General features: G+C 36.1%; 4 protein-coding genes across 9 annotated transcripts; 2 read left to right on the top strand and 2 right to left on the bottom strand.

The window, feature by feature from the left end:
* Positions 1–11,378: 11,378 nt before the first annotated feature.
* Positions 11,379–66,799, bottom strand: LOC128868496 (TGF-beta receptor type-1). 5 transcript variants are annotated; one of them, XM_054110644.1, is made up of 9 exons: positions 66,565–66,799; positions 65,848–66,375; positions 65,472–65,792; positions 52,394–52,508; positions 51,956–52,149; positions 19,735–19,962; positions 19,420–19,653; positions 13,135–13,658; positions 11,379–13,069 (listed from the first exon to the last, which is right to left on the bottom strand). In XM_054110644.1, the coding sequence occupies exons 2-9, from the start codon at positions 66,020–66,022 to the stop codon at positions 12,887–12,889; spliced, it is 1,974 nt and encodes a 657-aa protein (XP_053966619.1). In that variant the 5' UTR covers positions 66,023–66,375; positions 66,565–66,799; the 3' UTR covers positions 11,379–12,886. The 5 variants fall into 5 exon arrangements, with proteins under 5 accessions (XP_053966619.1, XP_053966620.1, XP_053966617.1 ...); XM_054110645.1 differs by having other exon boundaries at positions 65,848–66,126; XM_054110642.1 differs by having other exon boundaries at positions 65,848–66,799.
* A 1,321-nt stretch (positions 66,800–68,120) lies between these two features.
* LOC128868549 (uncharacterized) lies at positions 68,121–70,037 on the top strand. The gene is made up of 5 exons (XM_054110762.1): positions 68,121–68,297; positions 68,367–68,406; positions 68,464–68,688; positions 68,758–68,820; positions 68,883–70,037. Exons 2-5 carry the CDS (start codon positions 68,368–68,370, stop codon positions 69,039–69,041), a joined length of 486 nt encoding a protein of 161 aa, XP_053966737.1. The 5' UTR covers positions 68,121–68,297; position 68,367; the 3' UTR covers positions 69,042–70,037.
* A 529-nt stretch (positions 70,038–70,566) lies between these two features.
* Positions 70,567–71,160, bottom strand: LOC128868550 (mitochondrial import receptor subunit TOM7 homolog). Its single transcript, XM_054110763.1, has 2 exons — positions 70,929–71,160; positions 70,567–70,787 (listed from the first exon to the last, which is right to left on the bottom strand). The coding sequence occupies exons 1-2, from the start codon at positions 71,026–71,028 to the stop codon at positions 70,723–70,725; spliced, it is 165 nt and encodes a 54-aa protein (XP_053966738.1). The 5' UTR covers positions 71,029–71,160; the 3' UTR covers positions 70,567–70,722.
* Positions 71,161–75,420: 4,260 nt separating this feature from the next.
* LOC128868548 (uncharacterized) lies at positions 75,421–96,787 on the top strand. Of its 2 annotated transcripts, XR_008455134.1 has the most exons (5): positions 75,424–75,583; positions 75,689–75,717; positions 76,032–76,146; positions 93,917–94,009; positions 96,698–96,787. XR_008455134.1 is itself a non-coding variant. In XM_054110761.1 (4 exons), exon 4 carries the CDS (start codon positions 78,696–78,698, stop codon positions 79,854–79,856), a length of 1,161 nt encoding a protein of 386 aa, XP_053966736.1. In that variant the 5' UTR covers positions 75,421–75,583; positions 75,689–75,717; positions 76,032–76,146; positions 78,645–78,695; the 3' UTR covers positions 79,857–80,460. The 2 variants fall into 2 exon arrangements, 1 of the variants encoding a protein (XP_053966736.1); XM_054110761.1 differs by lacking the exons at positions 93,917–94,009; positions 96,698–96,787 and adding an exon at positions 78,645–80,460 and having other exon boundaries at positions 75,421–75,583.
* Positions 96,788–102,923: the final 6,136 nt, after the last annotated feature.

Below are 102,923 nucleotides of genomic sequence, written 5' to 3'. Positions count from 1 at the left end.
TAAAAAGGCCATAAACTTAGTTTGGAAAAAAATTAAGAATCAGTTTACTTTTGCTCGGTATAACCAACTTTTGCCTCGGCTATGGCCTTGAGACGGTCCAGAAACGAATCGCAAGCTGCCCGAATGTGACTTGCAGGTATAATATTTTGGCCCACTCGCGGACATTGGCTTTTTTTAGCGCCTCGAGACTGGTGAATCCTTTACTTCGGACCTTGCTCTCCAAAATGGCCCAAAGAGAATAAGCCATCGAATTCGCGTCTGGTGAATTTGAGAGCCATTGTGTGGACGTTATGAAGTACAGAAGGTTGCTTTTAGCTATTCTTGGTTCACTCGAGATTTATGTGGCGGTGCCGAGTCCTGTCAAAACGTCCATGGTCTGCCGACGGAAATGTTTGTCTGTCCACTGCTTCAAAGTAACCTCCAGAATACTTGACGTCAGGCTCCATGAAAACGATTGGAAAGCGCCCATCTGCGGTTACAGCGGCCCAAACCATTACCTGTGCGGGGTGCTGCCTCCTGGTGGCCAATGGATGACTCAAAATCTCATATGAACGGTCGGTCGAATAAACCCTATCGTTTTGGGAGTTTACGTATAGCTCTATTCGAAAAAAAATTCTCATCAGAAAACACAATGTTTGGAAATTAAACGCTTTCGGTCAAGCGAAGCAACTCTTTCGCTCAAGTCTGACTTGTTGTTGTTTTGGTGTGAGATCATGCGCCTTTTGGATCCTGTAAGGCTTGACTTTGAGATCATTTTTCAGTATGCGGCGGATGCTACGGTCAGATATTTTCAGTTCTTTCGCCATTTGATTGGCACTTCGTCGGGGATTTCGTCGCTTCAAGTCGTTTCTTCCCTTTTTGAACTATTTCACGCTGACGACTGCACGATAATGGCGTCGGGCAATGACATTGATGGTCTGTGCGCCAAAGTGAACATCTTCCTCATCGACCTTTCTCGCTTTTTCACTGCGAGGAATTTCCAACTTTCCCCCACTAAGTCCACGGCGACTCTCTTTACCACCTGGACAAAGGAGGTCAAACTGCAACTCAAGGTAAAAGTCGATGACAAACAAATTCTGACTGTAATACACTAAAAAGTTTTGTGTGTAACCTTCGACAGTTTGCTCTCCTTTTCTGCACACACAACCGCAATTGCCACTAAAGTCCAAAATCGCAACAAGGCCCTCAAATAGCTTGCCGGCAGCACTTGGGGCAAAGACAAATAATTGTTACTATCGACATTTAAAGCAATTGGCCGGCCGGTTCAAAACTATGCTGCGCCTGTCTGGTCGCCTGGAATCAGTGGTACGCAGTGGTAAAAGCTCTTGCACCTGCACACTGCCACTCGGATAGCGACCGGTTGCCTCCTGATGTCCCCTCTTCAACACCTTCACAATGAGGGGCAGATGCTCCCTGTAATGGAGCACAATAAACTGCTCAGCAAGCAGTTCCTGTCAGGGTACTCCCGCAGGTTTCACCCTTGCAGACACCTGCCTGAGGTAGAGCCGCCTCCTAGGCACGTCAGGAGAAACATAATAAATTACGCCGACGAGATCCAGAAAAAAACTAACAGACATTTACTGGACTAAACAGTGTTTAGACAGACAAAAAACGGCATTCATCGGGAGACCATCACCACCTTCTTAAGCTCCCGATCACCGAATGCCGTAACCGGGGTTCAGCCACCACCTATACCAGATGAAGAGCTCCAGCTTCCCCGTGAGACACGCGTAACACTGGCACAATTGCGTTCTGGATATTGTAGCTGGTTAAACTCCTACTTATCCAGAATCGACCCCGACATACCAAAAACATGTCCGCCATGTGAAGGCACCCCGCACGACACTAACCACCTTTTCACATGCCCTCTAAAACCCACACCCCTCTCCCTCTGGACCCAACTCTATGAAACAGCATGTCTACCTTTAGATGAGCTAGACGAAGACGACCGGTGATATGCCCTACACTGGCGGGGCTTCTATTACTGTAAACAAACAATATCCGATGAGGCGACGCTTGGAGTGTTTGAGAGAAAGATTCTGGGAAGATTTTTGGACCTTTGCAAGTTAGTGACGGCGCAGACGATGGAACGATGAGCTGAATGAGCTTTACGACGACATAGACATAGTGCAGCGAATAAAGATCCAGCCGCTACTTTGGCTGTGTGATGTCATCCAAATGGATACAAACGCTCCGGCTCTGAAAGTATTCGATGCGGTACCAGCTGGTGGTAGCAGAGGAAGAGGAAGGCCTTCTCTGCGTTGGAAAGATCAGGTGGGGGACTTGGCTTCACTTGGTGTGTCCAATTGGCGCCAGTTATCACGAGAAAGAAACGACTGGCGCGCTTTGTTAAACTCGGCCAAAATCGCGTAAGCGGTTATCGTCCCAATTAAGAAGAAGAAGAAGTTGCGTGAGTTAGCTGAGATCGAGAAGGCATCAAAAGAGAAAAGTTTTGACTATATATTGCATGAGCATTTGTCTATAAGAAAACTCTGTTCAAAGTAGGTGTCGCGTTTGCTCACTGTTACTCACAACGCACCGTGTCAAAGTCAATCAAAACAATGGCAAAACTACATTAATTGAACTTCGAATTGTTCCAAAATCCACCGAATGCACCAGATTTGATTCCCAGCGACTACGGGCAGACCTGCAAATATGCTCGCCGGTAAGAAATTTTGCTCGAATGAAGAAGTTATCGCTGAAACTGAGGCAAATTTGCCTATTTCGCGGCAAAAGATAAATCGTTCTACAAAAGTGGAATTGAAATGTTAGAGCGGCGCTGGAATGATTATTGTGGTTCTGATGGAAATTACGTTGATGAATAAAAGCTAATTTTGAACAAAAAAAAACTGTTTTCTCTGTTGGTCCCAGAACTTTTCGGCCTATGTGTTTATTATTTTGACCGCAGCTCACTGGATTTGATTAATAAGACTTTTCGATTTTTTTTCTTTTTGATTTTTTTATTTAAAGTGCCAGTAAAAACGCCACTTAACACTAACATTAGACTCTTTTATCATTTATCTTCAATATAATCAGTTGCCTTTGCATACAATTTTTTAATTGATTTTTACATACACTTTTAATCGTTTCCCTTTAGTTGTGTTTTTTTTATATTTTTCCTGGTTTTTTGTCACATTTTACACCGCCGACATTCTCGGCTGTATACGTATCGCATTGTTTCTTTTATTTTCTTCAACGGAAATAATTAGGTATGCAATTTTTGTGTTATTTACATAGCAAAAATTTATGCACAAACATTTTTTTACCCGCGTACATTTTGTCAATTAATTAATATATAATTTTTATTAATGTAGTAGAAATCTTAAAACAAAATTCCCTTATTTTAAGTTGTTAAAAAAAATGCAGTTTAGCAGTTTGAATTCTAACAACCATATTTTTTCGCACTATTTCTTTACACGTAGCTACACTTACAATTGTTTTTAGTAAGAAAAATTACAAAATAAAAACGATTTTTTTTTTAATGAAGCTATCAAAGAATTTAAGAGAACAGTGTCAAGTTTTACTCCATAAGCCAATTAAAGGGGTATTCTGGTCTAGAGATTTGAAAAAATCGATATTTTTTTTTGCATATTTTCAAAGTTTAGGCCTTCAAAAATATACCCTGACCGATCGCTTTGAAGTTTGATACGAATTTTTTATTATACATCTGTCTATCGCGCCTGTCTCGGATTTTGAAAAATTAAAGTTTGAAGTATTTTAAAAAAATTGGAAAAAGTAAAAAAAGAGGGCAAAAAATTTTCTTTTTTTCAAGTTGACGCCTTTTTGTGATTTTTTCTTTTTCTTTGATTTGGCGTAATCCGATAGCGACATCCTAACTAATGAAGAAAGGAAAAAGAAGGTGCTGTTTCACCACGATAACGCACCAGCACATTCATCCGAAGTTGTCGTTATGAATTGCCCCGCACGCCCCGTATTCGCCTGATCTGGCACCCTGCGACTTTTTCCTGTTGCCTAAAATGAAGAATTGGCTCGCGGCAAAGAAAAAATTTAGTTCAAACGATGAAGTCATCGCCGAGACAGAGGCGTATTTTGGAGAGTTCGACAAATCCTATTTTTTGAAGAATTTTTTTTTTAATTGGTTTGTTTTAGATCACTACAAGGGTTGGAATCATGTCAACCATGGAGCACCGTTTTTTATGTAGCCACCACTCCGCTGGCCTGTAATTCCACGATTTTTTTTTTGATTAGTCTTTTTTTATACTTTTCCAATATTAATAAAAACCCATAAAAAAAATTGATAGTAATTGTTTTCCATTCTTTTTTTATCTTAGTTTTAAAAATACCTAAAACAAAGGCGTCTAGACCAGAATACCCCCTTTAGATACAAAGAAAATTCGGTAACTCATAAGCGCCAAAACACGAACTGAATTTCACATAGTTGTCTTTTTTACAATATTTTCAAACTATTTGATATTCGCGTTTTATTTAGCTTGCGAGACCGTGCACATTATTTCTTTATATGTACAGTGGAGCAATTATGTTAATATTCAAAAACTTTTTTTTTATCAAAAGCATTAAAGAGGTCAGTGAAAGTCATAAAGTCATTTATAGCACAAATCAACAACAAAGATGCGGTTATATTTTCAACAAAAGGGAAAATATTTTACAACATATTTTTATGCACAATGGCAATGATTTATTTGAAAAACATAAATAAACACACTTTTCATTACTACTCTATTTTTGTGTATCGTTTTTAGAAAACACACACAAACATAAAACCGAATACAATAAAAACACGGAATGCACACACACACAATATTTGTAGTTGTATCAACAAACACACAGACAAGCACAAAAATGCAGGCTTAAAACTGAATTAAATTAATTAAACCTAAGTATTTTTTTTCATTATCGTAATTTACAAGCCTTAAACGATTGAAATCTGCAAAGGATCTTAAATCAACTTGATAAAATAGAATAGTAAGTATTAAGTTTAGGAATACAAATGAATAACAACATACTTAAAAGTAACAGGATGATGATGTTCACGCGATAAAAACATTTTTATTTTTACAGTTATACATATACAACAAAATAGGTGACAAGTTGTTTGTGTAGGATTTAATTTATATTTGTTAGCATGCCTAAATGTAATAGGAGTTTGATGTTCTTAGTACAAATTTTAGCGTTTTTTATTAGTGTTTTTGTTTTTCCTGTTTTTTTTTTCTTTTTTTGTTTTATTATTTTTTTGGTTTTTATTTTTATTTTTTTTTTTTTTGCGGCCAAAGAGATAGATTATTAGCGTTTCAAAAAATTATGCTACCACATTTTCTTCTTCTTATTTTAGATATCCAAAAAAGTGTATATAAGGAATTTTTTACCCAAAGCGTTCAAGCAAAATTTGTGCACAAAATTGAAGTTAGTAGTTTACATTAATTTTCCATAATAAGTTCAAGAAACTGGTAAAAAAAAAGAAACAAAAAATTTAGCAACGAATTTAGGATTTGAAATTTCACTTTAAACCTTTTGCATCATTCGACGGAATAGTCTGCGCGAACAAAAACTTTCTCTCAGCACCGAGAGCAAAATAGTCTGCGCGAACAAAAACTCTCTCTTAACACCAAGAGCGAAATAATCCGCGCGAAGAAAAACTCTCTCTCATCACCAAGAGCAAAATAGCCCGCGCGAACAAAAACTCTCTCTCATCACCAAGAACGGAGTGATCCGGCGAAGGGAAACTCTCTCTTAACACCAAAAACGGAATAATCCGCGCGCACGAAACCATCTCACTTAACACGAAGAGCAAAATAGTCGTCGCGAACAAAACCTTTCTCTTAACACCAAGAGCAAAATAGTCCACGCGAACAAAAACTCTCTGTTAACATGAAAAGGAAAATAATCCGCGCGCACAAAACCATCTCTCTTAACACGAAGAGCAAAATAGTCCCCGCGAACAAAACCTCTCTCTTAACACCAAGAGGGAAATAATCCGCGCGAAGAAAACCTCTCTCTCATCATAAAGAGCAAAATGGTCCGTACGAACAGAAACTCTCTCTTAACACCAAGAACGGAGGGATCCGCGCGAACGAAAACTCTCTGTTAACACCAAAAACTGAATAATTCGCGCGAACAAAAACTCTCTCTTAACACCAAGAGCAAAATAATCCGCGCGAAGGAAAACTCTCACCCATCAACAAGAGCAAAATAGTCTCTCTCTTAACACCAAAAACTCTCTGTTAACACCAAGAACAGAATAATGCACAATAAATTATTTGTTTGTTAAAGTTTGAGGAAAATAAATAATTTTGGTAATCCTGTAATATTCTTTTTCATTAGAACAAACAGTAAAAGTCTTGCCGGTGCAAAGCGGTGATGCAAAAAGGTTAAGTAAAAGTTAAGATTTTATTTCAGCAGCATTTGCTTGGTAAGTGGTAAAATTTTTAATAGATTCAATATTTGGTGTATATGTATTCGTGTATTGCTTTTATTATGTAGTTGTGGAAATTGGAATTACTTTTACAGAGTTCGTTTTTTTTTTTTTACATACAAAACTACTATTGCATTTCTTTACATACGGATATGTCTGTCATGTTATATATTGATAGTTGTTGTTGTGGTTTTTTTCCAAATGAAGCTTTTGTCAAGTGCAGAACTAAATGAATTACTTAAACAAATAGAAAACAGAAAGTGGGCTTGCACTTCTATCGCAACACTTATTGGTCAATGAAGCATTTAAGAGGTCGTTTATAATATTTTCGCTGATAATAAAATGCAAATAAACGAAACCGCTGTTTGTTGCATAGATTTCATTTTCGCCGCACTAACATTAAGGACAAGCGCCCTTCATCATCCGCCGATTGTGTGGTGGATGTTAGCAGAACGATGCGAATTTATAATGCGGCCAAGCACTGACATACCCTAACTACTTTATGCTGTTACAACACTTTTGACAGTAGCTGAAATTACATTCAGCAACTAACTGTGAGTGTCCTGGCTCTGCTCGAGCAAGGCTACAAATTTTGGGTTTCGATATCATGACAATGCGTAATATTCGTTCTCTCAAACTGTAGGATAATTTCAGATTTGCCAAAGAATCTAGAAAATTCTCACAGGAGTCGGAAAATTATCTCTGTCTCATGCTATCCCATCTCTTTCTTTCTGTTACTCCTCGCCTTTCCTCCTTGACTACCTACCTAAACTATCTATCTATCTATCTATTGCTTTCCAGAGCTTTGAATACAATGGGCTTTTTAGCCTGAGTGTTTTAGGAGTTACCAATTTCTAGTACTTCTTGGCTCGCGTTTTTCAAATTTCAGTTTCAATTTAATTGAGAGATGAATGGAATTTGAAAGGTCATACCAAATTTTATGATTTATAGAAATAGAAATCCCGTAGAAAGCAATCCAAAAGCATGCAGTTTTGCATAAATATATAGGAAGGTGAAAAGATTTTAGAGGTGTGTCTAAAATCAGACCGTTAACGGGCTCCCAGCGAATTTGAAAGAAACTGCGGTTTTTTACGAAAACACTGCGATTGTGTTGGTGACATACGAAAGAAATCGACACAGTCTCCGCTCATGTGGCTTCTTTGCCGTCTGAACAACGACTAATTGGACGAATTTGTGATTGCGTGTGAAATGAGAGAGTAGAATTTCACGGCGAAAAGATTGTTACAGGTGTGGTATGGCCAATATCAGACCGTTAACCGGCTCTTTGAAAGAATCAGCTGATAGGCTAACGTAACCTGTGAAATGACGGGCAGAATTTGGCTGCCGCGCATAGTGAAAATATTTATAGAATGCCTCTTTTTTCGCCGAGACTTAGCAAGTGGCGAATAGATGAAGCAAATGAATATATGTCTGCAACGCGGTAAGCGGCAGCTACCTTAAATTACATGTGCTGGTAAGGAATGTGCGGCCTAATGAGCTATAGCCATACTCGCTTGTGACGAATCTTACTCGATTACCTTGTTGTTGCTTTCGCATGATGCAAATTTTTCGTCAAGTTAATCGAGCATAGAGATAGCGAGCGGAGAAGTGGCGAATAGAAGAGGCCTAGAGATGTGCTCTTTAACAGACCGTGAGTGTGTGAATGCATGTGAAATGATCGTGTAGAATTGGGCTGCCGAAGCTCCCAAGTGACGTGACAGCCGAAGTTCGCCTCACAATTTTCTTTTTCACTATAGTTAAAGAGCAAACCTTGTAAATCTATCATCCTAGGGTGCCGAGGGCCCTGCGAAGTGCCAGCCGAAGTTGCTCGCAGAATTTTGCGTTTTCACCATAGCTAATGACCTAACCTTGCAAATCTAGCATCTTTGACAGACTTCTGCTGCCGGTCCCATGCAGTCAAACTCGCACAATTTTGCGTTTATTCATCTTAGCTGCTAGCTAGACCTGGTAATCTATTATCCTTGGATATGAAATTTCAAAAATCCACCAACCCGAGTTGCCCGAGTTGAATTGAGGTTCTCGCAATGACCCCTCTTATGTAAAGGCTTTTCCAATAACAGGTGTTAGCTGTTAAACAGGAGAGATGATTAACGATTTTTTATGAGCGGTATTGGATGGTATTGATCTGGACAACGTTTATTTTCAACAAGACGGCGCTACGTGTCACACAAGCAACGAAACCATTGATCTTTTACGGGAAAAGTTTTCGGACCTTGTTATCACTTGAAGAGGTGATCACAATTGGCCACCGAGATCTTGTGATTTAACACCTTGTGAATTTTTTCTTTGGGGCCACGTGAAAGAGAAGGTTTACGCCAACAGCCCAGGGTCGATGCAAGACCTCAAAGATGGAATTCGTGAGGTTATCGAGGATATAGGCCAGCTACTTTGCAATTCGGTTATGGAAAATTTCATTAAAAGGATATTGTCCTGTAAGCGTGCTCGTGGTGGTCATTTGCCTGATGTTATTTTCCACTATTAACGGCACCTCTATAACCTCTTTACAATGAAATGAACATCCGATCATTTATATTAAAAAATAGCATTCCTCTTTGAATATCAATATAACACCTCTTATTGAATAACCCTTTAGATGCATTTATCTACAATAAATGACGGCGGCATTTACTGTTTACTTCTTGGTTTGTTGCTCTTTATCGACTTTTTTCTTAACATTTGGCTCATGCAAGAATTCTTTCGCAGGTGTGGTAGGTAGTAAAATACGTCGTGGTGAATTCAATGTGGCAGCAATAATGAACAAAGAGCAGATGGGGAAATAATATATTAAGTAGCGGATGCATTATGAGTAAAAGTTTGTAAGATTCAATGAAGTTGTTAAAAAAATAAATAATGATGACCAAGCAAATAAGACAGTGGCCCAACGCAAAAAAAATGGCTTCAAATGCATGCGACCAATAACTGTTTAAGCGGCCGAAACATTTTTGAACGGCAAATATATTTGGCATTCAACTTTATTGAACTATTTTATAGCAAATTTTCCTGCACTTGCATGAGCTTCACATATTTTTGCTATTATTCGTTGTTATGCTTGCGTTTTTGTAAACCATTTCATGCTAATTTAGAAAAAAAAACGTGTAAGATTATATGTATTTACATTGGAAGCGTGCACAAACACACGTACGTTTCTCTTTAAACTATAACAAACACAAAATTGCATTTACTTGTGCTTTGCAAACGTAAGGAAAAAGCAAGAAATGCTAATTTCTGTGGCGTGCAACATTTCGTAGCTAAGGTGAATTTTCGTTTTATTTATTTGCACACATCAACAAAGCATATGAGTCAACAAGAGATATTCTTTTTTATGTACATACATTAAGACTGGCAATTCCTGAGTTTTTTTTTAGTTTTTATTCTTAAAAAGTGTCTTTATATAGTTGTTGGTTTTTTTAATTTTTTTTTTTTTTTTATTTATTTTTTTTGTTCTTTTCGTTTGTCTTAATATTATTTTCTAAAAATGGCAAAACATTAACGCGAGTACGAAATAGGTTAAAAACAAGGAAAGAACTTTTTAAATAAGTTACAAAAAAACAAAAAAAAATATATTAATATGTATTTGTATTGTTTTCTTCACCCAAAAATAGTGCTAAAAATGTATTAATTAACATTATATGGCGGTTTTCACTGTAACTGTTGCTATGTATCAGTCTTTGGTCAGAGTCTTTTTTGTATTTGTTGCTAGATGTGTTCGTTGTGATGTACTAAATGCAGAAAATTTCCTATGTTTCTTATTCGCTGCCGCATTGAACACCAACGTAAATATGTATGTACGTATGTGCTAACACTAGGCGCGTAAATTTGTCAGTTTTAGATATTCTCAGAGCTGCAAGAAAATTTGAGTTGCGTTAGTTAAATTGCTTAGTTGACGGCAGTTGCGAATGCTTTGTAGGCAATCGGATAGGTTAAATGGCGCTTAAGTGCTGAAGAGTTATATTACTATATTTTTTTTTTATTTATTGAGAAAAACATTTTGATATCCATAAAATTAAAAAATTTTGCATTCAAACAGTTTTATTTGTACAATAGAAAGTTGAATTCTTTAAGCGGGAACGCCACTGTGAAAATTCAGAAAAAATTGATTTTTTTTTTGCATAAATTGTTGGTATAACTACTCAAGAAAATGTGGCAAAAATTTTAAAGCGGAATTCGCTTTATTCTCGATTCTATGTGCGCTTAAGTGAGCGGCCGTCGGTTCGGCCCCGTAGCGCTTACGATACTTTGCTTTATTTCAAACGCGTGTTTCTCGAAACGACTTTTTTTGATACGGTGGCAACGATATCTCGAAAACTAATGAGCCGATTTAAATTTTCTTTTTTTCAAAATTTTTGTTATCGCATTGGCTATCGTAACGTAACCGATTTTCAAAATTTTTTTAAAATAACAATTTTTTGGGTCGGTGGAAAATCAAAAAAATGGTGAAAACACACATCGAAATTTAAATCACCACCATTTGTCAAAAAAAAAATAAAATTAAAAAAAAATAAAATAAAAAAAAAATAAAAAATAAATAAAATAAAAAAAAAATAAAATATATTAAAAAAAAAATTTAAAAAAAAATAAAAAAAAAAAAATAAAAAAAAAAAAATAAAAATAAAAAAAAAATAAAAAAAATAAAAAAAATAAAAAAAAAACAAAACGGCTATGTACAACGTTTGCCACTATTGTGTAGATTAATAAAATTTTTTGTTTTTTGATTTCAGTTGATTCTTCATTGATGTATCGCTGCCACCAGATGACGTCATTTTTTTTTTAACTCGTTACGTTCATTTACATAAATTTGTCAATTTTCAATATTTTTTAATAAAAATTTACATCAACATAGTTTCTTTTCTCTTTCATAGCGTTATAACGCGGGGTGCGTCGAAGCTCCCTTCAAAATGCTCCTCCAAAACGGTCTATCTTGAGCTGTTGCTTCGTAGTTACGTATTCCGAGCTTCTTAAGATCGTGTTCCACTGCGTCTATCCAACGGTTCCTCGGTCTGCCTTTGGCCTTCACGCCCATTAGCTTTCCTGTCAAGGCTTTCTTCACGGTACAGTCAAGAGGCATACGGATCACATAACCTAGCCATCTTATGCGCTGCGCTCTAACAAAACGCACAGCTGTCTCGTTCTGAGTTAGATTCTGACTATCAACATAGTTTAATACATATATAATAAATTGCCGTTTGTCCGATGCTGGAATAATCATTCCTACTTACGAAAAAAAAAAATCCCGAAAATCGACTATTTTTTGACCCCCCACAGTGGCGTTCCCCCTTAACAGTTTTCCGATTTGTAGGAGCGGTAAATTGCAATTTCGAAAAATATTTAAAGATGCAGTATTTTTGTTTTTCTTGTTCACTCCTCTCGGGTGCATAGCGTTGATTTCGTTAATCTATTTTGATTTCTGACAGGGTAGGTGGTTAGTCTGCCGCTTCGAAGATTCACTAAACATTCGTAAAATTTCCAGAGAAATTCCAGCTTAAAAAGCGCATGGTTTATTTTTATTTTCGCGACAAAACTAGTCAGCATTAATTATTTTCAATATTTTTTTGCAATACTCATAAAAATATCTGTACTTCCTAAAAATACGAGGCATATTTGCTTCCTCCTTACGTTTACTCTTGTTCTTCGCTTGATTCTTGGTTTAAAGCCGTGTTGTAGTAGTAAGCCAGTAAAGCAATAAACATTTAAAAGCAAATTCTAAAGTTTTCGAAAATTAAACGACAGTTATGCGCAAACTTAAAATCTATAATAGCTAATCTCAAGATTGTTTGCATTTCTAAATTACGTATTTACATTAGTTATTTCTCACTGCATTCACATTCACAACTATTCCCTACACTGCATCAAGGTCTATTTCTCCGCTCTTGCGGCATCTTGCTTTTCTATACACATACATATATACATGCACACAACATAGCTTAGAATTAATTTTAAATATGTGATTATTTTTCTGTTTATCATCCGCCTGTAGAGCTGATGCGTTTAATTAGTTACAATCGGCTTGCTTGTGTTGTTCACTTCACTTACGCCTAATACACATTTTACATTACTCTCTCACTTAGACAAGTTATTACAAATTATAGTTTAAAATTACAAATACAACTTTTAGTGCGTTAATAGAATGCTCTGCATCAATTATAACAGCTTTATAAATTTCTCTGTTTACCATATTTTTTCTGTTTTTTTTTTATATTTTTTGTTTTATGTTTGTTTTTTTTTTTGCATTAGGTATTTTAAGGTATACTCTTCTCTTTAGGTAATTTTTCCAGGCCTCTTCTACTCAATCTTTTCTCATCTTTTAGTAAATCTTCTTAAAAGTTCAGTAGAAAAGTGAATAGGAGAGATATAGAGAAGGCGACAATACGCACAGTTCAATACTTGCTATGCTACAGCCTTCCCCCTCGTCGACTTAAATAGTTATATTTATACCCGTTGGTTTCAAGCCAAATTGGCTGTGTACTACAACTACAATCAGTTCTTCACTTTATCTTCAACTGTTATATTGGCCAAAGTCTTTTTTATGCGTAGCGCCGTCAGACGTGCCACAGGATTCGGATACCAGCACTCCTTCATCACCTTCGCCATGCCGTGCAATACTTCGGAAGCATGCCAGCGATTTGGTATGTTTGGGCGCATTTTATCGATGCAAACCACCTGCAAAGCAAGTTCGTTAGTCTTATGTATGTATGTGTAAATGTATGAATGTGCATTCGCCTTACCTTCTTCATCTCCTCAATACTCGGATCAGGTTGCACAACATCATAGTATGGCAACTGATATTCATCGTATATCATGCCAATGTTGCAACGGCGCGCAATCTCCCACAATATCAAGCCGAATGCATACACATCGGCGCGCTTATATGAATCGAAATGTTGCGCATTCATACTCTCGTCTAATACTTCAGGTGCCATATAACGCTTGGTGCCGACGCGATGCGTGGAAGGTATATCGACGGAATCATTCTTTTCCACATGGCGTACAGCCAAACCGAGGTCGCCTATCGCACAGCTGAGATTGGATTTAACGAGAATATTTTTCGATTTGAGGTCACGATGCGCAATCGCTGGTTTACCGCGTGTACCCACAATATCCATGTGTAGGTGAGCTAAGCCAGTCGCGATTGATAGCGCCATATTGAGCATAGTTTTCGTATCCACAGTGTGCGTGGTGAGGTAATCGAATAATGAACCATTTTCGTGGTAGTCAGTGACTAGCCAAAGCTGCGTCCAGGTGCCGTTATCTGTAAGCGAAAAGAAAAATCAGTTGCGCATGAAGAAATAAATGTACAACGTAAGTGAATTATTTTCAGTTAGTAATTTTCAGTTGAAAAAGAGAAGAATTTGTTATATACATACTTTAAACTTAAAAAGTAAATCAGACCGACTGGGAGACCAGTTTTCCAATGCTCTATAAATTTCATTTTTCTATTAAAGTTCGCAAATTATATTTGTAAAAAATATATGGATTGGAAGAAAACGTATAAAAAATACCAAAGTATAGATAAACAATTATTTATTGAGCATTTTTATTTGGAATGAACAACTTATGCTACAGGTGAGAAAGCATACAGGGTTTGATTGAAAAGTAATGAGCCTTCCCGCGCGGAGCGTCTGCCAAGCGATCAACCGAATCGGCTGGTGGGGGAAAATGATCGTTGAAAGCTCTGGACTCTCGAAGCATCGTTCACAAGGAGTTTGTACCTCCAGGAAGCACTGTAAACGTGGCATTTTACAAAGAAGTGCTCCTTCGGCTGAAAAACCGCGTCGCCCGGGTTCGGCCTGACCTCGTCAACAATTGGACCCTTCATCACGATAATGCGCCGGCGCACACCGCCTTCCTCTGCACGTCTGCATTGGCCAAGATGGGGGTTCTGGTGCTTCCCCACCCTCCCTACAGCCCAGACCTGTCCCCTCCGGACTTCTTCTTGTTCCCGCGCCTGAAGGCGTTCCAAAAAACTGTGACAGCCGAATTGAACGCGATTCCGGCGGATGAGTTTAAAAAATATTTCCTGCAGTGGAAGGACCGCTACCAGCGGTGTATTGACGCTCAACAGAGATCACAGTTGAATGTTATTTCAATTTTGAGATTTTTCTTGAGATTTCATTTAGCGAAAGCTGCAATTAGTGGTGCCATAGCTGGCAAACCACCATAGCCGTAACCATAATCATACCCGCAACAGTATAGCATTTGTCGATTAGTCGTGGCGTAACCATAAACAGCTGATATTGAAGTAAAGTTAATGACAACATCTGCATTTTGTTCATAAAAATTCGGACAATTTTCCACTAAGTCAATTAATTTTTCGTCGCTCATTTCTAGTATTCAAATTTTTATGGCAAGTATCAAAACAAATCAAGGCGCATTCATTAAAGGTGGTGGCACTAGAGCAACAACAATGTTCTGTACGTTTTATTGTCAAAGCAAAGTATTGGGGAAGCTAGCTGCTTACGGCTACGGGGAGAAACTAAAATTCAATAGATTCATACAGCTCCGGTAATGATTGCGGCGTTTTGGTGCGGCATCTATATTTGTTTACAGTGATGTCCATAAGTTAGCACAGCTGATTGCTATGGTTACGGTTAAGGTTAAGGTAGGGCACCACGAATCGACGCTTGAGGAATCCTCGGGCATTAGTACTCGCAGTACTACACCTTTTCCAACAGTATTTCAGTAAAGGGTCAAATGAACAATACTTCAGAATAGTAAATTATACTTCAGATGCTGTAAAATGTTTTTCAGAATTGTAAATTGTATTTCAGAATATGTGAAATATACTTCATTTATCTTATTTATTTTCATTCGATTGTGATTTTTTGCGCCTAAAGCGATTATTTTGATTTTTGAATCATTTAATTGAACTGCAAGGAAGTCTTAGAAATGGAGGCGCAAAATAAATGCTTGAACTGACAAATCAACATGAAGTCCGCATCCATTGTGAAATCTGGATTTTGTCCGCTTTGCAGATAAGTTATTGCTGACAAATGGACAATTAACAATCTGAAATACAATTTACGGTTTCTGAAGTACCATTGACTATTGCGAAGTACTATTTACAGTATCTGAAGTATAATTTACTATTCTAAAATACATTTTACCGTTTTTGAAGTACCTTTGACGCTTTTTGAAATACTGTTGGAAAAGTTGTGGCTATTGAAAGAGTTATTTATCGCACAAATTGTTAAAACAGAATTCTATTACATATGATTTCTATTACTGGACTGAATACCCAACTTAGCGCAATCGAAGACAGTCGCTTCTGAATGATTTGTGGCAATTTGGTTGACCCCAGTGTTAAAAGAAAAAAGCAGCGTTAGCCTCATCTTGTCATCCATCAGGCATACACTGGATCCAACGGAATATAGGCCGCACCGTGCACACGTCCCTCGGTTCCATATTTAAGTCCCGGATTTATATCCGGCCAAGAACTGCCACTCCAGCAGCATTCCCCAAACATTTATGGGGGATGTCAATGCTGTTGCAACAACAACAATGCATAGACAAGTCTTAAGCGACATTCATGAGGAGTCCATTACCACCAAAATAAACACCCTTCATGCAGTTATCAGAGTCCAATAACCACGAATTTGTAGACGAAGCGTTTTAGCTGTCATGTAAGTCCTAGAATTGGCACCGTCGTGCCCAACATACACATGCCCGACATGCGCAGCTACCACGCATGGATCTGAACTAACCAACTCTTCACTAAACGGGCGAGCCTAATAATCAAACACCCCCTCTCTTTGATCGCCCCTCGTCGAAGTAGTATGTTTGCTGAGCCTGCCGTTAAATGAGATTGAGTGCGACGATTGTTAGCTGCTACAACAACAAGACTAGGTTAGGTTAGGTTAGCCAGGTTGCTTGTCTAAGACAAGACACTCGGTGGCCCTAAAGTCCATGGTGATACCTGCATTTTATTTCCATCTCCTAACTAAGTTGCTTAAACCACTTAGATCTTTTTAAGTAGGTAACTAGTCCATCCAGTGAGACATTTTTCAAATTTCCCAGGTCTTCAAAGAAATAATCGCTATGATATTTGACACGGCTTCTTTGAAGTGCAGGACATTCACAGAGGAGCTGTTGTATCGACTTAATTTCTTCTTCGTCAGAAGAAGTCATTGTGAGGTACACCCATTCTACTGGCTAGGGTGCCAATAATGCAGTGGCCCGTTATGACACCTGTGAGGGGCGCTCTTAGTTGATCTGTTGAGTCCAAGCAGACATTTTTTTCTTTTAAGATTCAGTTTTGGCAAGAGCGCTTTAGCAACCCACAGGAAGCCTAACTACAAAGATTAAAATATTTTCTCTTTTTCGTAATTTTTTTCTATCCTTCACCATGATTTATACCAAACCACTCCCTTTTTGTCCACACATATAATATAAGGAATAAACCACATGACCAACATTTTTTAACACTCAAAACTAGCTGTACGAGGTGTGTTCAAAAAGTATCTTGCGAATTTTGTGTTTTTTTTTGTTTTTAATTATTTATATTATTTATTCTTAATATCTCTTTTGTCTCCTTCAAAAAATCCCCATGAGATATTATGCACTTGTGCCAACGTTTTTTCCAATCTTCGACGCACTTAAAAAATCATTTTTTTATCTCGTTCAGCTCCTTCTTCGAAGTCGTCTTTATATCGTCAATCGTAGCGTAGCGTCGTCCTTTCATGGGCCTCTTCAGTTACGGGAACAAGAAAAAGTCACAGGAGGCCAGATCTGGGGAATACGGTGGCTGTGACATCATTAGTGTGTGGTTTTTTCCCAAAAAGTTGCGCACAACGAAAGATGTGTGAGCAGGGGCGTTATCGTGATGCAAGAGCCAATTTTTGTTCTTCCACAAATCCGGGCGTTTGTGGCGGATGGTGGATTGCTTCGCGCAAATTGTGCATAACTTGCAGATAATATTTCTTATTGACCGTTTTACCCTGTGGCAAGAACTCCTGATGCACAACGCCCCTGCAATCAAAGAAAACGGTAAGCAAAACTTTTACATTCGACCGAACTTGGCGCGCTTTTTTCGTTTTTCGGTCTTGGTTCGTGCGGCAGTTTCCATTGAGATAATTGAGCTTTGGTTTCCACGTCTTAACCATAAACCCACGATTCGTCAGCAGTTATGACCCTCTGGAGCACATTTGGGTCGTCGCGGACAAAGTCCAACATCTCATTAGCAATGTTCATGCGATGATGCTTTTGGTCGAAATTTAGCAGTTTTGGTACGAATTTTGCGGCGATCCGTCTCATGCCCAAATCATTGAAAAAATCGAATGGCACCAGCCAATCGATATGTCTAGGTCCTCAGCAACTACTCTAACGCTGGTTCGAGGATTATTCACTACGATTTTCTGACTTCCACAATTTTTTCGTCTGTTGTTGAAGTGCTCGGGCGTCCGGCACGCTTTTTGTCGTTCACATCTTCTCGGCCTTCTGAGAACATTTTGTACCACCGATAAACGTTGCTTTGGTCCAAAGTAGCTTCTCCGTATGATACAGTCAACATTCGCGCACTTAATTTCGTTTTTCACACAAAATTTAATACAGGTTCCTTGATCCATCGTTTTGAATAGATAAAAATCGAAGACGAGCCGAAACCTGTGCAAGCAAAGCAGCTGTCAACAATTAACTGAACACTCAAAATGGCCGAACTCGTCGGCATGGTGAGAGACATGAGTACCAACATATCGCCACAAAAAAATCGAAATTCGAATATACATAACCTGCGAAAATTCAAAATTCGCGATACTTTTTGAACACACCTCGTAAATGTATTCAAAACTCATAATTTCGAGGTAAAAATTGCTGGAGTGAAAGAGGAAAATTGAAAAAAAAAAAACATTTCGTGGCCCATCAAAGCGAAAATTGTGAAAATAAAGGAAACTCATTTTGGGTAAAATTTTTCCGTAAATTGTTTAAAACTGTTGTATGGTCGATCTTTAGCTTCGGGGCGATGCTACGAAGACTAACAAGACGGTTAAAACTCAATTATTTCTGTGATTTTATCGACGTTTTCGACGACGGATCTGCCTGTGCGATGTGCATCTTTAACATCAAAGTGCCTGAATGGACTCCACGAAACGAAAATAGCACGTAATTGGCTCTTACAGTGTCGGCAACATAAAATTCTTCTTCTTAATTGGCGCGATAACCGCTTACGCGCTTTTGGGCGAGTTTAACAAAGCGCGCCTGTCGTTTCTTTCTCGTGCTAACCGGCACCAGTTGGACACACCAAGTGCAGCCAAGTCCTCCACCTGATCTTTCCAACGCAGAGGAGGCCTTCCTCTTCCTCTGCTACCACCAGCTGGTACCGCATCGAATACTTTCAGAGCCGAAGCGTTTGTATCCATTCGGACGACATGACCCAGCCAACGTAGCCGCTTGATCTTTATTCGCTGCACTATGTCTATGTCGTCGTAAAGCGCATACAGCTCATCGTTCCATCGCCTGCGATATTCCCCGTTGCCAACGTGCAAAGGTCCAAAAATCTTACGCAGAATCTTTCTCTCAAATACTCCAAGCCTCGCTTCGTCGGATGTTGTCATCGTCCACGCTTCTGCGCCATACGTTAGGACGGGCATGACGAGAGCCTTGAAGAGTGTTAGTTTTGTTCGTTGAGAGATGACTTTACTACTCAATTGCCTACTTAGTACAAAATAGCACTTGTTGGCAAGAGAGATTCTACGCACCATTCACAACTCACTAATTCAGCGGTCTGGCTTGCATTTTCGTCTTTATCAAAAAAACTCTCTACCGAATTTTCTCTTTGTTGACTTCTACTGTTAACTCTCTGTAACTCATAACTGAATGGAACAATCAAAACAAGCAAACAATTTCTTTGGTGTGAAATGTCACCTTGACAACGAGCCTAAACTTTAAATTGTTTGATCGATACTTTACGAAATATCGATGGCTACAGCCATCTACCGAGAAAATAACGAATTTCTTTTTCCCCCAAACTATTAAATTTCAAATATTTGTTTCGGTCGAAATTTCTCTTCAACTCTTACCCTTATTATCGGCCGCTATGAAACCCAAAATATTCTCATGACGCAACATCACAGTCTGATAGATTTCCGCCTCCCTAAACCAGGAACACTCTTCGCGGCTGGAGAAGATTTTTACCGCCACATTTTCACCACGCCAACGGCCGCGCCATACCTCACCAAAACGACCCTTGCCAATGACATGGCACAGCTGTATCTGGCGAGCTATTGAGCGCTGCACCAGCAGTGGTAGACCGGCTGAAAACGAAGAAAAGGACAAAAAGTAATTGCAAGTGAAAGGAAAAATAAATAACACAGTACACAAAAGCAGTAACTCACCCGAACCGGAACCAGAGGTGGTCATCTCAATAATATCTTGGATAGTGTTGCCATTTAAAATAGGATCGCAAACAGAATCATCCGGCGGGAAGGTACGCCCATTACTATTGCGTTTGCGACGCTGCCAGAAGCACAGCGACATTAGTACCGACAGGCATATGAAGAGCGTAGCGCCGAAAATGATGGCCACCAATACCCATGTGTTTAGAGGCTCCTCCGGCAAGAAATCTAAATTAAGCGCATTCCCCAAGCGATAAGAAAATGTGAAGTATGTGAATACATTTTTATGTATGAGTGATTTGAAAAAACGACATTTATAGTTTAAAAATTAATTGGGGCATTATTTTCCAAAGTTTCAAAGAGCCGTGCAAAGCGATAAATGTGAGATGCGTGCGTGAAGTAAGCTTCTGCTACATTTATTTACATATACATATATACAAGCATTTAAGGAAGATGGTGAAGGGATTAAAACAACAATAAAATGCATGCAAAAGGGTGCACGTGAGTGATTATTTACAAAATAAAACACAGATACAATGACATAGCCAAAATGTGCACATACAAAAAGTGCGATCGTACAAAAAAATAAGTAGTGAAAAACCCCTTTACCTGGTTGAATATTTCCGATCGTTCCATATTAAAAACTACTTTACATACCATTGCGTACTCGCAGCAGGGTCGTCAGCATTTAATGCTGCTTTTCTAGCGTTGCCAATAAAAGGTGGTCTATTAGAAAAATTGCTAGCAATAGCAACAACACTATGCGGCAAATCAAACTCGTCGGCTCGGTGATCTAGTGAAACCAAGCGCAAGTGATGATGGTCTTAGGTTAGTGACTTTTTCGAGTTTAGCACAAATAAATCTAACATCACCACCGACGTTTTTTACTGGAAACTTCCAATTTTAAGTATTTATTTAAAAGAAAAAATCAACAAAATTCAATCATATTGGCCTACAGCGCCATTTAGCGTAGTGCTAATAAAAAGCACAGCTCAGAAATGAATTCCTCGTACCAAGAAACGGGTATATAAGCATTTTCTGAGAATATTTTTCAAAAACTTTGCCTACTTATTGCCTATGTAGTGTGCCAGTATACATTTAAGGATATCAATAAGGTTACCATTAAGGGGTTAGGGGTGGTCAGAATTTTCAAATAATTGGATTTCTTTTTGCATTTTCTTAAAGCAAAGAGTGGTTAAGTTTCAAGAGCTGGTGTTGATTTGAATAAAATACAATTTTTTTAGAAAATTATTGTCATTTCTCTTTATTATATTAATATTGGTATGGCTCAATTCCGTATGGAACAAAATATCGGCCAAATAGCCACCGCGGCCTCGGCGGCACACCTCCATCCGATGGTCCAAATTTTCGGTGAAGCTGAGGCATAATTGAGGTTTTATGCCGTTAATGTGCCGAATTATCTCATCCTTTAGCCCTTGAATTGTTGCTGACTTATCGACGTACACCTTTTCTTTCAAATAACCCCAAAGAAAGTAGTCCAACGGTGTCGTTGACGTTTAGGTGTGGTTCACATTCAACATCGGCCCTTGAAATTTAACCACCCTTTATAATATCTTTAAAATGGTGTGTGAAAATTGGAAGTGAATCCGACAAATACTTTTCGAGTTATTCAACAATTAACAAAGGGCGCTCGGGCGCTCCGGAGCGTTCGAGAGCAAGTGGCTAGCAGCAGCTGCATAAATCGATAGCAAAACTTTAAATGCGTTTTTCTCAAAACTATGTTTTTTGAACTGGTGATCACTGTAATTTAAAAACCGCTTAGTAGATTTGAATAAAAATGATACTCCTTTTGAAAAACATAAAAAAACTCGTGCCTGATCGAAGAATTTTTTTTTTTCAAAAATTTCAATTTTTTTTGTTTACATTTAATTGCCGGTTTTTTCTCGAAAATCTGAAAAATATTTCCACAAGATTATCTATTAATAAAACTAATTTCTCTTGTCCAATTGATTTTAAATAGATGAATCTTGAAGGACTTGTGATGATCACCGCAAGGGACTTCTGGAGAAACGGGCTCCACATAAACAGCGATAACTTTTACAATTATTATTATTATTATTATTATTATTATTTTTTTTTTTTTTTGAATTTCGCTAAAGCCAAGTCGAAATATGATGTGTTAAGGCTATGTTTTTATTTTTGTAAAATAAAGCAATTGACTAGCAAAGAAAAATTTATTGAAAATCATCATTTTTTCGGGCCACTGACTACCCCTAACCCCTTAAACTATTGACAACAAAAACCACCACTTCCGACTGGTTTCGCTCAATAGAGATTTTGGCTGTCGCACTGTGTAATAGGCATCTAAAAAGATTTTTTTATTTCCACTCTCGAATTCATAAATTATATCGCTTGATGTTGAAAATATTTATATTTTTGTAATCAAGAATCGTAGGTATCGCAAAATGTTAAACACTTTCTGGTTCAAACAATATTAATAATACACCAACAAAAAAGTATTATTTTCTAAACAAAAAAAGAAAATTCGAAGCCTGTTTTTCATTCGCAATGAGCTCGATGATTCGAAATTTGGTCTTGTCTCAAAAAAGTTGTTAAATTAGTATCTCATCCGATTAACTTTCTTCCACCACAATCATCAATATGAACAACCAAGCCATATTAAAATATATTAAGCGCCAAAACACTACAGCTAAAAAAGGCGATGTTAATGGACCACCCACAATAGCACTTCCCACAAACCACCAGCAAAGCACATCAGGAACATCATGAGCAGCAGCTCAAAACACGGCTGGGATGGGGCGTGCAAGTTTGCTGAGCTGGTGATGCGGTTGTTGAGTGAGCTCGATGAAGAAAGGCGAAGAAGAGGACGTTTTTAACAACATAAGATAGAGGAGGCTGATAGCTATGACGCCTGAGCTTGTATTCATTCAGAAGCAGAGTACCAGTGGAGGTCGGATAGAGACGAACTGACGACAATCCCAGACGACTGAGTGTATTACTCACAACTAAATCATACAGTGGCAAGACGGTATTGGTCATGACACTACCGCGTTTTCGATGCTCCTTCTGAAGCCACCTACGGTGGAAGCATTGGGATACTATCTTTGATGTATTACCGCCATACGTCCCAAGCAGACGGCCTGGACGCAGGTTCCTAATGTGATCAATAGACACAATCACGGCTCCACCTCGATGTAACGCAAACAGGCAGTCCGGTAAAATGGAATCAGCCGAAGAGGGGAGGTTTGACGGTACCAATTGAATGTTTCTGACATTTCTATTCTCCCCTCCAAATAAAAACAAATAAAACAAAAATAAAAAATAAGCGAATAAACACCGCTCTTACGATGTCTTATGTGAGATATGAGACTTTTATCGTATGTACTAAATTACATGACAATACCGTACATTTTTTTTTTAGTGATTTTACTAGCAACCCAAAATCAGAGACATTTGGTTAAAGGTCGGTTTGAGTAGATGAACAAAATCGAGGGAGACAGTTTAAACCCGAGTATTTATTTTATGGGTTTTTCATGGTAGTTCATTTGTACCTTTAGTCTGTAAGGTTTAACCATAGACTCAAATAAAATAAATTAAAAAAACTACCCAAACAGACTGACGATTCGCTAGCCGTTTCGAAGAAATTAAGGATGACAAAAAAAACATGACTTTGAAAGAACCAAGCAGTTTGAAGGTGCGTGTCGAGCTTGGTGGCAAAAAGTGTAGAGAAGTCAATGGGAGAGGCATGCACGGTCAGCGATATCGAAAGCTTTTTTTGACATTTTGCGTTCATCGTATTTACATTTCCCTATTTTTATTCAAATGCACTTTGGGCTCGCATTCGAACGAACGAATGGCCAAAGAAAATTATTCGCTTAAATGTCAAAAATACGAAAGAAAAGTCGCAAACAAAGACATCGTGTAAATGCACGAATATTTTTGAATACTTCTTTTAAAGAGAATGTAAAAAAAACGCAGGGTGAAAAGTCATCGTGTAAATAGGCCATGCTACATCTGGTTCGTTGCGGTTTGAATATTACTTAATGGAGCTCAAATCCAAACCCTAACACGGGTCCGGGGGGGTATTTTTTTGTCTTGTGGTGTTTGTAATGGGAACAGAAACTTGGCACACTACTCAACAAATTTCCAACGTTTGAGTGCACCTGGGGTCGTACTTTGTGATAGTTATTTCTTGGCAAAGGTGTGTAAGTCCTTATTAGGAGGGCATAATCAAAAGAGATTTAAGCATCTCATAAGTCTCCCTTAGGATAAACTGAGAATGTTCACTGGCATTCTTACGGGCTACGCAGCGATCTACACAAACTTCTTTCGTTTCAGCGACCAATCCCCGGACACTCCAACACATCTTCTTCTCGAATGCGATGCCATAGCTAGAAGAGAGAGTAGACATCACGGCCTGCTGCGGTCAGATGAAAGCACATATGCTCAGCCCCAGGCACATATCTTAAATTCACTGAGGGAACTGGTTTGGAAGTGGTACTGTGATGAGTAAACCTTAATTTCGAGGTGAAGACCTCCACATTTGTCATTTCACTTGATTTTCTCACAACTCAGTTCCCAGATAAAAAGCCAAGTCTAAAATCGCGCTTTTCTTACATACGACGATTTTCTTACAAACTCTGACTTGCATTAATGTTTTCACTGAAAGCATCTCTCGTGCGATAGAGATCTGCCAGCATAGTGGCCTTCCATTTTCCTCGCTAACGCATTTCGTTTGCAGCGACATCTTTATGAATGGATTCTTCGTGTTCGTCATTAATTCAATCCATATTTTCGGGGAAAAAGCTCAAATTTAAGTGAAAAAAATATTTTGTTTTAAAGACTTATTGCATCCCATTTCATAATAGCAGCCCATCAACAGTATTTTGACTTTTCGCGAAAGCCTGCGAATTTCAGGTACAGGTAAATTGTCATAATGTGGCCGTGGTTTTACGATCGATGACACATCAGTGATTTCGTCGCCAAAACCGAGCGAAGGCCGAGCAGACGCACAGAATGTGGTCCGCTGTCTTATCCTCCTCTCCACATGCTGGGCAGAGTGTACTGTCTAAGATGCCCACCTTTTCCATGGGTTACTAACCGTGGCTCTGATGGTTACAGAAGAGAATGGCACAACGGGCTCCTGGCCAAAGAAGTTGGCCTCAAACCCATTCTGACTAAAGAGTCAGAGATCTCGTTACCCGCGATACCCACATCTCCGCCTGAAACATAGATGCATGCATTCCAAGAGCAAAGTGTAGTTTTGTCCCGCTTGATTCCACGTAGACACCAGAGCCGGGACCGTGCTCGAGCCTGGTGCCATCCGTGAAAACGCGAGAACGTGTTTCCCGGGCTAATTTTCTGAAACTCAGTTCACCATTTGTTTTATTTTCTTATATTTATTTCATAAATTTGTTTCTTGGACCCATCAGTCAAATTTGTACAACACCTTAAACATCACCTTTTAGGAGCCCACGCCGACTTAGCTTGATTTCTTGCAGCACGGTCAAGAAATGCTAAACAACACTGTTTCATTAAATCAGAAAGTAGACTTTTTCGATTTTGGCAAAAACATATTTCAGCATAAGCTATTAAACTAAAGAATGCGGTACTTTTTGTTTGAAATAGACCAGTATTTTTGAACTATCTGCATTTTAGCAATCTAATGGAAGGAGAGGTCATCCTGAAAGAGACACAATCACTATTAAGAAATCATGAATTCCAACCAACGGAATTTGGCTATCATCTATAGTATTGTTCTTCCAAATTACGCACTGGATTGTCTGAACTGTCATCCCGGAATTTGGTTATCATTTATTGTTCTTCCAAATTACGCACTGGATTGTCTGAACTCTGGAATCTCTTTATCCTACGTTGCACTCCTCAATGACGTACTAGATTTTCTGAACTGTCATCTTGGTATCTTGTTCTTATTCGTTACATTTACCAATTTCATATCAGATTGCCTTGCCTTGTTATCATTCATTGCATCCTCGAGTGACGTATCAATTTGGCTGAACTGTCATACTGGAATTTGGTTATCAGTCATTCCTCTCCCAAACGACACACTAGGCTGTCTGAACTGTCATCCTAGAATTTGGTTATCATTTATTGTTCTTCCCAATGACGCAGTAGGCTGTCTGAACTGTCATCCTGGAATTTGGTTATCATTTATTCTTCTCCCTAATGACGCACTAGATTGTCTGAACTGTCATCCAGGAATTTGGTTATCATTTATTGTTCTCCCTAATGACGCACTAGATTGTCTGAACTGTCATCCTGGAATCTTTTTATCATACATTGCACTCCTCAATGACGTACTAGATTGTCTGCACAGTCATCCTGAAATTTGCTTATCATTCATTGAACCCTCCAGTGGCGTACCAATTTGTCTGAACTGTCATCCTGGAATTTGGTTACCCTTCATTGCGCCTAAAATAAGTTTAAATATGACGAGTGAATCACGTAGCTTAAGTGTCATCTGTCATAAGTTCGCATGATGGTAGATAAATAGTAAACAAAATGGCAAAAGGTGAAAACACCAGATTCCAGTGCACGGTATTTCAGTCACCTGAGGCAATGATTCACCAAGGTATGCGCATATCAAAACATGAGAAGCTGAATAGGCTGACATTTTGATTGAGTGCATGCAAATGCTTTGAACTTGGCCAGTATATCTGAATTCCTACGCTCTGGTATGTGAATGTAGAAGTTAAAAATTGAAAACATATTGTAAATATAAAATACCTACGTAGGCAAAGAAATATAATATGCGTTGTATGCATGTGTCTATATGAAAGATTTACCAAGGAGAGGGGGCGATTTAGAAGGACGTAATTAAGACGTCCCCATCCACTAATATATGTAGGCCGATAGTGTGGAACGCATGGTGGTTGACACTTTTATTGTTTCCAAACAGCCAGACTGCTCCTCGTCATAGGCACAAACCGACTTACTTACCACCGGCTGTTTCACATGACGCTTTCGCCCAGACAGCCTTGCAGACAGTTTTAGAAAGGGGTGCCGTCGCAGTCGCCGCGGCCAACGCATTCGCCATTGAGGCGCACTCAAGGCACAGCAAAAGATGTCTGCTCCACTTGCTGAAGTTGTTGAGCAACAACAAAAGCGACAAATGCGATGGCGGCGACACACCATTGATGGTTTTAAACACACCACAACAGCGGCAACAACAACAACAACAACCACAGCCGGCACATACTTAGTACAACGACAGCACTCCTTTTTAAATAAAACAGTGTCTGACTTCTTTATCCGTCAAGCCAAATAGCCGGTTGGTAAGCGGAAAAAATTGCTGACGAACTGTCTGCTGAAAGTAGAAAAGAGGGAAAGAAGCAAGCGAGTGCAATGTGAAAGGAAAGCGCAAACACTCACAAGCACAGCAAAGTTCATTAGAATTTTAAAAAGGCGAGAAATAGGCAACAAACAACATTACAAACAAGTCTATGAAGTGAATTGAAAAGGCGCCAGAGCACTATTTGAAGAAGCAGCTGAGCGCCATCCACCAACGCGCATACATGGGTAGGAAGAGTTGGGGTTAGGGGAAAGCACAGCTGATGAATGAAGAAATGAAGCAGCGCGTCATGAAAAACGTCCACAAATATACTAGAGGAAGAAGGTGAACGCAAAGAATTGATGGGAGAAGAAAACGCACTGGAATTGGAATGAAGTGCAACACGAAGGAAGCCTTACAAAAATCCAGGTGGCATCAAGGTGTGTGCGTGCATATGGGTGTTGACTGCCTTTGAGGGCTTTTATATAATTTGCTGTTTGTTGAGCTCTTTTGAGGAATGACGTGCACAACAGACAGAAATGATGACTGATAGAAAGGAAAATATTTGTGGATGAAAAGGTCAGCAGTCAGCAGTCGACTGTCAACTGTTAGCTGTCACCTACCACCTGACAGCTATCAGCTGTAATGCATAACAGCTGTTTTTCCATATATTTTTTTTAGGAATATTCCATACAAAAGGTGATCAGATTGGATATGCTTTTTTCCCATAGTGTATTTTGACAGATCACGCGTGACTGCTTTCAAAGTAAACACCACATTTTTTTCCGTATTCATTGACATTTCATCTAGAAAAGACTTACGCCTCAACTACGTTTACAAATTATACACGTTATCGTTATGAAAATCGACGCTCTGGGAAAAGTGTTGGCCTGAGCACGAACTTATGGTGTTCAGCGATGAGGCCCATCTTCGGCTATGTCAAGAAGCAAAATTGCCGTATTTGGGTTGAAGAGCCCCCGAAGCCATTCAAAAACAGTCATTACATCCGTTCAAAACAGAACGTTTGGTGCGGCCTATGGGCTGCAGGAATCATCGGCCCATATCTCCTCAAAGACGAGGCGGGTTTCAATGTAACAGTGAATGGCGAACGCTATCCCGTTATCTCCATAGCATCTGCCAACACGGTTCCAAAAAGACGGCACTATTTGCCATACAGCCCGTGAGACAATAGATTTATTGTGTAGTCGTTTCGGTGAGCAATTTATCTCTCGTCTCGTGCCAGTGGATTGGCCACCAAAATCGTGTGATATCACACCTTTAGACTTTTATTTGTGGGGATACGTAAAGTCTTAATGATATGTGAATAAACCAGCTTCGATTGAGGCATTGGATGTCAACATTACTAAAGTTATTCACGAGATACCGACCGAAGTCCTCCAGCGAGTCATTAAAAATTGGTGTTTACGGATGGCCGAATTGTGGCGCAGTTGCGGTCAACATTTGAAAGGGATTATCTTTAAAAAATAAATGTCATGTCTTGAAAAAATAAATGTCATGCCTTTAAAAAACAATTCATAAAAATTTCCAATCAATTTGAATTTTCGTTATTTTATTCGACACCTTTAAATTGTTCACCAAAATGGCATAATGCAGCATCCTTCGATCTTTTCGTATCGCAAGCTTAACGGCATTATTGGTGTGACTAAAAATGCTATTGGAGAGCCTGTATATGGTACTCATGGAACTTTGAACATACATAACAAAAAAGTGACTCTTATCAAAAACACTTAGTCAACATATTCCGGTATTGTAGTGCTTTCCTTAGCAACAAAATTACAGAGTAAGAATTGCAAAAATTTAGAAAACATCATTACATTTGAACAAAGAAATATTTGTTTTCCCTTTACACTTCCACATTTAATCAGAAGTAAAATATACAACTATTTAATAATAGGCACTTTTAGTTAAAAAATACATTTATGTAGTAAATAGTCAACTTTATTGCTTTGCTGATGAATTCACTACACGCCCAACAATCGGTCTGATAAGCGCGATCAGGCTAGGGGGACTTTCTTTGTTATCGCCCGCTTGAACGTCACAGCAAAATCCAATGCAATGATAAGTGAACCATTAAATAGTATTGGAGTGGAATAGGTGGTGGTAGTAGTAGCAGTAGTAGTAGAGGTAGTAGTAGTACAGTCTCAACTAGACAGATTAAGCAACTGAAAGTTTTACGAAGAGTTAGCACAAAAGATATTCTAGAAGATGTATGAGTAAGAGTGTGTGCCCGCATGTCTGTATATATGTACATACCGTAGTAGTAGTCGTCGATGACCATATGTGTGGAATATTTATTTATAAATAATTTATTTGATATTGATTTAGATTTGTGAACGAGACAAGTGACACTTTAGTGAGGTTAATCACTAGACGAAGGAGCTTAGACTTCTCGTAGAGCAAAAGCAAAAAATAAACAACATGAAATATGTCCATATGCACTACAAATTTTAATATAATGACTAACTTTAAAAACATGTGTAAATATTCACATATTTTTGCAAATAGTAAAAATAATAAACACTACGTCGAAAACTATAGCTCAGGGACTTATTCACAAGCTGTGTCATTTTATTTGTTTCTCAGTTAATTTTAATAATCTTTTTATGCAAATATAGTTCATTCTTCTACAGAAACCATGTACAGCTGCGAGTTTTTTAATTGCAGTGCACAGCCCATGTTTCTTGAAATGTTCATAAAAACTGTTTGGTCTACGAAATCAGTATTTTTATATTCATACTTTTTTTATCACAACCTAAAGAACAGTTGCTGGCATACAGCAATTATTTAGTTTAATGGATATTTTAATAAAAAAAATACATATTTTTGGTTGTTGTTCTTGGAGAAAAAGATTCGGTCTGCAGTAGTCATACTGTCTGCCCCATATACAGACACACAATTTATAAATCAGAAAAATATGATTTGCAACAGAACAAGGCTTTGGAACTTAAGAGCTTTTAAAAATTAAAAATGTAAGCAAATTTTTTAGTAAAAAAGATTAATTTTTCATAATTTTTTACAACAACAAAAATTATTTTACAAATTATATTTTATAAAAAAATTATATTAAATTATACAATATATTATTGTATAAAACAATTTTATCTTGTAAAAAAACACATTTTTAAAACAAAATATCTTATAAAAATATTTCACAAAAAACATTTCTAAAAAAATATTTCTAAATAAAATTATTTTGTAAAAACCCCATTTTTCGAGAAAAAATATTTTATAAAAAAAATCCTTTTATAAAACCAAACATTTTATAAAAGTATTTTATACAAAATAATTCATTAACCAAATTTTTATACAAAACTTCATAAAAAAAATTCAAATTATTTTGTAAAAACCCCATTTTGTAAAAAAAAAATCATTTTATAAAAGCAAACATTTTATACAAAATAATTCATAAAAAAATGTTTATAAAAAGCTTCATAAAAACAATCTAAAACTATTTTGTAAAAAACAAATAATTTTATAAAACCAAACATTTTATAAAAAAATGTTATACAAAATTATTCATAAAAAAAAATTTATAAAAAACTTCATAAAAAAAGTTTCAAATTATTTTGTTAAAAACCCATTTTGTAAAAAAAAAATAATTTTAAAAACCAAACATTTTATAAAAATATTTTATACAAAATAGTTCATAACAATATTTTTTATAAAAAAAACCTTTTCATAAAAAAAACATTATAAAAAAATATAACCTTATTAAACCAATACTTTAAAAAAATACGTTATAAAAAAATATTTTGTAAAAAACATTATTATTAAACTTAACATAAATATTTTATAAAAATATTTTATACACTTTACATAAATATTTTATAAAAAAAAAAAAAAAAAAATTTGTAAAAATCCCATTTTGTAAAAAAAAATCATCTTATAAAACAAAACATTTTATACAAAATAATTCATAAAAAAATTTTTAATAAAGAACTTCATAAAAAAAAGTTTCAAATTATTTTGTAAAAACCCCCATTTTGTAAATAGTTTATACAAATAAACTAAATAAAAATAGTTTATACAAAATAGTTCATAAAAATATTTTTTATAAAAAACTTTTCATAAAAAAAATTTATAAAAACAATATAACCTTATAAAAAAAATTTAAAAAAATATAACCTTATAAAAACAATACTTTACAAAAATATGTTACAAAAAAGTATTTTGTAAAAAACATTAATTTGTAAAGAAAAAGAAAATATTTCATACACTTAACATTAATATTTTATAAAAACATTACTTAAAAAAAAAATTTTGTAAAAAAATTTCTTGGGTATTTTTTTTTGTAAAAAGTATATCATTTTGTAAAACGAAAAATTTTATTTTAAACTGAATACTAAGTGGCAAACAAAAAAATAATTTGTAACAAAAAACAATTTTGTTAAAAAAAATTATTTGTTAAAACAAAAACTTAAAAAAAAACAATTATTTTGTTAAAAAATTATTTTATTTTGTTAAAAAAAATCATTTTATTTTGTTAAAAAAAAAAATATTTTGTTAAAAAAATGTATTTTGTTAAAAAAAAATTATTTTATTTTGTTAAAAATAATTATTTTATTTTGTTAAAAAAATTCATTTTATTAAAAAAAAATAATTTTATTTTGTTAAAAAAAATAATTTTATTTTGTTAAAAAAAATATTTTATTTTGTTAAAAAAATTTATTTTATTTTGTTAAAAAAAATTATTTATTTTGTTAAAAACATTAAATTAAATTATATTACAATAATTTTTTTTTTTAAGTTAATTATGTGGTTTGCAAAAACAATATTAAAAAAAAAAATACTTCGTAAAAAAAACTATTTTGTAAAAAACAAATATTTTGTAAAAAAAAAAAATTTATTAAAAAAATTATTTTGTAAAAAAAATTTATTAAAAAAATTATTTTGTAAAAAAAATTTTTTCTAAGAAAAAAAAATATTTTGTAATATAATAACCATATATCTTCTAAAAAAACAATATTTTGTTAAAAAAATTATTTTCTAAAAAAATATTTTCTAAAAAAAACAAATTTGATTTTAGCTATTTAAAACGAAAAAGGTTTTGTAGAAATAGTATTTCACAAAAATATTTTATAAGAGATTTTTATAAAAAACGTTTTTTGTAAAAAGACATTTTTTGCAAAAACAATTATTTTGTAAAACAAAAAAAAAATTACTTTGACGCTTGTATTGCAGCAAAAGCAAGAAAACGCTCGTATGTCATTAATTGAATATTTAGCTTTACACACAGCATTTCGCTGCCGGTTTTTGCGATACAAATATGCTAATTTGCAGGAAACAGGTTAAAAAAAAATTGTTTCGTGCCAATTTTTTACAAAATTTTAATCGTGAAATAAAAATATCTGATTTCCGAGTTCAGTGACATAAAACCACCTCTTGTCGATAAGCATCTCGTGTCGATAAGGCAGTGATGGTATAAATATTAAGCATTTATAAACAAATATATTCGTAGGTTTATATTCCCCTTGGACCACTGCATACATTTGCTTAACAAAAATTTTTAAAACACCTCCACCTTAAACTGTGGAAATGATCTAAATATGTACCTCTATTCTGAAAGTTGGTGCAGTCCCCCCGCAATCCGATGCGTGCGGTAATTTTAAACGCGTTTTTCCCGAAACTACATTTTCAAATCGGTCGTACTTTAACTTCTTGACACATTCACGTAAAATTTTATTTGCATATTTACAATTATATTCTGCTTGGGACGGATTGTTCAGTTTATTACATTGCTTTTTTATAAAAAACTTACAGAGGAGTTTTTTTTTGGGGTAAATTTCGCGTTTAAAAAAAAATCTATACATTAATAAATTCCCACGTATACGGTATATCTACCTCTCTAGCTATTCATATGTACCATACTTTATAATCGAAAGAAACGTTTGTTTCGTTCACTGCAAATTAAAAATATCGCACGCGGTTATTCCAGTTTTTCACAAAATATAAAGTTGGTATAATTCGCAGCTGATTTTCTTCGTGTTTTGGGCTGCATAAATGGCAGTTTCAACTCAAGTAGAAAACCAAATCATAAATACGCTCCAGTTATGCCCACCCACAAACATGATTGCGTATCTATCATTTTACAAGCCATTTTCGAAGCTAAGTTTTTTTTGGGATATTTTTACTAGAGTACCCAGCAAAACACTTGGCTCAAGATTCTAAGACTAACATCCTTCATTGAAAAGAATTGACAAAACGCATGTGCGCCCAAAAATTTCTGCGTAATAGCGAATAAAAAATTAAACAGCTGAGTAGAATTGAGCTTTTCTTGTTCTTTTCGCTATCAAATACATATACAACATTTTCGCAGGGTGTTTGGCAATATGAAATTTTTTCTTATGATGAGATGACAATTTTTTCGAAAAAAAAAAAACACGAATCGTTGTGAAGGTATGTAAGTACGAAGGCACACTGAGCAGATCAAAAACAACAAAATCAATATATTTTTTTGCTTTTGGTCTGTGGAAAGTCAAAATTTACAAAGATTGACAGTGAAAATTTAGAAACAAAATAAATAGGAAAAAATCAAAACTGCTACCACCAGTTTTCGAGTTCAGCAAAGGGATGTTTAAAGTTGTTTTCTTACAATTTCCGCTCTAAAGGTAGAGAGTGCGCCTGAACCCTGAACTTTAAATACAAAATGAATGAACAGCAAAAGCTAAAGGGTTTTCCAATAACAGGGTTTATTTTAATAGCCCGCTATCACTTCTGAAGCTGTCATTTTTTGATATTTGACAAGTAGAAACTACGCCATTAATAAAAATGGAACGATACACGCTTAAACAACGCATTAGAATTAATAAAATTCACTATAAAAATGGTGAAAATTTGGCAGAGACGAACAAACTCGAACATTTTTGGGTCATCGTGAAGCACCTTGTCGGACCGCAATACAGAAATTGGTTAAAAAATTCGAGCTGTTGGGACAAGTTACTGATGTGAAGAATAAAACCCGTGCACTTATTACTGTTGTAGCCGAAAGTGTTGAAGAAAACCCAGTTTGGCCATTCCACAAACGTCATTACACAGTATTTTGCATAAAGATTTGGGTCTTAAACCTTATAAAGTCCAGTTAACACAAGAACTCAAGTCGGCCGATCATCAACAACGTGGTGTCTTTGCTGATAGGGTCGTTGAAATCCACGAAATGTCGGATGTGGGGCCCAGAAAATCCAAGAGTTATTGTTGAAAAGCCTCTCTATCCTCAACGTGTGGCTGTTTGGTGCGGTTTATGCTCCGGCGGAGTCATTGGACCTCACTTTTTCGAAAATGAAGTTGGAGCAACAGTTACGGTGAATGGATTACGCTATCGAGAGTTGATTAACGATTTTTTATGGCCGGAATTGGATGGTATTGATCTGGACAACGTTTATTCTCCACAAGACGGCGCTACGTGCCTTCACAAGCAACGATACCATTGATCTTTTACTAGAATAACACCTCTTATTGGAAAACCCTGTATAATCGATGTGATTGCAAATTTTTGCTGCCAAACATTAAAAAAGTATTTATATAGGCATATTTTTGATAAAATAGTTTTTCTAGAAATCATTTAGTTTTAAAGTATACACAACTTTATAAAAAAAAATTAGAAAAATTCGACAAACTTTTCATCCCAATTCCACGGCTTTAATTAGAATTTTAGTACGCAGTTTATCGGTTATTAATTTTTTCGCTATAATAAAGGCCAAAAACGCCGTCGAACTAGAACAATTTTTTTTCTTGAAGATGTTGCGCTTTTTCTTCGTGCAAGGAAGCGAATTTTTTTTTTATATAAACTTTCCAAAATTTTTGTTTTGTATAATATATAAAACTTGGATGTACAGGGATTTCGATATGCAATGAGCTATACTTTTATAAAAAAAATTATGAACATTTAAAAAAACACATGAAATAGTCAAAGTTGGACAAAATATTGTTGTTGTTATTGTAGTAGCAGCATAAACATTCCCCATACATATACGGGGAATGCTGCTGAAGTGACAGTCCTTGGCCGGATATAAATCCGGCTCGTTCCGGTTACGTAGAACCGACTGTCGTGGGAACGCACAAAATGCTAAAAATGTGCTATCATTTGTCGCGGGTTGTAAGTTAAAAATAAAAAAAGAACAAAATACGACCAACTACAAAGTACATATAAAAAAGGCAGAAGGGTAAACTAAATAATAGCAACCCTCAAATGATCTATAAATAACACAAATTACAAAGAAATCAGGACTACACACGAAAAAAGAATGCGAGAAACCAAAAAGTACAACCAATGTGTGTGACAGACAAGACGTGAGGTATTGAAATTTTATTTTCAAAATAAAATCCAAGTAATTGTATGCCACTACCAGAGAATAAATAGTAAAAACGTATGTAGTGGTCGCTTCTGAAGAAATTCAGGTCGTATAAAAATAATGCAAAAATGACAAGTTCATAAACACAGTCAGTGAGGAGCTGAGCATATGTTTTGTGAATGTATGGGAACGCACAGTAGAAGAGCTATTTTTGTAAGCATACTTTTTTCACCCTCTGTACGATGGTATGTTGTTGCTCTTTCTTTGCGTTTATTTTTGACTTTTCTTTATTGCTCTGTTTTCCCTTTTTCATTTTGTATAAATTAGAACACAATATAACGAATTCGGCGTGGAAACAGTAACAACAACAAGAAAAAACACTCACCAAACCAAAGATATGTAAACGAAACACAAAGGACATGAGACCGCGTGACAACAAATAATACATACAAAAATTATAGCTAGGACTACTACAACAAAAAAAATGCGCTATTACGAAAACACAATAAAATGTAATGAAATGAACTTAGCTGAATTTGTGCGGAGAACTAAATGGGGAGGTAGTAATGTAATGAGTCAGTTTATAATGGGCGCCGAATAGTGGAGCGGTGCGACATGGAATATGGGGTTTAGTGTCAAAGACAAATTGGACTAAAGTTAACACAAAAATTAGAGAAAATGAGCGCAGGAGCAACAACATTACGTGGCAAAAAATAATATAATCAGTTGCTGTTGTTGATTGATGACACACTTTCATGACTTGCTTTGGAAATAACTATGGAAATAAAAAATATGTAGTAAAAGAAAAAAGCAAATGGTGAGTTTTTGACGGAAGTACACAAAATACAATAATTAAATACCTAAAGGAAATAAGTAACACTGTAAAAGAACAATTTGGTATGCAAATGATTGTTAGATAGTCGCACGCGTTACTTGAAAATGAGCCAATCTCCATGGAATCACCAAACTTTCACGACGTACTGAGCGTTTTAGGTGAAAGCTCAACGGAACAAATGATTTAGTGAACCTAGAATGTCAATGAAACCAGATTTATTGAAAGCTTTCAGCAAAGCTTTCATAACACGCTTAGCTTTCATAATACACTTAGTTTAAGGTGAAAGTTCAACGAAACAAAATTGGTATACATATAAAATCCACGCATGATTCAGTCAACATAGAATGTCAATGAAACCAGATTTACCAAAAGCTTTCAGCAAAGCTTTCGAAATACACTTCGCTTTAGGTGAAAGTTCAGCGAAACAAAATTGGTATATAAAATCCACGCATGATTCAGTAATCATAGAATGTCAATGAAACCAGATTTTCGGAAAGCTTTCAGCTAAACTTTCATAATACACTGAGCTTTAGATGAAAGCTCACCGAAACACAATTGGTATACAAAATGCACATATGATTCAGCAAACATAGAATTTCAAGCTGAATAAGTTGATGATGGATTCAAAAAAAAGTACACAAACAAACAAATGATGGAGTATATACAAAAAATATATTATGAAATGGAGTTTATGCAATAAAAAAATAAACATACATATGAGTGACACTAGAAAACGAATATTTGCTGATTACCAAGTTTGATGCCAACTTGTGAGAGTTTTTGACAGAGAGAGTGAGTGAATGCGAGAGAAATATAGAGTTTATGTATACGAAAACTTTCAGTGCATATTCAGCTTTTGGTATAACACTGAGGCAATTTTTCACCAAATACCTAAATATGCACCTAAACTAAATGTGTACCTTTGAATAAGAACTATTTAATAAAAAAAAATACAAAAATTTTATTCAAAGCGCTGATAATTGGTGGGCACAGAGTTTTACACATTTTTTAGGCAATTTTCGAAGACCTCGCCGAAACAATTTTCCGTCTTCTGAACGAAAAACCAATCTGATAGAAAATTTTTTCACACACGGCAGCCGCTTCTACGTTACCGGAATGACTCGGGTTTTTCTCGACCAAGCGCTGCCGCCCCAATAAACTAGCCCTATCTAGTGAGCCGTTTGTCATCATGAAAAGTTTTTCACAATTTCATAAGTAACGATGAAGTGCTGCTCATGAATGAAAATGGGTGCTCATCGAATGCAGCAAAGTATGGTGAATTAGCTGCATCTCATGTGCACGCTTTAGCTGAGTGTGTTTTCGCCAAGGAACAGCAATTTGTGTTGTTTCTTTTAATTATCGGCACTTTTTTGGATCGAATCAAAATTCAATTCGTTTAACTGTTGTTGGTGAAAACAAATATGGTGGCAAATCTGAAAAGCTTGAACAAGCAACTGAGCTTTTTGTTTGCGTACACTAGGACACTAACTCTCTAAAAATAAAAAAAAGCAGAGAAAACAAACGCCTTAAGGGGTTATATACAGCAGAATTTTCAAAAAATCGATTTTGTTTTTATTTTATTTTATTAATGTACATATATTTAAGAATGCACACAGAAAATTTAATATCGTTCCGGTGAATATTTTCAAAGTTACACGCAAATTTGAAAAGGCGTTTCAGAGAATTTTTACCCTATGTAAAGTGCTTTTCAAACTTTAAAAGCGTTTTTCTCAAAACCGTGTTTTCGAAGTCGGTGGACGCGATTTTCCAAAAACGGCTGAACCGATCGTCTTGAAATTTTAACACAACCTTCCCAGATATATTCTCCATGTATTAATCGAAGGAATAAGAATTCTGATGATTTTTTCTATTTTTTTAAGGCAATTTTTCGCGAAAATTTTTATAGAAAATTCGATTTTTTTTTTTCCTTTAGCCGCCATTTTATCAAAAATTAAAATTTTGACTATTCCTTCGATTAATACCTAGCTTTATCTACCCACAAAAAGAATCTAATTGGTTTTTCGACTTCAGATAATCCAAACCCGAGATATTTTGTCCACCGTCGAACGCTTTTTTGGAGGGCGCTTGGGAGATCATCTGCAGGAGCCGTCCACTTCAATATTTTCACTAACTTTACGTGCTATAATTAACTTTAAAGTAGACATTATTTGAATAATTTCAAATTGTATGCGTTTATTAAATCGTTCTTTGAAAAAATTCTCAAAAAACGTGATTTTTGAACCTTACAAGTGTATATAACCCCTTAAAGTCGCTGATAGGCAGTGAACAAGTGTCTGAAAAATATACAGAATAAGAAATTGGCTAATTCGCGGTTATGAACTGAAAAATATCCGCATTAATTAAATGAATGAAAACGGCTGATAATGCGCATTTCATCACAATTCGCGAACAACATAGTTTTTGAGTGACTAAGTTACAAGCACCAGCAACGCGACTTACAAACGTGTTTGTGTGTGAAATACATGTATGTATGTATGTATGTATGTATGCATGTATATAGATGATAATAAGCAAAATGAGGATTTTATAAACGCAGAAGCGGAATCCAGATATGGTACAAAATACATATTAAGCCGAGAACAACAAAACAAACGGCTGACGACGACGACGACGACCACAATGACGGTGCGCGCATGAAAAGCAAAAGTGGGTAAAATCGGCTTTCCTACTATTTGCTTTACACCTGTTGGAGGTGTGTAGAGCAGTGACATGGCAAGAAATTTTCACGCTTTCAAATTCTGAATTTTTGGTTATGTATGTAAATGCGTGTTTGTGTATGTGGATAAACAAAGGATTCACAGGAAAGGCACTGGAGCATACAACAGTTCAATCTTGAGGTGGGACTTATGTAGAGGAGGAGAGACATGTGGAGGACGGACAAAGTGGCGAGTAGCTTTTGGTGTGTATGTATCGAATGTATGTGTGTAACTACATAAATATGTATGCAAGTACGAAATAATTCATTTTGGTTAAGTTTTCGTGAATGTGATGATTTATTGTGACATCAACATTTTACTCAATACGCAGAGACATACATAGGTACATGGCAAATTGGTTTTCGTTTATTTGTATGGATGTGTCAGTATTTTTAGGTATGTAGATAATGTAATAATTGCGTGGAATGAACATGGTTTTGCGTCACGAGTTTTTCTTTTATGCTGAATTTAGATATTTTTGAACGTTGATATTTTGCATATAAATTTGGTTTTTTTAATTTTTATTTTTATTTTTTTTTTTTATTTTTTTATAAATTTTTTTATAAATTTTTTAATTTTTTTTAATTTTTTTTTAATTTTTTTTTAATTTTTTTTTAATTTTTTTTAATTTTTTTTTATTTTTTTTTTTTATTTTTTTTTTTTTTGCATTTACACTTTATTTTTAAGTCCTCTCACCTGCACTTGGCATGATTGCGCTAAAATTTGCTCTCGTATTGCAAAAGTCCTCATGGCAACACTGCATCGAATAGGTTGAGGTAATCTCATGACACCAAGCCGGATAATCGGGCGGTATGTGATTCTCTAAACCAATACATCTATAGTGGTGGAGGTGCAGCAGATGCAGTATGGCCAAAAAAAATTGTGCCATTTATGCCAGGAGGTGGTTGATAATAGCAGTGGTAGTTGTGGTGGTGGTGGTGGAGGTGGTAGTGGTGTTGCGGTGGCGGGCGATGGCATTAGCGTTGTTAAACGTTGTTAAAGTGGGCGTGGAGCGTGTACATACGTGCAAAGGTGGCAGTTTTAATTAATACAAACGTGCAAATTTTTGTTTAAAATTAAAAAAAAAAAAAAACAATTTTTAGTTTATTTTTAGTTAGTTAATACAGCGTAATTGCGAATTGGTAACAAAAGGGGGTGGCAGCAATAAGAAACAATTACTAAAATATTAAGTCTAAAAATTCAGCAACTACAACGGCCACAGCAGAAGCGCGCAAGACCTAAAGTAGGGAAGGCAAGTCAAAGCGGTAACTACTGCTGTAGTCTACGCCAACTACAAAATGCATTACATATTCAATCGCATACTCGCATTATAAACGCAGCAAGCACTTCTTCGCTGTACATTTCACTTTCGCCCTTTCACAACCTACGGTGCACCATATCTACTTTGGCGTCAACTTCGATTTCAATTTGCACAACACAACAAAGCAGGTAAATAAAATGCCATACGTAAGTAAATATATGAATACCCGACGAAGACGTAGCTTGTAGGTATGCTTGTGTATGTATATGTTTAGAGCAAAAAACCCGTTATGCAAGATTTCAATTACAGCGCAAGGCAAGAAAATCAATATACATCATACTTCATTTACATATATAAGGCCGGCCGCAGCGAGCCTACCCCAATGCTAAAAATGTTACGCATACGCGACGTATGCCAGGTCGTACGATGCCATGGCAGGCCGGCAAACGAAAACGACTAACGACGACTACAACGACGCTTGCAGCCACAATTGCACAAACACACACAGGTAACATAGACCCAGACAGCAACATACATAGATGAAGCAGCCTTGGAGGCAGCAACGCACAGTGCCAAGACCACGACTGACTAACTGACTGATTGTCTGAGTGACTGAATAACTGAGTAACTCGCTCTAAACGAGGGTTGTTTGACCGCAACAGCTAACATATAATATATATGTATGTGTACATATGTTTGCAGCACTAAGCTGACGACGACGGCGACAAAGGCAGTGGGGATGCAAGCAAAACGGCAATGTTGGTAATGCGGATGAAGCCGTTGGTGGTGTCCAGCGTAGCTTTAGTGGTGGTGGTGTTGGCGAGTTAGTGCACTCTTGCTAGCAGCAACTCAAGCACTCGCAGCGTTTAGATAGTCTGAAGTGGTCGACGATGTTTCGTGATGTCGACTTATCAATTCGTAGCGTAGCTTTTTAGAGATACCAACGTAAGTAGATCGCACGAGTCTGAGTATTGCATATTTTTGAGAATTGATATGTATTTTGTTTTTTCCTTTTTGTAATGAAATTAATCCAATGTCTATACATATTGACTCTAAAATTGTACTTGTATTTATCGCTATATGCGAAAGGTAAGTAATTCACATATAAAATTTTACACGCGCGCATTTATACTAAATAAATAACAATTCAAATCAAAATTTCTATTTTTAGAAAAAATTTCATTGCAAAACAAATTACATAACAAAACTCAACTTATCAGTTGGATGGCTTTTGTACATACATATGTATGTATACATATATGTATATGTCAGTTCGAAATGTTTTTTGTTTTGTAATTCAAGTATTCATATACGGATATCGCTGCAGTATTTAATTTACCCTCCGCTGGACACCTTTTTTAAAACCTTGGGTTGGGCACCTTTTTTCGTCCTATTCCAGGATCCTTTTTATATAGATTATATCCATAAATCGATAGAAAATTAAATTTTGCGAAGCTACCTGGAAGCTGAAGTCGTTAGCTATAACAGAAATACGTTAAATTCCCACCCAAATTTTAAAAGGTTTGGCCAGATCCGAGTGCTCAACGGAGAGTTAATGGTTTTTTTCTAAGTTATAATAATTTGTATGTGCGTCGACGTGTTAACAACGCCGGTTTGTTTTTCCGGATTCCGCAAACTTCAACTAAAAGCCGTATAGGCCGATTTGTTTGTAGGCCAACAGGTTACCGTCTTATACGGGAATAATGGTCCGAGCAATGCCCAACTGCTGAGAACGGCGATTTTGGGATGTCCTTGGCGATGCCTTGGTCGGTTTTGGGTTGGCCTCTTTGGATTAGAAAGAGCATCACCAGTCGAAAACCTTTCGTACAAACGATTAATGGTGTTCTTAGAAGGCGCACCTTTCACATAATTTAATTTTTTATATGCACGTTGAGTTTTCACAATTGACTTCTTTTGTTGAATGTAAATTTCAACAATTTGCTTGGACTGACGCTTCCAACGCGGTATGTCATTAAGCGATCTAACGTCTCTGTCAAAAGATACAGGGTTGCCAGATGGGTCCGTCGAATATTGGCACCCCTGTACTAAGCTCAAAGGTTGCTCAGGAAGGCCTGGCAGCTCTAAATGATATTAGCACCGTCCTCAAAGTCAGCCTTATATGGGATATTGAAGGAAATTGCAAGGTCGATTGCAAGGCTAGCCACAAAGGGTACTAATCTGCACTGCTTGAAAACAGAAACAATTTTGGAACTTCTATGGCAACTTGCAAATTATGTTTTATTCTTAATTCTCCAGGAGGGCATAAGTCATGGAGAGAAGAAAATACGTGTGTTACAACCAAACTAATTTGATCGCAAATAGCCAAGAAAAGGTAAGAAGAATTGCTCAACCACTCAAGAGAGAACAACTCGAATGTCGTGGCTCGTGTCATCGGTTATTGGCTGTTAGGTAAGCATTGGCTTCTAAGCTACGAGAAGTTTCTCATGAATACTGCAGAAGTTCTAGAGACGAGGAATAAACAGAAGAACACTTCCACTATAACTGTCCAGCCTTAGCTAGGAGTAGTGTCAGGTTGTTAGGAAAACACCATTTTGACTCTCTTACGGAACTATCCGGTGTTGGGATAAAACCTATCCTACACTTCATAAGAGTCTAAATGGTTCCAAGAGAAATAAGCAGTAAGGTTTCCGCCTTCCACAGTGGTACCACAACGAACCTACAGGTCTAAGTGAGTACGCTACTCTAGCTGACTGCCACAAAAATCTAATCTACCGTGACGTGACGGGCTTCCTAAAATCTCAAAGCAGCTTGGTAATGCATCAGCTGTTTTGTATTGGCATTAATTTCATCTACTTATTTGTTCCCTGAAACTCCCTCAAATTTCTTGAAGGTGAAAATTTAAATTGTGCTAATTTTTTTGTTTTTTTACTTTGAGTAGGTAAATCAGCCAATTCGTCATGGTACCGGGAAACAGAGGAAAATAAATGCTTTCAGACCAATTCGGGTTATCGAATGCTGAATGCGGTCTAAATCACATTCGGTCTGGAGGCGTAGATATCAGAAATGGTAAAACCGAGACCGAGTTTTTTCCAAGTGCCAGGAACTTTCCCTCCCGTTCCCTCAACGGGGCTCTGAAAGTGCATTTTCCTTGCTTTATAATTGAAAATCTTCATTTGAATGCAAATCGTACATTTACAAATTGTACAATTTAAAAATTTTTATTACGAAAATCGACGCTCTGTGAAAAATGTTCTTCGCGGCTCAGACCAACTTATGGTGTTCAACGTTGAGGCCCATCTTCGGTTTAATGGTTACTTCAATAAGCAAAATTGACGAATTTCGGCTGAAGAGCAACCCGAAGACATTCAAGAACTGTCATTACATCCATTGAAAAAAACGTACCGTTTGGTGCGGCCTATGGGCTAGAGGCCCATCATCGGCCCATATTTCTTCAAAGATGGGGCGCCAATGTAACAGTGAATGGCGAACGCTGTCGCTACATAATAAACGACTTTTTGATGTCGGATGCCGGAAATTGAAGTCCGTAATCTCCAAAACATTTGGTTCCAACAAGGCGGCGATACTTGCCACACAACCCGTGAATCAATCGATTTCCTGCGTTGTCGCTTCGGTGCGCAATTTGTCTCTCGTCTCGTACCCGTGGATTGGCCACCAAGATCGTGCGATATCACACTTTTGGACTTTTATTTGTGGAGGTACGTAAAGTCTAAATGATTTGTGGATAAACCAGCTTCGATTGAGGCATTGGCAGCTAACATTACTAAAGTTATTCACAGGACGGTATCTCGTTCGTCCGATGTCCTCCAGCGGGTCATTCGAAACTGGTGTTTACAGATGGCCGCATTACGGCGCAGTTGCGGCCAACATTTGAAAGGGATTATCTTTAAAAAATAAATGTCATGAATGGTTCTACACAAAAATAATAAAGAATGCGCAATCAATTTGAATTTCCGTTGTTTTATTTGAATTGAAAACCCGATACCTGTAAATTGATCACCCTTTAGTATATACACCAGGGAAACAAATTTTCAAAAATCAAAGAGAATTTTGGAACTGGTTTCACTTTATTGTACTAAAATTTAATGGTTTCTTTGAAAAAGAAACTGAAACTTGAAAGACCCTGTGTATGAATTTGCATATAATCGGCATAGTTCAGCACGCAGAAATCTAATGACTCCGCAGACTAAGTCAAGTTATACAAATGATGGTATGTTCCTCAGCCTGGAAAGTGGTCAATGTGATACCTGCTAGAAATGGCAAAGGCAGATATCAGGTTTCTTTACGTCAGAAAACTCAATCCGATAATAACTTGGTTTCATTTCGATTTTTACGATTTACATATTTATTTAGGTCTTGGCATTCATTTGTGTATAAAAGAAAAACTGACCAGTAATCAGTTACTAAAAGTCCTGTATGCGTCTGGAGTCATAAAGGGAGTTATAAAGAGAAAAAAAATGTTTTTTTTTGTACAGGTGTTGAAGTTTTGGTTACCTATGAAATTTAAAAATTAAAAAAAATTATTTTGAAGATAAATTCAATTCAATTATAAAGAGAAAAAAAATTGGCTTTTTTTGTACAAAAAATTGCTTTGAAGCACCGGGTGTTGAACTTTTGGTTGTCTACGAAATTTAAAAATTAAAAACAAAAATCGTTTTGAAGATAAATTCAATTCAATTATAAAGAGAAAAAATTGGCTTTTTTTGTACAAAAAATTGCTTTAAAGCACCAGGTGTTGAAGTTTTGGTTGCCTATGAAATTTAAAAATTAAAAAAAATTATTTTGAAGATAAATTCAATTCCATTATAAAGAGAAAAAAAAATGGCTTTTTTTACAAAAAATTGCTTTGAAGCACCGGGTGTTTAACTTTTGGTTGTCTACGAAATTTAAAAATTAAAAAAAATTATTTTGAAGATAAATTCAATTCAGTTATAAAGAGAAAAAATTGGCTTTTTTTGTACAAAAAATTGCTTTGAAGCACCGGGTGTTGAAGTTTTGGTTGTCTAAGAAATTTAAAAATTAAAAACAAAAATCGTTTTGAAGATAAATTCAATTCAATTATAAAGAGAAAAAAAATTGGCTTTTTTTGTACAAAAAATTGCTTTGAAGAACCGGGTTTTGAACTTTTGGTTGTCTACGAAATTTAAAACTAAAAAAAAATCGTTCTGAAGATAAATTCAATTCAATTATAAAGAGAAAAAAAATTGGCTTTTTTTGTACAAAAAATTGCTTTGAAGAACCGGGTGTAGAACTTTTGGTTGTCTAAGAAATTTAAAAATTAAAAACAAAAATCGTTTTGAAGATAAATTCAATTCAATTATAAAGAGAAAACAAATTGGCTTTTTTTGTACAAAAAATTGCTTTGAAGCTCCAGGTGTTGAAGTTTTGGTTGTCTACGAAATTTAAAACTAAAAAAAATCGTTCTGAAGATAAATTCAATTCAATTATAAAGAGAAACAAATTTACTTTCTTTGTACAAAAAAAAATTGCTTTCTTTCTACGAATTTCAAAAAAACAAAAAAAAAATCATTTTGTAGGTATTCATGTGCACTTGTAACTAAATAGAAAAGCAGCGAATGCTGGTAATATCTGTACTTTTTTTTATAAACTCACAGGCTCTTGCAGACATTTTTTTTCTATTTAGTTTTACTTCGTTATTATTTTTTGTACTATAAAATTAAGACCACAACCAGATATTTAAATGTGTATATAATCAGATACATTCTACTTATAGAGGTTATATGCCAGAGCAATGCAACAGCTAATAAGTTTTGAAAATCGGTTATCGGTTATAGCCAAGTCAAACCAAATAGAGGAAATCAAATGGATGCAGTAAGTGAAATATTTGGTAAATACGTATATTTTTGCATAGCATATGTATATATATAGAATATGTATGTATTGGTTATAAATATATTTTCAATTGCGTTTATTATTTGGATAAGAAACGGAGCATGCAAAAAACTGCATTACCATTACGAAACTACAGTGCGACAATGACGGCAGTTCTCGAAAAAAAAACAGAAACCAAAAAATGTTAAGGGTAAATTTTTAAGTGTATGTGTGCTTGTTGGTGTGCGCAAAAATGGTAGAAAATAAAGTTACTTAAATAAATAACTCAAAACTTGTATTAAAAATCAACTTAAAAAAATAAACTAAAATACAAAAGAGTCGTTAGCACAAACCCAAGTGGCAGAAAACGCTATGCAAGTGCAAAATTAGGAGGTTGCCAGCAGCAACTGTGCATAAAAAAATAACAGCAGTGTAGTGTAGGTGTTGGAGTAGGTGCAACTAAAAAAAAATAAACGCTTGCTTGTAAGTGGAAAGCAATCAAAAGTTCAACTTAATACAAAAACCAAGTGTGGGCGTGGTAGTTACTGACAATCAATTGGATATTAAATAATAGTTAAAGGAAAAATCAATGTTTATTCTAAAAAAAAATAATATTTATTAATAAAAAGTTAAAGAAAGTGCTTGCGTGCGTGCTTGTGTGTATGTGTGTATACGTGTGCGTGTGCATAGTGGCTGCATGTGGGCTTGTAAATGCAATACAACAGAAAATTGCAAAAGTATAAAAAAATATTCAACTAAAAATATCTCTAGCGTATAATAGTAAAAAACAAAAAATAATAAAAATTATTTAATCAATGTGGCGTTAAGAAAAACTTGCTATTATTACAGAACTAAATGCTTAGAAGTGGCAAAGTAAGTGACAGTGTAGTAAATAGTTTTTATTTGAGAAAAAAAGTGGTGAGGTGTATTTTTTTTTTGTTTTTTTTTTTACTTTTCGAGTACGAAATTACTTTAGGTCAAATACTAAAAAAACGTTAAATAGTAGTAAATGTAGTAAAGTATTAACTAAGTAACTAAGTAATAGAGAGTAGTGAGTGATGTAGCCTTGCCGTACCTGTCCCAAAACTCAATTTCAATAATTCGTCTTTATTGCAGAAGTCTTCACTACAACACTTAACTCTATAGACGTTCTGTTTCTCACGGCTAGTCAGGCATTCCAGCGGTTCACGCTGCAGATCATACTTCTTTTCTAGGCACCTGCGTATGCGTTTTACAAATACAAAAACGCAATTTTTGGTCATACAAAATTTAGCATTTTTTTTGTATTTTTTTTTTTTTGTTTTTTTTTTTTTTGTAAAGGGGATTAAAAATTATGTCGAAAATAAAATAATTAGTGCTAGTAAACAATAAACTTCATCAAATACAATTTTAATTTAATTTCGATTTTTAGTAGAGAAAATTTCGAGCAATGAGAACTTGGTTAGTCAGATAATTTCAAACAAGTAAAATAAAAACAAAAAAATATTAAACGCATATTATTAAAAAAAAAAACGTTTCAATTAACTGAGTTTCCGGTTTAGTATTTCAGCGAATGCAAACAGAAAATAAAGTTCAGAAAACGTAATCAAACAGGTTTTATAGAGAAAACGAAAACGTAACGATTCTAAACGCAGAAACGCAGCAGAGTAAATTTACTTGTTTAGTGGGCGCTTGGGCGGGCGAACGTTCAAAACAGAGGACATAAACAATTTTCTGTGGGATATATTGAAATGGACATCACAAAACAGGCATGAATGTAATTAAAAGCAGCAGCCAGTAAAAATTCAATTTCAAATTAGATGTATCATCTTGGAACACGTGAAGAGAGCAGCAGCTGGAAAAACTTCTACGATTTATCGTAAATGCACCAATTTTCTTCAATATCTTTTTTTGTTTTTGCTTTCCTTGTTCACTCCTCTCAGGAGCATAGGGACTCGACAAGACTCAGTCTTGCGTTGGGTTCCCTAATCTCTTTATGCTTGACTTATTCGTAATTCAACACTCTAAACTAAGTTCATACACTGAAATGGCATACAAATGAACAGTAAAATGTATTTTACTAGAATAATACGCCCTAAACACACTTTGCATTGCCATTGAAAGCAATTTAGTGTGGCAGAATGTTAGGTTATGATACAACATAACCTCAAAGGTAGCATGAAATCGTGTATATTTCTAATAAAACGCGTTTCGTTGAAGTAACTTCTTGTTAAAATACTATTCTGAATTATAATAAGCAATAGGTGCCGTGCGCCAACCTGAATCCCTTCAATATTCTACATTAGATCAACAGCTCTCGCTGGCTGTAGATATCTGCCTGTTGGAGGTCTCATAATGGTAGCAAAACGGCATAAAGTTCTATTCCATTTTAGGCATTTGGAAATCAAACAGGGAATATAAAATTTGTATACCTCGCCGATTAAAAGAATTAAACTTTTGTTTAAAAAAGTCCAAATTGTAACACGAAAAAAGGGATTTATCGCCGGGGCGATTATCGCCGCATTGAAAAAAAAGTTATTATTTTCTTACTTAGCACTATTTCAAGTTTCAGACGTTAGATGACCCACCCTGTATAAGTTAAAGCCTATTTCATCAAAACAGAAAAATATTGTTGATCCGAATATTGGGTAAAATTTTTTTGTAAATTTCGAATTTTTGAAAATTTTTCACGTAAAAACTAGCATTAATATTCTTCTTCTCTTCTTGATGGGCGCGTTAACCGCTACCATTAATACGTAGTTAATATTCAAGGCCGATTAGCTATAGAACGGATAAACACAATTGCATTAGAACCGTAAGTAAAACCTCAACTCGCTAAATTTCCTTGCGTTTAAAAGAGTTTAAAGCCCAAAGTAGAGATGTCATAACCATAACGCCATAAATTTGCTGATCCAACCAACATATAGGCAATATTGTAATCGAACCAGCGATTGTTCATGAGCTCGAGCACCTTAAAGTAGATCAAGTTTTTGTTTATAGCACCATTACTCGTTACGATGATACAGGTAGCATCGCGAAGCGTCATGGAGGTGGTCATTAAAAGACTGCAACGTCACGTGAAATGGTTCAAAAAGTGAAGAGGCGACTTCAGTGAAATCCCCGACGAAGTGCCAATCAAATGGCGAAAGAACTGAAAATATCTAACCGTAGCATCCGCCGCGTAGTGAAAAATTATCTCAAAGTCAAGCCTTACAAGATCCAAAAGGCGCATGATCTCACACCAAAGCAGCAACAAGTCAGAATTGAGAGAGCGAAGGAATTGCTTCCCTTGGCCGAAAGCGGTCAATTTCGGAACATTGTGTTTTTTGGCGAGACAATTTTTCAAACTGAGCAATTCGTAAACTCCAAAACGAGAATTCATACAAGAATTTGAGTCATCGATTGGCTTCCAGGAAGCAGCACCCGCCACAGGCAATGGTTTGGGCCGCTGTAACCGCAGATGGGCGGTCTCCAATCGTTTTCATCGAGTCTGGCTTCAAGGTAGGTGCGAAATATAACGGGGAAGTTCTGGAGGTTGCTTTGAAGCCGTGGGCAGACAAATATTTCGTTAGCAGACCATGAACGTTTCAACAGAACTCGGCACGGTCGCACAAAGCTCGAGTGAACCAAGAATGGCTAAAAAACAACGTTCCTAACTTCATAACGTCCACACAATGGCTCTCAAATTCACCAGACGCGAGTCCGATGGATTATTCTCTTTGGGCCATTTTGGAGCGCAAAGTCCGAACTAAAAGTTTGACGAGGCTCGAGGCGCTGAAAAAAGCCACTGTCCGCGAGTGGGCCAAAATACCTGCGAGTCACATTCGGGTAGCTTGCGATACGTTTCTGGACCGTCTCAAGGCCATAGTTAACGCAAAAGGTGGTCATATCGAGCAAAAGTAAATTGATTCTTAATTTTGTATAAATTTCACACATTTCTTACTTTGAATTGAATAAAAGTAAGTTTCCAAACTAAATTTATTTCCTTTTTAATTGGTTACACTTCGAGTGCCGGACCCTGAATGTGTAAATAGCAGCTGCTCATGGCTATGGCACCAATAATTGATGACATAAATATCGTTATGGTCAATACTATGGTTAAGGTTAGGGCGTTATGGTATGGCTCATCTACTTTAAGCTTAAAACTCTGAGTGTACTTAAGTAGACTTAAGGGGTTACATGGGTTTCGTGAGTTCAAAAAATCGATTTTTTTTTTTGGCTTATTAATTTCTACAACATCTCAAGAATATTATCCTAATTTTCAAGTCGATCCGAATAATAGTTTCGGAGATGCAGCCTTTGGAAGGTGAGCGCTCCAAGCCACTTTTATTGTTACTCAAAACTTTAAATGCGTTTTTCTCGGAACCGTGTTTTCAAAGTCGGTTGTCAACTACTCAACTGATCTTGATGAAATTTGACACAGGTGTTCGAGATACAATTTACTCGTGCTTGGACAAAGGATTTTTTTTTTTTTCAATTACAACTATTTAAAAAAAAAACAAAATGTCAAGCAAATTTGACTGCAATTTTCATTTTTTTGGAAAAATGTCTGCCAAAATTCCAATTTTCACTTTTTTTTCCTTCGTTCAAGCACGTTTATGGTCTTAACTAAAACACTTATTTTTTTTTTCATTCATCCTGTCAGGAGTTTTGCTGACAACGCGGATGCACGTATTTCTCGAGGGCTTACCGGAAATGACGTCACAATGGAGGAGTTTTAATTTTTTTTTTTTGAAAATTTCAGGAATTATTCTTTAAATATGTATCTATAAGACAGAAAAAAGTTTGAATTAAGGGGGGAGCCTGGTTTATAAGGTCAAAAAATCATTTTTTTTTTTCGTTTTAAGCGATTCCTAATATATTTCAGGATATTCACACAAAGTTACAGAGCCTAATTCTCAATATTTAGGTAGATACAAAGCCAAAGGTAGGCGAGCGTTAGGTAGTTACGCTGTGACCGGACAGCTGAATGAAAAACTAATGAACCTTTTGAAATGAACCATAGCTTGTTCCCTTCAGTATTAAATTCTCTTCTATTTGAACTAACAAAATAATTAAAAAAAGTTTTTCAAGATTTTTATACCAAGTTGAAGTGAATTTTTTTTATATATTAGAAAGACATATTTTTTTTTAAACCTCCAAAAAGTTGAAATTTTGGAATTTCTCTCAGTTTTCTTAGTTCATCTAGAATAAAAAATCATGATAATTAGAAATCCATTTGAATTTTTTGCTTTAGATAATAATTACGAGCTGTATCTTGTACGCCAGTTGGAAACTCCAGCGTTGCAGCGCTCTACTAATTTCTATGTTAAACATTTTTTTCAACTTATTTTAACCAGTACACAAATTTGTTATACTTTTTAAATGTTCATTAAAAGATAGAAAAAACTTTGCAGTGCTAAATTAATTTTTTCCTTAAAAAACAAAAAATCGCAAAAAGACCGCAATTTTTAGACCTCATAAACCAGGCTCCCCCCTTAAATAAATAATTTTTTACGTAGAAAAAAAATATTGAAAATATGCCTTTTTTACCCGGCGAAGCCCATGTAACCCCTTAACTTAACTTGGCTTAAAAATTGTGAGTCTTCTACTCTACACTTAATGTTTGGGTTTTGTATACTCTATTACAGCTGCTTAACTGTTTGCTTCCTTTAATGTCACACCAAATAAACTATTTTAAAAGTACGAAGCTATGGCGCGCTCACTTCGGTCACTGCTCTCAATTTGTGTAGATGGCTCGGCAAGCCAACCAGTACACGAATTTTCTTATTTGTTAAGGCAGAACACTAAAAAACAAGGATCCTTGGATGTAGTACATCAAGTCACATGAGGTATATTTGGATCAAGTTAAGTTTCGTAAAATAGTCTAAACACGCTAAGTTCTTAACAGCGAGCGGTACCTACATAGAAGTTTATCTAAAAACCATGAAATGTAACCTCCGAAATTCGATTCACCTTAAACTGCTGCTCTCTAACACAGAAAATTTGGAAAACTTTTTTATGTACTTTTTTTGGACTTTTAAATATTTTGCGCACCTTCGAAAGTCTGCTGCGAATTTGTGGCATAATATTTGATAAGGGGGCGCAAGTCTAAATTGCAAAAATCGCGATCCTTACAGCAGCCATGTCCACCGCTTGGAGCAGCTGGACGCGCTGTAGGCCCACCGCGACTGCCATCGTTGCACCAAATAAAACGACCAGGCGGAAAACTCTGAGACATATTAAGACACCTGAACAAAACGCGAAAAAGTAAAGTAAAAGTGCAAGTCATTTAGACGCGCCGTAAACAAATAGAGAACGCATACAAGTTGAGCCAATCAGTACAATATAAATACAATTTAAAAGAAATAAAAAAAAAAAAAAACAATAATAATCATAATAAAGTTCAATATTCCATATAGGTACATATACAAATATGTATATATTATATATTTTTACTCCAAGTTGCAACATTGGAAATACGTAAGAATTTACCTGTAACTGAATATGATTTTGTCCTCATCCTTCACCACTGATGTAAAGCAATAGCCATCTGTTTCGCATATGTAATTGTTGTCCTTGCAAATATCGCAGTGGCATTTCAGCGGCCCTGTGGTGTGAATATGAAGAGGGGAATAAAGGTTAGATGGCTCATTGATTATGATGAAGTTCGCAATGGAAACAAGAATAATGCGCGCACACATACATACACACATGTGTATATGTGTGGGGGGAAAAAACAGAAGCAAATATTTTTGTGATTTTAGCAGACGACGCGACGATTAAAAAATACTTGATTGTGCTGTGTGAAAAAATGAAACCAACCAAATGCGTATGCATGTATGTATGCATGTATGTATGTATGTGCAAGGGTATGATTGTAAACAAATGCAATGACGTAAACGATTGTTAAACAGCTGTTACTGCTGCCTGCTGCACTCACAGCGCCACATTGATGTTGATGTTGGTGGGCGAGTGAGGGCGAAGTACAGTGATTTCCGCAAAAATAAAAATATAATTTCAAACAGTCAAGCTATGTATGTACCCACACATGTACATATATGCTCGTACGTATGGGTATGCACTTATACTTAAATTAGTTTTCTTTTAAATTAAATATGCATATGAAATCTTTAGGGATACTTTTTTTATAAAATATAATTATCAGTATGGACTTACAGTGTCGCACAAAACATATTGAACTCATTCATACTTCGATGTAATTATATTTAAAAAACAAAACATATGCGCTATTCAGAGCGACAAAACATATTGGAATAACAATAATTAACTAATATTTTATAGCATAACCATTATTTTTTATAACTTCACTACATCTTTTTGGGCGTCATAAACAAGAAAAGCAAATAAACAAGAAAAGGACAAAGGAATTGTTTAGCCTCTCAAGAGCAGATATCTTGAAGGTCGTGGCTTGTGTCACCGGTCACTGGCTATTTGGAAGGCATTCCTTGAGACTAGGTGTATTCTCCCATGAATATTGTAGAAGCTGTATAGATGAGGAGGAGGAAGAAACAGTAGAGCACTTCCTTTGCAATTGTCCAGCCATAGCTAAAGTCAGAGCAGGTTGTCTAGGTAAACACTTTTTCAATTCTCTTACAGAACTATCTGGCGCGGGGATTAGACCAATACTGCGCTTCATAAGAGACTCAAAATGGTTTCATGAAAGTAAATAAACAAGATTCCCGTGTCGCTTAGTGGTATCACAACGGACCTGTCAGGTCTAAGTGAGTTGGTGATATGGACCGACTACCACCATAACCTAATCTACATCTTTTTGGCATAGAAGCTTTTAGATTGTTGATAACGTCGAGTGGTATAACCAACCAGGCTTGTTTGGCAGCTTAAAATGGCTTCTTTTTGTCCACATTTACTCCTTGCCTGTCTATTCTCCTATTGAATATCTCCCAAAGATTGAGGATTGAGGTCCGGAGATTGTGCTGGCCACTCGAGCACATTCGATTTTTTCCGATGCGATCCAATTTGCTACCAACTTCAAGGTGTGCTTTGGGCCGTTATCTTGTTGGAACGACCACGAAAGTGGCATATTCCACTCAGCATGGGAAAGCATCACGCTCTCTAGTATATTTTGGTATACAAACCTATCCATAATGCTATCTATTAAATGGAGAGGTCCAACACCAAACCCAGAAAAACAACTCCACACCATAATACCACCTCCGCCATGCTTAGCCGTACCTTTGCTGTATCGAGGATACAAACGTTTATTTTTTGGTCCGCGAACTCTTTTGGACGCGGCACCCATTTTCCGACTAGCTTTTTCACACCCAAATGTTAATGCAGAATCGTTCCTACTGACTCTTTCGATATGCTTACGGCCTCTGCTAACTCGCGCACTTTCACTTTACGATCATTCAGAATGATACGATGGATTTTTTTGATGTTTTCTGGAAAAACTGATGTTTTCCTGAACGCGCTGCGTTCTCAGTGCCCGTACGACCGCATCTAAATTCACGAAACCATCGTTCAACGGTTCCGATCGACGGAGCAGAGTCCGAATAATACTTCCGTAGCCATTGATGTGTTTCCACAGTATTTTTTTAATTAAAAAACAGTTTTTTATCAATACACGAAATTCTTTTCAATCCATTTTTTTCACAAAACCAAAAGTAGCTTCACTTAAACGACTGTAACTCACAAACTAATCGGCAAAATGTCATGAAAATTTGACAAGTAGCTCCTAAAGGACGGTTCTCACTAAATACCATATGATTTTGATATTGACGCCGCCATCTATGCCTCACCTTATGAACTTATTGGACCATGTAGTACTATTGACTCTTATTCCACCGCTCACATTGACCACAATAAAAAAAAATATCTTAGTGCACATAGCTTCGATAAACTGAGACGAGTCCAATATGTTTTGTCGCACTGGATATTGTATATGTTTGCCTTTCTTCGCATATAATGTAATTCAGTCTTATCTTAGAAAATATTTTTGATGTTTTCATATTATAATATTTTCATTTCTGTGATATTTTTTCTTATTTAAAATAATATAATATTTGCAAGAGTAAAAAGAAATAGCTTCACTAATAGGTATCAGTCCAATATGTTTTGTCTGACACTGTATGAAAGCACATCAAAAGATTATAATGTTTGAGATCATACAAACAGAATACAAAAACCTTCTACATTTGTAAATAAAATATTTGTAATAGTAAAATAATAACAATAATGCAGAAATGCAATAATAATACCAATAATATTAATTTTTTTAATAATAATGAATGTAGCGGCAAGCTAATCACCTACTCTGTCAGAAATCAAATAGATTAACGTAAACAACCCAAGACAAGGAAAAATAATAATAAAAGTAGGTTTTCCTTGTAATTTCAGAAGCAGGCTGTTGACAGATGGACCGACACCGATACCTGCGAAATAGCGAAGGAAACAAACTGGTTACGGACAGCCCGGAGCTGAGTTACAACAACTCCGGAATTGGCGAGCTGTTAAGAAAGCCAAGAACAGACATCTGCAGATTTACGTCGACAATAACCAATCATTGCCGGAGACCAAGCTAGGAAAATGGAGTGGCCGTATAACGATAGATGGAGAATCTACAATCAAGAAGATTCTAGGAAAACAGTCTTCCACTATCTGTGTGAGTGCCCAAGTCTGGGTGCTCTACGCAACAGAATGCTGGGCGAATTCTCAAAGAACAACTTGGTAGAAATTGCAGGAAAGAAAATAGATGATCTAGGCAGATTTACAAGGTGAAGTCCAAAATAAACAAGACTGGCGTCATAAAACTTGTTTTGATATCGCCATCTCTTTAATGAGTTAGTGCTTTGGAAGTTACATCCCTAGCTGGCTTCCAGTGAAAGCTTGGTGACATTCGGTTCAGTGGAAGCGAAGTTATTGCGTCTAAAGTGTCAGTATGTTGGTGTCACCGGTACAAAAATGAGTTTCGAACAAAGAGCTAATATCAAATTTTGTTTTAAAATCGGTAAAACATTTACCGAAACATTTGAATTGATGAAGAATGTTTATGGCGATGATTGTATATCTCGTGCCAGAGCTCATGAGTGGTTTACATGTTTCAGAGATGGTTGCGAGGACTTAAATGACAATGAACATACAGGCCGCCCAAAATCAGTATTCACCGAAAACTCCATGGAAATTGTTCGTAAATTTAGCAAAAATGTACCGAAAACATCGTTGAAATTCATGGAATCGGAGTTGAATATCTTCAAACCATCGATTTGTCGCATTTTAACTGATCATTTGGGCTTACGAAAGGTCTGTGCACGTTTCATTCCGCACAAGTTAACTGAGGACCAAAAATTGCTCAGAATTCAACATTCGAAAGACCTCATTAAAGAGGCGAGAAAAGACGAGAACTTCCTTTACAACATTGGAACTGGTGATGAAACGTTGTGTTTCCAACATGAACCCGAAACTAAGTGTCAAAGTGCCAAATGGAAGACTCCAGACGAGCCAACACCCAAAAAATCGCATTTGGAGAAGTCAAAAATCAAGTCGAGGCTCATTTGTTTTTACGATTTCAGGGGAATTGTCCACAAGGAGATCGTGCCAACGGGTCAAACCGTCAATACAATTTTCTATCTTGGAGTTCTGAAGCGTTTGTTGTATCGCATTCATCGAATTCGCCCTGAATACCGCGAAGGAGGAAGCTGACGCACCACTCGATCCACTCTTGAGACTGATGTTTTGACTAGAAATCGCATTTTAACTATCAATCACTCAACGTATTCGCCTGATATGGCTTCCTGTGACTTCTACATATTCGGGAAATTGCATTTGGCCATGAAAGAAAAACGTTTTGCGTCCGTAGAGGCCCTCCAAAAAGTTTTTACCGACATCCTGAAGGACATTCCGGTCAATGACCTGAAACACTCTTTCGAAAAGCTTTTAGATCGCGCAAAACAATGTATCGAGGCCAGAGGGGACTATTTTTAATAAATAACCTCGAAGTTATCAGAACAAAGCTCCTGTCGTTTCTATTTCAGCTCAGTCTTGTTTATTTTGGACTTCACCTAGTATAGTCAAATCAAGCTTTGGTTTGACTAAATAACGGCAATGGTTCTACTAGTGGTGTACCAAAATGGACCTTTTGTGATAATTCAGTCTGGGATATATCACTCAGACACCAACCAACCAAATTTCTCTTGTCATAGCATTCCTCATAAATGTTTGTGAAATGTCGACGGATTTGCAGACCTTGTAGGGACATACATGTATCCGGATCGTTCCGTTAACGTGGACTACAATGCCAAGAACAAGAAGAAGAAGAACTAAGCCGCGTAAAAACAGTCTGTCAAACTACAATATTAATCAGAATTAACCATGATTCAATAATAAAAGGTTTGCTCAGTAAGCAGCTTTCTCATTTCCTCTCGACAAATCGGCTCCCTTAGCAAGGCACTGGGTTGCTTACTCTAGAAATTTGTATCAAAAGTAAAATTTGTAGTAAAAACATTTTGCTTTCAAAAGGGTTTTTAAGCACAAGAACTTGCTCGGTATGTCCATATCCAAAACGATATGGAAAACATCCTGGCATACAGCTTCAATCAGGATATCATAGCGCATCTTTTTGGGGCAATGGACGTGAAAGATGGACGTTTTGACATTTTCTATCGTTTGGTGTTTCAGGCCCGGGATTTTGAATTCTTTCACTTCCAAATGGTAGTCACGCAGCTAGCTATTCGGCTCCGGCAGCTGCCGTCGATATAATAATTAGTTTAAATAAGTGCAGGTAGTTTGTTAAGTATTTATGAATGTAAGAATATTCTTGACTGGGTGGTCAAAACTCCAAACTTACTTGGGCAAGGCATGGTAAAGTAAAGCGCCGTGAGTATGTTCAAAGTTTGTTTTTAGTCAACCAAATTCATGATGAATTCGCTTCTTCTATGCCAAAAAAGAGGCAGAAGGACTATTAATTGGACCAACCTCAGTTTTTCGGCTTTAACAAAAATAATATAAAACAGAAAACCAAAAAATGGATCCAAACTAAAATCAGGGAACGCTGAAACGGCACAAGCGGCCTTAAACACTCCAAAATGTTTTTGAACTTTAATGCCAACAGAGCAAAATCTGCTCTAATCCTAGATAAAAAGGGCCTCGAATCACTCTGTGGAGCACTTACAGGTCACTTTGCCTGTAATAAACACTTTAACGCAAGATTATGCAGGTTCTGCTGTGATGAAAAGGAGTCTATGGAACACTTAATCACGAACTGTGAGGCAATACCCCACAGGAGACACAGAATCCTGGGCTCGTACCCACTAGAGAAGGAAGACCTACAATTGCTCTCTCCTAAGGAGCTGGTTCGATTTCTCGGTATACTAAATAATTATAACGGGTGATTTTTTAGCTATTATCTTTTTCGTTTCGTGTTTTGTTTCACTGTCAAACATTTTCAGTTTGGTCTATAATTTAACCATGAATCGTCTTACAAACGAACAACGCTTGCAAATCGTTGAATTTTATTATAAAAATGCGTGTTCTGTTAAGAAAGTTTATCGCGCGCTTCTTCCATTTTATGGTCAGTTTAATCGACCCACTGAAGCGGCTATTCGAGCTATTGAGACTAAATTTAGAGCCAAATTTACATTATTGGACATCAAACCACCAACACGCTTACGTAGAGTGTGAACTGAAGAAAATATCGCAGCTGTATTGGCCAGTGTTAATGATGACCATCAATTATCGATTCGTCGCCGTTCGCAGCTATTGGGCCTCTGTTACTCAACAATGTGGAACATTTTGCGAAAGGATTTAGGTGTGAAGCCTTTCAAAATACAGCTGGTGCAAGAATTGACGCCGAACGACCTACTGCAACGCAGAGTTTTCGGTGAATGGGCTCTTGGAAAGTTGGCCGAAGATCCACTTTTTTATCGAAAAATTGTGTTCAGCGACGAAGCTCATTTTTGGATCAATGGGTACGTAAATAAACAGAATTGTCGATTTTGGAGTGAAGATCAGCCGGAAGAATTGCAAGAGCTACAAATGTATCCAGAAAAGGTCACAGTTTGGTGCGGTTTATGGGCTGGAGGTATCATTGGACCGTACTTCTTCAAAGATGCTGCGAATCGTAACGTAACTGTGACTGGTGAGCGCTACCGTGAAATGATATTCAACTTTTTTGTTGCCCTAAATGCAAGAGCTTGACTTGCATGACATGTGGTTTCAGCAAGACGGTGCCACTTGCCACACAGCACGCAAAACAATGGACTTGTTGAGAGGCGAGTTCGGTGAACATTTCATTTCACGTTCGGGACCTGTCAATTGGCCACCCAGATCGTGCGATATAACGCCTTTAGATTATTTTTTGTGGGGCTATGTTAAAGCTCATGTCTATTCACACAAGCCTGCTTCAATTAACGCATTGGAAGACAACATTAAAGCATTTATATGTGAGATACCGGCCGAAACATTGGAAAGAGTATGCCAGAATTGGACTAAGCGGATGGACCATTTGAAGCGCATTCGCGGTCAACATTTGCATGAAATAATCTTCAAACATTAAATTATATGGACTGTACTATTGATTTAAATAAAAATTTCATGCATTTTTCTCAATTTTACGGGTGTTTTTTTGAAAAACTTTTCTATAGCTCTTTAAAAGTCACTCTCTAGTTAAGTAGTTAGGGGCGTACAATAGCTCAATCTGGTCGTAGTGCATAAAGGTCTTAGCCTAACCCGTACAACCATTACCATTACCATTCCCCGTACATATATATGTAGGCAATGTTTGTGCTGCTACAACAACAAAAGGTGTATTTCTGCCATGAAAGTATATCTATGGCATACCTCCAAGTGTATTTCTGCCGAATAAAGTATGTCTGCCATTCGGAATCGGCTTAAAGCTGTAGGTCCCTCCGTTTGTGGAACAACATCAAGACGCACTCCACAAAGAGGAGAAGCAGCTCGGCCTAACACTTAACAGAAGTGTACGCGGAAATTATTTATTTTTCATTTTTTAAAAGCCACAACCTCTAAAAACAAAGGATTCCTGTTTCGCTATATCTTCTTCGGGACTGCTTGCCCGCCATCACAACACTATTTCTTAATAGTACAATACATTGTCATGTTCTGGCGCTTGTGCCGTTTGTTTGTTAGCTGCTGAATAGCTGAGTGATGCGCGTGTGTTGGGTTTGTTATTCGAATAGTTGCAGTTGCGATGGGAGCGGTGCGCGCCGGACTTAGTCGCTGCCACTATCGCCACTTCTTTTATTTTTGTTATTGTTGTTTTCATAGCTCAAAAAAATATTAACGATTCAGCAAATAGACGGGATTTACAATAATTGAAATTAAAACAATTACAACAACAAATGTAGCAACACCAGCAAGTGTCAAGAGTGGAAACAAAGCATTTTAAATCGAATAATAAAAACATATTTACGTACATATACACCATTACATACATATATGTACATATGTAAGTGCATGGAATTGATTGTGTGCTTAAAATTCAAAATAAACAAAAACAAGCACAGTAGAACTTGCAATCTAATGAACACCCGATTGACACTGCATTTAAACGCACACTCGCACACTCGTACATTTGCAGCGAAATACTTGAAGTGCATGCACACATACATATGCACATACACACTAGTGCAGTGTATTACACTTTACAATGGAAAGCATGTGAAAGCCACTATGCATGGGAGGTAATAGTGTGCGTATTTTGAGGCTTTTCAGACTTAACATTTTAATATGCAACTGCATATCAGATATACAAACAAATAATTAGGTAACGCTTGAATTCTCGCTACACTAAATCAACTTTAAGTGTGAATTTGCTTTTAATTGCAAAATAAAGCAATATTCCACTAAACATTAAATAAAGAAAAGAATTGAAGAGCGTGTACAAAGTTAACGGAACGAAGCTATACAAACACACCAAAAACAAAAAACAAAACCACAACAGGTATCTGGATACATCGTCAAATTCATTGCACTATTGCTGATTGTCAAAGCACCACAACAATCATGATGATGGTACTATTTGTACCATCCGCCGCAAGAGCTCCTTTTGATCGCCGAATAATGCCTTCGCCCTGGAAGCAAACCCTCAGAATAGCCGGCTGGCGTGCACAAAAATGCTAATATCTTATGGATACTTTAGGCAAACATGAATCGCTTTTCCCAAAATGTGCGTAAAAAGAATAGGGGGAAATCGCCAAAACAGTATTTTCTCTGATTCATTCAGCGTTTGATGTGGTTTGAGTGGGGGATGTAATGAATTCAATAAACTGAAGCTTTATAAATATTTTTTTTAAGGTTTTGTGCTGCTATTAATAGGTCTATTTATAAGTTCGTGCGGTTTTACAACAGATGGCGTAACTTGATTATTATTCCATCGATCCACATTTCCAAACATTCATTGGAGAGCTACTGTCGTAAGGCACAAACGTCAGTATAAGTTTTTTATTTGAAGCGTAAACAACAATATTTTTACCACACTTGAAAATGTCGAATTTCGTGCCAAATAATGTGTTTTTGCGGGGAATTCTTCTTCATTATTTTAATATGAAGAAAAAAGCAGCCGAAAGTCATCGTATCTTGGTGGAAGTTTATGGTGAGCATGCTCTATCTGAGCGAACGTGCCAGAAGTGGTTTGCACGCTTTAAAAGTGGTGATTTTGGCTTGGAAGACGAAGAACGCGAGGGTGCGCCGCCAAAGTTCATGGATACCGAATTGGAGGAATTGCTCGATCAAGATCCGGCTCAAACGCAAGAAGAGGTTGCAAAAACTTTGGGAGTTGATCAATCAACCATTTCCAAACGTTTAAAAGCCATGGGAATGATCCGAAAGGTAGGCCATTGGGTGCCGTATGAATTGAAGCCAAGAGACGTTGAACGCCGTTTTATGGCATGCGAACAACTGCTTCAACGGCACAAAAGAAAGGGTTTTTTGCATCGAATTGTGACTGGCGATGAAAAGTGGGTCCATTACGACAATCCAAAACGTCGGGCAACGTATGGATACCCTGGCCATGCTTCAACATCGACGTCGGCGCAGAATATTCATGGCCTGAAGGTTATGCTGTGTATCTGGTGGGACCAGCTGGGTGTTGTGTATTATGAGCTACTGAAACCGAATGAAACGATTACGGGGGATGTCTACCGACGACAATTGATGCGTTTGAGCCGAGCACTGCGAGAAAAACGGCCGCAATACGCCGATAGACACGACAAAGTTATTTTGCAACATGACAATGCTCGGCCACATGTTGCACAAGTGGTCAAAACATACTTAGAAACGCTCAAATGGGATGTCCTACCCCACCCGCTGTATAGTCCAGACCTTGCGCCATCCGATTACTATCTCTTCCGATCGATGCAACATGGCCTGGCTGACCAGCACTTCCGTAATTACGATGAAGTCAAAAAATGGATCGATTCGTGGATTGCGGCAAAACCGACCGAATTTTTCACAAAGGGAATCCGTGAATTGCCAGAAAGATGGGAAAAAGTAGTAGTAAGCGATGGACAATATTTTGAATATTAAATTTGTAACCATTTTACGTCAATAAAGTTTCAAATTTCGAAAAAACCCGCACGAACTTATTCATAGTCCTATTATTAAATTTCTATTGAATTCGTGACCAAACGCATGGTGGTAAAGTTTTTTTTTTTTTAAATAAGTGTCATCACGTGGTAAGGGTATGCTATGGCTGCGAAGTGTGATTAGGACTAAATTGCAGATGTGCTAGCAATAAATGTAACTCCACTGGTCGCGCGAAGTAAGCAGATAGTTTTGTATCTGGTTCGACAAAAGCAGTACAAGAGTTTTTTATGTGCAATTTACACTCTTTGGCAGACACCTAAGGGACTGAAAAATTTGACCACTTATGGGAGGTATCCGCTTATAAGAAAAATATAAACAAAGTTAATAAAATGTTATGGAAGGGTTGTCCGCTCATGAGTAAAATATTTTTTTTTAATTCTTAAGGATTGTGATATGTACTGAAAAAAGTGTTCGCTTATGGGAGGTGTCCGTTAGGAGAGAGTACACTGTATCTATCAACACTATAAAAGTGCTGCAAATTTTGTAATTCTTTTACTGCTCACATACATATAAAGATAAAAAAAAACTATAAATTTAATTTACATAGTTCCTGCTTGTACCGAAAACTAGCAAATGGCCACATGGAACTGAATTATTACTTTACAAGAGCAGGAAAATATTGAATGCAAACTCAACTTTATATAAAGGGGTTTCCAATAACAGGTGTTAACAGGCGCTATCGAGAGATGATTAACGATTTTTTATGGCCGGAATTGGATGGTATGAAACTGGACAACGTTTATTTTCAACAAGACGGCGCTACGTGCCACACAAGCAACGAAACCATTGATCTTTTACGGGAAAAGTTTCCGGACAGTGTTATCTTTCGAAGAGGCGATCACAATTGGCCACCGAGATATTGTGATTTAACACCTTGTGACTTTTTTTTTGTCTTTGGGGCCACGTGAAAGAGAAGGTCTGAACCAACAGCCCAGGGTTGATTAAAGCCCTCAAAGATGGAATTCGTGAGGCTATCGAGGACATAGGGCAGCCACTTTGCAATTCGGTTATGGAAAATTTCATGAAAAGGATATTGTCCTGGAAGCGTGGTTGTGATGGTCTTTTGCACGATGTTATTTTCCACTATTAACGGCATATCTTCCTCTTTATAATGAAATAAACATCCGATCATTTATACAGGATGGGGCATATAGCGTTTGCTTTTTGAACCACCAATTTTTTTGAGAATGGTAACACAAATGGCATGTCAAATGTGTTCATAATTTACTTAAAGGTTTGACATTTACGAAATAGGACGCTATAAGCTTGAACAAAATTGGGAAATATTGAAAACCTATTTCCAAAGTGATGAGTCGTCTTTTTCTTTTCTAATTTTCACATCGGTAGCTACGTCAATAAGCAAAATTGTCGGATTTGGGGCTCAGAAAATCCACACGTTACTGTAGAGAAGCAAATGCATCCACAACGAGTCACTGTTTGGTGCGGTTTTTGGTCTGGCGCCATCATCGGTCCATTTTTTTTTTTTTTTCAAAAATGAGCGAGGAGCCGCGGTTACAGTAAATGGCGAGCGTTACCGTGACATGCTCAACGAGTTGTTTCCAAAAATTGAAGAGGATGACATTTGGTTTCAACAGGACGGTGCAACTTGTCACACTGCCAAAGTTACACTCGAACTTTTGGCTACCGTTTTTGAAAACCGAATAATCAGCCGAAATTCCAATATCAATGGGCCGCCTCGGAGCTGTGATTTAAGCCCTTTGGACTATTTTTTGTGGGGAGTCGTTAAGGACAAATGCTATGCGAACCATCTAGAGACGATTGATGATTTAAAACACGAAATCGAAGTTGCCATTCATGAAATTGGAGCCCAAACAATCGAAAATGTGCTTAAAAATTGGGTTGATCGAATGGCCTACTGTAAAGCCAGTCATGGCAGTCATTTGATCGATATTATTTTTCATTCATAAATGACAATGTTCAATCTTCAAAATAAAAAAAAAGTTTGAAAAAATATGGATTAGTTTTTTTTTTTATAGCCGATTCAAAAAGCAAATTTTACATGGCCCACCCTGTTTAAAAAATAGCATTTTTCTTTGAATATCAAAATAACGCCTCTTATTAAATACCCTTTGTATTTATAATTGACGCGTACACCTTTTTTGGGTGTTTGGCCGAGCTTCTTCGCCTCTTTGTGCGTCTTGATGTTGTTCTACAAATGGACGGACCTGCAGTTTTAAGCTGACTTCGAACGCCGATATTTTTTATGAGGAGCTTTTTCATACTCGGAGTTTTGCCATTCCCTGCCGAGGGGCGACCGCACTATATATTCAACCTTGATTAGTTAGGATTTTTTTCAAGACTTGTATTATCATTAATTTCCATAGATATTACATTTCTTTTCTTTTTTTGGGAGAGTGTGTTTAGAAGCTATGCACCAGTATCCGTTAAAGTATCGATTTCGTAAAAATGTGGCTTAGGGTATTTCTATATTAAGGTAACTATCCTGTCTCTTTCTCTGATACTTTTCTCCTTCCCTCCTTGACTATCCACCCCCTTTCCAGAGCTTTAAATACAATGGACTTTTTAGCCTGAGTGTTTTAGAAGGCACCAAATCTCCTGGTGCTCCTTGGCTCGACCTTTTCAAATTTCAATTCCAAGGTAACGATATATAAATCCCACATTTAAAGAAGGCCTATATGACACCAACCACCCCAACACATGACGCTCCCACCACAGTCAGCTCTACGCAAAGGACTGTCACTTCAGCAGTATTCCCCGTATATGCATGGAAAATATTTATGCTGCTACAATAACAACAAATCTATGTGCATGTGTTAAAAAGACTATGAACTTTAAGATAACATAAAATAGCGCTAAGGTATAGCAAGTCCTACTGAACACTTGAGCACTGCTGTTCCGAGACCAACTTAAAGTGCCGATTTGAGGACGGATCCCGAAATATATGAAAATTACTTGGAATTTCGTGCAAATAATTAGAAAATAAATTTTGATTCCAACTTTTGCTTACTCTCTCGCTTGTTACTATTACTGTTGTGTCCAGTGAGCATATGTAGCGGTGGTGTTGCTGCTGTAGTTTGCTGTGGCATCACCACCAATGGCAATGCATTCCCGTGGCTTGCACTGTTGTTTGCTATACTCAAACCACCTGATGCCATGGATGGCTCTATCGTGTTGTCATCGTGACGGCCGTGTCCTTTTCGAGTACTTCCAACAGCGCCGCTATTATTAATATTAGTATGCGTTAAAACAGGTGACATCCACTTATTTCCTGCAGCATCCACATATTGTGAGTTGCGCGTAGTATTGAGCACATATTCGATGGGTGTGGCTAGAAGGAATGCTATTTAAAGTACTGAAATTGTTGCGATCGACACTGTACATACCATGAACTGGCGTCAGTTGGAAGTCCAGCAATAACAGCAAAGTCAATGAAACCGTTACAACCAATAGTGGCCACAAAATTGGTGACTTTTTGTGCCGTTGCGCTGGTGCTGTCGTAAGGGCCAATGTGGCTAGTGTGAGGGGTAAATGGTTGTGTCGTCGATGCAGTTCGTACATTTTTTCTTTGTTTTGTGAATTATGTTTGTTGTTTACTCAAAGTTATATTTCTTCCCCCACTTTTTAGACCACTTTACAGTGAACTCCAGCACAAAATACTCCACCTTTATAAAGTTGTAGTATATTTTAATTTTTTCATTGACCGCTGTTGATGCGTTTGTAGCTTACAATTGCTGCTAGTATTACTAAAGATTTTGCTGACGCTTGTGCCGCTTTTATTGCACTGCTACGATGAGCCGTTGGAGTTGGTGGCGCTCCACCAAAAAGGGAGGCGGCTCAAGCAGCGGCAACAAGCAGGTTATGTACATTTAAAATTTTCCAATCAGTTTACAAATGTCGCGTTTCACAGATAACTGTTGTCATTGAAATAATATAAAAGTTTACACTACATTTGTATTGAATCTGGCCGAGTAGTTATACACTCGCATTTTGCGACTTCTTACACTTTGACCGATTATTATTATTGCAATAATTACAGATTCTCCATTGCTTTATCACTTTCTTCCCATTTTTCACATTCTCAGTAGCAACGATTTGCCTACCTTGCTCCTACTTCTAATTGAAGAAAAATTTGCTCGACCCTTCGCCAATGCGGCCTTGCAACAATTTTGTCACGTGATATTCACTTATTGCATATAATAAAACTTTCAATATTGCAAGCGGCCGAATTATAAATTTTCCAATAAGAAATTTGTCTTAAATTTTAGCATGTTTACGCGAAATTTTACGTGAACTGTTTGCGCGAAAACCACCGAACGACGGAATCACTACCGTAGCCGAAACAAACTCGATAAATGAACAGTGTTGCCGGACTGAAGTTTCTATAAAGTCCACACTGTTTTCAAGGTGAAATAATAGAAAATATACGAGTGTAAGGTTTTCCGTGCATATTAATTATGAGTTTTTTTTTATATATGATGTTCCTTATAGATTTTAGACAAAATTAATGTTTTTTTATGAAATGAGTTGAGTCTAAAAAGCTTTAAGCAGACTTTTGAAATATGGGAGCATCATTGAATATGATAACAATTTTTGACATTTTCCTTTGAGCAACGTTTTCACTAGTGCTACCATATCAATATTTTCAGAATTTTTATACGAGTTTGTTTGAAAGCTTAGACGAGTAGGAGATGATATTTTTGACAGTTGTCATGTTATTGGAAAAGGTAACGTCAGTAGAGTAAAGAATGATAGAATACAAGTTTGCGACAACCCAAATCGTGAGGACACCACAGACGAGTGAATAAAAGTGGGAAGCAAGCTAATAAAAATGCATTTGAAGCTTTATTAACATTCGTGATCTCACATTTTGCAACGAGGAACTTCATTTTTATTATTTCGTTCAATTTAAAAATAAAAATATTTACAAATCGATTCACTTACAAGAAATTTTCCATACAAAGGTTTGTGTATTGCTGTGTTGGTTTTGCCATGAATCTGGGAATCTAGTGATTAGCTTGTATTAATTTCGGTATCCAAAACAAATTTTGTATCTATATATATATACATATATATATATATAATTGACGCGTACACGCTTTTAGGGAGTTTAGCCGATCTCCTTCTATTATTTGCGACGTGCGTCTTGGTGTTTTTCCACAAATGGAGGCGCTTTTTCATGGTAGAAAAACACTCGGAGGTTTGCTATTGCGTGCCGAGGGGGCCGCTATTAGAAAAAACTTTTTCTTAATTTGCGTATTTCACCGAGAGTCGAATCTACGTTCTCTCTGAATTCTTAATGGTAGTTACGCACCAATCCATTCGGCTACGGTGGCCGCCATTATAGGGATATGCAACTTTTTTATTACAAAAATAATGTAAACGAAACAGAAGGTTTTTTAAAAGTTGCATAATTCATTAAATCAATCTACGAAAATGTCCTTAAAGCGAGCAAGTTGAAATATTTTTTAATTGGTGATCTTCTCCAAATGGCAATTGACTACGAACAGCCGGCTAGAGCTAAGGCTCTTCTATCACCTGGTTTTGTATGTAAAAGGTTCAATAGTGCGATTCACTAACTCTTATCGATTCGACAATTGTTTGTTTTGTCGACAGTATATGTCGATTGCACCGTCGATTGTGCTATTCACCAACTTATGTTAACTAACACTGAACAGCTGTTTTCTTCTATTTATTCAAACTGATAGAGAGTGGCATCTTTGTCAAATTAAATGTCAAAATGAGCGACTAACACAAAGAAAAAGAACAAAGAAACATACTAGCCAAGCTGTTAGATTCAATTTTAAGTGTTTTTTACCAATTATATTTGCATTAAGTAAGTACAATAAAATAACTGTTTATTTGAAGTTATTGTTTTATTAATACTTTTTGTATATTGCTTTAGGATGACATCGACACCAGCTGAAAATATTCCACCAGAGGAGGTAACTTGCATAAAGTGTATGTTTTAAAGTGTAACTTACTGGTGTGTAAATTGTTAGGTAATCCAAATGGGTATCGAAGTGAAAGTTGAAAGCGAGATTTCGGAAGCCCCGTCGCCTATACGGACGCCACTTGCAGAAAAATTCACGCTGAGGTCAGGTAATTCGCACATCTCAGACAGGAGAACACCACGGGCGAGCTTGAAAAGAAAGCGCATGGAAGAAGACGGTGATGCTCGGAAGAAATTTTTGGAAATAGCAGAAAAACAGGCAGATGCACTAAAGGTAATTTCTTTTGAACTTTATGTAAAATAATTTTATTATATTTGTCCATTGGTGATTGTTTTTTAATAGATGCTAGCCCAATCGAGTGTAGAAACCGTAGAAGTCGCGAAACAACAAGCAGATGCTTTAAAGGTAATTTATTTTCAACACATAAAAGTGGCATTTTATTAACTGTTCTTGCTATTTTTTAATAGATCTTAGCCGAAAGCAGCTCTGCAAGTGCCCAGGCGAATAAAATGATGGCGGAGGCAATAGCCGTATTGGGGAATGGTTTAAGCGCTACCGCGGAAACAATCAACAATCTAACGCCAATCATAAGCCAAATAATCAAAGGACATACTCGCACTTTTTAAATAAGTTTTTGATCATAAAATTTCACAGTTCTGATTAAAATTACTAATTCTTCTTTATCGTTTGATTTAACAACACCAAAATTATTGTCGTTTAGATTGCTATAATCGACATCGTAACCAATCAGCTGATTTTGTCTTGTCGATTTTCGTAATCAAATGGGTTACTGAATAGCAAAATCGTAAAAATTGTGGTTAAGGAAAGATAACAAAGCAAATATCGATAAAATGTGTTAGTGAATCGCACCACAGGTCAAGATTCGAAGATTCCTCTTGAAATGCTTTAAGTTCTTGCATTTTAAATGCAATATAAAAGTGCGTGTAGCTTAGTACACATAACAGAAGTGAAACTTTCAAGACAGACAAAGAAAGAGGGAGAGACCCGAGAGAGACAGAGAGAGAAATAATGTATATCTAAATGAATTCAGAACATTTGCAGAGAATACAAATAGACAAAATTTACAAAGAACGGAGAAGGGTCGACCGTGGCAACAACGCGCACTACTCCGAGCGTTTATCAGCCGCGGAAACGCAGCGATTCTAGGACCGCAGCAACGGCACGAATTACCGCAAGGCAATACCAATAAATCCGACGTCGACCCAAACAGTAGGCACCAAGGAAATATAACGCCCAAAAGTAGGCCCGAAAAATATATTTCCTACAAGTTTGCACCAACACTAAAGCGCCAAAAAGTAGGCAGTGTTATTTCTCACTAGAAATTAGCAACTACAAGGAAAAATAGCCTAAAGTGTATCTAAGGTATATATAAGGTAAAGCTCTCTCTCTCTCCTTTTCCTCTACGTTATATCTTTTTTCTCTCTCGCGGAACGAAAATGCCCAAAACGTTGCATGGCCTTGAAATTTTACTCTCCATTCTCGCTCGTCCATCGACGCCTAAGAAGCTTCACTTCAATAAAAGTTGATTGCGTTAATTTAAATATGCCTTTAGTTATATATGTAATATTATTTATGTTTGTTTTATGGAGTGGAGTATATATGTTTAGAGGTTTGTTTTATATATTTTAGTTTAAAGTTTTTATATTATTTAAGATTTCTTTTTAATTAAATATGTGATTTTAAAAATCCGTTTAAATGCTTTCAGTTATTGGTTTTTTACGCATATTAAAATAGTTTTAGGTAAGTCTCCATAAAAATATCCCGAAATTCCGGGATCAAAATTTTCTGTTTATGTTGCCATTTCTTTTAAATGCATAGACCTGCCGAAAACTTGGAAGAAAAGCTCTGCCAAATGCCCGATATATTTTTAATTTTAGATCTACAAAAAACAACGCATATTTAGACTGAAGGAGAGATGATTGATGATGACGATTTGAACCTTCTCATTGCATTTACATTCTCTCCCATTTTTTCCTGTCGGAACAGACAGAATTGTTGGATCTATCGGGTTGATAAAATAGACGACGAAGACCGATAACTTCTCCGTACTTGATACAGTTTGGCAAACTGCTACAACAAGAATAATCAAACGGGATCTCAACTGCCGCTGCTAGATAAAACATTACAGGATTTTATGAATAACTTCAAAATTTTATTTGAAACATATAATCCTATATTGCAATGCGAGTATAACAATTAATGTCAACAGTGAGACATTTTTATTTCGCAAGGCTTTGAATTATGAAACCCGCCCGTAATATGTACACATAATTTCTGTCGATAATTTTATTGCCAAAGTAAGCTTAGCACAGACAGAGGTGGCATGCCGGGTTCAGCGCCTTTTCGGAAACCTAAAATAAAGAGAAACAAATATTTTATTATAAGAATTCAAAAATGGTTGAGAATATTTTCCAGTTAATATAAATAAGACCGGTTCGAGGTTTCATAATGTAGAAATCAATACTTTTTCCCAAATAAAGCGTGAAAATTACCCAAGTAGAGCACCATCGGAATAAATCCCCAGTGAAATGTGGTCTTCGCTATATCGTAAACCGTTTCTAAACGTTCTTTTACGCCAGGTGCTAGTGCCATAGTTATGAATTTTAGTTAGATATCGTATGAACGTCGCAAATTTTTAAAATATACGTCAATCAGATAATTTTGTACAACACGAGTTTTGTACAAAATTTCACAGACCGAAAACAGAAAGTTAGCTGCGGTTTCGCGTTGCCAACAATAAAATTAATTTGTAAAAGTGTAGTTAACCAAGTATGCATTTGAGTCGCAATTTTAACATTGAAACCCCCCGTGCAAGTATATAGTTCGCAAGACACTCGGAACGACTAGAAATAGCTTTGAAGTTGCTTGTTGCAAGTCCAAGTTCATTTCAAAAATTTCTGCTAACGCATAAGTTGTTGCCACTTTCGCTATTCAATAAGAAATAAGAGCGACTTGTTCAATGCATACATTTCGGTTGACGTTTTTGTAATTTACTTGTAGCACGTTCTGGAATCTATTGCCTTCGAGTCTTTGTTGTCAGTAGCCTTACAAATTCGAAAATATGAGAGCATAGCAAAAAATTATGAATATATTGAGAATTGTCTTCTTGTACCTGTGTTACTTGTACTAAGGGTCAATATACGCTTACTAATGGCACAAACGGAAAGCAGAAAACGTCTTATATGTGATATTTTGAAGGTATATAAAGCAAAGAACAACAATTAAAAATTTATCCCTAAAATTATTGGCCGATACAGGCACACTTTCTGAAATGGAGTATCAAGTTGAATTCGAGACGCATTTTAACTTGATGGTCAAGTTTAACATCTGATTACAATTCTTGTAAGTAAACTTTCGGGTTTCATAGAACTACACAAAACTCATGAAGTTATTAAATATTTACAACAGTTACCATTTTTAATAAGTTAACAAACATGTTGACGTCAATACGAGTAAAATTTCTGTGGCCATTGTCATCGTGTTTCACACTAGTAAATGCGTCTTTAAATCATCTTCCACCCTTAAATGAAATCATAACAAATTTTTGCAAAGAATTTAGTGACAATTTACCAACCTTTTGCTCTTTCGTTTGCTTTATGTTGCTGTCACATTCAAAATCGAATTTTAACATTTGGCGCCTAATATTATACTTTAAATATTTATGATAATAATATTTCGTTCAATAAAACACGATGGCACTTCACCAGTTTTAATAATTTGTTCTGAGATTAAAACTGGACAGAGCACTTTTTTGGAGAGTGAACAATGCATTTTTAAGTCGAAAATAAATGTACCTTAACCAACTTCTGTTCGGATAAAATTTAACTTCGGCTTACACATTAGTACATATATACACATTGGCCTATAATTGTAGTCGAAAATAAGTCTGATGCATATTTGTTAAACAGCTACTTAAGAAAAACTATAGTTAATTTTAATCAAAGTCGAATTAGTTACCTGGTTTTTAGCTTGGAACCGGGTTTAAATTTAAAGTGAACTCAACCTGGTACTAAAGTTGGTTTTAAGCAATTTAAAATCAAATGGAATTTACGAATCTATTGCTATCTAATAAAAATGTTTAATTTTCAATATATTGGAAGAGATTTTGATCAAATAAACGATGAAAGATTGTTAAGACACTCTAACCCACTTGAGTTAGTTGAAAATGCTTTTTATCAAGAAAAAAAATCCAAAATCAAAGCGAAGTTTGAGCCACTTTAAACTGCCACTTTATTATACCAAAATTTAGCGCCTAAAAACCGCTTAGCTGAAATGTTTCTGAAAATTCTGATAACAAATTTGTAAGGTTATTTTACCTTTATATAACCGAAAAAGAAAACGCACGTTTCCACTGCTCGGTTGCTTTATTTCAACTAACTGTACATATTAAAACTAAGAATAACGGCTGAACCAAAATGTACATGGCCAACTATGATTCTTACAAATCATGGCTTGATATGATGCTTACAATCATTGTTTGCTGTGATTCTTATAATCATGGGTTGCTATGATTGTTACAATTCTCCCTCTCAACCCAGTTATTTTATAAATTACATTTTTCAAAATTTTCCGTATTTTAATATTTTCATTACGACAAAACTGTAATAATAATATTGCTACTTTTAATTACATTTTAATTACATTGTAAGCTTTAGCAATTTACATCCATTTTTATGTTTCAATTTTTTTTAAAATTTAGTCATTATATCTGCTGCATTTGCATCAGAATTTACAAAATGTACCTCGATTTCGCCCTTTTCAAACAACTCACGGACGTAATGAAATCTTAAATTTATGTGTTTACTGCGCTTGTGCACCATCGGGTTCTTCAGCAAAAATTGTGCACTTTGATTATCGCAATGCATGTTCGTAGGTTCATTTACGTATCCTTCATACCCCATTTCACGCAACAACGCTCGAAGAAAAACAACATCTTTTGCGCCTTGACATAGAGCTATATATTCTGCCTCCACTGTACTGAGGGCAACGATAGACTGCTTTTTTGATTCCCAAGAAACCAGACCATCAGACATGAATACTACGTAACCGCTGTATGATTTGCGATCAGATACGTCACCAGCCCAGTCGGAATCTGTGTAGCACACCAAATTTTCGCCTGTAGATGAATAAGTTATTTTCGCTGCTGAACTCTGCTTCAAATATCGTAACACGTGCTTCGCAGCTTTAAAACGTTCTTCATGTGGATGATTATTAAATTGTGATAATTTAGATACAACATGGGCGATATCTGGCCTAGATATAACCGCCAGGTACTTCAACCCTCCGATTAAACTTTGGTATCGCATCGCGTCAATATCTTTACACTGCTTCTCACACTTCTTGAGTACCGTGCCATCAACCCAAGGTGTAGTTGCCGACTTGCATGAGTCCATTCCCCATGTTTTAAGAAGTTGATTCACATAATGTTCTTGATGAATTGATATTGCGCCGGTAGATGCATCTCTCTCTATTTCCATACCCAAATAAAACGATACCGGCCCTTTATCTACAGCTTCAACAAACTCATTTAGCTGCTTTAAAATAATTTTCGTTTGCCCTGCATTAGAGCAAGCTAACAGCATATCATCCACGTACAAACCAATAAGACACATGGAACTATACTCCCTCTTAAAATATACACAACTATCCGCTTGACATCTTTTGAAGCCCATAGTCGTGAGGATTTCGGAGATCTTTTTGTTCCACTCGCGGCCTGCCTGTTTAAGACCGTAGATGGGTTTAATTAATTTGCACACCTTATTGGGGTATCTTGAACTTTCAAACGCTAATGGTTGTACCATGAAGACGTCTTCGTTTAAATCACCATTTAAATAAGCTGATACCACATCGACATGATTAACCACCAGTTGGTACTTCGCTGCTAAAGCCAACAACAATCGAATGGTCGAATGTCGTACAACAGGTGCGTAAGTCTCGGTGTAATCAATGTTGCGCCTTTGGGAGCACCCCTGAGCTACCAATCTCGCTTTGTACTTTTCGATACGACCACATGGTTTTCGCTTCTTGGTGAACACCCACCTACAACCAATGACGTTTTTATGTTTTGGTCGGTCCACCAACACCCACGTATTATTTTTAGTAAGCGAATCGAACTCTATTTGCATAGCTTCCTCCCAATATTCACGTTCTGCCGAAGACAAAGCTTCTTCTACAGTTTCAGGACTCTCAGCAATGTAATTTAAAACCTCTACCTCATTATACCGTCTTTTTGGTCTACTAACAGTACCTGTTCGTAATAATTTTGGTCTTCCTCGACCTCTTTTTCGCGTAACTACCGGGTCGTTTTCTTCATCTAAAGAATACCCCTCATCATCATCATCGCCATTGTCTTCGAAAAAATATTAAAAGGTATTATAAAATATATTGAAGTAATAATATTTTTATTGCTTCCTCAAGAGAAACTGGAATCAATTAATCCACTTTAATAGATTAGTGGGTGTGACCATAACTTCGAGTTTCTAACGTACTTGTATTGTCCAGGACACAGCTTTCATCTTCTGACGAATTTAAAAAAAAAAATTTGTAATTTAAAAATTTGTGCAATACAAAATTCTTCTTCTTTACAGTTGTCATTCGTACTGCAATCCGGCATTAATATAACTAGCAACTCAATTTCTTGCAGAGGTAAATTTTTTCTGCTCTAGCTGTCTATTACATTATCCCCTTTAAAAAAATTTGTTATATATTTGTTTTTAGCCTGAAACATATATTAAATTTAAAAACCGCAACTAATAGCTCTTTAATACTTTCATGTTTTGCCAAATGTTGAAATATCTGGACGAAGTAATTAGATGCGATGATATCTTATTTTTAAAATAAATATTTTTCACATTAATTGCGAATCGTAAATTTTAAAGAAACCTTAATTTGTACTTATTAGGATTTAGCTTAAGTAAAACTGAAGTTTCATTTGTAATACCGAAATTTGAAATATCATCCCTGCAAACCGAGTGCTGTTTATTGCAACCCTGCATGGATTCGTTTCTTTTCTCTAGAAGATTTTCTAATAGCTGCACGCGAACTCCGCGATTGTCTTCTATAAGTTTAATTTTCAATATATTGTTAAACGCATAGTGCCAATTGCAGTAGAGTATACGCATCCAAGCAATAACATAAACAAAAAACCGTAAGTGCTAATGAAGAAAATTTATAGATTGCAATTGAGTTTGATTCGTGAGTTTTTTTTTTTTCTATACACGCACGCGCTCACACCTGCCTACCTCCTACACAGTGGTCTTTGCTAAAAATTTTCTTTGTTATGTAAGTGAATTAAATGAGGAAGTGGTTGAACAAGAGCGTGTGGGTGATTTTCTTAAAATGTAATGGTGTGTCTGATGTCTGCTCAGGATAGTGTTTGAATCAAGGCAGTATGACATTACTACAGACATATACCGATTAACTGACGAAAGTGCATGCGGTCATTTATTTTTTCCCCCATCTTTTGACGGCTATTCAAGTCAGTTGCCTCACAATTTGCATAACTGTAGTTGTAAAATTAATGTTATTTATACAAAATTTAGAACTCAATTGTTTTTTTAGTGTTATTAATACATATTTTTCTTACCACATTTCAGTTAAGTAACTCGATTTTGCCAACCAGTGCGGACTAAAGGTATTATCTTGGAATATTTGCAGAAAATGAGAACTTCAAGTGTGGTTCAATATGCGCTTCGTATGAGTTTTGGACAGGTGAGTGTGGTGATAGTCTAGACGTAAAAGTAAATTGTGGAGGGAGATGCGAGCACAAATCCCCAAGTGAAATTTTAAAATTGATTTAAAGTGATCGCATTACCCTCTTTTTCATGTTACTATTTTAACAGTGATTTGATGAATTGAAATGTGTTTAGAACTTTATATTCTATGGCTGTTGCTTACCATGAATCAATTACATTTATTTTTATGGGTCCGAGTTGGGTTTCCCTTAAGGCCGGAATTAATATTACTCACAAGCACGTGTAATATCAACTAATTTAACAAAGTTGCGTGGAAATTTTATAAATCGCTAGTAATAAAGTGATGCTGCCGTTTCTTACGCTTAGAAAACGTTGCTAAAGGATAAAGCTTTTGCTTGAAAGTGTTTTTTTATTATTTACGATTAACTAATTTTGCAAATACAGGCATGTTTAAATACAATTGCTTTGAAAAAAAGGAAGTAAATGGGCCAGAGATATCTGCATCCCCATCCTGAAACTGAAAACCGTACCCTCCGGAGGCTCACAGTTTTTAAGTAATTTGTTGTTAAAAACCCTCAGCATTCCACTTGCACACTTTTGGCGAATCGAAGAGGCCTATGATAACTTACAACCACTATTTTGCCACTATTTTGATTCTAATATCAACCTGTTAAGTGATTATGTCGTATATATTCGTCAATTTCAAAAGTTCATTTTTTAGTTAATTTCGTATATGTGCGTCATGCCGAAAAAGGATATTGCATTTGCTATGAAATTTAAAGCTAAGCAAAAAACGAAAATTTCCCTGTTATTTTGACATTATAAAGTAAGCATGAACGCTGAATTTCCTGATAGTCGTTATCATAATCGTTCAGCCAACAGAATCCAATATTTGGCTGAAAACCGGTTTTGCATCGAGAGTCTTCGCTTGAAATTAATTCAGCACAGTAAATCGAGCTGTCTAAGAAAAACTAATCGCTTAACAGGTTAAGTTTTTATAAAAACACATTGTTTTTGCTAACATGCAGTGAAGTTGTTGTGTTTTTCAATAGAAAATAAATTACTTTGCAAATTCATTTACGATTTTATTCAGGTTTACAGTATTAGCTAAAATAATAGAAGGATTCCAAGACAGTAGCGTTCGTTAATTAAATATTAAAAAAAAATAAATAAATTATTCATAATAATAAATTATTATTTTTTTTTCAATATTATGAAAGTAGTGTGGTACTCTGATGGAATCGCAGATTTTAGTGGTTTCAGACTGGTTTCCACTGATTTTGCTTGAGTGACAACGGAGCAGTATGCGGAGTTTGGTGTGTCCGTGTTTTAGAACGAAATTAACCTTGAATATAAACTCGCCATTTGGAAGATATTTAAGTGAACTTAGTTAGGAAGCAGTAGGATAATGGTTGGCTAGACCAGATCTAATACAGCTTAGCTTCGTTATGATTTTGCAAATGAGTCGTTTTGCATTCACAAGGAAAAAAATGTTTTGCAGATGACTCAAAAATTTTAGGGCAAGAAGTACCCTGACGAAGCAGCCGTAATAACGGAACAGACAAGAACGGGTTTCTGATAAAAAAAAACACAAAAAACGTGGCGTACTCCGGCATTCTGTGGATTTTCATTCCAACATTTAAATAATACTTCAAACAAAAAAAGAGTCTGCTGAAAGTTTTTATTTTATTTGGAAATTAATGTTATAGGTGATGGATCAGTTAACGATATTATTACCATAAAATACTACAATAATTTTCGTGGAAATTGCAGGTATCTTCTATCTACCACCTGCTTATTTGATACTGAATATAAACATGCATCCTATTTCTATGTACTAAAGGGTCTTTTAAAAGTGACGCCCAGATGCGAGTAGTGGATAATTACTAGACTAAATTTTTTTATGTCATCTTTGATATTTGGATAATTTATTTCACGCCATGGAAAAACGCCTTAAAAGTATTGAAAATTATTATGAAGATAGTCGATGCTTAAAAACAATATATCGCAAATTTCGTGAATCGATTAATTTCGAGTAATTGTGACATAAACTGGCCACCTAGAAGAAAATGGGATCTAACTGCGCTAAACTACTTTTTGTGGAGGTTTTTTGAGAAGTAATGTCTAAGCGAATAAGCCAACAACGATTCCAGAGCTGAAACACAACATTCGTATCGAGATTATTGAACACAATGCGTTCATATGTGAGCTAGTTCTTGAACATTTTAATACTTGCTATAAGCCTTTCACATAAAATTGCTAAGAGCCGTATTTCGAAAAAAAAAAAAAATAGTGAAACCTAAAAGAATCTAAATTGTTACATGTTTTGCTTTAAAAAAGCATGTAGGGGCGCGTCTTTTGGCAGACCCTTTGCATACATTTTCAATTGCTTCTTCAATTTACAATATACTGATACCAGGTGGAAATGTGCTCGTCCTCTCCATCTCTACTTTCACATTTAGTGACTGCATAAAACCAAATACCGAGACGATTTCCAATATTATTTTTAAACAGGCAGAAATATAAAAAAACGCCCGCGTACGTTACCGCTTTCACATTACTATCATGGAACAGAGCATATATCAACCTGGAGATATCTGCCCGAATTGCCAGCAGAATGGCATGCACCATCGATTACGCAGCTTTTATATTGACATAAATGAGCAAATAGTTAAATGTGAAAGCCTCTCCTGCCTGTATCCGTACATAAATGACTTTTCTGATTCTGAGGACGATGGAATGACCGAAGAAAGGCATATAAACGCTTCAAAATCATCTTCCACACCATCTTTTGCTGCAAGTTCCAATGCCAATGATAATTTGGATGATACAGAAAGCGTGCGCTTTGTGGAGGCACTACTTTGTATTAATGGCAATAATAATGGTGCTGAGGCATTAAGTGCGTTAGGGCGCGCTGTAGAGACTAACTCATCGTCATCTTCCTTCACACTGCAACCTTCTAGTCGTGATCCGCCAATGGACGACCATGTCGAAAGCGCTTCGCCAATGGCCGACCATGTCGACAGTGCGCCGCCATCTTTTTCAGTAAAATTTGACACTTTCGAGTCCATGTCACATCCTAATGACAAAATGACTGAACAGGAAGGTGTAAGCTTTATTGACTCACTGTTCAGTAATTGTGAAACTCAAGCGTCAGTTGCACCTAACAATAATGTGATAGGAAATCAACTAACTACACAAGCAAGCACTGCATCTGTTGATATGCCAGTATTAAATTTCGATTTTACGGATATGCAACCTCCTAATGCTGACGAATACTTACCGGCTAAGAAAAAACAAAAATCACAAATTGAAATTCAGTGTATACAAACAGTGAAAGCAGGATTTACCAATAGGAATATTGAAAGTATTATTAAATGCGAAAGGGAGACAGAAAACGCAAAAGAAGAAAAATCTATAGAGCAAACCACTAAAACTAAGTGCATTACAAAAGAAGTAGGTGTAACAACAGAAACTACTACGGTAACGCCAAAGGTAGCAGACTCGAATAGCGAAATGCGCATATCGCGTTACTTTGAGGCCTTGCAAATGAAGCTAGGAAATCTGCAAAAATCACAAACAAAAGAAGAAACGTCAGTGGAGCGTAAGAAGCGTAAGAAGCAGCCTCCTCGTTCTAATGTGCAGCAGCAACCAAAGTCAGACAATGCAGCTGGGCGTAGATTAGTCAACGTGCTACAGGTGTTACAGAGTAAAAAGCAGAAATGAGCAGACACTTTTTGGTTGCGATTATGCAGTTAGGCGTATTTAGCTGCAGTTAAAATTATATCAGGCAATGGCAAAACTTCGAGTGTACGAGTATTTCTGCCATGAAAAAGCTCCTCATAAAAACCATTTGCCACTTGGAGTCGGCTTTAAACTGTAGTTGCCGCGATTTGTATAAATCCTCAAGACAAACACCACAAACAGGAGGAACAGACGGCCGAACAACTAACTGAAGAGTACGCGCCAATTATTTACTTATTTTTAGATTTATAATAAGTCTATATGTATGATAGATATGTACATACGACGGGCAAATACATACATACATACACTCGTATGAATTCCCACGGTTTGTTTATCAATTCAAACAATTTGTTGACCAAACAAAACGTAATTTGTTATTACTGATAATTTAACATATTTTATTGCTATTATCTTCTATAATTATTAATTTTTATTATAATTGAACTGATAAACATAAGATTTTTTTTAAATTTTTATATTGATAAGAAAACTAATGTAATTTTTTAACACTACAATACATTTTTTCTTAATATCTGATATTATTTTCCAATTCCAAAATAAAAATGAAACTTAAATCACTGCATTCGTAATTCTTTTAATTGCAAAGTCCAATAAAGCCTGACACGCGTCCAGTGTATGACTTTTTACGACGTGCCACTTCTTCATTGCACTTTTTGTTTTTTTTTTATTGTAAGATAATGAAGTATTTAAAAACGAAAAAAAAATTCGCTCTGACGCAGTGCAGTCAGTACAGAGTATAATGTGCTCTTTGATTTGGTTAATCGGCAGGCAATGCCATCAAAATTCGTTGACATTTTATAAGTGGAACATTTTGTGAATGTGCACACCTTTATTGACGCACGATTCGGTTCAAAATGCGTTAACGTGCCAATGAAATACAAAACAAATAAAAATATTTATGAGCCAGCAAAGTTTGTGTTTATCCAATTGGTTCCATTATCCAAACGCACGCATCACATCTTACATATTTTAATTAATTTTCTTAAAATTGGCATACATTTTTTGGGCCAATGCACTCTTATTTGTTGTATTCTTGCTTGAGATGGACGACTGAGTCATTTGCGTACGCCTTAGCGCACGTGTCGCGAAAAAAAAAACATTTCAAAACACCATCGTTTTTTTTTTAGAATTTTTCTGTATAATATAATTTGTTTACCAAGCAAAGTACAAAACAAAAATTGTCTAAAAAATACCACAATCATCTGACATTTCTCTACAAAATATAGCTATCTTCTAATCTTTTTTGATTCCATGATACTTTCACTTGTCCATTCCATTATTTAGCATTGTTTTTGCTTTGCCTTTTGGTGCTGTTCCATTGAACCAACATTAAACGCTTATTTATTGACAAAATCAATCCCAGTAACAAAGTGGGAAAATACGGCGTATTAAAAGTTGCAATTACATTAGCAGGAAAAAAAATAAAAATTTGTTGATATTATATAATATTCAGAATTTTCAGCTCTTATCAGCACTTGTGATTGCTGTCAGCTGCTTTAACGTCACACACTTGTATGCGATTGGCTGCGTTACGCTTCGTCGTCATGCCAGTCAATTGTTATCGGAAGCCTTTTATTCATTTGTATTATTTTAGCGCCTTTTCTTTTTCTATTTGCATGCTTTGGCATTTTTGTTGGGCGATAGTACGATGCTCTAGCAAAAGGGCATTGAAATAAAAAAAAATTATAGATTGTGAGCGAAATTATCGCAGTTTTTACTTAGAAAAATTAGTCATGTACGAACTTGCTCGAATTGCATTCTTATCTGCTAAAGCCGCTTAGCCTTTACATTAGACAAATGACCCTGCGTTCCCACGACAGTGGGCTCTACGTTACCGGAACGACCCGGATTTATATCCGGCCAAGGACTGTCACTTCAGCTGCATTCCTCATATACTATATGTATGTATGTATGGGGAATGTTTATGATGCTACAACAACAACAACCCTGGGAGGTGGAACATTTAAGTTAATTCCGAACGTGAATAACCCAAAGTTGTTAGTAATTGACTCCAGCACCTCGCTCTTGTGGTTGGAGAAATATTAAACTTTGCCAATAAACAATAACAATAATAGAACACTCTTTGGGAATGTATACTTGTTGTTGTTGTAGTAGCAAAACATTCCTCATACATGTACGGGAGTGCTGCTGGAGTGAGAGTGCCTTGCCGGATATATAGTAAATCCGAGTCGTTCCCGTAACATAGAACCGACTGTCAGGAGGGAATCGATTTGTTTGTTGTTGTGGGTACAGCCTAATTTTTGCATTGTATGTCAGAATCACCTTGAACATAAGTAAAAAAAATACTGAACATTAGTAAAAAATAGCCGCTAACCAAACATAAAAATATAATACGATTCTTTAAAGTTGATTAAAATGATATAATAGTCACATACCCATGCTCCCACTACCAACAACACACACTTCCTTACTCATTCTCTCCTTACCCCTGCTATAGGCTCGTCTTCTTGGGTTTCTATCTGCGCGGCTTCGCTTTGTTGCACCGTGTCGAGGTCAATCTTTTTTTCCGTAGTACGTTCTCGATGTACTTATTTACTGTGTTCCAGTAAACCTCGCGTTCGATCGCTGATTATGTTGCTCGGCGCGATGTCGCCAATCTGCTCCCTCAGAGCATTTCTTTCCGCGAGCCGTCCATCTGCCACTCGATTCAGTGTCCCATCGGCTTTGCCACTGCGGCATGGTTTCGCATCTCCGTTCTGAGAAGCTAGTGATGACGTATTTCTTCTTGGACTACCACGCATCCATTTGTTCGCGGATCATGAGGTCGACGGCTGCGCCTGAGACAGTGCGGTAGGCTGAGGCAACTCTGAGTGCCGCTGTTTGTTGCCCTGCCTTCACAGTGCTTTGCGCTTGGCTTTGCAGTTTAGCTCAATTCCCCATACTTCGCTGCTGTACAGGAGAATTGAGTTTGTGGCCGCCATAATTAGATTTCTTTTGCTCTGTGTTGGCCCATCAATGTTTGCCATTAATCTATTTAACATACCTGTGACCTTTGCTGCTTTGGTAGCCGCATGCCGTATCTGGATGCAAAAAGGAAGCCTGCAGTCAAGTTGAATACCCAAGTATTTCACTACTTTTTGGGTCATTAAGGACGTGCCGCCTATTTGCATGCTGACCTCAAGTGGGATGTGACCTCGTGTCATAAGGATGACTTCGGTTTTATGTTTGGCGAGTTCCAGGCCGTGTCCTCAGCCATATTTGCGTCCTTATCATGACTTGGTTCAGCTTCCTTCTAGCGTTCGCGTATCCCACAATATCTCGTCGTAGTTCAGATTCCAGTGATCGGGGCCCCGAGAATAGATCCTTGAGCTGCGCCAGACGTTACCGCTTTTGTTTTCTGACCATCTGGTGTGTCGTACAGCAGTTAACGCTCACTCTGGTAGCTCTGGAGAATTATAACATTGTTATTCGAAAAAAGAGGATTTAATATGATATGTCGAATCGTTAGGTTAATCCTACAGAAGATGTACAATACACCTGTGTTCAAAATAATAGGAGCGCGATGACGAATTAGCAAGTTTTAATTATTATTTTTGTATTACATTTTTTGTGTATTATTTTTGAAAGGTATTTTGCAAAAAAAAAAAAATCGTATTATTTCAAGCGCCAAGCCTTGTTAAAAATTCACAAAAATTTAACAAATTAAAATGAAATAAAACATCTAAATTTCTACCCTTTTATTCAGAACTTTTCGAAAAATTCTGGGTATGTAGTTTTATAGCCCATTTAAATTTAGTATAATAAAGTGTAAGGTTGAAGTCGGTGAAAAATTGCGTATATTTTTGACAATTTTTTTTTAAATACGATGTTGAGAATTTTCTTACATACATATAAAAATTCTTCTGCATAATGCATGAAAAATATTACGAATATTGTAAAAGTACATATAAAGTGTCTTAATTATCTAAGTACAAGTCTATGTACTGATAAACTTAGTAAAGCAAAATAACTAAATCAAATGAGAAATATCCAAAAAATTAAGGCGAACAAATTTTATTCGAAAGTGGAAAGAAATTGTCTGTGTTATACGGCTATCATTCACCACCAGAAAGAAATATTATATACATATGTAGCACAAGAACTGCCACCCAAAAGCACAGCGCTGCTTCTACAACAAAAATCCTATCATATTGTTATCCGTTTCAAGGTCACACACACGGAGTTTAGTTTGTCCTCAAAAAGTTTCAAAAATGCGCATTTAATGCGAGTACAGTTTTCTTCGTAGTACATATTTCTTTAGTATTTGCATATTAATTTGCTATTTTTAGAATAAATTATGCGAGATAAGACTTTGCTGCTGGAAATAAATTAAATGCACTTTAGTACAATGATAGTGAGGCTATAATTATACACATATGTACATACATGCACACGTACGTGTTTATGGCGTTTTTGCAAACAATTTATAATTCATAAAGATATACAAATATTTATTCTTTCATGTCTAATTTATAGTATTGTGAAAAACGCAAATATTTGCACGTAACAACACCACCTCTGGCCATATCTGGCCATTCATTCAACTTAAGGCATTCGCATACGTAATTTCGTGCGCTTAGAAACATACACACGCACAAGATAACAACGACGTCAGCGGCAAAGCGCCTTCGCAGTCAAGTGACGAACCCCTTTTTTTAGCAGACGCGCAGAATTCACAAGTTCATGAATACTATTGTTCTTGAGTTTTGTTGCTGTTGTTGCTGATTGTTTTGAGTAGACGACTTACCAGTTCAATGAACGGCCACCGCCTATACAGTTACCCGTGCTATGGGGTGGTTAGTACTCGTACATAGTACATACACACTTGTTAAAGAATTCGGCTTGCATTGTTGCAATTTTACCTTGAATTTTTATACTAACTTGATTTGTAGTAATAAAATTCAATTGAAATTTGCATTGCGACGCCGTGCGGCGTAAATTCTTTTGCGTCTTTCTTCGTCTATTTTTATTCTGGCGTCGACGCATTAGTTATGTGCATACATATACATATTTTTCTATACAAGCACACACAGCTGCAATAGTAGAAAATGCCTATAGGAAAAGCCAAGCATTAAATGTTAGTAGGTAACATGCGCGGTTAAGATCTCAACCATCCTGTTGCTGTTGTTGTTGTTTTTTTTCTTCTCATTTTTATTCTGGTTGATTGTTTTCACTTTTGGCAATTTTTCAAACTTCAGCAAACCCACATTTTTCATGTGTAATTTTTTCATATTTTACTCGCATTTCACAGATGCCTTGCTGCTGCTACAACTTCTTTCGATAGTGAAGGGGGGGTGGTCACAATTCTCATTTATTAAAGGTGGTGGTACTAGACCAACAACAATGTTTGGTACGTTCGATTGTCACGGCAAAGTATTGGAAAAGTAGAAAACATTAAATTAATTCGCCTTGTTTTATTCTGTGCTGACAGCCACATGGATTCGCCTTGAGGGTCATGCATTGAACTACGTATTTTATTTATTTTTTTTACTGAAACGAACGATTAGTCTATTACGAATCACATAGAACGACAAACAAAAAGCAAAAACGTAGCAGTGGATCTTTGATAACGTAACAACAACAACAGAATGGTATTCATAGACAAACTCACTTGGCTATGGAATACGTTGACGTTAGGACGTCATAAAATATTCTCTACACATTTTTGGATAATGTTTCTGAAGTGGCAATAACGATAGGCCCAGGAAACATGCTGTTTGGACCAGCTGGGTCCAGAGGAAGAGTGATGTTAGATGAGTGGGCTTAAGAGGGCATGTCAATAGGAAGTGGTTAGTGTTGTGCCTTCACATGCTGGACATACATATGTACATGTATTGGGTATGCCGGGACGATTCCGGATAAGTAGGAGTTTAACCTAGAAGAATATCCTGAACGTAATTGAGCCAAAGTTAAGCAGGTCCCACGAGGCAGCTGAAACTCTTCGTCTACGATGGGTGGTGATTAGACTCTGATTACGGCATTCGTGGGTCGGTAGTTTATTAAGGGGGAAGTCCATGTAAAATTAAAAAAAATCGATTTTTTTCGATATTTCGAAAGTATAATATCTTAAGGATATACTGTGAAATGTTCATGCGGAAATTCCTAATATTATAGCTTCTATAGCCCATTAACTATGTAGAGAGCGGTCCGCGCGCTCCTGTACCTCAAACTTTAAACTCATTTATCTCGAAACTGTATTTTTAAAAACTGCTCGTGTTGTAACTCAAGTTTAGTGAGGCCTTTCTGTATATTACTATCGGAAGGATAACCCTAAAATTTCAGATATTTCGCGTTGATAAATTACTTTTTGGGGATTAAAAATGTCAATGAAATAGCCCTAAATTCTGACTTTTTTTCAAAGGCTTATTTTATACTTGGTTTTTTATTTGATTGGTTCATCTTTTCCGTTAATATGTTATAAAAAAAAAACAATTTAATTTTTTTGGTTTCAGATAGATAGATTAAGAGTAATAAATAGAGCAGTTTGGGACCTCGCGCCATAGGCAGCCGACAAGAAATGATACTGAGCCGCCATTTTGGAAAAAAAATGAAAAACAATTTTTTTGTACTTTCGAAAGGTTAAATAAAGTTGTGCAAAGCTTCAAAATGCTATAAATATTTGATCACCTTTAAAAATATGTTTAAAAAATGACCGATTTTGAGGCTTCTACATTGACTTCCCCCCTTGATACCCTATTTATGTTAGATTGGGTTGAACTGAGTCACGCATAGACCGGTTTGGTCCATAGTGCTATCAGATGAAGTTCATTAGTTATACGTTTTGAAATAGTCCACCACCCGCATGATGCCTGATTATATGCCGAATTTAGTGATACAGTTCCAACCCACTGCTGAGATGTTTTCCAATACGTCGAACTATGATGACCACAAATATTATATTTCAAGCTTGTTTTGAATAACGCAGGACATCCGCAAAGGAGTTGCTCTACATTTCCTGCATTCCTCGCTGTCCGAGATTCCTATCTTATAAGCGTACGCTGCTATTGGACTATATCCCATCAGCACGCCTATCATAGCTCCACAATATCTTTGTGTTAGTGATAGTATAAATCGAGTCGACAAACTCTCACATCTTGTCCTGAATTTTCTGATCATGCCTTCGTATAATATTCGTATTGACTTTGGTATTTCGTTAACTAGATCCGAAGATAGAAACGGGGTCTTTTCGCTATATCATCTACTATGTCGTTCCCTTAAGCATTCTTTTTTTAACACCTTTTTTTCGTCACGTTCGAGGATCCTTTTTAAAAGGTTATATCCATTAATCGATAGAAAATTAAATTTTAGGAAGCTATCTGGAAGCTCAAGTCGTTAGCTATAATCGAAATATATTAAATTCAATTCAGAAGTACCTATGTTAATGAAAATGCCAGGTGGAATTCACATAAATTATCTATCGAATTAAGATCTGTCAACTATGCAGCTCAACCTATTCGCGCCTTAAACAACTGTTTTCCACTTTCTTCGTGTGTCTAGAAAGCCGAGAAGAGTGACAATTCTACACGGGTCTATGTGAGCATACATACATAACTTCCTTGATCCAGTAAATCGTTCCAATTTTGCAAAAAGAAACGCACGCCCGGATAATTTTTGCAAAACTCACTCTGTGTAATAAAAATATTTTTATATTTGTAAATTTTAGGTTAACTTTCGAGTTTCGTTTTACGAATTGGCGTGAACGTCTTGAGAAACAAATACAATAATAGAGAAAAATATTTGCTTGCCTGAAACTGCATGTGTACATATACTCGTACATATGTATATAGTACACATATACAGATATTTATTTTATTTGAGCAAGCGCTTATTGGGCACGCTGCCAGTCTGCTCTCTTTTCGGTTAGTTGTTTGTGTTTATTTTTATATGCGATTTTTTTTTTGCTATAATAAACCGAAAACACTTGCTAAAAGTTGGTGGGCCTTGTGTGCATGTGACCTTGCCTGTATTTTGGAAGCTTGTTTCGTTTTGCGTGGCAATAAATGAAAGAAGACGGAAATAGTAGAGCACAGTGTTGGCTTGAATTTTAAAATGCGTAGAACTATTTTTAAAAAAATAAACAAACCAATTTTCAATAATTTTTTATTCACTTCAAATAAATATTTGCTTTACAAATTAGTTTCGCGTGCTACCAAATGCCTTATCTTATCTATTCGTTGATAATTAAGTGCAACACATAAAATGTGCACTCCATTTTGACTTCAGTTTCTGAAAGTACTTATCGAAAGTAGCAAAATCTCATTTGGGTTTTTCTAGATTAGCTCGGATTCTAATTTTATTGCGTCATGAATATTTCCTCTGAAACTTGATTTTGAGCAGTCTTTCTTTTAAAGAAAACGTAATTCTTCTCACATCTATATATCGTAAAATGATTGGAAGTTATTTTCTTGTCTTCAGCATAAATGTGCGTAAAAAATAAAAGAAATACTAGTGGATAATTATTTGAGAATCAAATTTTAAATGTCAAAAATAATAAAAAATTGTAGTTTACTCTATCAGTTCTTGGTAAAATATACACTTTATATAAGTCAATCGATTCGTTTCTATTCAAGGAATTTAATTTTTTGACTTACTAATTAAAATTTCTTTTAGAATAAATAAAGAATTTATAGAAAACTTATTTTTAAGACAAAAATTATTTTTGAGACAAAAATCTGCTCACAATTTGTTGATTTAGTATTTCTTAAAATTCCTGTTTTCGTTTCTAGATTTTTTTGAGGGCAATAACTCTGACAAAATTTCATTGAAATCGTTTTCTAAATATTTGGTTTAGTAAAAAGTGTCACACACAAACACACACACACAAATTTGCTTAAAACTTCGTACACATCATTTTTAGATAAGAAGGATTTGATTCAAACTATTTTTGGAAAATCAAAAATTGACACCATCACAATGTTTTCTCTTTGAGGAGGCAAAGTGTCGAACAAGTTGTTTGCTGAAGCTGTATCTAATGCTTTAAAATTGAACAAATATCGAGAAATTAACAATTTTCGAACCTTTTGTCATTAATGTTTCCCGTGCTTTTGTTACCAAGCAGTTGAGTTCGTTATTATAAGTAGTTGCTACATAAAGTACAGTACGTACAGTGTTCATCACGTACGAAAAGAGCTTTTCGGAACGGTTTGTTTACTGCTCTAGTGAAAGGAGAGAAAAAATTTGCAACTCATCGACTAAGATATTTTTTTCGTCTTTTTTTTTAACATCTTTTTTCTGTACTTAGTGCACTTGTATTAGTACTTAGTATTATTAAGAAATTCTATTGTGAAAATGGAAAATAACAAGTGCCCGAAAATAAATGAATTCTGTTATGTGTGTGGTCATATAGTGCCTAAAATTGAAGGAAAAGAACGAAAAAATTTGTTTTCTCAAGAATTTAAGTTGGCCTATACGAAATATTTCGATGAATTTGATACAAGTGGTGAAGATTTTACGCCAAATACAGTATGTAATGTTTGCTATAGCAATCTTTTACATTGGACGAAGAGCAAAGTTGCAGTTTTCCAAGCCCGTAATCTGGGTAAAAGACTCAAACGGGCATGAAGAATCCAGATGCTATGCGTGTATCAATTTCTCTGCTGGGAATAATAAAAAAAAGTTAAGAAACAAAAAATATATTGCTGCTCTCACTGCTTCCCTTCCAGTGTCACTGTCTGCTGATTTCGAACCCCCTAAAGCTCCAAGTCTGGATACTTTGTCTGCTTGGATGACAACAAACAGTTTAACAAATGCATCAAATTTTCAAGACCCCGATTGGTTACCAAATTTAGAAGATGATCAACCAAAACCTTTATCGCAAGACGAAATGGATTATATTGTGGCAAAGCTTGATTTATCACAACGGAATTCTGAAATGTTGACCTCATTTTTGAAAAGTAGGAAACTCACAAAGCAGGATGTTAGTGCCACGGCTTATCGGAAACGTCAAGTTGAATTTCAGGATTTGTATACCATTGATGACAAAAATACATTTACTTACTGCAATGATATTGTAGGTCTAGTGAATAAACTGGGAATGCAGTATGTCGCTGGCGACTGGCGATTATTCATAGACGGCTCAGTTTCAAGTTTAAAGGTTGTGTTGTTGCACAAAACTAACAAAAAACCATCCATTCCATTAGCATTGGGTACAAATATGCACGAAACGTATGAAACGCTAAAAGATATATTAGAGAAAATTAAATTAGTAAACATTTTGCAAGGTGTTATTTCTAAGGGTGGTTTTCCAAAATATTTTTGCTTCCTTTGTAATTGGGATTCGCGAAGCAAAATCGATTAATATCAATGTAAACACTGGATAAAAAGAACTTCTGAAAACGAAAAACGGCTAAATTTATTCAATAAACCTTTAATAACAAATATTGATGATATACTATTGCCACCACTCCATATAAAATTGGGAATTGCTAAGAAATTCATCGAAGTGGCCGTCAAACATAGTGATGAAGTCTTTGAATGCCTAAAAAACATCTTTCCGAAACTAAGCAAGGAAAAAATTAAAAACGGTATGATTGCTCTTTTGAATATTTTTCATATATTTCCTTATTTACTCACGTTTAAAAAAACTTTTCCCACAAAAAAAAACAAAGTTTTATTTTTCAATGCATCACCTGTTAAATTTCAAGGTCCTTTAGGCATGTAATGGTTAAAACTTTAGCTATTTCAATGAAATTTTTTCACTGCCTCTAAAAAATATTCTTTTCTGTGATCTATTCACATTTCAATAATTTCTTTATAAATGAATTTTTATATTTTTATCAGGTGTACTCAATGGTCCAGATATCAGAAAACTAATGAAAAGCGAAGAATTTAGTAACGTGCTGACAGACAATTTCCGGAAAGCTGTAATCGAGGAAGTTTTAGGAAAAAATCGTGTACAGCAAGACAAGGCACAGGAATTGGTGAAAACAATGCTCCATTATTTTCATGAAATCAAAGCATCCATGACATTGAAATTACATTTTCTGCATCATCACCTCAATGAGTTCTTAAAACAGTTGCCTACTAAATCAGACGAACAAGGAGAACGTTTTCATCAAGTTACCATGCCAATGGAAAAACGCTACAAAGGAAAAAGACTGGATGCATTACTTGCTGAAGTGTGTTGGTGGAGTCATAAGGTATCTCAATATGAAGATAAAGGTACCGAAGACACTAGATTTGAAGGACATGATGAAAGAAATATGCCCTTAAATGCTTTATCAACTTTAGATGAAGAAGCAGATTCAGACCATCAATGTGAACGACCAGTGAAAAAATCGAGAAGGTCCACTTCGCTTTCAATGGACGCTGACTAACATTGTGTTTTTCACAAAGTAACATCTTAAATTTTAAATATAAAATAGTAGTAAAATAAATGGAAACTTTTTATTATAAGATGAAATAATAAACTTTGAAATTAAAGAGTAAATATTTGTTGATGATTAAAGAGCGTTGAGTAGTATATTAATAGTAATAGTAATAGTAAAACCGAATGAAAAATTTGATAACATCTATCGTCAAAAATGTTTAATTTGACTAAATTCCTTAAATATTGTTTTTAATTCGAAATTCTTTAAAAGTATTCACACTAAAATAGTAGTCTGGATACACATTAACACTGTTTAAATACACTAATTTTTGTTGATACAAATCATTTTTACAATATTTAAAAGAAAAAAGAAAATTTTGATTGCTTAGACTATTATATAGACATTAACTTCTCTCTACTTTTTCATTTTTAAGGCATTTGATGTAGTTTTTTTAACAGATTTTTTTGTAGTCTCTACCTACATTTATGTTGAAGAAAGGAAAATAAAATTGCAATCGGTTTAAGCGATATAGAAGTGAGAAAAATTACATTTTCATTGAAGAAAGTGCTCAAAATAAAGTTTTACATAAAATATATTCAAAACACTATAAAATTGGAATCCGAGCTAATACAAAAAAACCCAAGTGCAATTTTGTTAGTTGTGACAAGTACTCTCAGAAACTGAAGTCAAAACGGAGTGCACATTCGATGACTTCAAAAATGTTGTACGATTATAATCGTTTGATTAGGTCTGTTCATGTAAAAATTATCCAGTACCTTAATTTCCGAAAATTCGCTCTCAAAGAGTTAAATATTAAAAAAAAGTGCACGAACGCAAAAGCAGTAACAATTTGCAAGTTTTACGAACAACTGATTGAATTGTTGGCGGGGAAAAACACAAAAGTTAAAAAAAATTAAGGAAATAGGAATTAAAATATCGATCTTAGCATCACATGATTTTATTTTGTCCACAATAATTTGTTCCATTTCATCTTCGCTGTCAGATGAAGAAAACATTCCATTAGCAATTGTATTGTGGCAATCACAGATTTCTTCATATTTTCCTTGCTTCCGTCTATGCATCTTACATATGTGCACTACCGGTCAAAAGTTTGGGTTCACTTGAAAAATTGTAAAAAAATTTAAAATAATCGTGATTTTCTTGGTCAAATATTTTTTAATATTGTTATTTTACAGAAAGTAATTGTGTTTAATACAAAATATGTTAACTTTTAAAGAAACCCGGAAGTATTTGTTCATATTTTCGATTCCTCAAAATATCCGCCCTTTGCTCGTATTACAGCCCCGCATATTCTGGGCATCCTCTCAATTAATTTACGCAAACATTCTGCTGTTATTTAATATCAGCAATTTTGCAGAAATGTCCAAAGTGGTTTTGTATTAGTAGGTTGCAATTTTCTTACTTCTCTGTCCAACTAGTTCCACAGCAACTCGATCGGCTTACAATCCGGCGAATGAAGAGGCCATTCCATATATTTGAGTTGTTTTAGATTTTCTTTGGCTGCAATGTAATCCTGGCAAAATTTTGAAGTGTGCTTAGGATCGTTATCCTGCTGGAAAACGAATCCGCTGCCCACAAGTCTTTTCCCACACGGAAAAGCGTGCCGTTGAAGTATGTTGTGGTAGACTTTTTTTGTCCATGATACCCTCAGTTTGCACAATGTCTCCAACTTTGTCTCCAGCAAAGCATCACCAGACTAACACTGACCCTCCACCATGCTTAACTGTGGGAACAACACATTGGATCATCATGCGTTCACCGACAAAACGACGAACATATTGGCGGCGTCGTTTGTTGAAAATTTCAAATTGGGACTCGTCCGTGAACAAGACTTTAGACCATTGTTCAGTTGTCCACTCTTTATGTTTTTTAGCCCAATTAAGTCTCTTTACTTTATTTTGCTTTTGATGTAAAGGTTTTTTGGCGGCGACGCACCCTTTTAGGCCGTAGTTTCTTAGTCGTCGCTGTACCGTCGAAACAGATACTGGAGCCTCGCGCGAGGAATTGAGTTGTTCGCGAATTTCAGGGGCTGTTAGAAAACGATTTTTTTTTGCTTACAACACATATGAACTTATCCATTTTGGCTCTTCTATTTATCTGGAAACACAAAAACCAAAAAAAATTATTAGTCAGAATGACTGTAGCTATGCCCTGCTACTAGAATAAAAGAAAAAAAATTGACCAAATGGCACGGTTTTGAATTTGACACTCTAAAAATGGTTTTTTTTTTCAGTTTTTTAAGTTTCAAAAATATATTAACATTTCAGAAGATTTGGTTGAATAGTCTTTTTTTTTTTTGACAACACCAGACCGAAAAAAGTCGTTTCGAGATAAATGAGTTGAAAGTTTGAGGTACAGGAGTGCCCGGGCAACTTTCTACCTAGTTAATGGGCTTTAGAAGCTATAATATTAGGAATTTCCACATGATATTCTTACGATGCTTTCGAAATATCGAAAAAACAAAAAAATAGATTTTTTGAAATTTCAAAAATTGAATTTTGAATTTGAAATTTGAAAAATCAAAAAATTAAAAGTAATATAATATTTTAGAAAAACTAAAATGGAAATAAAATCTTCATTATATTGCTCAAATAAAATCACCTTAAGTTTATTTTTATTTTTTGTTTCCTTATCAGTAAAATTATGACAAAGTCTACCTAAATAAAATCCTATTCTGTTTTTTTTTAGATTTGATCAACATTTATTATTGTATGGTAGTTCGTTCTGAACGTTTCGATATTTTATAGTTTGACTCGTTTATTATGGCAAATATTCAGCAAGGTATGTAAATATTTTAATATACTGTGGGCAAAAAGTAGGGTGAATTTATTTGTCAAACTTCGCGGGATTAAAATTTCGCTCTAGTTATTTTTTTCATGAGTTGGCAGCACTGTTAATAACATCTGGGCCAACTTTCATGTGAATGTCATTATCAGTAATATATTTACGCTTGTGTTTACCAAACGACCAAAAGTGCATTTTTCGATTTTTACAATGTGTGATTTGATTGAGCAGAGCAGTGCCATCAAATTTTGTTTGCGGAATGAAATTTCGGCTGCGGAAACGTTTAGCATGTTGCAGAAGGCATTTGGTGATTCGACCATGTCGCAGAAAAATGTTTATAAGTGGTACAAAGACTTCAAAGAGGGTCGAGAACGTGTTGATGACTTGGAGCGCTCCGGACGACCATCGACGTCAACAGATGACCAACACGTCAATAAAGTGAAGGAGTTAGTGCTCAAAAATCGTCGGTTGACTGTTAAAGACCTTACTGATATGATCGGAATATCAGAAGGATCTGTGAAAACCATTTTGAAAGACCATTTGGGCCTACGAAAAGTCAAATCTCGTTTGGTACCGAAAACTCTCAATTTCTTGGAAAAAAGTCGTCGCGTTGATGTGTGTGAAACAATGCTTTCAGACTATCAGGACAAGCTCAAACGCATCATTACGGGAGATTTGGTGGATACATGGATTTCATTGCCCAAAAAACAAAGGAAAAAGTAAGGAATAAGTAAAGGAATAAGTTAGTTGAAAAGGTTCTAAACCTAATGAGACATCAGACTGTCACGAAAGCAACTAAGCGGGAATTTGAAAAATCTGTTGGCATTTTTTGTGGAAAAATAAATATTAAATGGCAAAAAAATTTTCGCAGAAAAGAACAGTTTTTAGCCAAAGAAAGCAAATGGCTGAACTCTGAAATATATATGACCTCATCACTAAAACCAGCTGTTCCAGGTAACACTTTTGCTGAACAAAGCACTTCTCGTGGAAGACCTTATGTAGCTTTTGGGGAGTCAAGTGAGAAGAGGCGAATTGAAGAACTGAGGCGAATTTATGAGAATTTGATTTTTAAATTTTCTCAAATATTACGTGTTGTGTCTTCTGGAAAGCAAATTAACATCGACAATTTTCGAGAACTTTTAAATAATACCAGAGAGCTTTACATTGAATTATATGATTGGTTTTATGTGGATTCCAGTGTCCATAAATTATTAGTTCATGGCGAAGAGATCATTAAACATTTTGATTTACTAATAGGGCAACTGGCAGAAGACGCACTTGAAGCTAGGCATAAGGAGGTACGAAATAGTCGTCTTTATCATACACGAAAAAATTCTAGAATAAACACTAATAAAGATATTATGACATATTTACTAGTAACATCAGACCCCTTTATATCTTCTCTGAGAAAGACTACCACTTCGCATTCTTTTAATTTTTCGGATATTAAAACCTATATTTTAGAGGAAAATGTAAATCAATTTGATTTAGAAAATATTTCAGATAGTGACTAACTAAATAATTTTCTTTTTCTTCCTTTTCTATGTTAAGTATATTTTTTTTACTATTGAAAAATATTTTTTTTTTATTATTTAAAGTTTATTATATAAAGTTGGTGAATGCGTCAAAAATATTCCTAGCTAATTAAAGAGGAAACATAATTTTGATTTTTTGAAATGTATAGCAAAAATTATTGTTTTAAATAAATTAATATCTATTATTAAAAGTTCAGTGTTTAATATTTTAAAATTTTTCGTTTATACTTCCTGCCTCCAGAACTTTTTTTTCATGCTACAGTTGTAACTCTATACATGAGCTACACAACTGCTTTTATTAAATTAAAATCGGTAAAGTAATACAGGAGTAGTGATTTTTGTCCGATTAGCCCATATACCTGAATCACTGTGCGGCGGTCCCCTTAATAACCAAAAAGTACAGGCATAAAATGCAAAAAATACGATACCTTCAATGTTTTCGATTTGAAACTTCGGAAACTGCAGCCACGGCGACTGGAAGCTGTGCTTCAGAATTACATATTTAGCTCTATATCAATGACCACCGATTCCTATTAAAATATGACTTCTAATAAACTTTATAAATTTCATCTAAAATATATTCACAAAATATACATTCTTCATTTTAATCACCATTTTTATTAAAATTTAAAACTTTGGTTCAATTCGCTGATTTGAATTCGTGTTTATTTTTACTTTGCGATCAGCTGTTTTTCTCACTTGCATTCTTACAAGTGAAACTTCATTAAATAAAACCAAGGTGGATTTATTATAGGTGACAGCATTCACCCAGCTGAATTTTTCGCCGGAGATATGGCTTACGTCAAAATGATATGCTTTGTTTGTATGTATTGGTATGTTTACATTCGTATTATATTGTATTTTGACTTGATGCTTGTACCAAAGGCAACAACAAATACATGTAGGGTTTTACTTATATGTGGTTGCTGTCACCTATAATAACTTCGCCTTGAGTAAAACCTTGCAACTTCCCCTCAAAATGAAATGTCATTTTGCGCTCTCACTTTCCCCTACTTTGCAAGTGTTTTGTGTACATGAACACAAAAACTTGACGATTTGTAACAATTGTCACTTTATAACAATATTAAACTTAATATTAATTACTTAATCGTATTTTTTCTTAAATATTTCTTATCTTTCTAAATTGCAGGCTTCATCACAGTCTTCGAGCAGTGTCTTTTCCACAGCCACACCGGACCGTGTTGTGTCACGTTCAGCTACAATGATGGCTGTATTTGGAATCGCAATATCCTCGTTTAGCCTGAAGCAGATGTTGGCCAGCAGCGGAGCCAATAAGTCTTCAAATGCTGCTCTTACATTACGCAAACTTTAAATAAAAATATGCATAAGATGGTACTTCGTTTAAAATTTTTTATCAATTTGGAACACAAGCGGAAGGAAGTGCCACGAAGGTTGAAGTATGAGGGGGATGCAAAAGCATAAACAAATTAAAACCAAACCTGTATAAGAAAATAACACAAACAAAAACGAAAAAAAGATTTAAACAATCCAATCCACAACTGATGAGTCGACGATGTACGAATTGTAGTTAACAGACTAAATTTGTATTGAAGGCAACGTAGAACTGATAAAACAAAAACAACAAAAGAAGTATGTGGAGGAAGATAGACGCTGGGAGATCAACACAAGTCCCAAATGCAATGCAGCAATAAACAGAATGAAAATGTAAAAATAGCAAAAGAGTAGAAAAGTGCCTACGTTGTGTAAAATTATAACTTTTTTGAGTTAAAAGCGCAAATGTGGGCGGCCGTTCGAGCGTTTGTTGGTGAAATATTTCAACATTTGGGGCGATAGCAGCAACATTTCATAAGAGTGTAGTTCTAGCATATATTACTAACTATGTTATGTATAGTAACTTTCATCGTTTCACCTATTGAACTATTCAGCTATGATTGATTTTTGAATTATAGTCGTTTGGTATTCATTGCAATCATCTATGTATGCGTACAACCCCAATCACTAGCCCTTAAACACAATTATTGTAGTTTATAGTTGTATATAATTTTGAATGTTATTTTTATATAAATACATTATACATTTAACTTTAAATAACTATTTAGCTTTAGGTGACACTTTTGACGCGATTGGTAATCACAATCAAAACTTGAAATTTTGCTTAAATGCATTATATGGCACATATACATTAATTTTGAATGCACTCTATGATTTTTTGACGCAACCCTCATCAAATAGAAAACCAAACGTTTTAAATGCTGTGGCTCGCTAAATTAATGGATGGTTCATAAAACTTATTAACGAAAAAAATTTATAATTTAACACAACAAAAGCACTTTTATAAACAAATCAACAAAAAAAAAAAAGAAAAAAAAAAAAAAAAGAAGCTTGCAAGTGATGTTTGCAAGATTAGTAAAATTAACCCAATAAATAGTTGTGCGTATTTTTGGGAATTTAAATTTCTTTAGAAAATGTAATATGTCTGAAATTGTAACTGGAAGTGATAGCAAGTTCTCGTGCAACATGTCGCACTTTGAAATTATGTGATACTAATGTAATCGTCTTGCGTCACACATAGCAAAAGAAGAAACACGCATGCAATAAAAAGCCAACATATATGTTTAAAAGCTACTACAAAAGCTTGTACAAACATATTTTTTGCCAATTTATTTACTATTTGTTTTTTATTATTTTTGCACTTCAACACCTGCACACATGTACCGGTAGGTGAACGCGTATGTTCATGCATGTGCATATGTAATTGTGTTTTTGTGGTTTTGTTTTCATTTACTCTTCCACAAGAGTATCTACATATGTGCACTTGATTTAATTTGCAAACATCTAATAATACTATTTCCGAAAAATATAATTTAAAAAGCCATATGTTACAGAATTCTGCAAATGTGCGCGACGTAGGGCGAGAATATTATAAATAACACTTGCAAGTAAACTGTAGTTAAATTGATGATTATCACTTGAACGAAATACATGATATACATAGTTTTATTTAAAATTGCTGAGAATTATGTATGTGTTTTTATTGAAAGAGATTTGGAAGTGGGAAATTGCTTTAAAATTAACAAAACTCTCACTTCGGATAGTAAGGGACGATTTGGGGAATTAGTTGTTGTAGCGACATAAACATTCCGCATATTTACATACGGGGAATGCTGCTTGAGTGACAGTCCTTGGTCGGATATAAATCTGGATCGTTTCGGTAACGTAGAACTTTCGTGGAAACGTGGGGAATTATTCGATTGCATCGTTATTGTTCAACTGCTATGATTAATATCACCATTAGTGCACTAAAAACAGTGATGGAGAATTAATCTATTACAGATGAATGTCAGAACGTATGTGGTTAGGTTAGGGTGGAATGGTTGCCTAAGGAATGGACGAAGATAAACGGTTTTTTTCCTTTGTGCTACCATTGTGAAGGAGAAAACCTATGGGATGAAAGAAGAAGGCAGGGAGAGGTGGTGGTGGGATGGTTAGGAGGATGGGTTTAGAGTGTGTGGATAATGATTGATGGCTGTGCTGCCCTTACGTCAACCGCTCTGCGCTGCTTATGAAATTCATCAGATTTTTAATGTCCACCAGCAGCAGGCGTAGCAAAGAAGTAAGAGCCAAGATACCTAGATCTTAACCCCACCAGAGCAGACCAGCTAAGGAGAAGGTGCTGAGATGATTCCACCTCATCCTCTATACATCCGACACAAAAAGGACGCGAGGTAATTCCAAGTACATATCACAGCATGCACTTCTCGCCCATAGAGTCCTGTGAGAAAACCCACGAGATTCGAGAGCTGAGATTTTGTCAACCTCAAAAGCTCGCCCGAGCGCCCCCGATCCCAACGTGGCCAAAAGGATTTCGCGACCTTACAAGTTTGTGTACTTGCCTTGCTCGCTGACTTGGCGCGAAGTCCATCCAGGAGCAGACCGCAGATAGTCAGGGGGATCCCAATTCTCTCCCTTCGCGGGGAAATTACCTCACATTTCCCTTGTATGACCAGCTCATCCGCCTCACAGTTTCTCGCGATGTCGCTGTGACCAGGAACCCAGATGAGGCTTATGTCAAAGAATTCGGACGCAGTCGAAAGTGAGGTCAGGTATTCCCTGACGAGTTTCGAATGCACCGTCACTGATCCGGGGGCCCTTATTGCCGCATGGCTGTCGGAATAAATATTTACCTACTTTCTTGGCTGTTAGTACGCATGTGAGCAGCCAATCAGCTGTTTCTTTGATTGCGACTATCTCTGCTTGGAATACACTGTAGTGGTCTGGTAACCTGAATTTGAGTCTGGTGAGGAGCTCTTCGTAGAATACTCCTTCTTCCGTCTAACTTCGAGAGATCCGTATATAAGTTCACCGGGCCCTGTCTCCAAGTGTAGCCCTCCGTCCACTCTTTCCTTGATGGGATATGAGAGGAGAAATTTCCAGTTGGACTAAGCGAGGGTATACATTGATTCGTTGACAGGGGATGAACTCAAAATTTCTAACGATGCGTGAGTGCCCAAAAGAGAGGTTGAAGCCTATAGCCTGAACCCCTCAGTCTGATTGCGGTACGTGCAGTGGCAATTCTGCCTATGGATACCACATTTAACATTGCGTTGAGCGCCAGAGAAGGAGTCGTTCGAAGCGCGCCACTGATTCCAATGAGTGCCGACCTCTGAACTCTGCAATTTCTTCACCAATGTCGTCCTCTTTAGTGAGTTCCACCAGACTATGACTCTATATAACAAGCCTAAAAACAACTCTAGGCGAAAGGTTCTATCTTTTGCCAAAAGAATGTGAAGTTTCATTTCAATCTGTCAATGCATTCCTTGTTTACAAGCCATTTTGTATCGACGTGTCACAGCATTTTCTATAATGGAAAAAATCAAATATCGTGCAGTGATTGAATTTTTATTTTTGGAAGGTTTAAAAGCAATGGAAATTTTTGAACGAATGTTGAGAGTGTATAAGGTCTTTTCGCCATCAATTAGTGCAATACATGATGACTGACTTTAAACGTGGTCGTACAAGTCTTCAAGACGATCCACGTCAAGAACGTCCAAAAAGAGCAACAGAAACTACACCAGAAATCGTAGAAAAGTACAGGAAATCGTATTGGAAAATCGTCGATTGACTGAAAGGGATTTAGTAGAAGCCCTAGGCTGTTTTCGAAGGGATAAGGTGGATTTTGTGCGTCGATTCATCACTAGGGATGAGACTTAGGTCTATCATCATGATTCTGAATCAAAACAGGAGGCTACGAGTGATGTGAATTTGTTTCTTCGGGTCCGAAATGAGTTCATGTCCAGAAATCGACAAAGGCTCAAATCCATGAATTGAAGTTCGAATTGTTAGAGCATCCACCAGATTTCAGTATTCCCCATGCGTTTGCTTATCATGCGTATTTTACAGCGTATATACAGGGTAGCCCAAATAAGACCTACTAATGTTAAGCACAAATAACTTTTTTATTTTTTGACATACAGTGCACTCGCGATAACTCGAACTAATTAAAACAGGCGCTGTTCGATTTATCGAATTTGTTCGACTTATCAATTGAGTGTGCTATGTTAAAAAAACAGTCATCGATATCGATTTTTCGATCGATTGTTGAAAATGGAAGCCAGTAGAAAATTTCTGTAGTATAGTTTCGTTATACGAATTACATTTTGGTCCATTGGCTGAATCAATGGTGTCACATTCGGCGGCATAAACATAGTTAAAATTAAACCATCCTCGGACTTTAATTCGATTTCGTTGGGATGTGATGGGGCATTATCAATTAGAAGAAGAGCCTTCTCAGGTAGTCCCCATCTTTCAAATTTTTTCTTACCTAAATATTAAAGTCATTTAACTTGGTTAAAAAAATTGTTTTAATGAATCTGGATTTTACCTGCGGCACGAACGAATTATGAAACCAGTCTTTGAAAATCGCCGAAGTCATCCAGGCTGATTTGGAATTTTTGTACTCCACCGGACAGTTAAAATTTTTGAAAACACGAGGATTTCTTGCTTTGTCAATAACGAGAAGTTTAAGCTTATGGTTGCCGGTAGCGTTAGTGCAAGCCATAAATTGCCTTATCTTTCTTTTTTATAAGACTTATGGTGGACTTGGCTACCCCATATTCCTTCGCTAGAGAAGTAACACTACGTCCACGTTTAATTTTGTTAAGGACTTCAGCCCTCTCTTTTAATGTTAAACACTTCAACCTTTTACGATCCATTACTCACGTGCACTGATATACTACAAATGACAAATCTAAGCAATTTGGTCAATGCAAGATGTTGTTCCCAGAAAACTAACGGGATATTAACGCCGAAATATTCATATGGACAATACACTAGTATACATATAATTTATATACATATACTATTACATATGTATCTATGTACAAAATGTACATGTTTGAAAAGAATGTGTGTACAAATAAATTTGTTTTTTTGTTCGAGTTATAGCGCTTTTTTATTGTTCGAGTTACAAAGAAGTCAATAGGGGAAAAAATGTGTTCGAGTTAGCACGTCGTTCGACTTAGCGGCTATTCGAGTTACCGCGAGTGCACTGTATTTATTTTTCTCTTTTTGGAGGTAATAATTGAATTGTTTAAAATTTATTATGGAACCCTACAGTACAATACTACGCGTTAAAATTACCGAGTTTTTCTATTCTTACACAATTAGCCACACAAATTTATTTTTAAAATAATGTTTTGATGTCGGATGAAGCGCATTTCCATTTAAATGGTTATGTCAATAAACAAAACTGTAGATTGTGGGGCTCTGAAAATCCAAGGGCAACACACCAACATCAGTTGCACCCATCTAAATGTACTGTTTGGTGCGGTGTTATGGCCACTAGAGTTATCGGTCCATATTTCTTCGAAAATGAGGATGAAACGCCGGAATCGATTTCAGGAGCTTCTTACAGAACTTTGATTGAAAACTTTTTGCGGTCAATGGCGGAGCAGTATCTTAATTTGTGGTTTCAACAAGATGGAGCAACTGCGCATACTGCTAGGCAGTAGTCTTTAGTCTTTAGTACGTCTTATTTGGGCCACCCTGTATATATATATTTCAGGGATGGAGTTCAAGGAGGCTATACTGAATAATAAAGAGTATTTCAAACAAGCCGTATTTTGCGGGATCGCGGGCAAAATTCTACTGTACATCCGAGCACAGCCAAGTGAGTCAAATTTAACTGGCAGTATGTGCATTTCAAAACATTGCTGGGATGCTGCATGCAAGTTTGCCAAGCAAGTATTGTGTACGCTACGATAGTAGGACGAAGGAAGGCGAAAAATAGAGCTGTTTTAGTAGCAGCAGCTAAGCAAAATAATATTAACGTCCTGGGCCGCGCCTGATCACACCGAACTTCCCGACAAGTGATAAATTTAACATGAAAAAGTGTT

Source organism: Anastrepha ludens, chromosome 6 (genome assembly GCF_028408465.1).
Source record: "Anastrepha ludens isolate Willacy chromosome 6, idAnaLude1.1, whole genome shotgun sequence".
NCBI lineage: Eukaryota > Metazoa > Arthropoda > Insecta > Diptera > Tephritidae > Anastrepha > Anastrepha ludens.
Note: the sequence above shows the minus strand (reverse complement) of the source record. Positions and strands in the feature narration are given on the sequence as shown.

What these genes read in the sequence shown, in the direction of transcription:
- LOC128868496 (XM_054110642.1), bottom strand. Translation starts at nt 66,022, where the DNA reads ATGTACGAACTGCATCGACGACACAACCATTTACCCCTCACACTAGCC. An exon ending in TAATAGTAACAAGCGAGAGA is followed by an intron (nt 52,509 to 65,471) that starts GTAAGCAAAAGT and finishes TTCACACCACAG; the next exon opens with GGCCGCTGAAATGCCACTGC. An exon ending in TTCGCAGCAGACTTTCGAAG is followed by an intron (nt 19,963 to 51,955) that starts GTGCGCAAAATA and finishes CGCTTAATTTAG; the next exon opens with ATTTCTTGCCGGAGGAGCCT.
- LOC128868549 (XM_054110762.1), top strand. Translation starts at nt 68,368, where the DNA reads ATGACATCGACACCAGCTGAAAATATTCCACCAGAGGAG. An exon ending in AAAATATTCCACCAGAGGAG is followed by an intron (nt 68,407 to 68,463) that starts GTAACTTGCATA and finishes GTAAATTGTTAG; the next exon opens with GTAATCCAAATGGGTATCGA. An exon ending in AACAAGCAGATGCTTTAAAG is followed by an intron (nt 68,821 to 68,882) that starts GTAATTTATTTT and finishes ATTTTTTAATAG; the next exon opens with ATCTTAGCCGAAAGCAGCTC.
- LOC128868550 (XM_054110763.1), bottom strand. Translation starts at nt 71,028, where the DNA reads ATGGCACTAGCACCTGGCGTAAAAGAACGTTTAGAAACGGTTTACGAT. An exon ending in TCCGATGGTGCTCTACTTGG is followed by an intron (nt 70,788 to 70,928) that starts GTAATTTTCACG and finishes TCTTTATTTTAG; the next exon opens with GTTTCCGAAAAGGCGCTGAA.
- LOC128868548 (XM_054110761.1), top strand. Translation starts at nt 78,696, where the DNA reads ATGGAACAGAGCATATATCAACCTGGAGATATCTGCCCGAATTGCCAG.